The 144179-nt window shown below is 42.4% G+C and overlaps 3 protein-coding genes, 2 long non-coding RNA genes and 2 pseudogenes across 9 annotated transcripts in view; 5 read left to right on the top strand and 2 right to left on the bottom strand.

The window, feature by feature from the left end:
• Positions 1-7874, bottom strand: part of LOC127669554 (uncharacterized) — a 13332-nt gene extending 5458 nt beyond the window's left edge. Inside the window, exons 1-2 of the long non-coding RNA XR_007974389.1 lie at positions 7748-7874; positions 6096-6164 (exon numbers count right to left, since the gene is read on the bottom strand). This is a non-coding gene — a long non-coding RNA (uncharacterized LOC127669554). The remainder of the gene's footprint in view (positions 1-6095; positions 6165-7747) is intronic.
• Positions 7875-28484: 20610 nt separating this feature from the next.
• On the top strand, positions 28485-31253 carry LOC127669194 (cyclin-dependent kinase 4-like; annotated as a pseudogene).
• A 15171-nt stretch (positions 31254-46424) lies between these two features.
• Dse (dermatan sulfate epimerase) lies at positions 46425-103149 on the top strand. 5 transcript variants are annotated; one of them, XM_052164557.1, is made up of 8 exons: positions 46425-46602; positions 47421-47606; positions 49971-50025; positions 68992-69460; positions 90456-90709; positions 93714-93953; positions 98493-98700; positions 100662-103149. In XM_052164557.1, the coding sequence occupies exons 4-8, from the start codon at positions 69045-69047 to the stop codon at positions 102418-102420; spliced, it is 2877 nt and encodes a 958-aa protein (XP_052020517.1). In that variant the 5' UTR covers positions 46425-46602; positions 47421-47606; positions 49971-50025; positions 68992-69044; the 3' UTR covers positions 102421-103149. The 5 variants fall into 5 exon arrangements, with proteins under 5 accessions (XP_052020517.1, XP_052020516.1, XP_052020515.1 ...); XM_052164556.1 differs by having other exon boundaries at positions 49971-50029; XM_052164555.1 differs by lacking the exon at positions 49971-50025.
• On the top strand, positions 82278-84331 carry LOC127670192 (macrophage migration inhibitory factor-like; annotated as a pseudogene).
• A 12928-nt stretch (positions 103150-116077) lies between the features above and the next one.
• On the bottom strand, positions 116078-119758 carry LOC127669988 (CD9 antigen-like). Its single transcript, XM_052164274.1, has 2 exons — positions 118672-119758; positions 116078-117269 (listed from the first exon to the last, which is right to left on the bottom strand). The coding sequence occupies exon 2, from the start codon at positions 116952-116954 to the stop codon at positions 116286-116288; it is 669 nt and encodes a 222-aa protein (XP_052020234.1). The 5' UTR covers positions 116955-117269; positions 118672-119758; the 3' UTR covers positions 116078-116285.
• Positions 118724-123169, top strand: LOC127669989 (uncharacterized). Its single transcript, XR_007974452.1, has 3 exons — positions 118724-118789; positions 121876-121961; positions 122081-123169. It is a non-coding gene; the product is annotated as an uncharacterized LOC127669989 (long non-coding RNA).
• A 2783-nt stretch (positions 123170-125952) lies between these two features.
• On the top strand, positions 125953-127918 carry Calhm6 (calcium homeostasis modulator family member 6). Its single transcript, XM_052164071.1, has 2 exons — positions 125953-126733; positions 127409-127918. Exons 1-2 carry the CDS (start codon positions 126215-126217, stop codon positions 127826-127828), a joined length of 939 nt encoding a protein of 312 aa, XP_052020031.1. The 5' UTR covers positions 125953-126214; the 3' UTR covers positions 127829-127918.
• The last annotated feature ends 16261 nt before the right edge of the window (positions 127919-144179 follow it).

Raw genomic sequence — 144179 nt, 5'->3', positions numbered from 1 at the left:
AATCCACAGGTGGAATAAGTACATATTCCAGTAAGCAAAAGCATTGCTCTTTCCACAGAGGAAGTAATCAAATCTAGTCAACTTGCCACCAGGTCACTGGCTGCTCATAGCTGGCCTCAGTGCTGTTCTAAGCAGATTTGACCAGGCCAGCTTTGGTAAGTAGACGTCTATGTTGTTCTGGTGGAGACGTAACCTCCATCTCCTCCACCAGAGCCACTTTATTCATGGGCCCATCGCGCAGTGACAGGGATGGCTGGGGAAAGGGGCTGACTATTCATAGAATGTGTGATCCTATCTACTTGATTATTGAACTCCTTGCATGAAGTCACCTTTTGGTGAGCATTTACATGGGGCACAAGTATCTTCTCATCCTTTGTCCATTCAAGGAGATCTATCTACATCCTTCTTCTCCAGATGTCTTTCTCACCATTTTCCAATCATGTTCTTCCCAAGTTCCCAATTATTTAGCCAAACAATTAGCTATAGCCCCTGAATCAGTTAATTACACATCTAGCTATTTCTTCTTCCTAGCAAAATGCACAGCTATATGTACTACTGAAGTTCTGCCCACTGTGATATTTTTTCCTTCGTTGGAGTCTTTCAGAGTTTTCCCAGAAAGAGGTTGTAATGCTGCCACTGTCCGCTTCTGGATGGTGCCGCGTAATATGCACAACTATCAGTAAACAAGGCCCTAGTTTTTGCTTTCTCAATTCATCTATCTGAAGAAATACTTCATGAGCCTCTTATATAGGTGCATGCTTGGGAGCAGAAAGATGGCATTGTATCTTATGCAATAGGAATAGAAGCTGGGCAGTGATCACTTCTCGGCCTTTTGGCTAAGATCAAGTGTAGAAACTGGGCAGTAGTGGCACATACCTTTAATTCCCAGCACTTGGGAGGCAGAAGCAGCCAGATTTCTGAGTTCGAGGCCAGCCTGGTCTACAGAGTGAGTTCCAGGACAGTCAGGGCTACACAGAGACACTCTGGGAAAAAAAAAAGGAAGAAAAAAAGAAAAAGGAATAGAAACCAAACCATGGGCATTTGGGCAACTTCTTCATGCAACTTGCTTGAACCCTCAGGATCTACTTAAGCCCACTTGCATACATACAACTCTATTTGATAATAAATTGATGCTATGCACATCCTACTTTATGGGTTGGTGGGGCCAATCATAACACCCAGCACTCCGGCAGCTCAGATCTCATGGTAACTTGATAGGCCATTGTCAAGCATTCAGTTTCCAGTAAGGCCCAATAGCAGATCAAAAACTGTCTCTCAAAGGGAGAACAGTTGACTGTAGAGAGTGGTAGAATCTTGCTCCAAAATCCCTAAGGTATGTTCTGCGATTCACCAATGGGGGCTTGCCAAAGACTTCATATAGCACCGATACCTACCACTGAACACATTAAGCACCACATCAGGCCGGGCGGTGGTGGCGCACGCCTGTAATCCCAGCACTCTGGGAGGCTGAGGCAGGAGGATTTCTGAGTTCAAGGCCAGCCTGGTCTACAGAGTGAGTTCCAGGACAGCCAGGGCTACACAGAGAAACCCTGTCTCGAAAAAACCAAAAAAAAAAAAAAAAAAAAAAAAACCAAATAAAAAAAAAAAAAAACCCACATCAGATTTGCTGGGTCACATGGCCCAAGTCTTTGACCAGTCTGCACAGCAGCAGACTGGTCCTTTGGAAGAGCCTTCTCTTATTCCAAGCCCCACCCAAAGCAGCTTTTTTTTTTTTTTAAATCACTTACTATATGGTATGAAGCAACACATCCGAGTGAGGAGTGTACTGTCTCCAGAATCCAAAGAGGCCCACTGTGTATTATGCTTCTTTTTTGGTGGTAGGAGGGACCAGGTACAATAACTTGTCCTTCACCTTAGGAGGAATTATCTCTTCATTTCCCACACTTCTGGACTCCTAGAATTTTTACTGAGGTGGGAGACCTTTGAATTTTGGTTGGATCTCTTTCCCATCCTCTGATGCACATATGTGATACCAACAAGTTCAAACTTGTTGCTACCTTGTGCTCACATGGTCCAATCAAAATAATGTCGGCAATATAGTTCACCCATATAATATTTTGTGGAAGAGACAGAAGATCAAGAGCCCTTTAAACTAAGTTATTACATGGGGGCTAGAGAGTTACTTGAGGTAAAATTGTAAAGGACTGCTGGCCTTAACACCCAAAAGCAAATTGCTTCTGGTGGTCCTTATGGACAGGTACCAAGAAAAAAATTTTGCTAGATCAAAGCTGCATACCATGTACCAGAAGATGTGTTAATCTGCTCAAGTAAAGAGGCTATATCTGGTACAGAAGCTGTAAGTGGAGTCACTACTTGATTAGTTTACAATAGTCAACCATCATTTTTCAAGACCCACCTGTCTTCTCCTCTGGCTGGATAGGAAAGTTAAAGAGATGATGACCGACCACCCTGTGTCTTTCTTTTCTTTTTTCTTTCTTTCTTTTTTTGTTTTTGTTTGTTTTTGTTTTTGTTTTTGCTTTTTCAAGACATAGTTTCTCTGTGTAGCCCTGGCTGTCCTGGAACTCACTCCATAGACCAGGCTGGCCTCGAACTCAGAAATCTGCCTGCCTCTGCCTTCCAAGTGCTGGGATTAAAGGTGTGTGCCACCACCGCCCGGCCACTCTGTGTCTTTCAGGTCCTTGATGGTGGCACTCATTTCTGCAGTTCCTCCAGGAAGGTGATACTGTTTTTGATTCACCATTTTCCCTGGAGGCAACTATAAAGGCTTCCACTTAGCCTTTCCAGTCACAAAAGCCCTCACTCCACTGGAGAGGGAACCAATGTGAGAATTCTGCCAACTTCTAACTGCATCTATCCCAAGTACATATTCTGGATCTGAGGAAATAACCGTAGGATGAATTCTGGGACCCACTGGCTCCATTGTGAGTTGGACTTCAGACCAAAACTGCATTGATCATCTGACCTTCACAAACTCCTACTTTAACTGGAGGGCCACAATGTTTCTTGAGCGTCTCCCAGAATCAGCATGTGTTGACTGGTTTTGTGTCAACTTGACATAAGCTGGAGTTATCACAGAGAAAGGAGCCTCGCATGAGGAAATGCCTCCATGAGATCCAGCGGTGGGGCATTTTCTCAATTAGTGATCAAGGGGGGGAAGGCCCCTTGTGGGTGGTACCACCTCTGGACTGGTAGTCTTGGGTTCTATAAGAGAGCAAACTGAGCAAGCCAAGGGAAGCAAGCCAGTAAGAAACATCCCCCCCCCCCCCCGCCCCCATGGCCTCTGCACCAGCTCCTGCTTCCTGACCTGTTTGAGTTCCAGTCCTGACTTCCTTTGGTGATGAATAGCTATGTGGAAGTGTAAGCTGAATAAACCCTTTCCTCCCCAACTTGCTTCTTGGTCCTGATCTTTGTGCAGGAATAGAAACTAAGATATAGCAACAATTCAGAAGCAGTATCTAGTAAACTGTAGATACTGTAATATCTTATTGTTTGTTTCCTTTCCCCCAGTGAACACTAACCTGTATAAGTTTGATCTCTCTTTCTCCCAGCCCCATGCTCCCAGAAATAAGACTCAAACTCAAAATACATTTACAAATACCTTGACAAAATAGCTAGGCTCTTCTCTGACTAGATCATAATTAAAACCCATTTATTGTAATCTACACTCTGTGCTCAGGTACACTGCATCTGCACTCTTCATATCTTCCTGGACAAATCTGCAGCACCTCATCTCACACGATCCCAGAAGCTTTTCTGCCTCCAGGATGTCCCACCTCCTATTTCCTGCCTAAGCCATAGGCCGTCACATATATTATTGACAAGTTCCACATCCATACAGACACAAGTTACTTTCTTTACCGTTACCCTTGTAAGAGACTGCAGGTCCCTCTGGAGAAGGACCGGAGAAAAGCTAACAGAACTCTTAGATAATCACCATTCAGTGGGCCCATCTCTATAATCTCAGCTTGATTTAGTTTTATATTCTTTTACCATTATCCATATTTGTAAATGTCCCTTTTAGAAACAGAATAATGTAGAAAAATTTTCCACCCTAACTTATTTATAGCCAGCCTAACATGGATATCAAAACATAAACAGTCAAGTACGAGAAAACCACGTTGGGCAGCTTAAATCATGAGCAAATGCCAAGACAAACAATACTCGTAAACGACAGCCTGTCACATACAAGCTGATTTGCTTATCACATTAACAGAATAAGAAAAAAATCATCTTATTATCTCACTGAATGCAGGAAAGCAGCAATTGGTTCAAAATGTCTCTGGATGATTAAAATATGATATATTATATATATACTCCTCCACTGCTGGTGGGAATGCAAGCTGGTACAACCACTCTGGAAATTAGTCTGGCGGTTCCTCAGAAAACTGGACATGATACTACCAGAGGACCCTACTATACCACTCCTGGGCATATACCCATAGGATTCCCCGGCATGCAATAAGGACACATGCTCCACTATGTTCATAGCAGCCCTATTTATAATAGCCAGAAGTTGGAAAGAACCCAGATGCCCCTCAATGGAGGAATGGATACAGAAAATGTGGTATATTTACACAATGGAATACTACTCAGCAATTGAAAACATGAAATTCTAAGGGAAATGGTTGGATCTGGAAAATATCATCCTAAGTGAGGTAACACATGGAATACAGTCACTGATAAGTGGATATTAACTCAGAAACTCTGAATACCCAAGACACAATTCACATATCAAATGACTCCCAAGAAGGAAGGGGAGGGCCCAGATCCTGAAAAGGCTTGTTCCAGCATTGTAGGGGAGCACCAGGACAGAGAAGTAGGAGGGGGTTGATAGGAGAATGGACGGAGGGAAGAGGGCTTAGGGAACTTATGAGGAGGGGGGGACGGGGAAAGGGAAAATCGTTTTGAATGTAAACATATAATATAGAAAAAACATAGAATATATAAAAAATTATAATAAAAAAAGAAATCACTTTCCCCAAGAGCGACATTTTGTGATACCTGGGCAGAGTGTGCATGAAGGGCGCAGAGGGAAGGGGCGCAGAGAGAAAAGAAGCCCAATTCTAGGGCTGCAGGAATGGTTTGTTTTCTCTGCCAATTAATTAAATGGCAGGAAGGAAGTATTACTAGAAAAGTTGGGGTCTCCCAGGAGAGCCATTGTATGATACCTCAGACTCTGAGGTCCCTCATTAGGGTTCTTGGTCCCATTAATAAGAGATTTTTAAGAACAGACATAAACTGAAGCTTGTGGGCTATTTATTAGAATTTAAAAGGAAAACCCCAAGGCTGGCAAGCTATAAATCTCACAGCTGCCTGGAAGGGAGAGGAAGAAGGGGGAAGAGAAGGGACAGAGTCTCCAAGGAAGAGAGAACGCTGCAGGAAGACCATCCCCAGTGGCTGGCAACCACTGGACAGAGAGGGGTTCGGAGCTTTCGAGAAAGAACAAAGACCCTGTGCTTCAGCTAGACAGGTTAAAGGCATGCCTGCATTCAGGCCAGCTCCCAAGACAGAAGAGAGGGAAGATAATAGTAATGCCTCTAAGGGTTGGTAGTCAGAGCCAGGGCCTGCACTGGGAGGTGAGAGTTCTGAGAAGGCAAAGTACCTGCTTTCTAGGTGGTGCCTGAATGAAAGAGAAGGTGGGAAGTGGAATACAAAAGGAAGGTTTGTGAAGAACCGGCTGGTCTCCAGCTTAGGCTTAAACGCCACCTTATAGTAACAACAAACTAGGTTCATTCCTGCTCCTGATGAAACCTGTTTCTCAAGCATCCGGCTGTGCCTCACCTGTAACCCTGACTATAAATGGTTTTCTACCGCCTGTTCTGGGAACAGCAATCATGTCTTTGTTTCAAAAAGTTAACAACTGTTTTGCAACACTAACTTTGTTTCAAAAGGGTCCTCAAGGCTGTCATCTTATGGCCCCCTGTTGTTGAGGCCCTGCAATCCTGCCTTTGGTTTAGGAGGTCAAGTTGGTTTATGACCAACTTGGTATGCTTATGTTCTGCTCCTGTAAACATATCTATTTTGCCCAACAAGTCTTAGTTAAGGTTTCCATTGCTGTTAAAAGACACAGGGCAACTCTTATAAAGGACAGCATTTAATTGGGGCTGGCTTACACTTTCAGAGGTTCACAGTCCATTGTCATCATGGCGGGAAGCCGTGGTAGCGTCCAGGCAGACTTGGGGCTGGAAGAGTCAGGATGTAAAGTGAATAAATAAATATATTAATGAAAACAGAGAATACTTTTATATATTAGATGGGAAAAGATATCGGGTTGAGAATGGAAAGAACATAGCTTAGTTGGATTTTCTGCTTTAAGTAGGCACTGGAATTATTAAAGATTTTTAACTTTCCAGAACCTCCCACCTCCCTCTCCTCATTTGTGAACTAGAAATCGCCTGTATCATTAAGAGCATTAATTCAGATGCAACAGTTGCAAAAGGAATATATATATATATATAACTGAAGGAGATCTCTGCAAAGCAACGGGAAGCAAAAAGCAGCCTGCAAAGGTCGCCATAGCAACGCGGAGCAACCACTTTCTGATGTTTCCCTACTTAAAGCAGAAACAGACCTGCAGACCGAACTGTGAATTTCTGTCAACGTTTGGCAGACAGAGTTCTATTCCCCGCTCCCGCCCCCTCCCCCAGCCTCCCCCCCCCTCCATCGCTCCTCCCCACCACCGCCTCCACCGGGTTTGACAGCTCTTCCCTGATTGGTCTTGTCTTTCACTCTATTTGCATAACCACATCCATTGTGCAGCATCACTTCTGTGTAGATTCAGTTTCCTGGGCTACCGAGCCACGACTGCTGCCTTCAAGATAGCCAAGGACAGACTTGACTGAGGCTTTCTCCACCTGAGCTGGCTGGAGCAGACTCCAGGACTCACCAGCTGCTGTAAGCGGAAGGACACTTTCCTATTTCAGCCTCCAAGACTTCCACCTTGGTTGGGCTGAAGGGAATCTGAGCTTACAAACTGCTTCTAGCCTCCGAGACCTACCACATCTGAGACTATTGGCTCAAGACCCATCGGCTTGTTCCCTGGTGGTGACCTTGTCCTTTGAGATCTACTGGACGCAGGAGGTCTGCTATGCAAGCAGCTGTTCCTGTTACCACTCCGAAGCCCTCTGATAGCTTTTGTGCTCTACCCCTTCTCAGAGCAGAATGCTACTCCCAGATGTGGCAGCTCTCTGGCATCCTACCGTTATTAAGAATCCAAACTTGTTTTATTTATTGACAATGCATTTAAAGTTTTATCTAGAGGAAAGGTAGGCAACCTTTCCCGTCTTAGTCAGGGTTTATATTCCTGCACAAACATCATGACCAAGAAGCAAGTCGGGGAGGAACAGGTTTATTCAGCTTACAGTTCCAAATTGCTGTTTATCACCAAAGGAGGTCAGGACTATAACATACACAGGGCAGGAAGCAGGAGCTGATGCAGGAGGCCATGGAGAGATGTTTCTTACTGACTTGCTTCCCCTGGCTTGCTCAGCCCGCTCTCTTATAGAACCCAAGACTACCAGCCCAGGGATGGCACTGCCCACAAGGGGCCCTCCCCCCTTATCACTAATTGAGAAAATGCCCCACAACTGGATCTCATGGAGGCACTTCCCCAACTGAAGCTCCTTTCTCTGTGATAACTCCAGCTCATACCAAGTTGACACAGGACACCAGCCAGTACATTGCCTGAGTTGACACTTGTAGTCTGAACTCTCTGATTCTAAGGGGAAGGTTAGAAACTGGACAGAGTCTCCACCAGCCACCTTACCTGGATTGAGAAAATCCAAAGCACTTCCCAAAGTCCAATTTAGACCAAAAAAGTCATGGCTGTTGGAACTGGTCTGCAGCTGGTCTGTCCAACTACTGTTTTCTGTACACTTGCAAAACCATTTACTCTAAATAGCTTGCTCAGCAAGTTAATGGGGTGCATTGAAAACTCAACCTTTGCGGGCAAGAAGTGGTCAGCCCAAGGGCCATGGTATGAATGAGTCAGCCAGAAAGAGCACTTGCTGCCCAGCCTGATGACCTCCATTCAATCCCTGGGACCCATATGATAGAAAGAGAAAAAAATCTACTTCTGCAAGTTGTCCTTGAGTTCCCCATAAAAGCCATGAAATGTGCTAAATAATTAAATGCAAAAACTTTTAAAAAAAGATGCTATGTTATAGTCTTTGTCAAAATATAATATTTTAGCTGGGCAGTGGTGGCGCACGCCTTTAATCTCAGCACTTGGGAGGAGTTCCTCTGGGAAAGTGATTTCTTTCTGTGCTTCTGCTTGCTTGCACTGTCAGAGGTCACCATTTTGACCGAGTTTAATCAGTGTTTTTGTGAGTCCAGAAAGTTATTCACTTGATAACACGGAATGGTGTTCGGTGGACATAGCTTGTTTTTTTGTGAGGTGGGAGCAACGAATCATTATAATTTATATTTTAAAAGAAGCAAATGGTCTGGTTGTGAAGGTCACAGCACTGGGAACCTCATTAGTGTATACCTGTGGCAAGACTGAGCTCTTTCTGGTTGCTTGCTATGAATCTGGTTTTGGGTAAACCTCATCTGTTTAAGGATCTACTTGCTTCCTTAACATTCCAGCGTGATCCTTCTGGAACTTACCATGAGTGGTTATTTGACTTTATTTATTCTGGTCTGCTGGGACTAAGTGCAGGGCCAGTCTAAATGAGCACCTCCTGTAAACTTGAAAAATCACCAGTTATAAGTGTCGCTGTTGGACTTGCACTTCCCATTTTAGTGTGTTTATTGTGTACACATAATCAGACAGCAGTGCTTTAGGAACTGGGAAGAAGTTTGTTAGAGTTATATTTAATTATACTGTAAAATAAAACTCTGTTTTAGAAAGTTTAAATATGTGGATATGCATCTTATATATAATATGTAATATGTAATGTATAATGTGTAATGTGTAATATGCAATATAATATGTAATATATAATGTGTAATATATAATATGTAATATGTAATATGCAATATATAATGTGTAATGTATAATGTATAATATATAATATATTATAATATAGAATATACAATATATAATATAATAGATAATAGATAATAATATAGCCTGTAATATATATTATATTTTATAATTATATATATACATACATATATGTATGTACACACACACACACATATATATATATATATGTATATATATATATATATATGTTAATAGAAAACATGTCTCTTGAACAGGCTTCTGCTGACCCAGAGGATCTGCAGTGGAATGAGGGAACGCTATGCAAAACACCATTAAACAATACAATAGAGTTCATTTTAGCGAATCTTAGTTATCTAAATGTAATAGTCATAATTTCTAAAAGTTGTGCTACAAATAGGCATTATTTTAAAACTAGTGTTATTACACTGCTACCTGAGCAATATGTATGTTTTTCTGACCTTTTAAAGAAAAAAACAAAATAAGTCCATATAATTATAGTCATTGTTCAAACATCTGACTTTTTATTTTAGATGAAGTTCATGTTCTTTCTTGCGAAAATACTAATCTTAGCATATCCTGTTTTCAACAGTCATATTAAGCAGTAATTTTTATTAAGTTAGCAGTATAGGTGAGATCATCCTTCATGATCAAAGTCACAAAACATTCAAACAGTGAGACTGAAGGCAGAAAATGTCCTGTGACTCCTGGACAAGAACTGTGGCCACATCTTTTTAAAGGCAACATCCCTATAAGCTGTAAGTACCACGCGTCTCTATTTTGTGGATGAAACCACTGCCACAGCTGATGAGTGCAGAGATATGGATGTAAAATCTGTATGTACTGGTAAGTACAGAGTCTTTAGATAAGATAAAAGCTAACAATATGGAAAACGTGTGGTGAAAATAGCTTTTAGATATAGTAAATAAAATAATTTTATGTACTTATGAAAAATACTCTATGAGATTTTTATCTTTGTTGGCTTTGAGGACAGCGAGATAAATACAGTTTGTTCTGATTTACCCAGGCTTTTCATTTGTGTGTGTGTGTGTGTGTGTGTGTGTGTGTGTGTGTGTAATAATGCTCTTGGCAGGTTTGGGGAAGGAGGAAACAACATGAAATTATTTATAATTAAATGCATTTATTTTTTGCAAGTGAAAGGATAGAAAATAATACAGCCTAACTCTAATGACCCCAAGAAGTCAGAAGTTTAAAATGCTATCTCGCTTTGTTAGAAACTAGGTAAAAGGTCACATTCCAGAGCCCACCCTTTGTTTAGACCCAGCAGAAAGGCCTTGAATAGGTGATCCTGGCCCCATAAGGTAACTGGAAATGGGCTAAGCCTGTCTTGCTTCTGTAAACTGCTTACACCATTACCCCTATGCAGGAGTTCACGCAGCTATAGACATTCAAGAAAATAGGAAAATAATTGGTCTACTGAGTGCGGGCTCCAATAATTTAAACTGATTGGCCTAAGAACTATGGAGCTACAAATCGGTTGGCTCACATTTCGCAGGCTCTCCATGCTAAGAAATGATTGGTTTTCGCGGACTTTGTCATAAACTTATAAAAGCTGTCGTAACTCGGCACTCGTGGTCCACAGTCCTCTAGCCCTGTGCGGTGTACGGCTGTGGAACCCAGAGCTCTGGAATAAAATCCTCTTGCTAATTGCATCAAGACCGTTTCTCGTGAGTGATATGGGTGTCGCCTTCCGAGGCATGGGGTGCTGGGGTGCCCTTGGTTTTTGTGGGTCTTACACAAGTAGGACATAAATTTCAGTTACTTTGATTCTTGATACAGAAAATGACAACAATCAGAATGCCAGCCGGCTCTGCTTCCGTCTTATGTGTGTCCAAGCACCCTTGTACACTACATGGAGTGATAGTGACAGAGCTAAGTCCCCACAGGATGGCTTTGCGGGATCTTGGCAGAAATAGCCTTCTTGCTGGGCAGGAGTGGCACATGCCTTTAATCCCAGCACTTGGGAGGCAGAGGCAGGCAGATCTCTGAGTTCAAGGCCAACCTGGTCTACAGAGTGAGTTCCAGGACAGAGAAACCCTGTCTTGAAAAAAAACAAAATAAAACAAACAACAACAACAACAAAAGAAATAGCCTTCTCCGAGAGTTTTTCAGTGAAACAGCTCTCTTTATTCTTGGGTTGAAAAAGGGTTATCTAAAGCTTGGGGGAGGAGGGGCGGGGTTTCAGGGCAAGTGTACTTTACTGGTTGATACTGAGGTGCCCTGAATTCTTCATTTACATAAAGAAGAATTCCAGGTGCTTGCTGGATGTGTCCTTTTAGGGACAGAGGAAGTTAAAGCTGTAATTTAGCCACCAAACTATGTGACTACCTCAATGGTGGTAGAAGGGGTCAGGGGTCGTGTGTGTCGAAAGGCTACGTATGTGCTCATGCATGCAGGCCCTGAGCAAGAAAGAGCAATCCTTATTCCTGCAGGTCTCAAGATGAGATCTTCAAAGCTTGAGCACATCTCTACTCTTGCTCCAGATTCCCATCCTGTCCTCGCTTGCCCCACAAGACAGACACTTGTTAAATTCTTTTCTCTAACTAGAGTTTTTTGTTTCCTCATCTCTCTTTCCCGTTCTGATCAGTTCTTGTTTTTTCTCTCTCTCTTTATCATTAGTTCCTGTGCATCCTTCCTTCATTAACTTGAGTTCGTAGACTGAGCACCCACACTCAGAGAGAAAGGCTAGGCTACACGATTTGACCCACACACGACCAGCTGGAGAATTCTTGTTGCCTAATTTGCAAGATCCACGAAGCTTTATTCCATTAACAAAGCCATACAGTGATAGAGAGTGCTTTCTATTCTTCAGCAAAGCTCTGTACAGGCAATAACAGGTTTGTACAAAGAAACCACCTGCGGGTTTGTCAGGATGCTCCAGATTCCTGTTGTCAGGGGTCTCTGGAACTATGAGGGCTTGTCCGGACTTCCTTGCTGAGGAACTGCAAAGCTCTTTCGTGGGTTCAAACATCTAAACCGCGCACGCCTGTGCTCCTGCTTCTATCTCTGCTTGGCTGGTGCACGGGGATGAGAAGCCCTGCTCATCTGTTTCCATTTCAGTAGCGGTCTCTTGTTGAGTAGATACATCAGTTTCTCTTCTAGTCTCACAGGCTGGAGCAGTCCAGGGTGGCAGCTGCCCCACCCCAGGCCTGTTTATCTGCTCACCATATTCCAGTGCCCACGTGTCCTGAATTTTTCCTCCCCTGGAGCTGATGTGGCCACCTAAGCTTCCAAAACCTTACATAATGTTAATTCTTAGAACATTTACAAGTTGTTAGGGGACATGTACCCAGCCATATAAAAAAGGTTCCCCTTGGCCCTTCCTTTGTTTCTTTGATTTGTTTCTTTGTTTCTCCTTTCTTCCTTTCTTCCTTTCTTTCTTTCTTCCTTCCTTCCTTCCTTCCTTCCTCTTTCTCTTTCTTTTCTATACCTTGTGGTTTTTTCAGTTGGAGTGAAAAAAAGTCTCCAGATGTCTTTCACAGCTGATATTTGTGCTTGTGAAGGAAAGTGGTAAATACAGTGGGAAAGGAATCTTTTCCTATGAAACTGAGCCGTACAAAGCTATGAAATAGTTTTCCATTATTATTTTACATTGGAATTATCAGCACTACGCTTAGGAGTATCAAGATTGTGTTATATATGAATTAAAAAAAAAAAAAAAACAAGATTATCACAAGAACTACTCACTGCTCTCAGATCCATCAGATGAGCAGGTCTGAACTCCCCGAAATAAACAGGAAGGAGACACACGCCGGCCAGTCGAGTTGGCAGGATCCACTGCAGAGGGAAGCTGAGGGACAGGAAATGTCAAACGACTGAGGTTTGATCTGCTATTGCTCATTCTGTGTTAGTTCTAATACTATTACCGAGCCATGGAGCGATGAAAGAATTGATATTCTCTATACAGGGCATGCTAGTAAATTATCCACAGAGTTATTAGTCAGGTAACAGAAGTACAGAAGCCATGCTGTAGGTTTACTGATGGCTTATGAGAGTGGGTTGTATTTCTTCTTGAAACTGTGGCATAGTGATATTTTAAAACACACCAAGGGAAAAAAAATCCTCTATTTGAGGAAAGAAATCACACACTAGCCAAGAGTTGGGGGCCAATGAGGATCACTTTCACAAAATGCCACGGGGGGGGGGGGGGGAGGGCTTCCCCAGTAGCTGGGACCGGCCTGACCCACCTGGCTCTGCTCATGTCTACAAGAGTCTTATATCCTGTCCTTGTGCCTTAAGGTAGGGAGATCCCCTCCCACAGAATAGCAGGGTTTGGTGTTGTGTATTGTGTTTTTTGTTTGTTTTATTTTGTTCTGAAATTAAAAGTATGCAAATAAAGAAGATGCAGTTTTATACAAAGAAAAAAAAGACACAGGGATTTTCAGGTAGCTTAGCTCTTAGGTTTCTTGGCTGCGCAAACTATCAAAGTTGTTACATTTTACACTATATTTTTTATAATATTTTCTTTATGCCCTCTTCTCTCTCTCTTGACTCCTCTGAAACTTCTGAGATGTATATATATATATATCGGCACATGTGAGGTCTGGCAGGTCTCTCTGTTCTTTGATGTACGCAGTTCCAACTGGTCTGTCACCTGAGTTCATCCGTGATTCCTTTTGCCTTGAATTTGTTATTGAGAACTTCAATAGTGAGTGAGTTTTTCTATTTGTTTTAAAATTCAAAATGTACACTTAGGTTTCTTGTTTTGTTACTGTTCTGTTGTTGTTTGTTTGCTTGTTTGTTTGTTTCTGGCTTCTGTCCCTTTACAGATGATTTCTACTGGTTGGTTTTTGGTGCCACCATTTTGTAAAATACTTTAAACATGGTTATCTTTAGTTCTTTCAATAGTATTTTAAATAATATCCTTTATATATTTTTATCATTGGAGTATATAGATTGTTTCTTTTGAGTCCCCTCCCTATCCAATATGGAACAAAAAGGCTTATTTCTTTGATCAGAGTTATTTTATTAAATATTAAACAGAGCTGGGGAGACGGCTCCGTAGTAATGTAGTGCTTGCTCCACAAGCCCAGAGGCTTCAGCATGGAAAGAGCCAGGCCCAGTGCTGAATACCCGGAGCCCTGGAACAGCGAATCAGTGCTCACTGCCCATCCAGTCTAGCCAATCAGTCGCGTCATGTTCAACGAGAGACCCTCCCCACACACCCATTTCCCCATGAGTTCATGACAGAGTAATTGCACAGAACTTGCGCTCAGACACTTAGAGACAGAAAGGATTCTGTCAGTGATTCGACGAATCTCTGTCAAGGAGGTCGCTTGAAGTCCAGGCTCTCCTCGTGTATGTTTTAGACCCAAGGCACACAGCTCTAGGGCTGAACACGAATGGATAACTAGCTTTTGTCTCCTTCCGGGTCTTCTGGCTCTGTTCTCCGCTCACCACCTCGGAGATATCACTTCCATCTGAGGTACTATGGGAAGAGAAGTCCTTGTCTCCCACATTGTTAACAGAAGACAAATCTGCTGGCCCAAGCTTGTTTTGTCTCTCTCTGCAAAAACTCTGTCCCTACTGAGGGAGGAGTAGGAAGAAGTGAGTAGCTTTTGGCCAGAAGGTCATAGATTCTTATTGTTTTTAGTAAGTTTGGCAGTTTTTTTCTAACATAAATACTTCTAAGTCTGTCGCATGCCATCTATTTTTGGATCAATAAAGTAATTCTTGTCTGTTTTGGTGAGCTTTAAATATTGACAGTTCCTCACCTTCTTTAATTGGCCACAACCAAAAGCTCTAGGCTTACCTGTTACTTTATACAGAATGAATTGTACACCACATATATTTCATGATTTTATGCATCATATAAAGATTTGTGTGGACAGAGAGGGGGTAGGGGAATAGGAAAAGAGGGGCAGCAGAAGGAAGATGACACACACACACACACACACACATACACACACACACACACACAGAGAGAGAGAGAGAGAGAGAGAGAGAGAGAGAGAGAGAGAGAGAGAGAGGTAAGCAGTCCCTTTTATAGTAACAGGCACATCTGGCTGTTGCCAGGTAACTGTGGGGCGTGGTCTAGACAAAAAGCTAAGAAGCACCATAAGAAAAGTCATTCTTTTTCCATCACAAATGCTGACTTGAGCAAACTCTGTATAACTCAACATGAACATCTAATTTAAAATCGGCAGGATCATGACATTCAACCAAACTTTTCTCCAAAAAGAAGCAATGAGTGGGAATTATTCACCTATTAATAATTTCCAAGCCTCGCCGATACAGTGTCTATGCACTGAATGAACCACAGACCTAGGAATCAAAAATTGGCTGACATTTGGTACAGTTCCTTAAGCAGCGGAGGATAAGACTCCGCTTCTCAAGCCTTCGTTGATTATTATTCGAGTAAGCTATGCCCTATATACATACGGCTGTTTTGTAAACACTACTCTACAACGTTTCTTCTAGAAAGAAACAAAAAAAAGCCATGGCAGTTCGTGCCACTCAGGAGGCAGAGTCACCACAACAAGCCACTCTGGTTGACTGAGTCCTGGGCATTCAGGGACACATGGTGAAACCCATCTCACAAAACTATTAAGAGTAGCTCTTAAGTCTTTTCCATGACTTTAGATATGATGGAGATAGATTAATTATATAAAGATTTTCCTGGCATATCTTCTGGTTTGTTTGTTTTGTTTGTTTGTTTGTTTTGTATTTTTTGGGTTGGGGGCTGAGTCCTGCTATAGAAAACATTCCAGTCTCTGATCTAAATCGTGCTGTCTTACGTAGAATGTGCAGACTCAGAAAAGAATGCCCATCTGCAAACATCTACTCTCATGGGTTTTATCAATACTGCGTCCTCGCAGTGGTTAGTAGGACACTTTGATTCATCGGGGCTTTGTTTGTCGTCTCTTCCTTCCACACGGTCAGTGGTCAGCACTGCTAAGAGCTTCCTGGAACAGGAATGTGAAATGCTTCCCTCCCTCTGAAGCCCAGAGTCCTTCAGCAGTAGTAAGTCCGGTGGGATTGCTGGCCCACACCCAGCTATCTTGGCAGCAGTAGATGAACCCTTAAGGTACCTGAGAGCAGAGAAGGAGGGGCCTGTTTGCAGTGTGATGGAAGTGAAAACGAGCCTGCTGTGCCATCCTCAGATCTTCAAACTCTCCTCCTTTCCTTGAGAAACATGGTAAGAATCCAGTAAACTTGCATTTAAATTCCTTCGTGAAAAGACTTATTTATTCATTTTATGTACATTAAATACACTGTCACTCTCTTCAGACGCACCAGAAGACGGCTTTGGATCACCTTATTGATGGTTTTGAGCCACCATGTGGTTGCTAGGTATTGAACTCAGGAACTTTAGAAGAGCAGTTAGTGTTGCTCTTAACCTCTGAGCCATTTCGTCAGCCTGCATTTAAATTTTTAAGGACTATTTTTGTAGCTGACTATAATGTATTTTAGCCACTAAACATATCAAAATGGCATTGTGCTACATTATGTTAATTTCTTTTTTTTTGTATGAATTCCACACCCTTGCCAACACACGCTGTTACCTAGCTGCCTTGCTTTATGCAAATGTGTTCTCATGGTGATTTTGATTTGTATTTCCGTCTCCATTCTTCAACATCTTTCTTGTACTTTGAGTAACCTCTTCTGCTGAGAATGATGTTTTTGTTCATATTAGACTTTTTAATTTAAAACATAATTATGTTAATTTCTAATGAATTAAAAACCTCAACTGTGCAGTAGTGCCATATGCCTTTAATCGCAGCACTTGGGAGGCAGAGGCAGGCAGATTTCTGAGTTTGAAGGCAGTCTGGTTTACAGAGTGAGTTCCAGGACAGCCAGGGCTACACAGAGAAACCCTGTCTCGAAAAACCAATAATCATCACCATCACCATCATCATCATCACCATCACCATCATCATCATCATCATCTCTCTCTGTGTCCCCCTCCCCTCCCCCTTCCTCCTCTCTCCTCCCCTCACTGTTTCTGTCTCTTTTCCCCTCTGTCTTAGGGCTTTATTGCTGGGAAGAGACACCATAACCACAACAACTCTTAAAAAGAAAATGTGCTGGCTGGTTTTGTGTGTCAATTTGACACATGCTAGAGCCAAAGAGAAAGGGGCTCAGTTGAGGAAATGCCCCTAAGAGATCCGGTTGTGAGACATTTTCTCAATTGGTTATGAACAGGGGAGGGCCCAGCCCATTGTGAGCAGTGCCATCCCTAGGCTGATGGTCCCAGGTTCTCTAAGAAAGCAGGCTGAGGAAGCCAGGTAAAGAAAGCCAATAAACAGCACCCTCCGTGGCCTCTGTGTCAGCTCCTGCCTCCAGGTTCCATCCCTGCTTGAGTTCCTGTTGTGACTTCCTCTAATGATAGACTATGATCTGGAAGCATAAGCCAAATAAACCCTTTTCTCCCCACGTTGCTTTTTGGTCTTGGTGATTTTGTTGCAGCAATAGAAACTCTAAGACAGAAAAACATTTCACTGGGGCTGGCGAACTGTTTCAGAGGTTTAGTTCATTGTTGTCATGGTGGGAAGCATGACAGCATCTAGGCAGACATGGTGTGGGAGAAGGACCTGAGAATCCTACATTATACACAGATAACAAGAAAAATGTCAGGGTTGGCCAAGGAGGTGGCTCAGCGGTTCAGATCACTGACTGCCCTTCCAGAGGTCCTTAGTTCAAATCCCAGCAAACACATGGTGGCTCACAACCATCTATAAAGAGATACGATGCCCTCTTCTGGTGTGTCTGAAGACAGCTACAGTATACTCAGATATAATAATAAATAAATCTTTAGGCCCAAGCCAAGCAGGGCTGACAGGAGGGAGCAGAGGTCCTGAATTCAAATTCCCAGCAACCACATGATGACTCACATCCATCAGTACTGCTACAGTGTATTCATATACACAAAATTTAAAAAAAAAAGCAAAAAACAAGTAAACGAGGCTTGATCATTTGAGACCTCAAAGCCCACCAACAGTGACACAATTCTTCCAAGAAGGCCACACCTACTCCTATAAGGTCATACCTCCTAATAGTGTCACTATGGGCCTAGAGGAGCCATTTTTATCCTCTCTCCCTCTCCCCTTCTTTCTCTCCTCCCCTCCTCTCTCATTCTTTCCCCCTCCCTCACATCTTCCTTAGACAAGGCTCTCCCTGTGTACCTTAGGCTTCCTTTGAACCTGCAAATCCCCTGATTCAGTATGCTGGGTGCTGAGAGTAGATGGGTATTCTCATACCTGGAAATATAACATTTCCTGGTTTTAGTTGTTTATACATCCATGTAGTCAGGACCCATAAAGTATGGGGCCTTACCAAATAATACTTCCTGCTAGTCAGCTATGATCTACCTACATGTACAACCTGGCATGCTTTAACTTGTCCTGCTAAGGGCCAGTTCATCTGAAATGATCTCCTGAACCCAAACCCAAGGCTGTCTGCAGTGATAAACACCCTGCCTCAGAAGAATCTCTCAACATGTTTCTCAATTTGTATGGGTTATTGGTCCAAATTTCCTTCCTCTGCATGAAGTTATCAAAGCTTAAACAGTGATTCAAAATGCACCTTTATGATAAATAGGGCAGAGTGCAGTAGCCCTGAACTTGGTAGTAAACATCAAGAAATTGAGAAATAATTTTTTTTTAAGAACAGGAATTTTATGATGCTTTGAGAAACTCTCTTAAAACCACTATAACCTCAGATATGTGTGCTAAAGAAGTAAAAGGGCTAAGAAGAAAATATTAGTCAGGCCTGGAACTCAAGTCACTCCAATAATATGCCTGGCAGAGAAATCATTACCCTTAGGGGAAGTCTGCATGAGTGCTGGGCAGACGAAAATTTGTTTCACACCAAATTGACTCAGCTTGCTGGCCCACATCACGAGTACACATCATTTGTGTCCCCTAACTTTGAATCCCCTCACCACCAGTGTGTGTGTGTGTGTGTGTGTTTGTGTGTGTATGAATTCTATACAGTATGAAATAAGTCCATCTGACAAGTCTATCAGGAACTGAAGTTAAACATGACAGGAAGAATGGGTCTTAAGGTCCTCAGAAATGGTTGTTTCTCCACTACACCATTCATTTGTGTTATCTAAATGCTAACATTAAAGTTTTTACTTATGCATACTTCAGATACATATGCATGTGTGTGTCCTTGTGCTTTGTATGTAAATGTGTATGTGTGCATACGTGTGGATCTTTGTATATAAATAATGATGGGAAATTTTTTTTTCTCAGACGAACTGATGTTGACCTCTGATTGTGGTTCAGAAGGAACTTTATGTTCTGACTTTTCTCTGGAGAAATGAGAAGACTGCTAAGGGTGGTGGCGGAGTGTTAGGTAACAGTGGGTGGAAAATTCAGGAATATTTTCCTTTGTAGTCTTCCAAATAAATCTGTTTGTGTCATGGAGAATTCCCTGGAATAAACATCTTCGTTAGGATATACTTGACTTTCAGAAAATTTTATAAATGTTTCTCGTTAAGGTATTTAAACAAACTTCATTTTAATTATAACAGCTACAATTGGGCACTTAGTCTGCTTGGCATTGTGCCTGTATCTCTCTCATCCACATAGTCCCAGAAGATGGGTATTGATATCCTCAGAAAGCTAAAACAAAAGAGGCTAAATACATTGTCTAGAGCTATACTATGCTACATAAAGATTTTGAATATAGACCTACGTGGCTCTATGGTGGTTTGAATAAGAATGGCCTTATAGGCTCCTATATCTGAATGCTTATTCCCAGTTGGTACAACTGTTGGAAAAGACTAGATGTGGCCTTCTTGAAGGAGATGTGTTACAGGGGTGGGGGTGCGTTGAGGTTTGAAAAGCCCATGCCATGCCCAGTTAACGTTCTCTCTCTGCCTGGTGCCTGGGGATAAGGATATAAGCTACGAGAAACCTCTGCAAGGCCGCACCTGCCAGCCTACTACTGCACTCTCGCCCATGATGGTCACTGACTCGTCCTTTGAAGCTGTAAACTCAAATAAACTCTTTATTCTATAAATTGCCTTGGTCATGGTGGCTTAACACAGCAATAGAAAAGTAACTCAGGGAGGCTCCCATCAATGGACACTTGTCATTGTGACATGAAGGAACCTGGGTATCTGAGGTCTGTTCTGTAACTGTTCTCTTTTGTCTGTAGCAATTGAGGGCTATGTGGGAACTTGAATGGTTGGTGCAACATAATTTGGAAACTGTTGTTTTATTGAACACATATTCAGGGATTAGAATTGCTACACATAATTTCACAGGCTTGCTACATATTTGCTCTCTCACTAGATTATACCAAAGTACATTTCCACCTACATTTTATGAGAATATACCCTCACATAATGCCTACAGTTTTCCAACCTGAGAACTCCAGGAATTGCCAGAGTGTAGACTTGGGTTACCACTTGTTTATATATTCATTCCTACTTAGCTGGCCCTTTTAGCCTTCTAATCCATTTAGGCCACAGATCCCCTTCACTGCATTTGAGACTCATTTCTTTAGGAATCATTTTGGCGAGAACTCATTCAAACAACTCAATTCCGTTTACCTCTTTTCTTAGACGCCCCTGCTCTCCTCTGTGTTAAAAGTCTAAATGGTTATTGTAGTCTAGAAAGGAGATTTTTAATACACATAATATACACATGTCTTCCATGTCCATAAAATAAATGTATTTGAGATTCCTCACATTTATAATCCATAAGACTCAGTTGGCAGTTAAACTGAAAATGGCCCATGTGAGAGTCAGCTATAGTAGATAGAATGCAGCAATCATCAAACAAGTTCAAAAATAGATGCATAACACCAGCTGCAGCTCCTCAAGTCGTGAGGCAGATGCATCCTGGTAAGGAGAAATTCAATTTCTTTTGTGTTGGCTGTTACTCTTTAATAGATATTGACTTGAGCTGAGTGATGGAGGCACATGCCTTTTATCCCAGCACTTAGGAAGCAGAGGAAGGCAGATTTCTGAGTTTGAGGCCAGCTTGGTCTACATACTGAGTTCCAGGACAAGCAGGGCAACACAGAGAAACCCTGTTTCAAAAAAAAAATAGTTAACTTGAAAAACTTTGTCTTCAGTGACTGGTATTCCATGATGTCATAGACACAGCACCAAAAGTTCCCACCACATAGGCAGAACTGTCTTCTGCTAACTATCTGAGGAGCTCTGAAAAGGAAAGGTTACCAACCACAGAACCCTGGAAAGGAAAAGTTACCAACCACAGAGCTCACCCACAACCTTTCTTCCCTTCCTATCTCCACAGTGACCTGAACAAGTGGTTATCTCAGTAAAGAATTTTTTGTTTGTTTGTTTTGTTTTGTTTTTGTTGTTTGTCAGTTGAGACAGGGTCTTGAGACAGCACCTTCCGAATGCTGGAGTGGAAGGTTATCCAACATCTCCAGGGCATGGGCAGGCTGAATATCTATTTTCTTAGGGAGATTTCTTTTTTTCTAGAACATAACTAATACCCAAGAAATGAGAGCTCCTGATATCATTTTAAAGTTTCTATAGTGGTTTTGATGATTAGCTAGTCTTTGGAAGAATTGTTCTATGGATCAAAGACAAATGTCACTCCTGTTCTCATCCCGTGGAGTGTATAAATTCGTCCAGTTCTGAACAATCCAATATGGCAGCCAGTACTAGTCAGTATCCACTAGTGATGTGTTACTGTCAAACGCTTGAATATACAGCTAGTTGAGTTTTCAAGAACATGTTGAAATAACATTTTGGATGTACTAGATTAACTAAGAGTATGGCAGAAAATCTAAAAGGTGTCTGCTTTTGCTTGAAGTGCATCAGTATAGCAATAAAATAATTGCAAATTACCTGTGGATGAAATGACTTAATTCAAGTCATCTGAGTTGATCGTAGAGCAAGAATGTCCCTGAATTCTGTAGCGTGAATTCTGTAGCGTTGGATCGTTATCCTGACCCAGCTTCTCCCTGCCATGAAGCCCACAGTTGGCTGTAGTAACCACACAGAGTGTTCAGGCTTCCCACAATCCTGGGCATGAAAGACTCATTGATGATAGGCCCCTGTGCAGTCTATGCTTGCCAGATTCCGACAGCACGGCCAGCTAGAGGTTTCAGATTCTTCCCAACACAGCCATGCTCAAGAGCCTCAGCAGATGCCGCTCTTTTCACCACCTCACATTAATTACTAGTTTCGACTCCACAAGGAATGTCTTTCCAAAGCAAGATTCAAAAATAATTCTACTTAATTGAACAGTGTGAACTTAGGAAATTTACTAATTCCCTCCTGTTATTGCCACGCTGTTTGCTCTGGCAACCAAAGAAGCAATGTTCCTTCTCCTCTTTCTCCTTCTCCTCTTTCTCCTTCACTCTTCAAAAGGATCAAACCATTCCCACTCCCCCGCAGTCGGAAAAACAAGTCATCATTTTTGTTTTATTTATTTATTTATTTATTTTAAAATCTTGCTTATTTCAGAACCATTTTTAAGCCAAAAATGTTTACTTCTCCATTGTTTAATAAAAGAGTTGAGTATTTTTGTTTGCTTGGTGTGTGTGTGTGTGTGTGTGTGTAAGCCAGACGTCAACCTTAAATCGGAAGTTTTTTGTTTTGTTTTTTTTTTGAAATGGAGTCTCTTACTACCCTGGAACTCACAAGTAGGTTGAACTGGAGGGGCTAGCAAACGGTGCCCCCCCCCACTCTTGCCCAAGGAAGCCCCTGCCTGCCTCCCCTGTGTTGAGAGTCCAAGAATGTGCTACCATGTCCAGCTTGTTCATGTGGATTCTGGGGATGAAACTTTAGTTCTTGTGCTGAGCACCTCATTAACTGAGCTATCTCCCAGTGCGACAACTGAAAATGGAAAGAAAACAGTGTTGTTGGTAACATCCAGATCCCTTAAAGGGCACCTCTCAGCTGTGCTTGCTAGCGCCTTCCAGGAACCCACTGTTTCGAATGAGTCAAAGCTTGTTAAGAACCATGTGCATACATGTCTGAAGATGCAGTAAAATCAGTCTTCTCTGGAGTGTGTGTGTGTGTGTGAGAGAGAGAGAGAGAGAGACAGAGACAGAGACAGAGAGACAAACAAAGCGAGACGGAGATGGAGACAGAAACAGAGAGAGACAGAGACCGAGGGAGGTGGAGATGGAGGCAGAGCCAGAGACAGGGACACAGAATGATAGGGGAAGAGAGAGAGGAGGGAAAGATGGAGGAGGGAAGGGAGCAAGGAAAAGAGGAGGGGAGAGAGGGAGGGGGAGAGAGTAGAGTCACTGAAGATGGAGAAAATGGGTAACTGACAGCTTTTCTACTTTTGATACATTTTTTTTTCTGTATTCCTCAAGGTAAGGCTGAGCTGTCAGAAGAATTAATTGAAGCTATCGATAGACCACAATGCTCTAAGGCAAATATGAATAAGTGAAGGAATCTGCTATCAAAATGCCATAGAATGAGGCCATGAGAACACTGCCTGGTCGTCACCACCTGCCGACTGTTGAATCTCCACTGTGGCACAGGCATCGCTGCTGCATCCAAGCCCTGTCCCAGAGTTCTCGAGGCCCTCTGTCTCGCCTCGCCCATGGCTACTGTTTATTCCCACTGATTGTTTTTGACCATCGATCTCCTAGGTGATGATGTTCATTATCTCAAAGAAATGAATAAGAATTAAAATGAGCGGGCGGTGGTGGCGCACGCCTTTAATCCCAGCACTTGGGAGGCAGAGGCAGAGGCAGGCGGATTTCTGAGTTCGAGGCCAGCCTGGTCTACAGAGTGAGTTCCAGGATAGCCAGAGCTATACAGAGAAACCCTGTCTCGAAAAACCATTAAATAAATAAATAAATAAATAAATAAATAAATAAATAAATAAAAGATTTAAAATGAAAGAGAAGCCTACAGCCCGAGCTGCCATGCATACCACAGAGCTGGGTTTTGGTGGTGGTGGTGGTGGTGATGGTGGTGGTGGTGGTGATGGGTTGTTTTGTTTGTTTGTTTGTTTGTTTTTTAAAGATTTCTTTATTTTATGTATGTCTTCAGACACACCAAAAGATGGCATCAGATCTCATTACAGATGGTTGTGAGCCACCATGTGGTTGCTGGGAATTGAACTCAGGATCTCTGGAAGAGCAGACATTGCTCTTGCCACTGAACCATCTCTCTCTCTCTCTCTCTCTCTCTCACACACACACACACACACACACACACACATACACACACTCTAAACCCATTGTCATGGCACACAACTCAAACTCAGAGACACAGACTTCCCACTGGAGAGATATTCATTTTATTCAAGAGCTGATGGCCTCCAAGCTGTGGTGATTGCCCTGCACCTTACCATCCTGACAACTACATATATTCTAGTCTGTCTCATGAACATGTGATCTTTGTGATAGAACATCCGTGTGGCCTGGAGGAAGTATCTTATCTAGGTTTAAATATGTTTTTAATTAGAAACACTTATGTGCATGGTTGTTTTACCTGTATGGATGTCTATGTGCCACATGAATGCCTGGTGCTCTTGGAGACCAGACGAGGGTTTAATGTCCCCTAGGGCAGGAGTTACAGATGAGTTTGAGCTATCATGCGGGTGCTGGGAATTAAGCCAGCACTCTTAACCACTGAGCCATCTCTCCAGCCTCCTAGGTTTTAAATCTCTTCTATTCCGTCTCCTTCTGCCAGTCTTAGTATGCTTCTAAATATTGAAAAAAGTTCAATTTTAAACATAATTGTGTCGACTTTGGCCTCTTGTTTGGCTAAAGAATCAAGGTACGATTCATGCTTCTCACTGATCTACACTTTTGGAACTTTGAAAGATAACACAAAGACTATCTCTTGAAATACATAATAATAACAGCAAAAAACTCTAAGCACCATGGTACAATTTATTAGCGGACTTTGAAATTGATGTAGTTGATCATAATCTTTCTTTTTAATGATATAGACTATAGCGGGAAATATAGACATAAACTTTGGTTTTGAAACTTTAAAGATATGTGTGTGTATATTATGTATATATAATATTAGTTTTTAGGTTGACAGAGACCTGAAGTACATCTGCTTTAAAGGAATGTCAGAAATGAACTAGGTTATTAGATAGCATAATAGTTCTTTGGCTTTGTGGTAGACTGGACAGCACTTTCCATATAGCATTTGTATAGACCATGGTGATGTTTTCACAATGTCCTCTTCCTATAGCTTACATATTGCTTTGGTAATTTGCTGGTTTTATTTTTAATTTTTAATATATTTAATAAAACTTCTTATAAATAAATAACTTGCAAATAAAAAACATTACACAGTGATTAGCCAGACCCCAAATCTATACATCTCAATGAACATTTTTACAGTTAGGACAGCCATTCTGAAGCTGTAGTGCTTCACACTGGAGTTTATACTTTCACTATCAAATATTTTTTTAATGTACTCATCAACCACCTCAAACAATACAAAAAATAAAACATCCCCACAACAAACCAGAAAATGAAAACAACCCCTAAAATCCATTAGACAATTGAAACTAGAAAAATAATTAGTTTTTATCTTCTTTTGTAACTCAAGAGTCCATTATTGCATCAATCCTTCCTCCTGTTACTCTATTTTGTTCTTCTTTTTAGATGTTATATTGTCCTCACAAGTGCATTTGTTTATACACAAACACAATGCATATATACATATACACATACACATACATATACATCACATACATACACATACTCATATACACATACATCATATACATATACACATACCCATATACATCATATACATATACACATACTCATATACATATATATCATATACATATACATATACACATACCCATATACATATATATCATATATACATACATCATATACATATACACATACCCATATACATTACATCATATACATATACACATACTCATATACATATACATCATATACATATACACATACTCATATACATATACATCATATATATATACATCATATACATATGATATATATAGTATATATATATATGTGTGTATATATATGAGAGAGAGAGAGAGAAAGACAAAGAAAGAGAGAGAAAGAAAGTTAGGATAGAATCTTCATATAAGGAAAACCATGCAGTTTTTTCTTTTCTGAGGCTGTGTGGCCTAGCGTTTGTTTTAACTGTGTTTTACAGACTATGAATGAAAAACAGAAATAAAAAGGACAGGAAAGGGCATGGTTGCTCCTAGGTTCGGTAGAGGAGAAGGTTTACTATACATGTGTGGGAGAGCAGAGCCAGAGCCATCTGGGTGAATGCAGAATGCACATGACCAGACTGAGTTGGGCCAAGTGGGAGAAGGGGAAGGGAAGGATGAAGGGTGAGGTGAACCAGGTGCAGCAGCCAGGAGACCAGAGGTACAAAAAGAGGCGGGTAACCAAAACGTCTGGATTATCTGAGAAGAGCCTCTGGGGGAAAGGCAGCCCAGACCCAGGGCTGGAGAGTTCAGGGTGGAGTGTGGGATATGTCACCATTGTATGGGATACAGCCATACCTTGTAATGGGTAGGTACTGAGGGATGCTGGGAGAACCTGGAGGCCAAGGCCACTCTGATAGGCACCTCAGCCATTTGCCCCAGGTTTGAAACTTAACACAGGACTCACATAAAAAATGCAAGATCTAGAGCTTTTGAGATGGCTCAGCGGGTAAGAGCACTGACTGCTCTTCCAAAGGTTCTGAGTTCAAATCCCAGCAACCACATGGTGGCACATAACCGTCTGTTAATGAGATTAACGGGGGACTGACATCCTCTTCTGGTGTGTCTAAAGACAGCTACAGTGTATTTACATATAATAATAAATGAATCTTTGGGCCTGAATGAGCAGGTCCAGAGTGAGCAGAGGTCCTGTGTTCAGTTCCCAGCAATCACATGATGGCTCACAACCATCTGTACAGCTACAGTGTACTCATATACATAAAAGTAAATAAATAATTTTTTTTAAAAAAAATGGTGGATCTGGTGACATATACCTGAAGTGGAAACTTAAGGGTTCTTTGGAAATTCAGTGGTGTCAAATGGTATTTTGATGTGGTAAACCCCTGAGGGAGTGTTTTCCTCAAGTGGACACAGATCAAAAGATGTTTCCCTAAGGGAAGACTAATTTCACTGAAGCAGACATGGGTAAAAGGATGTCTTTGCTGTTTCCATGAACTTGAGCAGATTAGCAGAGTGGTGGCAGCTGATAGAGACGCATGTAGAGTTTCGCTAAGACAGAATGACATGCTGAGGCAAAACGCATGGGGTGAGGCAGGACCTGTAGAAGACACTTGATGTTTGGAGGGAGTATAAACAGGATTCAGTGGACTGTGAGAGAGGCTGGCTGGTAGAGCTAGCTCTGCAGTGCTTCTTGCTCTCTCCTCGTGTCTGCTTTGTTGAGGGAGGCACAGCAGATAACTTCTCTTGGCATCCTCTCTAGCCTGAATCCCTCCTGCTGACTCATGCTGATTTGACTGAGGCCTGGCTGTCTCTGCTAGGTCTTGCCACCACTCCTTGCTACTGATTTGTGTTTGCTATCCCTGTAAGACTCCACTAAGCCCTAGCTACTGAGGACTCCCTGAGTGGACCACGCGGAATCAGAGATGGATGCAAAAGCACGTGGAGTTTATTGTTCCAGCGCATTGGAGTTGGAATACTCACACAGGAGAGGCAATGACCCTGGGTAGCCTGGTCAGGGGCGGGGCAGAATAGAGCATCAGCAACTAGGCACAATATGATTGGCAGAACAGTGAGCCCTTTAAACTGATTGGTCTTTAAGGAATGAGGTAGTCGGGGCCTAATCATCCAGCCTACATGCTTGCTGACATGTCTCTTCCAGGAGGGGAAGGGTACCTACATGCTGAGGGGGAGGGGTGTCTGGTGGAATTTTCCAATGGCTCTGAGCTGACCTCTTCATCCCCACTTTACCAAATCCAGACTTCTGGTAGATTTGTGAAGGATTTGCAGAGTGGATCAAGCTGCCACTGCCTACCTGTGAACTGAACTGCTGTTTTCCTGACAACGCAGATGGGATTCACTCGAAACAACTATTTCTAAACAGATCCACTTCCCCCATATTATAATAACCTTTCTTTTCTGTGACCTCTGACGAGAGGTGGGCTAGAAGGGAGGTTAAAGCATTTAAGAATCATAATTAAAAGTAGGCTTTGGAAAATTAAAGCTTACATATACCCTTAATCCCAACACTGAGAAAACAGACAAAAAGGACCTTGGGTCTTGATGACCAGCTATTCGAGTCAACCTGTGTGCTCCAGGTTCATAAAGAGCTTTTCTTCTAAAAGAAAATAAGAGCTGGTGAGATGGCTCAGCAGTTAAAAGCACCGACTGCTCTTCTGGAGGTCATGAGTTCAAATTCCAGCAACCACATGATGGCTCACAACCATCCATAATGAGAAACAAATAAAGAATCTATGGGTCATAAGGAATGGGGGCTGGAGCAGTGGGGCCAGAAGAAGAGGGAGAAAGGGAAGGGGAGAAAAGAAAAAAAAAAGAAAAGTGTGGTGGCCAATACCTGATATCAACCCTTGTCATACACACACACACACACACACACACACACACACGGGGGGGGGGGGGGTACTATAGTACAGCACTTTGATTTCAACATGGCGTATAAGCAAGAGGCAAAGGTAAGGGGAAACAGATGGTAGTTCTTCCATAATGCCATTGACCAATCCTACCTTACTTTCTCTGCAAATATATGTTGCTCTAATTATACTCATTTTACCTATAGAGTGACAACTGTTGGTGTGTGAGAAAGTCTTCTTTAGTTAAAACATTTGGCCATAGTCATTCTCAGTAGCATTCATCAATGACAGAAAAAATCCTGTTGTTACAGGCTGGATGTGGTTTGACCTTATCCCAAAGGTTCACATTCTGGACATTTGGTCCTTAGAACAGTCATGCTGAGGTTATAGACTCTTAATAAATGGAGTTTAATGGAACACATATATCACTGGGGCAGTAGCAGGGCACCTTAGTAATGGATTGATGCTAGTCTCGCCAAGTAGACTGAGTCTTGCAAAAGTTAGTTCCCTGGGCTCTGGAGGCTGCCCTGGTCCTGGACTCCTCCAGCCCCCTGCTTCAGAGAGAGATCTTTAAGCTGCTGCTGGTGGAGTTTGCCCAGCACTGCTGCCCTGACGCTCACCTCCCTCTCCTCTGTCCCCTGTGCCCACTGGAAGTGGTTCCAGATGAGCTCCTGCTTCTACTGAGGACACATCTTCCAGATGATGTGGAAACCACCCTTTTCCCTGGGCCTGGGGTGGTGCCCCCTCTCACAGTGGGCTTGGTCAGAGCCCTGCTAGAACAGACTAGAGCTCAAGGAAGGCCCTCTGGCCCAGTTCAAAGCACCTATGAGGACATCCTATGGGATCCAGGCAATCCACCCGTCCCCCACCTCGTGGACCTATCGCTACTGTCCAGGCATCAGACCACCCAGGACAGGAAGCCTGGGTACCATCTGGACAGGGGCTCAGTGCACCTGATATGCAAGTTCATTTGTAGTGCACAGAGATGCAAAAGGTATCTAGGGTTGAAACGAACAAAGGTGGGGCTTGTGTGTGCAATACTGTCTGTCATGGAACAATTTTTAAAATATACACAAATACCAAATTAAAAAAAAAAATAGGTCCTGAGTGTGGTAATTGAGTGTGCTACTAGGAGGTGTGGCCTTATTGGAGGAGGTGTGGCCTTATTGGAGGAGGTGTGGTCTTACTGGAGGAGGTGTGGCCTTATTGGAGGAGGTGTGGCCTTGTTAGAGAAAGTGCATTACTGTGGGCGTGAGCTTTGAGGTTCCTATGCTCAGATTCTGCCCAGTGTGGAAGAGTGCTTCCTCCTGGCGGCCTGAGGAAGATAGTCTTCTTTTGGCTGTCTTTGGATCACGACGTAAAACTCTTGGGTCCTCCAGCACCAGGTTTGCCTGCATGATGCCCTGATGATAAAGGACTGACCCACCGAAACTGTAAGTAGATGCAGCTGAATGTTTGTCTTTATGAGTTGCCGTGGGAGCTGGTCACATGGTGAGGATGGAGGTCACATGGTGAGGGGTACTCTCCAGCTTGTTGCCTGTGAATATAGCCTTGTCAGTCTGGCATAATGTGCTACAGGAACCATCTCCTGGGCCCAGATGAAGGGCCACCCACACAGCTCCAACGTAAGGAGATCCTGTGCTCTAAGAATGACGTTACCTGACATGAACGAGTGGCTGAAATTGATGTTAGTCCCTAAAGGGATGGTGTACAAAGCCTGAGATTCCCACAGTGGCCATCTCGTGGTTCTTAAGGGTTTGAGAGTTTCTAATAGAGGAGCAGCTGGAGGGGGCCTTCCCATCAGTAGAGTTTGTAAAGTGACCTTATTGAGGAGGCTGGAGGACTTTGACCATCCCAATATTGTAGAGTGCTTTTGGGGCCTGCTTCTAAAAACTTGGCAGAAATTTGACATTGGGCCAGGATGTGGAAGTAAGCTCAGGCAGGAATCTGATCTGGGGCTAGAACAAAAATATAGGCTTCAGGCAAGAGTTTGACTTTAGACCAGGACAGGGAAGTGGGCTCTGATATCTTGGTCAACCTGATAAGCCCCTAGAAACAGAGATCGAGGGACTTTGTTTATTGCCTGCTTGTTCCTTGACTATTTGTGGTTATTGTCTTGCTTGTTCCTTAACCTAGAACTGACCTTATTATCTTCATGTAATTAAAATGGTATGAAAAGCATACTGCTTCAGCCTCAGAACTGGCTGAGGTCATGCTACAGTGTTGTCTAATTGCCTTTTTTTTTTTTTTTTTCTGGCCTCTGCCCTGGAGAATCTGTTAACTGACTGAGCTGGCTTGGTCACAATATTATATGACTGATTGATATCTGTGCTACCTCCCTAAACTGATGCAGACATCAATCACTCTAGTGATTGAGCATCTAGACCAGGATCTAAGGACAAACCTGGACAAAGTACCCTACCAGGCTTGCACCCCACCAGGTTTGCCAGTTGAGACCATCAAAGATCTGATGTGTCAGGTTCTACGCAGCCTAGAGTTTCTTCAGACAAATTGCATTGCGTACTAAGACCTGAAGCCAGAGAATATTCTAGTGACAGTAATGGGACAGCCAAGCTGGCTGAGTTTGGCCTAGCCAGAATGCACGGCTACCAGATGGCCCTCATACCTGTGTTTGTTACTCTCTGGCACCCGGCTCCTGAAGTTGCCTTTCAGTCTATATATGCAATACCTGTGGACATGTGGAGTGTTGACTATATCTTTGAAGAGATGTTTCATCAAAAGTCTCTCTTCTGTGGAAACTCTGAAGCTGAGCAGTTGGGCAAAATCTTTGATTTCATTGGATTGCCTCCAGAAGATGACTGGCCTCAAGAAATACCTCTACCCTAGGAGCCTTTGACCCCAGAAGGCCTTGGCCATGGAAACTCTGACTTTTATCCTACCTAAGTGAGGCTCCTTCTGAGCCCTGCAGCACTCTTTATCTACACAAGGAAAAAGGTTATCTGTAGTGAGAACAGCAGCTGCTGTTCCTTGCTTCTGGAAAGAATCTTCTGGAGAGAATCCCATTGAAAGGCAGCCTCTGCCTTCTCCTGAGACTGTGGAGACACCCTCTAGTCTTGCTGTTTGTTTGTTTGTTTGTTTGTTTTTTACAAAGAACCGTTTAAGCCTTAAACGTCAATTCACCACTAACCCCCTTGCCCTTCCATTCCTTTACACTATGGTGGGCATATCTTGTATTCTCTTCTCTCTGTTTTATATTGATTTATTTTTTTATACAAGAAAACAAAATAAGACAAGGTGGGGGGAGAGAGGAGGGAAGAGGGAGATGGAGGGAGAGAGGGAGAGGCAGAGGGAGAGACAGAGAGACAGAGAAAGAGAGGGGCTTTGGTCATGGTGTCTCTTCACAGCAATAAAATACAAATTAAACAGAACTTGGAACCAGGGCCTGGGGTATTGCTGTGATAGGCTTGACCGTGTTTTTGTTTAGAAGCAGTTGGATTTTGTGGTTTTGAATCTGGAAAGCAGAGGAATGATTTAAGTGGAGGCTTAATGGGCTATCCTAGGAATACGGAAGACAGTAGTGCTGAGAGTGATTTGAACTCTGTGCGTCTCTTTCAAGAGGTTTTAGAAGAGAAGGGTTTTTGTATGTCGCCAAGAGAGTATTCTTGTGATATTTTGGTAACAAATGTAGCTGCTTTTTACTCATGTCCTAAGAGTCTGCTGGATATTAAGGTAAAGAGGCTTAGATTAATTGCCCTGACAAAGGAAGTTTCGAAAAAGCCCAGGTTAGACTGAAGAGCATTTTGACCAAGCATAGCAAGCTTAGAAAGGAAAAATACAAAATGTATGGCTCAAAGAGTAAGGCATACCAGGAAGTGGAATGGATCTAAATTCTCTGTTCAAGAACATTAAATGGAATTGGAAGAGTAGTGACCCCAGGGTAAGATCCCACCCAGATAAACGTTTGTTTATGCTTTTGCATTTGAACAAGGGATATAGTAACATTAGGCATTATTATGATCGGGCCATTATTTTTTTTCTTTCTTTGTTTTAAATTTTTATTATATTCAACACAATATATATTTTATACCAATCATAAAAATTATGGACATGCTATTAAATGAACAAAAAAGAAAAGGTAAAGTCTTTTTGTTTGTTTGTTTAGCTTAAAATCTTGGCTCTTACTGTGGTACAAAGCCAAAATAAGAACAATTTTTAGACATTGGAGTTCATTATAATAAGGCTGTACTTCAATGTCCCTCGCACCACCAAAGGACTTTACCTCTGTAATAGCTAAGACTTGACAGTTCTGTTGCACCAAGGAATGAATTGTAGGCACAATTATTTGGATACAGATTTCCTGCTATGGTCAAAGCTATATGACTTAAGTGATTGTCATCATTCTCAGCCCACAGGAAACAGATTACATTCATTTAAGAAACGGTGTGTGAGCCGGGCGTGGTGGCGCACGCCTGTAATCCCAGCACTTGGGAGGCAGAGGCAGGTGGATTTCTGAGTTCGAGGCCAGCCTGGTCTACAGAGTGAATTCCAGGACAGCCAGGGCTACACAGAGAAACCCTGTCTCAACCCCCCCCCCCCCCAAAAAAAAGAAAGAAATGGTGTATTAGGATGGTCTATCCATGAAGTCATTCATCAACTGTTTCAATGAACAATGGTTCTGCTTGGAGGGTGGCACAGACATTAGCCGAGGTTAAGATTCCAGTTTATTGGCTGTGATGATTTTGAAAGCATTCATCTTAGAAAAAGAGTAACTTATAAGGTCATCTTCTTCAAAATTTATACAAAATTATAAATATCAAGCAAAATATTCTGTCTCACTATTTGTTGTTCTCTTATCAGCCACTTCCCAAAATAATTGTTTACGTTTCTTTAAGCTGTATAAATAATTTTGAAATAGGTAAGCTATTCTGAAAATCATGTATAGAGTAAAAATATCAAATAAACAATCCTATTAATAGAGAGGCTTAAATATGAGAAGCAAGATTTCAAGACCATTATGTGTTACACAGCAAGACACATGTCTGCATGTATGAACAAGCAGAGAGTATATATGGATTGTAGAGTATTGGACTTATTTATCCAATGACCAAATTAGAGAGACCACTTGGTGACTGCCAAGTTTTTAATTCCTCATATTTTTACTTTCAAATGATTATATGGTAATACTAATTTTCATGTTAAGAGATATTAAGGAAAAGTGATTGTTACTTCCTGTTATTTTTGTTGTTAGAGGTAGAATAATATTTATGTGGGTTGGTTGAAAGAAGATTACTTTCTTGCTTTTTCCAGGATGTCATTTCCCTCTTTGTGTTGGTGTTTTCCATCTATTATCCTTTGTAGGGCTGGATTTGTGGAAAGATATTGTTTAATTTGGTTTTGTCATGGAATATCTTGTTTTCTCCGTCAATGGTAATTGAGAGTTTTGCTGGGTATAGTAGCCTAGGCTGGCATTTATGTTCTCTTAGGATCTGCATGAGATCTGCCCAGCATCTTCTAGCTTTCACAGTCTCTGGTGAGAAGTCTGGTATAATTCTGATAGGTCTGCCTTTATATGTTACTTGATCTTTTTCCCTTACTGCTTTTAATATTCTTTCTTTGTTTAGAGCATTTTGTGTTTTGATTATTATGTGAAGGGAGGAATTTCTATTTTGAGTTTTGTAGGCTTCTTGTATGTTCATGGGCATCTCTTTCTTTAGGTTAGGGAAGTTTTCTTCTATAATTTTGTTGAAGATATTTACTGGCCTTTTAAGTTGCGAATCTTCACTCTCTTCTATACCTATTATCCTTAGGTTTGGTCCTCTCATTCTGTCCTGGATTTACTGGATGTTTTCGGTTATGTTACCGACCAGTGGTGGTCTGCTGCGGGGGAACCAGGGTTCCTTGGTCCAGGAAGACACAGGTTTGGCGGAAACATGACAAACTGACATGACCACAGAGGTGGTTTAAAATCTGAGTGTATTTCTTGGGTATCTCTCAAAGTCCAGTCAAGTTAACACCTCGAATTAAGCATCATATACATTGTAAAAGGCTAGCTAGGCCTTTTCGGGCAATACAGGGTGTTTACCCAAAGTCCAGGGCCCATGTAGCTAAACTGCTTCTTCATCTTGGTCTCGATGTTGCGCTAGCTCAGGAGCTGAAGAAGGATGGTTCTTGTGCCTAGCCTCCTGGCGATCTCGTGCCTAGCTTCCTGGCAAAAATGGCACCTTTTAGAGCTTGGGAAGCTGTCTGGCTCGCGCTGTCTTTTAAGAGTCCTTTTGCCTAGTCTGCCGGTTGCATTCTTCTCTGTGCCATGCTTGGGGCCATCGTGGGCCCTGGATGATCAGTTCTAATGGTTAGCTCCGGTAGTAGTCCCTAGCCTCTAGCCTGGTAAAGCTAACTGGCTATTGGCTTGATGAATTAACTAACTCATTTCTCCTCTGAGTGTCTCTCTCTTAGGGAGAGAGAATCTATTGCCTCTCTGTAAATCAAAAGTATCTACTGTCTCTCTGTCTGCCTCTCTGACACACTCTCTCTCTCTCTCTCTCTCTCTCTCTCTCTCTCTCTGACTCTCTGACTCAATTTAGTCTCTCTGAGTTAGTAAGTATAAACTGTAATCTGAATCACACCTGGATAAGCCAAGAAAGGCTGCTTTTGTCAAGATCTCCCTGCGCGCGAGGCCTGTAACAAAAGACAGTTCCTCCTGAAGCTTCCCTTGCTATTCACGTGGGCCTGAGAGAGCCTGTCTGCAAGCAAAATCAAGAGTCAACAGGCGGAACTAGATTAACTTGTGGGGGGGAGGTGGCTAGGGAACCAATTTAAATGTAAATTCTTTCTACCTAGCCCAAATACTCATCTTTCTGGCAGGGGCCTCATAAGATTTTTCAGATGTAAATATCCTTAGTCTGGGCTATTGTTTGGAAGCTATCTGCCCTGAAAGGTAGTAGGCTAGAACCTGTGAGTGGAATTTCTGGAATACCTTTTTTTACCATAATAACATAAATGGTTGGAGCAAAGCAAAGTAGAGTTTTTTGTTATATGATGGATTCTAACATATCTATATTTGCTTGGTTAGGCCATGTCTCAGCTATAAGAAAATAGGAGAGTGTAAGAAATTGCCAAGTGAGATTTATCTGCTTCTAAATATACGAGGAGGTCCATTATTCCCAGGAGACATTTTTCTTTTCGCCTCTGTCTGTAAAATATCATGTTTACAGACTTCCACTGGGCCGCCGTGGCAGGGTTAGGAGCTTTTTGCTTTTTGCATTTTCTTTGACTGTTGTGTCAATGTTTTCTATGGTATTCTCTGCACCTAAGATTCTCTTTTCTATCTCTTGTATTCTGTTGGTACACTTGCATCTATGATTCCTGATTTTTTTCCCTAGATTTTCTATCTCCATGGTTTTCTCATTTTATCATTTCTTTATTATTTCTAGTTCCATTTTTAGATCCTGGATGGTTTTGTTCACTTCCTTTGCCTGTTTGATTGTGCTGTCTTGTAATTCTATAAGGGATTTTTGTGTTTCTTCTTTAAGGGCTTCTAGCTATTTACCCATGTTCTCCTGTATTTCTTTAAAGGCATTATTTATGTCTTTCTTAAAGTCCTCTATCATCTTCATGAAAAGTGATTTTGGATCTGAATCTTGCTTTTCTGGTGTGATGGTATAACCAGAACTTGGCTATGGTGGAAAAATTGGGTTTTGATGATGCCAAGTAACCTTGGTTTCTATTGCTTATGTTCTTATACTTGCCTCCTGCCATTTGGTTATCTCTAGTGCTACCTGCCTTCACTATATCTGACTGGAGTATATCCTTCCTGTGATCCTGTTTGTGTCAGAACTCCTCAGAGTCCAGCTGTCTCTGTGATCTTGTGATTTTGTGATCCTGTGATCTTGAGATCCTGGTGTGACCAAACTCCTGGGACCCTGGGATCCTGGGATCTTCTATTCCTGTGATCCTGTGATACTAAGCTTGTCAGATCACCTGGGAGTGGAGCTTCCTCTGGGTGTTGTGGGACTAGCTGCATAGTTTGTGCCCAAGGTATGCTCAGGACACTGGCCCAGAAAGACTGGAAGGATCCCATGCCACTGGTTGGGTGGAGTTTCTGCGTGCCTGGGTGCTGTTGGTCCCAGTTATGTGACCCTGGAGTCTTATCCGTGCTTCCCTGGAACTATAAACCTAGTCTTGTAGCTCTCCAGAATGCTAAGGTATCCGATACGTGCCTGGGATTTTATTAGCTAAGTTTTTTTTAATGATTTTTTTTTTTTAAAACAAGGTTTATTTTGAAAAATGAGCACTCTGTTAAGCTGTGTTGTGCGGCTTGCTGTGTAAGGAGCAGCAATTCAAAGACTGCCAGTTGTGTTGGGCCTTGAAAGTTGAAGCTGCTCATTTTGGGAAAGGAACATCTCCGGGGCTTAGTGTGCCATGGAGAATAACCAAAGTAAGTGTGCCCACCTGTAATAAAAGCTTGCTAGAGGTGGATTGCTTCTCCCGGGTTGGATTTAAACCCAATCATATTTTGCCCCAGTGAAAATAAGGACATGTGTGTTTGTAAGTATAGAAACCATGTAATATGTGCTCTTCTTCATGAGAATGTTTCAAGGTTGGCTGTGCATATGCATGGTTAAGAGATGTTTCAGAATATAAAGCATTAGGGGGTCTAGAGAGATGACTCCGTGGTCGAGAACACTGGTCCCAGTTATTCCCAGTGTTGGGACAGATGTTGTGTCCTCCTCACCTCTGATCCTATGATCCCCCTGGTCATTATTTTCTTCATTTCATAAAGAGATATGGTTATGTGTCAGGTTGACAAAGGATGGATTATGATGGCTATTCTCAGTTGTCAAATTGATTATAACTGGAATCAACTATAATCTAGAACTTATAAAGATCTTGTAAAAATTAAAAAAGGCTTAGGTCCAAGTGTGGTGGTACATGCTTTTAATACTAGCATTCAAAAGACAGAGATATGCAGATCTCTGAGTTCAAGTTTTAAGACAGTCAAACTTAGGGAGTGAAGGAGCTGGAAAACAGAAAGCTGGTGATAATATAATAGAACAAGGGGACAATGTTCCAGCCCTAGCAAGCAACAGAATTTGGTAGCTTCAGCCATGTGGCTCTGGTTTTAGAGTCCAGAGTAGAAAGGTTTTCTGGGACAATTAGTGCTGGTTAGCTAGAGCTAAGAAATTAGCGATGCTTAAGAAGAGACTGACATCATTGACATGAAATCTTCTGGGAAGGGTTTTCTGAGAGCACAAAGAAGCTGTGTTCCAGAGACAGACATTGTGCTGGCAACCTGACTTAGCAATATGTAAGGATCACCCAGGTGGTACTGATTTTGAAGACATGAAGGGGTCATGAAGAGCTGAGGCTTGGCACTGTGAGAGGCCAGGGGAGGCCATTGTTGAAGGTGCAGCTTTCAAACTGCTATCAAGTTGCAGTTGATAGCCCAAGACTAAAGGGGTCATGCAAAGGAATTGAGGCTTGTCACCATGAAGAGAGCTTATGAGAGGCTATTGGTGAAGCCTAGTTGCAGTGGAAGACCCTAGTGTATTGAGGATCTTATTCCATAGGAGAGCCACTAGGAACAGCACAGCACTGGAATACAGTCAACCAGAGTCTAGAGTACTACAGAAGACAGAGCTAAAGAAGTGACCCAAGCCTTTTGGAGGAACCCAGAAGATCATATATGGAACTTAGATATTAGAGAAATACGCTCTAAGGTTGAAGTTGCCTTGAATATCCCAAGATGTTAGAAATGCCAGAGCTGCAGGAGACCTATCTGAAGATAGGGACCAGCCCAGGAAAAAGAAGTTTGTTGGAAGTATGTGATTAGCTCTTTGATTTTGATTTTATAGGGGATTACAGTTAAGTGATTGCACGGATCTCAGAAGAAATTTTGAATTTAGAACTTTTAAACGTTGTTGAGACTGTGATAGACTATGGGGACTTTTGAAGATGGACTAAATCTTTGTGTTGCATTATGCCATGGCCACATATGTTCCCCCATAGATTCATTTGTTTGAACAAGCCTGTGGGGCTGGGGAGTGTAATGTGGTCATTTGAATAGGCTTAGTCTATGGACTGGCACTATTAGGAGATGTGGCTTTAATGGAACAGGTACAGCCTTGTTAGGAGTGTGTCACTTCAGGAGTGGGCTTTGAGGCTCAGGCTCTGCCCAGTGTGGAAGAGAGCCTCTTCCTGGCAGCCCAAGGAAGGCAGTCTTCTCCTGGCTGCCTTCTCATCAAGATGTAGAACTCTTGACTCCTCTAGTACCAAGCCTGCCTGCATGATGATAATGGACTGAATCTCTGCATCTATAAGCCAGGCCCAACTAAATGCTTATGTTTAAGTTTGCGATAAGTTTGAAGTTTTTAAATGTATTTTTTCATATGTTTAGACACCTTAGAGAAACAACAAATAGAAATCAGAGAAGCCTGTTTTTCAGTTTTATCTATAACATTTGTATGAAAGTATTATGATTAAATTCACTGGTCAGAGCTGGTGGTTATTTGAAATCTATAACATAGAGCCATTTACTTTCTAAAATCAAAAGCCATTTAATAATGATGTAACTGAATACTTGTTTTAACATTGAAGACAACCCATAATTCTTTTGTTTGTGTGGCTCAATAAACTAAATTTTAAAGATTCTTTGAATATATAAACTTCTGTCTGCTTTCAAATTCTTACTTTGACTTATCCCATGGGAAGATATTGACCATCAAATAAATCTATGATTTATTATTTTATTTTTTAACTTATATTTATTTATTTAGGTTATTTTGAGACAGGTTTCTCTGCTTAACCCTGGCTGCTGGAACTTTCTTGGTTGACCAGGCTGGCCTTGAACTCACAGAGATCTGCCTGCCTCTGCCCTGAGTGCTCAGATTAAAGGCTTGCTTGACTTTAAATTTTTTATTTTTATTGGGGAATAATGGAGTATATGTATAGTAAATATACTATGAGAATACTAATTCTCAAAAATTCTTGTTTAAATGCTATATGAGTGTATGTATCTGGGTATATATTTCAATGTATATTCATACATATATATATGTATATTCAAGTGATTGGTGAAAAGGTATAGTTATCAAATGTGAATAAGAGATAAAAATATTTGGATCATTTTAGAGTACAGATACTCTTGGGAATATCCTACACCACTGACTTTAACATCCCCTTGGTGATTATAATGGGAAACTAATGTGAGAACCAGTGGATGAGGCTAGTGACCCTTAGGGTAAATTAAACATTGATTATGTCTATAGGATTTGTGAAGACAGAGTCCTGGCCCAACCTCTAGAGAATATGTCAATAGATGTATTGTTGAGTGTGTGTAATTTTAAGGGTGCAAGTGCTGTGGAATGAATTGGATTCCCTAAAATTCAAATGTGATCCAGACCTCTCAATGTGAGTATATTGGCAGAAAGGCTTTTAGGATATATGTGAGGCACGCTAAGTCATAGAGGTGCTGTTCTCTGACATACACTGAGAGGGCAGGAGAATGTACCATGCCTGGGTGATGAGAGGAGCCTGCTCGCTGTCTGTCTGTCTGTCTGTGACCAAGACTCTTGCCCAGAAACAAAATTGGTTAGAGTTGTGAATTCAGACTTCCCACCCTCCATTACTGTGGCTGTATCTCCTAAAATTTTGTTTTATTTTGTCCAAGTGAGGGACTAGGAGTCAAACAGGTAGGCAGAGAGATAAGAAAAGAGGCCACAACTAGGCAATAAACAACAACAACAAGCAAAAGAACTTTCCAAGACAGCTGGCTCCATCTCATGACCTGAAACAAAAGCCTGGCAGCTTAAAACCAAGATCTGGAGTGCTTTTTCTCAGGCTAGTAGCCCCCGATTGATGGCTCAAAGAGTCTGATTAGGGCATGTTTACACAACAGTTCCGGACCAATCTTCAAACTTACCAACCCTAAATTAGGAGAGGAAGATCCTTCAAAGCTTTCAGACACACACACACACACACACACACACACACACACACACACACACACAGAGAGAGAGAGAGAGAGAGAGAGAGAGAGAGAGAGAGAGAAGAGTAAATTCTTGTGTATGTAATATAATAGTAGAAATTATAATATATAGTATAAAAATAATAGTAAATTACTACATATGACATATGTAATAGATTATCCACAATGTAAAATTACTACATATGACATATGTAATAGATTATATACAATGTAAATTTTTTTTTTGTTCAGCCATTACAAATATAACAACTGTAATGAAGTAGAAATAGAATGTAGTCTGCAACAATCTTTAGTGTGCTATTTGGGGAAATCCCTTAATGTCAATTTGCCTGAATCAGACAAATTTCCATGATTGGGATGACAACTGGTTGTTGTTTCTCCCTCTCCCCCTCTCCCCCTCTCCCCCTCTCCCCCTCTCCCCCCTCCCCCAATCTCCCTCTCCCCCTCTCTCCTCCTCCCCTCCCCTTCCCTCCCTCTTCTCCTTCCCCTTGCTCTCCTCTCCCCTTCTTCCCCTTTCTTCCTCTCTCTCTCTCTCTCTCTCTCTCAATCCTCCTCTTTCAATAAATTGCCAATGAAATCAAAGAACCTTAGAAGAAGACATTATTTGTACTTTCTTAGCCAGTGGTGGAGTATGGAGAAGTGGGAAAAAGAGTCGTATGGCATGCTCTCCAGCCCCACTCTACGGTGACAGCAGTCAGAAATGCTCTCCTTGCCCTCAGAGGCTAACCTAACTTATTTATAAAACAAAAATATGACTAGAACTAGTGTTAGTTTCCTTGATGATTCTCAATAAAATGTGAAGTGCTCCTAAGGAATGCTATTTTCCTAGAAGGTTATAAGTGAGCTTTAAAAGTATATTTTAGCAAAGAAAATGAAATGTTTTAAAACCATGGACTGCCTCCTCTTATCTGAATCCACCATGCTGGAGTAACGGAACAGGTCTTCCTCTAAAGAGCCCCATCTAGTCTCCTGCAGGAAACCTCTCTGCACTTCCAGACATGGTTTCCACCAAGACAAGCAGCCTGACTGTGCAAACTGAGGACTCTCATCCTCATGGGACTCTCTCATCCAGCCTGGGCTGTCCTCCTGGCCCCTTTCCCTTTGGCTCCAAACTAGAGCCAGCCCCGAGGGCCCCCACCCTGTTCACAGTGGGCAAACTCCCCATGTCCGCCTCACCCAGGGCCCAAGACCTGGCCAGATGTAGGCCACCATTTTAACCCACAGGTTACCATTTTCTTACTACTATAATTCACCAGTTCGACAGCATAATGTTGACATTGGTGCTTGTGAGGACAAAGTAAGATACTCATGGACTCACCTGACACCTTTAAGCGTTTATCAGAAGCCTTAGGGCAAATGTGAAGCGGGAGAACTGTTTGTCAAAGTCTCAGGTTGGCTGAGCTTGGAGTGGAAGAGATACAATTGTGGACCTGGATCGTGTCTCAGTTTTGTTGAGAGGAGCACAAGGCTCGGGAAATGACTGGGTTGAATTAGCAGCCTCAGAGCAGGCTGATAGGAGAGCAAGAGTGGCAAAGTCAGGCCCTAGTGAAAAAGGCTGGAAAAGCCACAATGTGTGGGGGAGGGGGGAGGTGTGGGGTAGGGGGAAGAGGCTGGCAGGGAGGATTGTCTGGTTAGGATCTGATGCTTAGAAATAGAGAGGGTAAACTTATAGACATACAGAACTCCAGGCAAACATGATGCCAACAGTCAAAAATGACACTGTCTTGCCAATGACCCAAGGATGAGGCAACATACGGTTAATTATGATAACTGTAGTGGCTATTGCTGGTTGTCAACTTGACTATATCTGGAATGAACCCTGGATCTTGACGTGGAGATCTTGAGGCATAGTGGCTATGAATCCCAGAAGATTAAGACTGGAAGGTCTCTGAGTTCAAGGTCATCTGGGACAAAGGAAGTCCCAGATTCAGGTGTGATGGCACATATCTTTAATCTGGGCCACACCTCCTGCTGGAGACCTACATTAGGACATTGGAAGAAGGAAGATTCACTCTCTCTCTTCTTCGCTTGCTTGCCTTATGGGACTGAGCAACTGCTAAATCCTTGGACTTCCATTCACAGTTGCTGCTGACCATTGTCGGGAGTTGGACTACAGACTGTAAGTCACCAACAAATTTCCTTACTATATAGAGACTACCCATATGTTAGGTGACTCTAGAGAACCCTGATTAATACAGGATGTTAAGAGCTCTGTGGAATGTTCTGTAGGAGCTTGGAAGTTAATGTTGAGAACAGTGCAGAAGATGGAGGCCTGGCTTGTGAAATTTCAGAGGGAAGATTAAAGACTCTTCTCAGGGCCATGTTTTGATTGTGAAGATTCTGTTGTTTTGGTTAGAGGGCTGAAGAATCAGCTGTGATTAACAAGATACCAGAACCACTAAAGCAAACCTTTGTGTTACTGGGACTATTGATGCTGGTTAGCTGGAGCTAAGAAATTAGTGGAGATTAAGAAAAGACCAGCATCATTGAGGTGAAATCTTCTGGAAAGTATTTTCTGAGAGCACAGAGACTGTGTTCCAGAGATAGCCAAGGTTGTACCTTGTGCTGTGGTTGGACTTGGTACTATGTAAGAGTCACCCAGGTGGTACTGGGTTTGAAGGCATGAAGGGGTCATGAAGAGCAGCTGAGGCTCAGCACTGTGTGAGGCCATGGAAGGCCATTGGTGAAGGTGCAGCCTCAGTTGCAATTGATGGCTCAGGACTGAAGGGGTCATGCAAAGGAGCAGAGATTGTCACCATGAAGAGAGCCTATGAGAGGCTATTGGTGAAGCCTAGTTACAGAGGAAGACAGCAGTGTTTTGGAGATGCCAGTACCATGAGATGACCACCAAGAACAGCAGCAGCAGTGGAGTACAGGCAGCTGGAGCTAGATGACAAGCTGTGTGCTACAAAAGGCAGAGGTGGAGAAGTGACCCAAGCCCTTGGAGGAGCCCAGAAGATCGTGAGTGGATCCCAGACGTTGGACAGTTAGAGTTTGACTTTGCTTTTGATTGTGACTGTGCCCTGATATTTTTCCCTCTTGAAGGAAGAAAGTATTTTAGTGGAGCCCGTAGGTAAGAGACTTTGAATTTTTAAAAGACTTTGAATTTTAAAAGATAGTGGATATTTTCAAAGGATTGAACTTTTAATATGTAAAGACTGTGGGACTTTTAAAGTTATTTAGATCTTGGGGATGAATAAGATAGTAAGGGTTGAGGCTTAATAGTGATGTGTTTGTGTGTCAAGTTGACAAGGGGTCAGTTGTACTGGCTGGTTTTGTGTGTTAAGTTGACACAGGCTGGAATTATCACAGAGAAAGGAGTTTCAGTTGGGGAAGTGCCTCCATGAGATCCAGCTGTGGGGCATTTTCTCAGTTGGTGATCAAGGGGGGAGGTCCCATTGTGGGTGGTGCCATCCCTGGGCTGGTAGTCTTGGGTTCTATAAGAGAGCAAGCTGAGCAAGCCAGGGGAAGCAAGCCAGTAAGAAACATCCCTCCATGGCCCCTGCATCAGCTCCTGCTTCCTGACCTGCTTGAGTTCCAGTTCTGACTTCTTTTGGTGATGAACAGAAATGTGGAAGTGTAAGCTGAATAAACCATTTCCTCCCCAACTTGCTTCTTGGTCCTGATCTTTGTGCAGGAATAGAAACCTTGACTAAGACAATAACACAGTTTACAATTACAAATGGAGTAATCTTGACCGGAGGAGGAAACCTGTTGCAAGAATTGAAGCAGAGACCCTAACCCAGATTGGTCAGTGAAACCCTCAAAGTAGATTTAAATTTAGTTGAATGAATTAAACTCACGGTTAGAGTAGAAATCATGGTCCTGTAGCTTGTGAGATATTTGGTAGGCATGTATTCATCTAGAGATAAGAATAAAATAAGGACAGTGAAACACTACATCTTAAATTATTTTATTCAAACACTAACAAGAAAGGAGTACCTTTGCTTGATATAAATTGATATCAAGCGAAGAACTGTCCTCTTTTCCTATCTTGTCTGCAGTAAATGGATTAAACACACACACACACACACACACACACACACACACACACACACACACACGGACCTGAGTTAACTGTAAACAGAGAGTAATGAAGAACTTACAAGAAAATTACCCACTTCTCTAACGCTTAACTTCTCTTGCGGAAGCATTTACACTTCAACAAGTAGTTTATGCTAAAGATGTTTGACTTGAGTCAGCAAAAAGGGCAGTGGACACTGAAATGCTGAAGATGGACACATAGAGGGGAAATTAACAAAAATAAATAAACAAGAGCTTGTTTCTAAACCCAAGACCAGAAACCTCACAGAAGCACAGAATGATGAATACATCTGTTACTAAAGTCACATCTGGTCACTTGAAAAAGGAAGAGGCAATTTAGTAGAATTAACAAGAATTCACTAAGTAGTCACTTCCTTTCTTGACGATGCTGCTTCATCAGCAGAGAGGACTTCTGATGGAGGAACCATAGGATGAGTTTGCAGCTGCATGCATAGAATTAATTTCTACTAATTTCTCCTTTCCTGAGTCTATCAGGATGCCGTGACAATGTCCCATGCCTGGTGTCTTTTGACAAGGGGAGGGAGGAAACATGCACAGGTAACGTGGGTCCTCCCTGACAAAAACCCTTAGCAAGAGCATCCAGTGTTGCTGGAAGTAGAAGATGACTGGCAACTTACACGATGATGAAGGACACGGATCTTCTATTCAGTTGGGTGGTAGAATTAACCATTACGTTAGTATCACAGAACGTGCAACAAGCTTAAAGACTAGGCCAAATTTAACGCAACAGAAGTCAATAGAATAAAGTGAAGTGTTGGACACAAACTGTAGTGAATGTAGGTTGAAGAGGGCCTGTGTTTCCTTAACATCCGCTAAGGAAACAAACTCCTCAAAGCTTCAGTGAATTGTCATACAGAACACACTCCAAGGATACACTTTCGAACAAAAGAGGTACACTGTGACTTTTAAATGAAACTTCGGATGCAGTTCTAGGGATCAGGTTTTAAGGAGGACACTGGGCAAGGGAAAGGTAACAGAGATGGATATGCATGCAGACAAACTGAACCATTCTCCTGAAGAGTCAAGAACAGACATGTTGGGGCTGGAAAGCGTGGCCAGGAAGGCATACCACTCTTACACAAGACCCAAGTTTGACTCCTAGCACGCATGATGGCTGGGCAGCTCACAACTCCTCTCCATCCAATTCCAGGTGGTTTAGTGTCTTTCCCCTTTCTGGTCTTTGTGGTCACCTGCATTCACATGCATATACCCACAGGAAGACATCCGTGTACATGTAATTAAGCATACTCATAATTTTTCTTTTAAAAAAAAATGGCCTATGGCGTCCAGAAAGCAGATGTGTGAATCTGTTGAGAGGTAGGTATCATATCATGGTGTTCTTTGCAAGTCAGGGTCTATAGCTAGATTTCCAGAGCAGTGACATCAATCAGAGGTAAGTGTGGGTTGGTGAGCACATGGCAGTGGGTACTACTACCTTTATAAATCTTCAGTCTTGTCTGCATATTATGATCAGTCACCTGATTCATCAGGCGGGTATAGGGTTCCGTTCCAAAGAATGTACTAAAACTCTAATGATACTAAGATATTAGTTGGGAGACTCGTGTCTGCAAGATTACTCATTGGGAAGTTCAGTAAGCTAAACGTCTTGTTTCTCTAAAGTCACTTCCTGATTTGAGAAGACAAATGGAAATTAACTCAGGATTATATACTACAGCTAGGCACTGACACAATTCATTCTCCTAAAATAAATACCTCAACACTGTGCCTGGCATACAACAAACTTTCAATAACTATTAGCCATTTGTATTGTATCTTTGGTTGCATGGAGTATTATTGTAATTTTAGTCTATAGATGAGACACAGTCCCTGAAGGCAGCTTAGCTTCCTAAGGCCCCCAGTAAACTGCCAAGTTAAGGATTTGAATATTGCCTAACCGTACTACTCTTGCTAGAACTTTCTCACCGCTGGCCTGTCTAAACATCAGGAAGTTTATGCAAATTAGTGGTTTATCTGAGTTAGCTTTTAAAACGCCTAAGGGTAGCTTTTCTTTTCTTTTTAAATCTGTGGTGAGGATCCTCTCTTGCTTACAAAATCTGTAACCTTTCCTAGCAGCATGGTCGCCTGGAAGTGTCCTTGGGTCTCCATAGTGTTTCAAGACTCAGAACACTTGATAGCTAACTTGGGGAGAGCCCAGGGTTGAGTAAAACTGTCCATTCTGATGAACAGGTAAGTGATTCGAAAAGCTGCCTTTTCATAGAATCTAGGTTAATTATCTTTAACTCGGAGGAAGAAGATCCAACCCCGGACCGGTTAGATAGAGTTTGTACTGGATGGCTACTTTTCATTGAAAGAATAAACACAAGTTGGGTGCATCACACACACACACACACACACACACACACACACACACACACACACACACACGAGATAAGATAAAGTTTCCCTTGTAAAGATCTACCCCCAATCAGTTCAGTTTACAGGGCTCGTTGAGGTCGGATTCCCCTGTATTTTGCTGCTCCACGCTAGGCAACAACTGCTTCGGATTAGGTGGATTTTCCCCCTTTCTCTTTAAACTGATTCAGGAAAGGGGGGGGGGAAGGGAGGGAGGGAGGCGAGGAGAGTGTAACTATTTTGGAGCCTGGAGAGGGGATTGGGCACTAGCCTCGGTAGTGGGATTCTTTAAATTCTCAGCTTTCCTCTTCCAGCGCTTTAAAAAACGAATCGGCCCCTCCTCCCCGGGCCTCCAGAAGTTATCTTTCCTTTGGGTGAGATTCCAGAGTGGAAACTGAAGCTCATGGGTCAGGAGAAATCAGAGCTGTAGGAACTAAAGCGGCGGGGAAGGGCAGGGTGCGTGGAGTCCTGGTGGGGGTCTGGGCGGCAGCGACGGGAAGGCGGAGCTTCGCGCCTAGCCACGATCTGGGGCTGCGGTGGAGAGAGAGCCTGTGCGGAGGTCCGGATCGGGCTGGGCGGGGGTCCCGCTCTCCCCCTTCCCATCCTCGCCTCCCGGGCTCTGCTGACGTTGCGGCTTCCTCCGCCCCGGGCAGAGCCCTCCCTCCGCCGACGGTCTCCGCCCAGTCCGCCCGGCCGCCAGAGGCTGCAGCGGCGCATCCCGGGCGCGGCGCCCTGAGCTCGGATGGCTGGGCGCGCAAGCTGAGGGCCGGATTCCAGGGGTCCGGAGCTCCGGGCGCCCCACGGGGACACAGAGAGAGGACGCCCGTGAGGACAGAGCGGTGAGTGATGGGCTGGGTTAGGCGCTACTCTGGGCCACGCTCCGGGAAGCTTCCCTCCCGTAGCTCGATGGGTCTTCTCTGGACCGGTCCATACCGGCCAGCTAGAGCCACGTCCCCTGCTGCGCGTCGATTTCCAAATGGACTAAGCATCCTGGGCCAGCTCTGCTGGTTCCGTGATCTCCTACCTGGGTGCCCAGCCCAGAGTCCCGCAAGACAGCAGCTCGGAGATCTGGAGCGAATGGCGAGGACTGGACGTGCTACCCGGTTTTACGAGCCCCTACAGGTTTGGAGATAGTACACCCTTGCATTCCCTGCCTAAGCTACATCAATTATCTAGGGATAGTGGTGGTCATGTGCTCCCTTGCTGGGTCTGCTTGTGCGAGCTCCGGACCGCAAAAGCCCGGAAAGCTGCTTCTGAGTCACCCCCCAGCTGCAGGATTCCAGAGCCCCTGCACTCCAACACCCCAGGGTGATTGGGTAACCTCAACCCGAGGCCGCTTGGGCCGGTCGGGGGCCCGGGAGGCGGGAGGCGGGCTTGACTCCGGCTGGGGAGTGCTGTAAGCGATGCCACATGGGCTCAGAATCTGTCTGGGCTGGATCTGAGCTAACTTTGTGAACTGAGAACTTTCTCATCTCTCCTTTGAGGCAACAGCCTCTGTTTAGGCCAGCTGGCGTTCATATTGAAACCTAATCCCTTCCTTCCAAAGTAAGGGGCCGGCCTCTTTCACCTGGAATTCTTTAGGTCAGGAACTGACACGTTGGTTTCTAGAGATTTTCTAGTAGAGTCTTGAAAAACCTTTGCTGCTTAATCAACTGTATCTTAAGAAAGGTAGAATCTTCTAGAAATATTTTCATGTTCTTTCATGTTACAGAATTTTCACTTTTAATAATTCTCTTTTCAGTTTTTGCATTTTCTTAATAAATGATAGTGAAGTTTAAAAAAAAAAGATTCCTTAATATCATCTTAAAATTATGTGTCTGCCTGGGAGTATGTGCACTGGACTACAGACAGGTGCCTGCAGAGGTCAGGAGAGGACATCAGATCTGCTAGTATGGTAGCTACAGTCTGTTGTGAGCTTCCTGAAGTGGGCGCTGGGAACTGAACCCTGACCCTATACAATACCAGTTCCAGTTCTTGACCACCGAGCCCCTTATGAAATGAACATTTTGTAGAAGATTTTGGTCTACGCTACTAGAGAGAACTGCAAAATGTAACATGTAGGGGAAAAATAAAACAGACGCACCCTGGGGTTTGTTCACGCATTTCTATTTTCCTTAAGGTCCCTGGACAGATGTGGTCCCTTTTGTTAATGTAGTAAATTCTATTCTACTGAAAAGGGAGAAAAGGTTGGGTTTAGTATGTGCTTTACCTTAGTGATCCTCCTTGTCCATTTAACCAAGAGCCGGAGTGTGGGTTAGTAGGACCGGGAGGGGGTCCGTGAGAAACAGCCCCGGGCGTCTTGGAGTGTGTTTGGCTGTAGAAAGAGAAATGCATGACTGGGCAACATGGGGGACTTGAGTGCCGGAGGAGCCCTTTAGTCATTATTAGAATATGATATCAGTTTCAGTTTCAATAGTTAGACAAAAACACTGGCTACAGAGTACATTTTTATATCCAGATTAAAAAGAGACAGTGAAATCATCCATTAAAAGAGACTTTTTTTTAAAAGTTCCTTGACAAGGAGAGAAATTGGCAGCAGGATACAATCTTTGCATGGTGGGGTTTTTAGCCCAGAAAAAGCTTTGATAAGAAGTCGATGGATTTGCCCAGTTAAATCAGTCTTTTTTTTTTTTTTTTTTTTTTTTTTTTTTGTGAGCAACCCTTGTGTCTGCTTTAGTACTTAGCAGTAGTTCACAATTTATTTAGCTGGTGCGGTGCATTTCAGTGACTTAAGTGGTGTGTCTGGGGGCAGGAGGTGCAGCGCTGTCCTGGAGGGACCTAGGACCATCACAACAGTACAGTAATTTTCTAGTACCCTAGAAAATTATTTCAGTCTCTGAGACAGTTTTTGGATAAATGCATTCTGGGATTAAAAAAAAGATTTTTTACCCCATTTCTTTATATTATTTGTGATAGAATATTTTGCTCTTTATTTCTTCTTGCCTTGGTTCCTCAATGTTGCATTAGAGAAACATAATTATCAACATTATGATTCTAACACATGGAGTGAAAAAAGAGGTGGATAATTTGAATAAGTGTGTTTGCTGGGAATCTGGCTAATTTCTTTGACTGTTCTGAAAACAAAGATTAATTAAACAAAGACTGATTACAGCCTAGTTTAAATATTTTTTTTCAGCCATTAGGTTGTCTCAGTCCTACATACAGTAAATATTTTAACATGCTTTTCCCTTCTATTGTCCTAGGCTGTGTTGTGGCAAGCCTGTGGGGAGAGCCGGAGCCTGAGATGGTGGGGACTGTGTCAGTGAGTGCTTCATTCCTTTCCAGAGAGTGCCATCCTAAAAGAGGGAAAGGCACCTGAGGAGTTTCTGTGACCAACAAACCCTATTGAAAGAGTATCTGACACAGGACAGGATCTTTCCTGTTGCTATATTTAGTACCTTGGGCTTTTCTCATATTGGAAGTACATTATCTCTTCCTATCGTGATTTGTAGACTAAAACTCTCTGGAGGTCACTAAATTACTAGCAGATGTTTGAACTGGACAACCCGAATCCGTATACCTGCAGTCAGGAGCGGACATGGGAATGAAGCTGGTGTCTAAACCCAGTGTACTCACAGGGGAAATATCTTCCCATAAAATCCATGTGATGAACGCGTGTCAGAGCAGAAAGTAGAGGGCAGAATCCCAGATGCCTGAGATGCTCACACAGCTGCTTGCTAGTGGCGAGAAATAGAAGTGGATGACCTGTTCTAATTGGAAACTGTCTTCTAAACATCAGATTTGGTTTTGGAAGGAGATATTTCTATGTATATGATAAATAAATGTAGCCAAAGGCTGTTTCTTAATGTTTGTTGGTGTTTCAAAGCTCAGTATTGTGTAGAAGAGAGATTTGATTAGCTGATGGGGAAATATTTCAGAAATAGAAGCAAACCAGAAAGTATTGGGCAATTTGATACAAGTGGGTCATTACTTTTACTAAAAGCTCATCTACAAATTCATAAGCATTTAGTCAGGCAGACAGATCAACCTTACTTGGTGTGATTCAAGGCTTATATAGTTTTGGGGATGGGGGGATGGGGGAGCTGGGGGTATCTGGGATGGGCAAAGGTCCTTGGCTAAAGGCTTAAGGTACCACGATGCCTCAGTAGCGTGGGAAAGCATTTCAGATCTTAGATGCTACTTGAATGGGTTCTTGTCCAGAGAAAGGAAGCTAATTGAACCTATAATCTAACTAAAGCTAACATGACATTCTTCAGGTAGAGGAGTGAGTGTAGGGCTTTTAAGTTCCCCAAACCCAAACCTGCTGGTAAAGATAGTCTGCCATTTTGCATCAAGCCTAGAAGGCTATCTGGACAATGGACAATGGTAGATAATGGACAATGGACCTTAGTTAACATGCCAACATAGTACTCTTTCATTTTGTTCAAAGCATCCTATCTCACACTTTAGCCTAGTGGAGATGGACAGTGAGATAGGTTCATGTCTTGTCTTCATTTTAGTAGAGTGGGGATGCTGAGGGTAAGGGACACAATCCGTTTTTAGGCGGTCTGTGATATACCTTAAATTGAATGAGACAAACATAAATTGCACACATACTGCTACTCTGTCCTCTGTAACTCCACATTCAAATTACTGAAGGCTCACATTTCATTTTCCTGTAGATCTTCTTTATTATATTTTGTAGTTGCTGCCCATGAACTGTCAGATAGCTCTTGCTTCTTGGGATTCTGCAAACTATTTACAGATTCCCTTTTGTTCTCAACCCCTCCTCTCCCCCCATCCCCCCTACTCCATCTCTGCTTGGTAAGGGTGTCACTGCAGCACCTTTTCTGATGCCTGCAGAGCCCCAGGCTGCTCACTCAGTTCTTGTGAACTAGCTTTGGGCTTTAACCGGCCTTGATGCATTATCAATAGTGTTGCTAAACTGCCTTATACCTACAAGCTGCAACCAGTTGAGGGCTGGACTCCTGGATTCTTTTCCAGATGCCCACAGAAGTGTAAACCTGCCAGAGGAGACTGATTCTTAGGGTCAGAGAAGAAAGAGGATGGTTTTAGTTTGGAAAGAGAAGAGAAGATGGTGAGGCCATCTGTTTATTTTTTAAATGGAGTCATTTGTAAAGTTCTTAACTCAAGAATAACACTGAATTTTAATGTGTGTTAAGATGATCCTGGGCTTTCCTTTTGTGTGTTTTAGTTTACTTGGAATCATCTAGAGACATGATCTTAGTAGAAATGTTAGACTGTTTTTAAAAGAGCAGAATTTCCATGGTCAGTAATATTTATACATTCTGATAAGAAAAGCGTGATTTGCTTTGGTATTTTATAATTGAGAATATTTGATAGTCAAGTTATTATTAGGTGAGTGAAAAATCTTGCTATAAAAATGTGACCAAAATACATGTTACATGAACTCAGATCCTAACGTTTGTGTGGACATTATTTTGACTAAGCTCTCACCCCGCCCCTCCTTAGCTTTAATTACACATATGCATATCAGTTGTGGGCGATTTGCATCTATTTTGTCCCAGACGGGATCAGAGTTTGTCACCGAATGTCTCTGTCTGCATGCCAAAACAAAACCTTTTGCAGCTTATTTGTAGAATTAATAGTGTCTGTCATTGTGGAATATACTAAATATATTAAAATACTCAGTATTTTACTTAACTAGCAGTCACATTCTTTAGAAAAAATTGAAAACTTGTAGCGTGGTGCAGATGCTGATGCAGGAGGATTGTTTTGAGATCCAGGCTGTGGTGTATAGAAAGTACAAAGTCAGCCAGGACTACATAGCACAACCACTCTCAAAAATCAATATAAAAGATAAATATAAAAGATAAAAGACTTTTAAAAAAAAAGTTGAGCCAGGCAGTGGTGGCACATGCCTTTAACCCCAGCCCATGGGAGGCAGAGGCAGATTGATCTCCAATAAGGCCAGCCTGGTCTACAGAGCTGTCTTCCAAGACAGCCAAGTGTGCATAGAGAAACCATCTTGAAAACCAAACAAACTCAAAAAAATTGAATACACCCTGGTTAATTTAAACAGCTATCATTTGAGTCTATCTGCTTGATATATTTTCATGCCATAGGGTTGTAAAGTTGTATTTGTTGATCAAATCAGGTGCTTACGTTTTCCTTCATGGGCAAGAACAATAGGAGCAAAAGCTGCTAAGTAATAGGCATGCAGTAGACATACAGCACGTATGGAAGAGACGCTGTAGGAAAATGGAACCAGCATTTTAAAAACCCTAAAAATAATTTGTGACGGATGTGTGCTCACTGCTTGCTTGGCTGTGATATTTCCCTGACGAAGCAGCCGGTGATGCCCTGTTGCTGCTATAAGAAGAGGGTGTGTGCCGACAACTCCCGTGTTAGTGCTGCTTGTATAAATCTTGTGGAAAACACAGCAATTTTCAGATTGTGTTTTTAATACAATATAGATTGGTCCTTTGTGGAATAACTACATAGAAGCTGTTTACATACTTCTCTTCTAGAGTAGAGTATGGAAAGGGATAATACTGCATTTCTAAAGCTACTTATATCCAGAGGTTGCCAGTCACAAAAGAACGAAGCCCAAGAACATAAGTCACTGATGTAGCTCAAAAATGTTCTGTGCCAAGGTTCAGTCCAATGCATAGAACCTGAGAGAAACCAGGCGCCATGTAGGTGCTGGCCCTCCTGACAGTGCTGACTATGAAGCCCTGCTGTTTTTATTGTTTGAATAATCTGTCCAGCAGTAGATTTCTATAATTCCAAAAATTCTTGGAAAGACCCTTTCTTTTAGCCGTTTAGTGACATCATTCCAGGAATTGTACGTCGGGCTCCTCTCTCCAGCACCAGGGACAATCAGGCAGGGGCCAGCTGGCTTTTGGAACTATTTGCTGTGGTTCTACTTGTCCCAAGGGATGGGCTGAACCAGGCGGGGAGGAAAACTGGACAGCTATTTTTTTCATCTTCCCCTAGGAAAGAGAAGGGGAAACAGACATGAGGCTATCTAAAGTAGTTTCTGCTGACCACAGCTCTACTGATGCTTTTTCCCCTTAGTATGATTTCTGTAGAGTTTTGAGTTCTTTGGGAAGGTTTACATCCTGAAAAAAAAATGAGGTGTGGTCATCCAGGGTGTGACTTCTGTTCATCTGAAAACATGAAAATTGAAGAAAATAATGACTGACTTAGATGAATATGAAACAATAGTGAGTTTTATTATTTTAAATGAAAGTTGCTGCTATAGATGTTCCTTAGCATTTTTACTGGTAGTAATTGGCTGGTTAAAGTTATCCTGATTATATAAAGTTTCTAGAACCTTCATTTAGGCAGACACTGTATGCTTTATTTGCTTCTTCAAGGAGGCCATTTTTCTTCATATATATATATATATATATATATATATATATATGATTTGGTTTTCTCGAGACAGGGTTTCGTTGTATAGCCCTGGCTGTCCTGGAACTCATTCTGTAGACTAGGCTGGCCTCGAACTCAGAAATCCGCCTGCCTCTGCCTCCCAGAGTGCGGGGATTACAGGCATGTGCCACCACTGCCTGGCTTTTCTTCATATTTAAAAGACTTAAAGTAACATTTTATTAATAAACACTGACTTGGTAGGCACATAGTTACTGCCATGATCACATTGTCGAACTTCCCCATTGTGACCATATTATACCCAGCTCTCTTACCACATTTCTTGTATTCTTCCCCCACCCCATCCCCAGTTGTTTTTAAAAGTCTTAGCACCAAGCTCCACTGTTGCATTGAATTTTCATGTATGCCTTATACTTTTCTCTACTCCATTTCTATGTGGGGGTTTTTGTTTTCTTTTGTCTTTGATGGTTGTTGTGTTTTAATAGACTAAGATCTCATGTAGCTCAAGATGGCTTGGAACTTGCTGTGTAGAAGAGAATGGCTTTGAATTTCTGACCCTTTACCGAAGATCTCAAGTGCTAGGGTTATAGGCCCATGCCACCATGCCAGGTTTGTCTGCACCATTTCTGTGGTAGAATTAGATTGGCAGCAGTGAGGGAAGGGATCTCAGTAGCCTTATAGACAAGCTTTTACCATTCTTGTTAAAATAGGGTGGTTGCCAATGCCAGAAAGAACCTCTGGAAATGTCACATAGGAAGGCCCTTTTATAGCCAGAAGAGGGTGCTATATCCCCCAGAACTGGAGTTATAGATGGTGGTGAGCTGCCATGTGGTTCTGGGAATTGATGCCAAGGCCTCTGGAAAAGCAGCCAGTGCTCTTAATCTCTAAGCCATCTGTGCAGACCCCCATAGAAAGGTTCTTATAGGGATCCTAATCGATAAAAACAAACAAAAACCCAATAATACTAGTGTTAAGTAACCTTGTGAACTTTGTTTCACGTTGCTTGAAAAGAATTTCAAAAATACTGATTCCATGACTTCCAGGTGTTAACTTAGTTAAGATGTAATTATATGGAAAGTACTGTTTTTTGTATAATTTTTTTCTACAAGAAGTAGAAAATATGCAGTCAGCTGAGATGAGCCAGTTTGGGGGATACCATGGGCTAAAGAAGGTCAGTGTCTCGGACAGTTGCCTTCAGAACTTCCACTTAGTGTTAGGGCCTGTGCTTGCCGCAGTTTCCCTTTTCAAGGAAAACTGGTTCTTGGAGTCACCGAAGGCGACCTCCAGGTATCTTAGTTCACAGTGCCTTCTTTTGGTCTCTCTTCTTTTGTTTCTTTTTATCTTTCTCTGTTTACCTTATGTCTTCCAGCACTTACAGCTTGTTCCCAGGAAACTCCAGAATCATGAAGGAATGACCGGTTGATTTTATTCATTCGCCCAGTTATTCTTTCTTATACTCCCGTTTGGAATTTCAAGACCCACCTCTCCCACCTAGGGAAATTATTATTATTGGGGGCCACAATCTGATCCACGTGCTATATTTAAATCCGAAGGCTTTTTCATCATGGAAGCCCGTGGATTTAATGTGATCTGCATAGAATTATTCTATAGGCTTTATATAGCGATATAAAAGTAAAATTTCACTTCAGCATGGGAGGTTTCATAGTTGAAGTTTGACGTTATTGGGCCTCTTCCAGTATCTCTTTGTTGGGGAAAGTGTGTGTGGCAGTGAGTATTTAAGTTACTGAGTTGCCCTGGAATGATAAGGCCTGTGCCTGGAGTGCAGCTGGGCCAGTAGCGCTGGAGGGAGGTTATAACATAGATCCTTCTTTGTGTGCCTTCAGTTCTTTCCCCCTAATTGGTGACGCGGCTCAGCGTTGGTTCAGTGACTGCAAGTTTTAGAAGCAGTGAATCTGTGTTATTTGGGAAAAAAACACTTTGATGTCTGACTTTGTCCGGTGCACTTTTGAACTTGGAGAATTACATGAAGGAACAGGAGACCTGCATGATAGGAACATGGGAAGGTTTTTAGTGTCTGGCAAGTGTTTACCAGGCACTTTTGTGTTTGAAAAGATGTCTGGGTGGCAGGCACAGAGGAAGCATGCAAAACAGATATGATGTGGACTTTGGCCTTGAGGAATTTAAAATATGCTTGGCAGATAATGACTCTGAAGCTTAATGAGATGGGCTGAACTCTGAACTGAACAACAGCAGGACTACAGGAAGGAAGGGACTTGAGAAGATGACAGGCAAGACAGATGGCAGCTGGGAAGGGATGAGGAAGTGGGCCTGCAAGAGCAGAGCTTTGTGCAATAATGGGAGTGGGTGGGTCAGCTTTGCAAGTGCATAGGCCAAGGAGCAAAGGGACAGGGACAGGAGGGAGCAGAAATGGAATGGCCGAGTTACTACCTATTATCTCCTCTTATGCCATGTCCTCGTTGCCCTTCCCTTCATAATGCCTTTCATTGTTTCCCGTGTGTGTGTGTGTGTGTGTGTACGCATACTTGTGTGCTCCATAGTGTTGTATAGAGGCTGCAGTACAGCTTCACATGTGGGTCCTTCCCTTAGACCTTGTTTGAAACCATGTTTCCTTTTTGCTTTTTGCTACTGCACATGCTTGGGATTCTCCTGTCTCCAGTAGATGCATGCTACATGCCTGACCGTTTATGTGACACAGACTCAGGTCCTCAAACTCTGGCAGCGAGACCTTTGAGCCATTTTTTTTTTTTTTTTTTTTAGCCCTGCCACACATACTTTTGAAAGGCCTGTGCTTAACACTGTAGGAGAGAGAGATGACTAAACCCCCGACTCCTACCAGCCTATCCAGTAGATGAGATTTTCCTCACCTTCTGTTGGGATCCACAGAGGACAATGTGAGAAGAGATAATTACGGACGTTACAATATGGCAATATGTACATAATTAGTCATAAATGTTTACTAGAGACAGTTAAATCTGTGTGCGTTCTTACTAATACTTTTTAAGGCTCACTTCAGAACCCACTTCCTTGGTGAGTCCTTCCTTCCTTCCTTCCTTTGCAGAGTGCCAGTCTGTCTCCTGCTTGCCTGGACTTGTACCATTCTCTACATAGCCACAGACAGCCATGCCACAGAGGTTCTTGGGGTTTAGGTATGCTACCTGTTTCCTGAAATGATCTTGTACCTTTCTTTTTAGTGTAACGTGCTTGGTGACATCTTTCTATTTGAGGCTGATGAGGCGAAGGTCTTAGGTTTCTATTGCAAAGTCCCCACTGGGAACCTTGTTCATTACCTCACATCTCAGCCCTGTGTCGTGGACCTGTCCATCACTGCCTTATAGACAGGTAACTGAGCTGGAATGTCTATGGGAGCCCTTTTTTAGTCCTGGACATCCAGGTCTTTCATCCACCCCTTTCTTCTCCATGCCTTTGTGACCTCAGAACTTGTTTCCTGATAGAAACATGGCTATAAATATCACTGTAACTTTCTTAGCACAAACTAAGGACAAAGTAATAGAAATGGTGTAGAGGATGAATTCTCGAGATGGAAAAGCTAGCCTTTCTTGAAATTAAACTTTAAAAATAGTAACACTAATAATGCCTCTATACCAAACCATTAAATCGTGGTGATTATCACCAGAAATAAGGTTAAAGGGATGGACTTTACATTTCAAACTAGAATAATGTAAATAAGAACAATTATGCCAAACTCAGTCAGCAGAGAGTGCATTGAAAGGCAGTGTTCTGTAGTAAACCTACTGTAATGGGCCAGGTGTCTTAGCGGTTTTTAAGAAGACCCACGGAGACTCATGAAAACCCCGTGTAGGATGTTGGGAGACAAGGCACATTACAGAAGTGAACTTGATCGTAGGCACACCAGGGTTGTCATTGATGGTGTGGAAAGCGTTGAGGGTAAAGCAGCCACAGGCAGCCTGGGGTGGACAAAGTGGGACGATTGGGAACACATTGTGTGTATGACTGTAGCTCTAGGAACTCTGGTGATCACCCTGAGTTGCCCTGGAGATTCCAGCATTATGGTACGTTTTACACACAAATGGTTTGTTTTGACGGTCAAAGATTTTTACTGCTGCTTTCTCTAGAGCTCTATTTAAACAGCTGCAGTTATATAAATAGCTACCTCTGAGTATTTAAAGGCTTATATCTTGACACAACAATTGAATTTATCCATTTAGTAAATTGTTGCTCTTTCCTAAATGTTAAGCACTCTGTCACCCGACTCCAGTCCTGCTGGCCTCCTTACTGACTAATGTATTCCCCCCATCACGACCATGATGTTCTAATAACCTGGAAGATGCCCTGGGAGGTCTTCAAACAGTACAGTGCTTACTCTGCATTGCGCCTGACCGGGATCACTCCAAGGCTTACGTGAGAGGGAAGAGTTAAGTGACTTTTTAAAGCTATTGCAGGTAAAGCATGATATGTATGGGCTGAGTTATCACAGCAGTGGTGGAAGTGAGTGGACTCAAAGAAAGAGCCAACAGAATTTGCTGATAGTTTAGTTACAAAAAAAGAAGGTATGAACGGGGGTGGGGGGGGTGGGAGGTGGGGGGTGGGGAAGGAACTTTGGCCTGAATTCCCGGCAGGATTGGTTGGATTAGCAGCTGGAGGTGGGTGAGGCAGGGCGTGCCTGAGAAGTTAGTGGGGTGTCTTTTAGTTAATTGTGTGGATCTGTACCATTGTTTCACCAAATCTAGTCTCTGCTATTTGAAGTTCGATTATGGGGTGGGGGGTGTGTGTGTGCAAAGAGCCCAGGGATCTTTGAGACTCATAGAACTGAAATCTGGGAGACAAAAGTGAAAATGAAGATCACGTACATGTAAAAATATTCAAGAATAGAGGCAGGCAGCAGAAGAGGCAAACTTATAGGCTGAGTCTTTGAGGGCTGCAAAAGAAATGGAGACTTGCTTGGGATGGCTTAGAGGATAAGGGTGCATCAGGTGCTGAAGCAGAGAGCCAGCGCCCTTAGGCTCATCTCTGGCTTTCACATTCAGTGTAGTATGTGCTGCTCCCCAATAAATAATAAAAAACTTTTTTTTTTTTTTGGTTTTTTTCGAGACAGGGTTTCTCTGTGTGGTCCTGGCTGTCCTAGAACTCACTCTGTAGACCAAGCTGGCTTTGAACTCAGAAATCTGCCTGCCTCTGCCTCCCAAGTGCTAGGATTAAAGGTGTGTGCCACCATACCGGGGGCATAAATAAACTTTACAAACTTTCTATGACAAAAGTATCACACATGGAATATCATACATCACAAAGCTGCTCATAACTTTAAATAACTCTACCAAAGACATCAGAAAGAACTTAACGAATTTGGAGGGCCCTCTAGCACCATTCAACTCAGTGACTCAATAGAAGGACAGTGAAATTTCTTTATAATCATAGTTTTGTTTGATATATAGATAGAGGTAATTGGGCAGAGGGAAAAGGCATACAAACCAAATTCCCAAAAAGCCAGGGACAAGCTCCCAGGTGTTCCCTCCACTGCAGGGATAGCGTGGTGCAGCGTTGCTAGCTGGAGAAGGTTGGGTTCTTACTAGAGTCACATCAGCTGTGCATGGAACACCTGTGTGCTGAACTCAGCTTCTCAGATTTCATCCCTTATCCCATCAGCCCTTGCAGCACAGAGAGCAGCTCAAACAGTATCATTTGACCACTAAACGTATACAAAAATAAACCTTATCGGAGAGAGTAATCAGGGATCACAGAGCTGCCTCCCGTGGGCTGCTCACAGGTCAGACCTGAAGTCTGGCTTCCTTCCAGATTGAGGGTTTTGCAGTTAGGGCCTGGGGATTTAACCCTTTCCTGAACAGTCTGATAGACCCGCTTTTTGTTTGTTTGTTTTTTGTTGTTGTTGTTTTTGGTCAGAGGATAAATTGGCAGATCCCCGCAGAGATACAGACATACACACCCCAATTTTAAGACATATGTAGCAAAATTCAGAAGTGAGTGAACCAGAGCTTATGTCATGTTAAATTTGTTTCACGACATTTCCCAGGAAAATCTGCAATAGACGAGGTTATGACTCATCCATAGAATTTTGGAAATTCTGTTCTAGAAGAAGAAAGAACTAACTTGTAAAATATGCGTGGCGTTGGCTGGATTCAGGGAAGAGGTCAGGAGGTGGGAATCTAGTCTGGAAGCTGATGGTCAGTCCTGGAACAGAGGCTGTCTTGACAAAGCAGAACAACGTTGGATGTAAACTCAGAGGTAGAAGACCCAAGAAAGAAATGAATTGAGGGTGCTTTCAGAGAACCAGACTGAGAAAGCAAGGTACCTGGGTTTGTTTTGAATTCAAGATAAACTTAGTTTTACTTAATATCTGTTCTCATCGACAGGAAGTGGGAAATGTATTTTCATTAAATGTCACAGCTCTAAAGGACCAGTTTCACACGCGCGGGCACACACACACACACACACACACACACATACACATTTTCTGAGACAGGTTCTCTGTCTATAACCCTTGCTGGCATTATGTAGACCAGGCTGCTTTGAGCGCACAGAAATCCTCCTGCCCCTGTTTGTGACTGGGGCTGCTGTTTCCTCGTTTGGGGTCTTGTTCTGTGTTGGCACATAACCTTTGGTTGGTTTCATTAATCTTTTTCCTATAAGCTCTTTTTTCCTTGGATATATTTAATCAGTAGACTATGTAGCCCCAACGTTGTCGACATGAAGCTGAGCAGGAAGATCTAAACTGACTTCCCATCAAATATTTTATATTCGTCAAAATATTTGTTTTTGAGGTCCTTGAGGAAATGGACGATTTTTAATAAACAGTGCATGGTACCTATTTTGGGAGGAAAGTTCTCAGAGTTTCATGAGTGCTTACTTCCTCCTGGGGTCATGTCACACTTCCTCAGTTTCCAGTTCAGCTGACTGTGATATTCTCCTAGAATGGTAATAGTGGCTGCCGGGATTCACTGAGCATTTTCTGCATCCTGCACAGCTTTTTTCGTTGTTTCTGTCTTGTTTTGTTCTCTGATACCACGTTTCTCTGTATATTCCTGGCTGTCCTGGAACTCCCTTTTTAGATCAGGCTGGCCTCTAAACTCACCGGGAACTGCCTCCCTCTCTATCCCAAGTGCTGGGATTAAAGGTGTGTTCCACCATCATGCCTAGCTAGCTACTCCGTACCCTTTTACTGTTTCAGATATAGCTACTCAGGAACCTCGGGAGTAAGATGTTGCTGTTTTAAATGGGAGCATAGCAAAGGGTGTGGTGATGTTAGGCTTTAAACCCAGAAGCCAGTTTGGACCCCTAGCCACTCTTGAGTTCTGAGATAGCTTAGAATTTGCTTATGGTAAAACACTACCATGTAATAGCATTTTACAGATAGTAGTTTATTTAATTTGCCAATCAGTTTAGGAGTCAAGATAGCATTTTTTAGTGCATATCATATCAAATGGAGAAGGTCCAGATGGTTTTTCTGAAACAAACCCTGTTGGCCCTCAGGAGGACTCTTGCAGCCTCTTCTGCCCTCGTGAACCTGTGGGAGGGAGGACATTTTTTTACTGAGGCTTAATTAAACTAGCATTTGAAACTATAAAATTAAAATTTAACCCCTGCCTTCGAGACTGTCTTTCCTGCCCTTTATGTTCGATCCGCAGTGTTATGAAATTGTTCATGGATGCAGCTATGGCCGACAAATCCAGAGCTGCCTGGCCCTTTGAACAAAATGATACAGATTTTGCTTGCTTTCTACACTATAAGTGGTAACCACTCTTTCAAAGGCCAAGTCTTTAATTTTACTTAATTAGTAATTATTAGTTAATTAATAGTTGTGCATGTATGTGTGGGAGAACACCAATATGAGTGTGCTCATCTGTGTGTGCACATGTAGACGTTAGAGTTCCCTTTTGGGGGTTTTTCTTTCTTCATCTTATTTATTCATTCGTTTGTTTGTTGCTTGCTTGCTTGCTTGCTTGTTGAGACCAGTCTCTCACTGAACCAGGAGCTCACCATTTTTAGTTTGGATCTCCCAGTCTCCATCCTGTAAGTGTTGGGGCTACAGGCACACAGCACCATGAGTAGTGCAGAATCAAGCTTACTTCATGTGTGCAGAACAAAACAAAACACTTTTACTCATGGAATTATCTTCCCAGATCCCATATCTGGATCTTAAAGGTTCTTCACTTTACAGTCATATGTACCAACCTGCCTTCAGCAACGAGATCTTGCATACAGCCTCGTAGCTATGGAATCACTTACTCATTTGGTCTCTGGGCAGGTGGGTGCAGGAAACTTCCCATGTACGTTTGAAAAATCTGTAAACCTAATTTAGAAGAATGCCTGGTCTCACGTAAGTAAGTTGATAGAGAGAGGTGAACTTCCAAGTTGTATTCTGAAACCGTGAGGTGCCTTCATGAGAACCAATCGGGAGGAAGGGATAGGAATGCTTTTTGATCGCAAAAGGCCGCTCTTCAAACGATGTCACACACCATTATTACCTCTGTGTGGTTTTGCTGTGCGGGCACAGGGTTATAATTACTCCTTCAGTAACTTGTGACAATTTCTAGAGGGTTCCACATGTTGCCATTTCATACTGTGGATTTTTGTGTGAGAATGGCTTTCGGGGGAAGGTATATTTTATTTTACTCTTAGTTGAGGAAATAGTAAGTCTGCTCAGTGAAAGGAACTTTCAGTTTGACCAAGTGCTTGCAGTTTTGAAGTTTTTCTATCTGACTCTGTGGACTTCACACACTGGGGAGTATATAATTGCAGGGATGATTATATAGTACCCAAACCATATTTTCTTAGGATTTGACATAGTTAAGAGTAAGGGTAGATTTATTTCACTATAAAATTTACCAGAAATTTAAGGTTTTATTTGATGTTAAGGATTTCTTTTTCATAAATTATTTTAATCATTCATTCACTAAAACTGAAGTTTAAAAAAATGAGATCTCTAAAAATGCATACATATATTCCTTTAATTAAATTAAGCGCAAAGGAATACACAAAAGTACACCGAAGATGACAACAAGATATCCCTCAGGCTTGTGGAAAGAGGTTTCCTCAAGGGTCATGCCCCAAATCGAAGGCAGAAGAATGGATTTCCTGCTTGGCTTGTGTTAGGGCCCTTCAGTGTTGGCCTAGATGCTTATCCGAGAAGCATCAATTGAAGGAACTTGGAATAGATGTAAAGTAAGGCAGGGGCTGAGCACTAAACTCCTCAGTGCTCACAGTTTCTCGGGACGAGACTGTGATACACAGGCCTTCTGCCAATGGTCTGGCTGACATCTGCCTCCTGTAGAAGTGGACGGACCAGGGTGGGATGCGGTGAACTGTTCCAGTCAAGAACTGGTTCCTGGCTCCGCCCATTTGTTTGGGCAAAGCAAAGCAGAGCAGCTGTCCTGGACAGAGTGTTTGCTGAGGGAGTGCACATTGCTCATGTTAATTTTAAAAACCATCCGTGATGATCAGGAAGGTGTCTGTGAGAGATGGTAGAGGTGTAGCCTCCTTCCAAGTGCATTAAAGATAGAGATCTTGACTGCACAAGGTGGCCCAAACCCTAGGCCTTCTTGCTGTTTTTGTTCTTTTTAGTTCTTTAATTGCCTGGAGGGAATCTTATCATTTCATGTCCAGTCCATTTCCTTTGAAGCAAGAAACATTTCCCAATCTGCTAGATAGAGTCTGGAAAGTCAGCATGTTCATTCAATACATATGTGGGGCTTAATAAGGCATTAGGTAATATCTCATTTCCCAAAACTGTGAGTTAAGACTCCATCCTAGACTGAGTGTCGTCCTTGGCTGTTGGCGGTGAGAGCAAATGTCACCACAATATGCACGTACCCCTTCCATAATAAAAGTGTATTACTGGAAAATAGTTCCCAGCCACACTCCATTTCCTAGCTGCTGTTGTGTCATGGAACCTGTCTTTTGAAAGAATAAAAAACCATTCACCTCATATACACCAAGATTTACTTGTCTTGGGAAGCAAGCAAACTCTGGTTATAGTCTGTTATTATGTTATTATATTAGATTATGTAATTCTTTTCTGGGAGGCCAAAAAATGCTTGAATCATTTCAAGAGTCAAATGCTTTTCTACCCCCATGAGAGACATGCCAACTATAAATGATACCTGGTGGAGTCTGGAGCACTGGGCACCATCTCAGTTAGGTGTCAGCAACCCTGATGACCTTGCCCATGCCAGTTAACAACTGTGATTCTCAGTTTTTGCTAGTGAATTATGAAGGTGTAGTTTCTTTCCTGTTCTCTGATGATATGTTAACATAGCCTTAAACGAGTGAAACTTTTCTTCTCTTAGTAAAAATAAATACTTTACTGAGCTCTCCCTCTGGGCAGGGTATCTAGGCTAAGTATATCACTTGCATCTAATCACCCCTTGAAATAGGCACCATCTTGTAAAAGAGAAAATGGAGGCTTTGAGAGTGAGCATCTTGAAACCAGCAGAGAGCACAGCTGGCGTTTGCACCGGTGTCTACACAAGTCTGCGGTCCGTACAGTCAATCATCACGTTGTGTTCCTAAGCTTTGTGTTCCTAAGAGTGTTTCTAATCCATCTTCATTTGGTGACGCGTTTTACTTTCTTTGGAGCCATTGTTTCCGATCTGTCTGCTATACTGTGCATTCCCAAAAGCATGAGGAGTTAAGAAAGCTTTTGTGGTATCGTGTGCTTCATTCTATGCATAGCCCCGGCTTGTACACTGTCTTAGTGCTCCTCTTCAAGATATTTCTGTGCTTTATGTAAAAAGCTAGCAAAAGTGAAACTTCCAATTTTGAATGCTTTTGAAAAATCTGTTTGGTTAAAGAAAGAAAAGGACAAACCTTCGTTTAGGATTTGAGTTCTAGTTCAGCTTCTGGAATGTATTCAGTTTCCATGTAAACAATTCTTCTTTGCCACATTGTTATTGTAATGTTAAAGACCAGATATGTGAAAGGCATTTAGATCTCAGAGCCACAGTTTCTGTCACCCAGCAGTCCTAACAGCTGTGGTAAATTATTGGAACCAGAATTAAGCAGAATAATTTTGGGCTGTGTGGCATTGTGCAGATCTACTTAAGATAATTATAACTGGCTTGGCTGGAGACTAAAACTGAGCTTGGGTTGCAGCTGGTGGCTGGCATCACAGCGCTATCTGAAGCATCTTGTAGCAACAGTGATTCTTAAGTTACTGCACTGTATCTACCAATGACGTAAAATGGTAGAAATGTTTTAGGGCTATGTGGGGTGGGAAGAAAGGAATGCAAAAGAAAGCTGAATCCTGCAAGTTAGTGTGCTCCATTGAGAAGAGGAACCAAAAATCAGGAAAAATGAGGCTCATAGGGTCCTTCAGAAACACCCTGGGGATTGAATCCTCTGTAAACCGTGTATTAAAATAGTCTAGTCATTTTGCCAAATTAAAATACCATGTTCTTGAACTAGACCAGAGATTCCGGTGAGTGGCAGAGCTCTGCTCTTTCTCCAACAGTGAACCAGGGTGGAGGTCGCTTGTGACAACATCTGTGGATGTCTCAAAGTTCAGACTTGTTTCTCCAAGGCTTGGTGCTTTGGAGAATGGGTGGGGTAGAGAAGGAGGAGGAGGAGGAGAGAGGGGGAGACAGGGTGAGGGAGAGAGGTGGAAGAGAGGAGTTGCTAAACCCTTTAGCCTTTCATAGACATTGTCTTATTGAGCATTCTCAGTGTCTCCTAAACTGTTCATTTATCAGAAACCACAATCAACATCTTTTTTATTTCTATTTGGTGTGTGTGTGTGTGTGTGTGTGTAACTTTGAGACTTGAATATATATCCCAGGTGTGCTGAGGTAGTTATGTGTATTGAAATAAATACATGCAATTGGTCTACAGCATGCCTACTTTAAATTATCTTGAAAAATACTCCTTTTATTTTTAAGTGTGCACACAGAGTGAACAGCTGATCTAAAAATCTAAAGACTGGAAGTGGGATTCTGTTAGGTAGAATTTGTTAGACATTTACTACAATTGATAAATGGGAACCAGGTGTCTCTCTCTCTCTAGGTTAGAGCAAGTTTAAAGTAGATTTCAGTTTCGTTTCATCTTAAAACATCACATTTTAGGTTACTGAAGTTTCTAGACCTTCTGGGTGTTTTCTCCTATTACTTTCCTGGCAGAGACATTTTCTTTTTCTGGAAAGTTTTAAACTTGCCTTGGCTTCATGTAAGGAAGAACAGGATCCTTTTCTTGCTCATTTTAGTGGTGAGACTTTACCAACTCCCAAGCTGGAATTTAGTTCCAAGTAGTGGCTGTGAGCATTCAGGCACCAGGTTCAGAGCTCCACGTGTGCAGAAAATTCTCCCGGCTCCGGGGAGACAAATCATAGATAGGTGAGCCCAGCTGGCGTCGGCTCCGGGGAGAGAAAGCGTAGTTAGCTGAGTCCAGCTAGCGTGTTCGTGTTCGTTTGTGCGGGGCCCAGGAGAAATGGTGGGTAGGTAAAGGAAGGTCTGGCTAGCTGGGAGGGCAATGGGAACCCGGCACGTTGAGTGAGACATTAGGAAGGCAACATGTAATTTGTGGCTGGCAAATGCCAGGCCCTTGCTAAGTCCTTAGGCCATGTCTGTTGATGAGCCATCTGCAGAATGTCTATGGGTTCTGTATTGGCCTGAGCATTTTTTGTGGTTTTTTTTTTTTGTTTTTTTTTTCCCAACAAGTTTTAAAGTGCGGCAGATCCCCATCTTTCTGCTCCTATGTGCCCTGAGAAACTGAGGAGCTTTCCGAAACATTTGGCAGAAGGAGACGATATCCAGAGCCTTGATTGTGTTTTGTCACTTGAATCTCCTTTTCTGTTTAGGTGTATGCAGGCAACCCCTGAGAAAGTGGAGGCAGGGTAGCTGAAAAGGCTGGGATCACAGGGTGTGTTGATCAAGTAGGGTATGGCCACCCCACAGCCTCATGGCATCGAGAAGGAACAGCAAATAAAACACACCAGGCTTTGTCCTTTTAGAGAATGCTTGTACAGTAGCCTAGAAGGAAAACTCCTCAGCTCTGCCTAATCTTCTTACCTCTCCCCAGGAGCCTGAGTCACCCATTCCTGCTCCATCACAACTAAAGACCTCAGCCTTTGAGAGACCAGAAGTTGTATGCCCGTGGAGCCAATTAACAACTTCCGACCTTTCCTCACCCAGGGTGCCCGAATCCCCACTGTTCTACTCGCACCTTGAGGACACCCTATCTTAGATTTTTGAGGGTTCCTACAATTAGAGGCTTTTAAAAGAAATGCTAGCAGTACCATTCTCTTGGGACAAGTAAATGTAATCCCTGGGGGGACTGAGTGTTCTTTCACACCCGCTGCTTCTGGGTTGCCAGAAACCACACCCTCCTCTATGTAATCACAGAGGACTATTTCTTTTGGCTGTGTCTCTGAACTTGAAGGATCTAGCCAGCTGCCTTGAAGCTCTGGGTGCTAGACACAATACTGGCAGAGTCCAAGAGTTATTTCTCTTTTATTTATTTGATTTAATATGATTGTGTTAAAAATTTTTTTTTTATTCATCAGACATTCTGTACTTGAACCTAAAATGTGTCAACAAACCATTGCCACTACCTTTTCTCATATATATTTACAGCCTAAGTACATCTAAGAAAAAAATAAAGAAATAATAGCCACAAGTGATTCCACACTCTGCTTCTTGGAAGATGGAGCAACTTGAGAATATGGATTGAATTTGGTGTTGAATTTTTATTTTTCTCTCATCTGTCTGGGAGGAAGCCATTTTTTTCTTGGAAAAATTGCTGGGCTTCACCATTGGCTTTTCCTTTAATAATTGAAAACCACTGTTCGTTATTTACATAAAACTTTTTTTTTCTGGTCTCCTTTCTATTACCTTTTCCCTCATAAGAATTTTAGGAATTCCCTGACTTTTCTCTGAGGGGTTTTATGCCCGCTTTATCCCAGATTTGGGACATAGACAATGCTGAGGGTTTGTATGTGTGAATGTGTAACATAGTCAATGGTGAGGGTTTGTGTGTGTGTGTGTGTGTGTAACATAGACAATGCTGAGGGTTTGTGTGTGTGGGTGTGTAACATAGACAATGCTGAGGGTTTGTGTGTGTGTGTGTGTGTACGTTTGCTACCATTTGAAGGTAGTTCTTTTAACTTTGAACAGATCTGGGGGGAACAATAAAGAAAAACAACTAGATAAGATAACGTGTAAGCCTGCTTTACATTTCTAATTTACTGAATAATACCAAAGCCCTATATACAAAATGAAAAAGCATACACTGGTTTCCAGAAGTGAGGGGAAGGCATCTTCACTGGTCATCCAATCTTTTCTGGATGAAGGCATGACAGTTTCCTAGTCGCAGATCCCGGAGTCTGGCCTTCATGGGGAGCTGATGTCAGCCCAGGGAGCTTTTGCCAGATTCTTCTGTCTTTTCTGGTCCACCTTCTGCTCCCACGAAGAGGGCAGTTAGCCTTCCTCATACTGTTTGATCAGCATACGTCCCCACAGATGTGCTGATCCCAGTGTCTGGTTAGTAGTGGTGTAAGATGTAAGGAAGAAAGATGTCATTGCCGCGAAATAGGCTGGATTAAGAAACAGGATTTTCTCCATTTTTCATTTATGGTTTCCAGGTTTCTCAGGTTTCCAGGAGAGTTTTATCATCAGCTCTTGATGATTGCGGTTTATGTATTCATGTCTAAGATACTATAAAGATCTCAAATTTTCTGCATGATAATTTATGAGAAAGACATTTTCCCCCCACTCCTCCAAAAGTCCAAAGTTGTGTTTTCGTGATGAATTCTATCTGATAGAGTGCAGTTTTAGGTCTATAAAATCAGACCTTGTGGGGTCTAGTTACGTTCCTCCCTACTTCAACTTTTAGTTGCATATAAGAGAGTCACGTGTTTAAATGTTCAGTCCTTATAGGAAGTGAGATACCTGTCTACTGTGTGCTTCTACTGGGCGTGACTGACTCTTGTGTTTCTCGTAGGATCGTTCGAAGATGATTTGGCTGCCTTGGAGCCTTGGACATCTGGTGCCACGATGAGGACTTACACACGGGGGGCTCCCAGTGTGTTTTTCATATGTCTGCTCTGCTGCGTGTCCGCCTACCTCACTGACGAGAACCCAGAAGTCATGATTCCCTTCATGAACGCCAACTATGACAGCCACCCGATGTTGTACTTCTCCAGGAAAGATGTGGCGGAGCTCCAGCTGAGGGCTGCCAGCTCCCATGAGCACATCGCAGCTCGGATCAGGGAGGCGGTGCACACCATGCTGACGAACCCCTTGGAGTACCTCCCTCCTTGGGATCACAAGGAGTACAGTGCCCGCTGGAACGAGATCTACGGAAACAACCTGGGTGCCTTGGCAATGTTCTGTGTGCTGTATCCCGAGAACCTTGAAGCTCGAGACATGGCCAAAGACTACATGGAGAGGATGGCAGCGCAGCCTAGTTGGTAGATTTTTGTCTTTTTCTTCTTCCTGTATTAACCTTGTCACTTCAGGAAATGATTCAAGGGCTAGAGATCTGGCTCAGTTGGTAAAACGATTGCTCAGGATGCATGAAGCCCTGGTTCCACTGGGCAGTGGTGGCACATGCCTTTAATCCCAGCACTTGGGAGGCAGAGGCAGGCAGATTTCTGAGTTGGAGGCCAGCCTGGTCTACAGAGTGAGTTCCAGGACAGCCAGGGCTACACAGAGAAACCCTGTCTCAGAAAACAAAACAAAACAAAACACCCTGATTCCCACCACCAGCTAAGCCAGGTGCTGCTGGTACCTGTTCTTAATCCAGCACAAGAGATAGAAATAGGAGGGTGGCTAGTTCGAGATCATCTTTAGCTGTATAATGAGTGTGATTATTTGATTATTGGGCTCCTGTCTCAAATAAATAAATAAATAAATAAATAAATAATAAAATAAAAGAAGAAGAAAAAGAGAAAGGAAGAAAGAAAACAAACAAGAATGCCTAACAGAATCAAAAAAACTTAATATATTTCAGCTTATCATGTTGAGAGGCACCTTCACCAAAGGGGTGAGGGTGGGGGTGGGGCAGAAATGGAAGAATTGAGCAACCAGTATCATGTTATTAGCTGAGAGTTTCTTCCTTGTTTAACATACATTTACAGTTGCGGATCACGTGATGGTGGAGGCACACTTGATGAGTGTGCATCAGTAAGTGATTTTTGTCCTTGTGTGACTATGGTGGACTGACTATATGTACACAAAACTAGCTGTCATTTATACAGTGTATATAGCCTGTTGCTCCTAGGAACAGGATAAACAAACAAAGTGAGATGAAATCAAGCAGGAGGTGTGTTACATAGTGCATAAAGAAGGCTGCTGTCCGCATAGCACAGTATGCATGTCTATAGTTCATTTTGTTTAAGTGGAAGGGATGCTCTCTAAAATGAAATGTATTGCATAAACACACAAGTCAGTGATGTTGTGCCATGTAGACAGTTCTACATGCTAACTTTTGTATAATTGGCAGTGTAGTAGGCTTCTTTCCACCAACATCCCCATGAGCATGTGAGCACAGAACATATTGTACTGATGTTAGAGTAGTTACAGCATCATTAGGTGCTAAGACTTTTCAACTTGGTTGCAATCCTGCTGGGTTACTCTGATACATGTTCTTCATTGAAGCACAAGACCATTGCCTGATGCATGGCTGGGTCGTATTATTTGGTCTTAGGTTTTGATTGACAGCCAAATTGACTAAAATGTTTTAGCCTAGAAGGTATTTATTTATGTGCATTTTGTGATAATAAGGTGATAAAAGTCATTGTGATCAGATTGACTGGCAATTTACAAAGAAGATTCAATTTAATAATCAGGAGAGTGCTTACCCCTGTGGGAAAGCTAGTGCTACAGTGAAATTGTGTGAAGAATTCTGATTATGTCATAGTTTACTTTCAGGAGTTTAAGATTCAAGAACAAACTTCCTGTCTCATTTTGGTTTAGCTTGAATTTGTTTATAATTCATGTTTCTATCTGCTTTTAGAAAGATAAGATTGAATGGACTAAACATAGACTTCTGTACGTATTTTTTGTTCCTAAACTCCCAGCTTAATGCATATTTACAGGTCAGTTGCTAAAAATGCTTACAAATTGTATGAAGCGTAGTCTTAAGTTGCCACTTGTCATGGGCCTAGAGAGGACTGTTTCTAAATGCTTAGGGATATGTGTGATTCTGTGGTGAGTGTATCTTATATGAAATACATCTTAGTGTGACAAAGGTGAAGAGTAGCCATTTGCAGCCCTGTGATAACTGTCTGGCATCTCTTAATGGACAAGATGATGAAAGAAATTGACATTAAAGCATTATCCAAGCTGAATTTGTAAATGTTTGTTAAATAATGTAATTATTCTGAAACTTAGGATATTTTAGGCTGAAAAGAGCTTTTCATGTAACTTGTCCTAAACATGACACACTTGGCCATGTGCCTCATATTTTCTGACTTGGACTCACATTTATAAGATCACATTGAAGTTCTGATGCCAAGAGCAGCAAGATGACGTTATCAAATACTACAGTAATGTAACAGTATACTAGATAGGGAAAAAAGTCACCATTTATCTGTGTTTGCTCTTTTGTAGCTTTTTTGCTTTACATAGTTAAGTGGATTTTGATAGATGATGACGCTCACGAAATATCCGGGAGAAGCAGATACTCCAATAAGCCAGCTCCATCCCATAAAAGACTGAGATTAAAAATGTCTTTGTAATGGAATTTTTAAAGCACAAATATAAGACTGTTAGGAAAATTGTACAAGACCAGTCACTAGTATACACATCTGGGTGTATGTATTAAATGAGTGAACATTGTCACTAGGATTAAATACCTTCCCTAATAAAAGAAGGAAAATAAATAATTTCAAGTAAAAATGTTAACATTTACATAATTGGTACAGATGTACCAATTACTAGGGGTGAGAGGAGATTGCTTAACTGTACTTTTACTCAGTGGCCAAAGGGCAACCTGTCACTTAGTAGACTCAACTAAACTCAGTAGAACTGCGCTCTCATGATCAGTCTAAACTGGGGTTAGAAATGTATTGTGGATCTTGATAGCCATGTTTTTGTTTTAGGTAATTGAATTTTTTCTGTCATGCTTTTGAATGCTCATATAGAAATATTATACTTATAAACAGTCACACTCAAACCTAGATTCTCAAACATTCATTTAGGCCTCAGATTGAACATAATCATTTTATACAACTTAAAATATTGCTAAATGTTTTTATATTCCAGGTACCTTTGCTTATGTGGCTCAGTTTAATCCAGTTCTTCATGATATACAAAAAGTATACTGAGAGGACTGTCATTGCCTTAGGATATAGTATGCCCATATCCATTTCAGAAAAAAAAAAAAGAACTGGTTGTATTCATAAATCAATAATCAATATTATAGACTCAAACTTCCCTATAATGGCTTCATTTGTGGAATGTATTTGCCATTTACTCAAACATTTCTACCCTTTTTGAAAATGACTAAACTGGACTCATTCACTTAACTAACATTTTGAGCATTTACTATATATATGTGGCATATTGGGCTAGTAATGTGGATTCAAGATTGAAGAAATGCTCTATACTTGGGATGAAGAGTCTTCTTACAGTGGGTATTTCTGTTCAGAGTTGAGCACGAGGGACACGCAGTTAAGGATTTTTATTCATGACTTACTTGAACAGCAGTGGAAAGGAACCCACTCGGGTTCTGCCTATGCCCTGAATCCAGCCCCCTACATCGGCTATATCACTTCAGATGAATTTCTCAGTTTTGAGCCTTAGCATCCCAAGCGTATAACAGTACAGCGGTAGTGTCTGTCCATCACAGAGTGACTTAATAGTGAGCTAACCAGTGCATAGTACTCTGAAAGTTCTTGTCATAAATTAAGACCTCAATAAAGAGTAATGGCAGGTGGTGATAATTATTGCCTTTGCTATTTTTACCTAGGACGTTGACTCTAATTGGTTTATAATTGTTATTTATAGATTTTTTTTAAAAGAAGGGAATAGTTTTGTTCAGAGATATTTATTGTTTTTGTTTCTTCAGATTGTTCTCAGAGCTAGACCGTTTGTAGGACTCAGAAAGCTTGTGAATGACAATAGCCCTTGAACATTTACACTGTTTGTCCTCCAGGGCCCGTCTTCATGTGTACAGGAATCTAGTGGTGAGGTTATGGAGAAGGCTTGGGAGAAAGGAATAATGACTCTTTTTTTGTTTGATGTTAAAGCTGCACTTCTTTCCTCCTTGCTGCGGCAGAGTACCCGACAAGCAGCGGTTGGACAGAAGGCCTTATTTTGACTCCCAGTTTCAGGATGTGGTTCATCATGACAAGGATAGTTATGGAGCATCCGAAATGATGGTTGTCCATGGCCAACAAGCTTTTTCCTTCTTATGCATTCTAAGACTAGAATAGTGCCACCACTACTTTTTGGGGTCGGCCACCCCATGGCAGTCAACTAATCAACATAATCCCTCCCAACAGGCCCAGAGGTTCATCTCATTGATCCTGTCAAACGGACAGTATTGACCATCACATCACTGAATTTCATTGGATGTTAGTAAATAAAGAGATTTAACGGTTCACATATAGAGATTTACTTAAGAATTCCAGCCATGCCAGGCATAGCGGCCCATGCCTTTAGTCCTAGCACTAGGAGGAAATCACAGGCAGGCGGATAGCTGAGACTGAGGCTAATCTGGTCTACAGATTAAGTTCTAGGACAGCCAGAGCTATACATAGAAACCCTGTTTTTGGGGGGAAAAAAAGAAAGAAAAGAAAAAGAGAAAGAAAGAAAAGAAAAAAGAGAAAAGATTTCAGCCACTGTGAAATAGAAATTAAATTGAAAATGTTATTTAGCTGTACTGTTTATACCAAATACATTATGGCATAGAAAGGAAATCTGAAAGATTATTAACAGTAGGGTGGCTGAGAAGTATGTATAATAATAATTGTATTGGTCTCTAAACACCATAGAAAGATGAGGTTTCTTTATATACTTCCTCTTTATGTTTGTGCTTTCCACAAAGTCTCTCAGGGCTTGTTTTTTTTTGGTTAATGCTAAGGATGTGCATTGCTTACTTTGTAAACTCAATTAAAAATTTGTTGTGTCTCCTCCCCCACGCCCACCTGGCACCTTTAAGATGGCTTAGACATCAGTGTGCTTCCACCAAGCCTGAGGGCCCCGAGTTCGATGTCTGAGACCCACATGGCTAAAGGAGAGAACAGATTCTCACAAGTCATCCGATGACCTCCACATGTGTGCCGGGGCATGAATACATACGTGCATACACACAAGTAGATAAACAGAATACTGTTTAAAAAGTCATAGTAGTTACTGTACATAAACAGAATAATATTTTTTTTCAGCAAAAGTTTGAAACTCAAGTCAGGAAAATAATAGTCTAAAAAAAAGTGTTTCATAGAGATTTTAAATAGAATCCCATAAAGATCAGTTCAATGATATTTTGGAGTCAGCACACATTATTCTATTTTTTCTTTTCCTTAAACATTTCATAATGTGAGTGTCTTTTTATTTTCTTACTTATACTTGCCTTGTGTCTTTACCTCTCCAAACCATCACCAAATTTTAAGACACATTCTACAAAATTCAAATAGGAAGTAGCTGAGGAGGAGCTGGGAAATGGCTTGGCAGAACAATAGTGAGATTCACTAAAATACATCACACACCATGACCACGAGTGGGTCACATGTGGACCCCGAGATGGATTTGTTTTATTCATTTATTTAGCAACAAAAATGATAGACTTCCTCAGTTGTGAAGTTTACAGTGTCTATGAGAATAAAAATCAGGTCACTTACTCTATAAAAGAACAATTATTTTTGGCCCAAAGATCACAAAGAACCTTCTAGATTTTCACAGAGACTTGGCACTCTCATAAACAGTCTTCGGTGTGGGTGATGGAGTACGCTGATGCTTTTCACACAGCACTGGAGGGAAACAGGGGGTCTGGCGTTTGACTCCTACATAGATTCCCTTGATGGGTCTCTCCTGAGCAAATTTCACTAAACCTGCAGAGATGAAGGAGTAAGGATGGGGGAGATAGATGCATGATTTAGCCAGCCATCTTTTCCCCTAGGTTGGTTGAATTCTTTGATAGACTTCTTCTTATGTTAGGAAAATGACGAAACAGCAGTGTGCTTGTCCATCCGATGGCATGCCTCATGCTACGTTGTCTCATGCAAGCCTTTGTTAGATGGATTGCCGGGAGCTTGATCTACTCAGCGTATATATTTATTTGGTGATCTAGAACTTAATACAAATAAAACAAAAGGCTCACTCAGTTTTGGAGACCACTGTTGTCCGGCTATGGCAGAAAAGTGTAAGCTCGCCATGTCTCGCTTAATCAGACGTGGAGATGAGAGCATTGTGAAGAGATTTAAGATTGTGATGGAAGGGATTTGCTCAAGCTGGAGTCCATAGGTGGGAGGCATCCAGTGTGTCTTGCCCAGTAGTGGGTTTGGGGGCTTCCCTCTTAGTTTATGAACTCAAGGGAAGCATGCCTGACACATGGGTCTTTGGGGGTAGATTGTGTCTTGTTTGTGTCCTGATTTTGGTGTAATTAGTCCCATGTCCTCTGGCAGAGTTCATAGCTGCTGCAAACATTTTTTTTTTTTACATCTGTAAAATGTGGATGAATCTTTTCCTCCATGAGGTTCCAAGGATGGAACAAGGTGAAGCAGAGAAAACTCTTAAGATTATGTAGTTGGCACATAGTTTTACTAAAACTTCATCCTTTTCGTTATACAGAAAGAGGTAAAGATACAAGACTGTCCAGACTTGGGTGCAGAATACTCCTTTTAGCTACGCTGGTGCTCTGGAGTTGTGTTTCTGAGAAGTATTTGTAGTGAGTCACTCTTTCTCCCTTTCCTTATAGTATGTTTCTGCCATATCATAAGACAGAAAATAAATCACAGAGGAAAGAAATGAGTTCCCTCTTGTGTTGGAGCCAGTTGGCTACAGGGAATCCAGAGAACTAGTGAGGGTAACAGTACAAGTTGAATGGTTGGACAGAGATCTAATTCTTTTTTTTTTTTTTCTCCACAACAGATTATTAAATCCTTACTTATGGATTGCAAGCTTGTGACATCCTAGGGTGTGTTTGTAAAATAATATAAAACAGCAAGAGAAAGAGGTTTAAAAAAAGAGAGAGCGAAGTCTCCATCACTCTGAAATGGACCATTCGGTTTCATTGCTCAATGGACCGAGATAAGTGTGAGGCCTGTCTCAGCCTTGCCTGCGGGCCTCCGAAGGCTGTTCCTTGCAGCTGCTTCTCGGGCTTTTTGCTTTTTTAAACTGTAAGCTAATGCTGAGAATCAAAAGCAGGAGGAAGTAGCTGGGCCCCACCACGCGGAGCCACACGGCACTGTGAGTGAAAAGATGAGGTTTTCCTCCTGTGACCTTCCAGTGGGAAAGGCAGAGACCTGGAATCAATTAAAGTACACTGGTCCTGGAAACAAATGTCAGGCTGTCAGAAACCCAGCCTCCAGCTCTGGCTCTTTCTCATTCAAGGGTTTCTCTTCTCTTGCCCTTCCCCCTCACTCTTTCTACAACACTTTTTTTTTTTCCTGTTCCTTACCTTCTGTGACAGGTTCCTCATTTTGTGTAGATTCAGATCCTGGAAAATAGGTGACTCTCTGAGCCTTTTGAAACACTGGACAATCTCTTTAATAAGTTTAGAATCCCTAGCAGTGGGACCCTGACCATTGATTGGGAAGTTCCTTCTTGACTGCCACATAGTGAGCAGGCTGCTACTAACTGGCATCTTTACACAGGGATCTGTGGGCAAGGGACCCACTAGCTGCAGAGGAAGCCGGGTCAGGCTGGCAGGTGAAGTCAAGATGAGTACCAGTGAACTTGAGTGAAGTCACCCTCTTCTGTGCCATGCCCAGCCCACCACCTTGAACTCTAAACTGTTTTCCATCTTTTTCAAATGCTGGGGAGCGGAGGGGAGAAAGCTGTCTCCATAATGCTGCTTTTTACACATGCTTAAGACATTTGATGATTGCTATAGTCGTACTTACTTGGAAAGAAATGTAAAGGGAATTCTCTTTGTAGGATGTGTTCGGACTTGTATACTTCAGTGCCCTTTGTTGCCTGTTGAAAGGCAGCATGAGCTTTCTGGATTGCTTCAGGCCAGAAGAAGCCTCCTCCTCTTCGTAGTGGAGTCTCTTACGTTGTGTTTACATCATAGGTTACCTGGTTATAAAGTTCTGCCTAGTCTTGACATATAAACATTTCAAGTGTAGCTTTAAGTATTTTCTAACAACAACTTGGCAAGCATGATGTTTGGATTTTATACATTCCTTATTTCCCGTCTCAAGGGAAGATGTTAATTGGCAGGTACTGAGTCTATCTGTAATGGCGCTTCACAAATATCTTTAATTTTCTGTGATATTTTATAAGCAGTTTTTAAATACTGGGTTTGTGTATTGGATGAAATAAGAACCCCATTCTGACATCACTTGAGTTGTGGCCCTTCCTGTCTGTCCATTCTTAGTAATGCAAAATGAATATTTGTAATAGCTGCTAAGGCTGCTGCTGATACAAGCGTGATTATCAGATCTCCTGATAATGATACAGATGTGCTTATTGGCTCTTTGATCATATAGATGTGCTCATTTTCTCTGTTGGGGATCATACAGATGGGCTTATGGGCTCTCTTGATAATAGTACATGTGTGCTTATTGCATCTGTTGATGGATGCAGATGTGCTCGTTGGCTCTGTTGGCAATCGTCCAGGTGTGCTTATGATAATGGTACAGCTGTGCTTACTGGATCTGTTGATAAGGACACAGGTGTGTTCGTTGGTTATTTTGGATCTCTTGGTAAGCCAAGTAGTTCATTTTGCTATAGGTAGCTTCAAAATGGCCTTAAGCTTTTCAAGTTGTAAGGCTTTATCACTTTAGGGAACATATATTAATTACACCTGAACAGGCTGCCTCCCTGTCTTTCCTTGTCCTTCCAATATGCTGGCTTTGCACAGCAGAAAGACACACAGTCTCTAACATCAGCCTGTGATGTAGAAAGCTCTTTTTGTGCGAGGATGGTCTGGCATGAGTGAATCAGGAAAGAGACACTTGTTAGTGGTTATACTTTCAGTCAAGGAGGGAAATGAGTGCCACAGTTAAGACTGGGGAAAGGATGTAACAAAGTTGAGCCTTTCAGCATTTGGCCCATCCTTCAGAAGACAGATGTTAGCTCCTCCCTATCGCTGACTCCCAGACTTGTGTAATAGCCCCCAAGATGTCTTACAAGTGATTCTGAAGTCTAGGATTGGAGGGCTTGTGAAGGATGGGTCTGGGTCGCTGGTTACAGACTGTACCTGAGTGAGACCCGGCATGTGGGGGGGGGGGGGCGCTGGTTGCTGGGAGAAAGAGGACATTTCACTGTCTTACATGTCTTCTTTTACAACATTATCTATTGCTTCTGTCCACTTGATCTGTCTCACTTTCGGGTATCACTACATAGGTAGATGTCTACCAAAACCCCTTCCCCTGATATTACAAGGGCTCATGGGTGTTTTAGATCAGATCTGGGCTAACCACTAAGGTTCGCATGGTAGAGGCACTCGACCGATAGCACTACTAGGAGTGCTGGGAACATTAGGAGGTAGGTCCTAACTAGAGTTTGAGGAAATCTTATAGGACACGCCATGGAAGACTATCCTGGAACCCCGGCTCCTTCCTCACTGCTTTCCAGATGACACGGCATGAAAGTTACACTCTACCTTATAGTTTCTACCACAATGTTCTCCCTCACCACAGGTCAAAACAATGGGGCCACTGACTGTACACTGAAACTATGAGCTAACTTTTTCCTTCAGGTGATTTTGTCAGGTGTTTTATGATACTCTGGAGGGCTGACAGACAGTTTGATCCTTGGTGAATGTCTTGGCGTATATTGTTTTTAGGGCCTTCTCACTACAGCTTCCTCTGCTCACAAATTCATGCTCTCCTACACGGCACGTCTGCATTTTGCCCACACTTATTTCTTCTCCCTCTTCTTTCTTGACTTCTGAGTGCAGTTGGTTGAGACTGGTTCTATGGTTATTGAACGAAGTCAAGCACTTTAGGAAGTCTTTTTAGAAAGGTTTAAAAAAAAAACAGACAAAAATTTCCTGTTGTCGTCACATTCACCACAAAAACACGCCCATCCCGAATGAGCATCTTTTCTGTCATCTTTTGTCTTTTAAGCATTTTGTGAACTTGATTGTTTGACATTGTTGTCTCCCCTGGGACTGCTTGAGCTGGCATCCTCAAGTCCTGGTCCCAGGAGCCAGACTCTCCCACATCTTTCCTTCCAAGTCTATCAGACTCTATGACTAGAATTAACTGCTTCCTCCATGGAATGTCTCCAGCCCTGTGTCTAGTCTACTGGAGTTATCGTGGCTGGTTCTTTTGAATTCCGCATATTGGGTTGTGTTAGGAACTAGAGTACACATTTGGTTATTTGACCATGAGTGTATGTCCCAAAAGGAATTTCCTCCCAGAAACCTCTGGGCTCTTCCTCTACCCTGACAGTGCCTTTCAGATGCTCCGTAGGATGTCTCACATGAAGTGTAATTTTTGGTTTGTGTGATGTTCTCCATCATTGGCCTATACACTTACTGAGAGTCCCGAGAACCTAGTAGACTATACCTGCCACAGACACCACTGAGTAACCCTGAACGCAGAAGTGATTTTACTATGAGCAACTTGGCTTGCCAGGAGCAGGAATCCTGAGTCTTCCTCCAGCTGTGAATGTGACTTGGTGCCTTGTGCACCATGACTGCTTATACCCATCTGGTGTCACTTTCACTCTGAAGACCCATGTGTCACCCGCTTTTGGTCTAGCCTGTCAGCCTGTAATCACAGACACACTGTAGAGCACAGAGGCGGTAGGATGGTCAGGATTTGTGGGTCTCTGTTTCTTCCCAGGGTCTCGGGTTCCTTTTCTTTGTAGAGCTCTTTTTCCAGCCTGTATTCTCTCTCCCCGGAACCCTAGAGCTTCAGAGTCTATCATCTTATATTGTGTTCCCACTGCAAAGCTTTGTTGTGCTCACTTTAAAACCACCTCCTTCCATCTATGCAGAGAATGCGTAGTGGTGTTAGACAGTGGGCAGCTGTACACCGTTGCAGGGAAGGACTCCAGAGTCGCACTGCCTGTTATCTAATATTGAGTCCCAGCAGGGACCCTAAATGTATTATTTGGCTTCTTTAGATCAGTTCCTAGTCATAAGTTGGACGTAAATATTATTATATTCATCTCATGTTGTAGTTTAGAGGATTTGTTGAGTTATTGAGACACTGTTATTACAAGTATGTTCTTCCCAATTGCAGTGAGCTACCAAGTTGAAACATTCGTGCAGGGGGTGTTAAAGAAAAAGGGTGACATGTGCCAGAGAATAAAAACTTGGAAGTTTGGGGCCCCTATCCAGCAGTCTGAGGGAGAGTGAACAGTGGCTGTGGGTGGAGGATGTTCATGCTAGAATTGCATAGGGAGCTAGGGACTGTGGGTCTGTGTGGAAAGCCCCAGGGGCTATGGGTGTGTGGAGGGCCCCAAAGACTGTGCATTTCCTTTTATGCTTACTTATTTTTTGTCAACATAATTTCTTTTTTTTTTTACAATTTCATTTGTAATAAGTACATTTAATTATACCATGTAAGTTAATCATCAGTATACTCAGTTTAAAGCAGTTTGCTAAGTATAAGACATAAAGACATGTAAGCACGAGTTATCCATCTGTCATGCCTAAGGTGGTTTGGTCTTAATAGAAGATTAAAAACCAGTGAACAATATTAATGGAGATGACAATATCGCCAGCCAACTTCAAGCACAGTGGGAAGACCCAAAAGGTGTTTGGTGGAGGCCTGAAACATGGGGGAAGACTTTCTAGCTGGGGCAAGAACAAAATCCTGAGTCAGCCAAGCGATGCCAGGAGAACCATGTTGGACTGTCCCAGGCAAAAGTAGCTGATGCACTGTTGGCTGACAGTGCAAGAGAGCTGAATGCCCGCCTCGAAGGAACTGAAAACGCACTATAGGAAGGAGAGGCTAACTGGGACGTTTTTGAGTCAGAGGCAGCTTGGATGTTTTTCTCAAGAGCTCTGAGGCCAGTGAAGGGTTTAACAGAACAGCAACATGGTCTAATATGTGTGCATGTGACTGTAAAATAAAAGAACACCAAATTAACGATGTATATGGTGGCTATAATAGAAGTCAAGAACTGGGAATCCCAGTCACAACTCCTATCAGAGACAGACAGACAGACAGACACACACACACACACACACACACACACACACACGCATACATACACGGTGGGGGGGGGGGCAGTCACCTTACTACCCAATTCAGCAAGAGTCTAGACATTATACAGTCTTTGCTTTGGAGCATGAGATGTCTCACTGTTTTCTAGTTACATCCCAACCTGCTGAAGTGATTCTTCTGCCTTAGCCACTAAGCACCACCATTGCAGGAGCATCCGGCTTTAGTCTCTTCCTTCTCCGAGGTGTGAGTGTATGTTGAGGGTACATGGTGCAGTGCAACCATAGGTTTTGCAGAGAAGCCTTCTACCCCTGAGCTACACACAGCCTAATCTTTTGCTCATTTTAAACTGTCTCCTCCCCTGTAGTTTGCTCTGTGCCCCTTTCTTTCTTTCTTTCCACTTTGTGGAAGAACTTGGACTCTCTGTCCTGCATATCGTCTCACAATCTGAATGTTGCTGGTTATATACCCATGGTGGCTCGGTGCGTACCTCCACTAGATGCTGCAGCCTGATTCATTCAGTTCTGATCTCACAGATGCGCGGGCTAGCTTTCATTCTGAAACAGAAATAGCTAGTGTTTCCTCATGTAGCAATTTGTGTTTTTAGGGTCTCAACTCACTTATAGAAACAGGTGGCAGAAGTCAAGCCAGCATTAGGTCTTTGTAAATTTATCCAGATTAGAGCATGGGTGTGGGGAAGAGATGATAGTTTCAACTAAGAATTGGCAGTTGTATCTGGGCCTGGAGTTAGGATAGACCACATCACTGAGCTAACAACACTTGAAGCTGTTGACTATGCTGAGCTTTAAGGTGCCTGCAGACCCTAGAGACATTGTCCAGGTCATAGCTCTCAGGTTTTGCTTTCATTACTTCATATTTGCTAATGTGCACATTCCAGTTAATTTGTGTGTGTTGGGAGGTGTTTCTGCATATATACTTACATACATATTTACATATATACATACATACATACAGTTGTCACCAGGAGAAATTATGAAATGAGGGAATATGCCTTTAAATACAATATGTATGATTTCTGCAAATGATGGAAAAAATGTTTAGAAGGAAAGTTCAAAGGTCAGATTTAATTAGAGTGGCTCTGCAGTAAGTCACTAGTGAGTGACAGCTGGAAGAATGAGAAGAAAAGTCAGGCCCTGAAGCCACATGGGCACCATCATCCTTTCTATAGCTGAAGGAAAAGAGGACACCATGTTGTCTCCACCTACAGGGAGTGTGGAGTCAGGGAAATCTGTCAGATGGATTCTTGATGAACTGTAGGTAGGGAATTGAGCTTGGGTCATTGGAGTGAGCATATGTTAGTGCATTCAGAATTCCCCAGCTGTGAATGTACTGTTGCAAGAAAAAACTCCAGAGAAAGGGAGAGAGGGGAATATATAAAACCCACACATATAGCTTAGACCATATATTAACTCTAGTCTTGTATAAAGTGTTTTGTGATTGTTGTTGTTTTGTTTCATTGCTATAGACTGAACCCAGAGCCTTGTATTGGTCAAATCTTTAAAAACTATGTAGTATTTATGAAGGATTTACCTTGGTTGATGATTAGTGTGGAGAGGATTTTAAGTCTGACTGAATCTAGTTTGACACCCCAGTTTGATGGCATGCCACATGGTCAGAGAAGAAGAGAGGAGAATGTGATTTCATTTAACAAGGAGGTCAACTTTTATTCTCAGTGCTACTAGATCTAAATATTAGGTATCTTCAGATTTAAAACTTGGGAGATGTTTTTAAATGTGTTTTGAAGATAGTTCACATATTTGGCTCATAATTTCTTATCACTTTAAGTTTGTTTTGTCACAATATGAAATAGCAGAGTCCAAAAATACTTTTTTTTATGATTCACAAAGGAAAATTCTTGGTAGCCCTTTTCCTGTGATATTTTCAGTGATGGTAGATAGATAGATAGACCGACAGACAGGCAGGCAGATATACTTTTTGAAATTATGTTCCAGGACTTAATAAAATAAAACATTTTTGGAATTAGGTGATGGGGTAAACATCATTTAATTATCTATTTTGAATGGAAAGTGCTTCTAAGAAAACAAACAAAGTAGTTTGGGAACAGGGAATGTCCTCCTTGGTTTTGGCACAAGTGATAAATTATATCTTTCCTTCTTCAGTTGATTGGAAGCACCATTCAGGTCCTTATCTTCTCTGCTTTGGACATTCTGAACTTCTCTGGTTTCTTGGGCTCCTTTCTGATGATCTCGTGGTGGGCCCTCAGTTTGCTCCAGACCGGCTGCTAGTGTGTCAGGGCAGCTTCAGCCTCAGCATCTTCCAAGGGCAGGTTCTGGTAGGAAACTCTGTGCCTGAAGGGCATAGCTACTTACAGGAAACCAACTTTTCCTTTAAGACAGTGATCTTCAGACTTTTTGAAATATGACTTATAGTAAAAAGCAAAATTTTCACAGCAGCATCTATCTATGATATATATCTCTATGTGTGTATAGATATATTATATATGTGTGTATAGAAAATGGCCCTAAGGGGCGGTCCTGAGCTGGGTCACGTAGCTCAGGTCCCTGGCTTGGGTCGCATGGCGTTATTTCCGCTGTCCTCCAGTCCTCGCTCGTAGTCTCTCCGCCACCATGCCTATGCTCATCATGAACACCAATGTTCCCCGCGCCTCGGTGCCAGAGGGGTTTCTCTCCCGAGCTCACCCAGCAGCTGGCGCAGGCCACCGGCAAGCCCGCCCAGTACATTGCCGTGCACGTGGTCCCGGATCAGCTCATGACTTTTAGCGGCACGAGCGACCCCTGCGCCCTCTGCAGCCTGCACAGCATCGGCAAGATCAGTGGCGCCCAGAACCGCAACTACAGCAAGCTGCTGTGTGGCCTGCTGTTCGATCGCCTGCACATCAGCTCGGACCGGGTGGGCTGGAACGGTTCCACCTTCGCTTGAGTCCTGGCCACACACTTACCTGCACCGCTGTTCTTTGAGCCTCGCTGCACGCGGTGTTCTGTGTTTATCCACCCGTGGCGATGCCCACCTTCCGGTCGGGAGAAATAAATGGTTTAAGAGACAAAAAAAAAAAAAAAAAAAAAAAAAAAAAAAAAAGAAAAGAAAATGGCCCTAAAATTTAAATAATTGTGATTTGAATGAGAATGCCCCCTAGGCACATATTTTTGGCTAGAGAGACTTTGAAGTTAGATTGAATGCATTTGTATTATGAGATGGCTGCAAGTGTGTGGAGGAACGGGAGTGGAATGCTGTGGGTTGCAGGAGAATGGCCCCCTAGGGCTCATATGTTTGAGTAATTGGTCCACAGCTGGTGGAGCTATTTTAGGGAGGATTAGGAGGTGTGGCCTTGTAGAGAGGTGTGTCCCTGGGAAAGGAAGGGCTTTGAGGGTTGAAAGCCCAGTCTCTCTCGGCCTCCTGCCTGCAGATCAGGATGCAAACTCTCAGCCACTGTTTCAGTGCCATGCCTGCTTGTCTGCTCGCCTGTTTTCATGTTTCCTCCATGATGGTCATGGACTCACCCTGTGGAACTGTAAGCCAGCCCTAATTAGACGCTTTCTTTTATAAGTTGCTTTGGTCCTGGGGTCTCTTCACAACAATAGAAAAGTAACTAAGACAAGTATGTTTTTTAATCTTACTGTTTTCCATTTTACTCCATTCTATTTTATTAGGTTCCTTTAAAATATGCTGGTCATAATTTAAATGCTCATTTAATAATCTGTAGTTTGAAAACTGTGCTTAATATTTTGATAAGCAGGCGATTCCTCTTCAGAGAGTCCGGTTTTACTCTTCATCTCCAGTAAGGGACTGTGCCCCTCTCTGAGTGGTCTCTTCATTCTGTAATTCTAGTAATTTAGAATGCTTCTTCCAAAAAATATACTGAAAAGTATCTTTTTTCCATTAAGAGGCAGAACAAATCTGTGAATAGTAAGCACAGTTCAGGTTTTCAATACATTTCAGCCTCTTATTTTCTATTGGTGCTCAGTATAAGATCAGCCACAGTCCATTCACTGTTTTTAAAAGTTGCCTAGATCTTATGAAGTTTTGTATACCACGTTAGGAAAACCAGGAAAAATCATATTGTAAAAGAATATTTTCGATAAAGCCTTCTAATGTAGGAGTATCACACATGGATGCCATTTCTGAGAGGTTATCCTGAGGAGGTAAAATTCTACTGCCTGCATCCTTGTACTATAAGGGATATTTTACTCTGGCTATAGTATTTGTCCTATGCTTTTTTTTTTCCCATGTTAAAGCAAACATGGAGATAAGCAAATGTCGGGCAGCAACAGGAAGAAAGACCTGAGCAAGCTCTGGAGAGCCAGCAACATTGGATCTTTAAGTGATATGTCATTGCTACTGTAACCAATACCTCAGTGTAGATAGACTGCTGAAAACAACAGAGGAGGCCAGGAGAGAGAGCACTGGGTGTGGGACATGTCTGCTTCCTTCTGTGGGCTCTGGGGGAGAAGCTGTCTCTTGCCGTTCTCTCTGTCTATGGTGCTTACAGGAAATCCTAAGATGGTAAATACATCTTCTCTCACACGATGTTATCACTAAAACAATTCTCAACCCATTTTAATTGCAGTGTGGCTCATATTTTGTGGGTATATTACAATTTCAGTGTGTTTCGTACCGTGTTTGCATTTTAATTGCAGTGTGGCTCATATTCTGTGGGTATATTACAATTTCAATGTGTTTCATACCGTGTTTGCATACTTTAATAGGGCTAAAGCTATTGACAGCTGAGCCATGTACCATTTTTCAGTTTTATGTAACTTTTTGTTCTGAGGTTGATAACAGCTTTTTTTTAAAAAAAAATATTGCTTAATTTTTCATTATACACTTAGCCGTTAATCACAAACTAGACATTTGGCCAGTCAGGTAAATCTTCTTGTGGGGTTTTTAAGCAAGATATTCTTTCTTTGTATATGTGACGTGTGTGTGTGTGTGTGTGTGTGTGTGTGTGTGTGTGTGTGTATATATACACGTGTGTGCAGATGTGCTTGCTTGTAGGCACACATGAAGCAGCCAGGGGTTGGTCTTAGGCATTTTCCTTCATTGTTTTCTATAATAATAATAATAATAATAATAATAATAATAATAATAATAATAATTTGAGATAGGGTCTCTTACTGACCAAAGAGGTTGCCATTTAGGCTAGACCAGATGGCTAGTGAGCCCCAGGGATCTACCTCTCTGCTCCGCCTATACTAAGGGTATAAGTGAACATTTGCTAGGCTTCTTTTCCTAGGGAGCTGGGGACCCTGGGGACCCTACTTTAGATCCTCATTGCATTTTACCCACAGAGCTATCTTGCCCCCATCTCTAAAGCAAGACATTTTTAAGGTGTATTCTTACTGGCTGGCCCTGAAGGAGCAGCTACAGCCACAGCCTGTGGCTTCCATTGGATCCCTTTAACACTAGCTGTGTTGGCTTGCACATGTCTTGTTTGTTTTCTTTGTTTTTGATAAATATCCTAAAGAGCAGTTTTGTTTTGTTTTGTTTTGTTTTGTTTGTTTGTTTGTTTGTTTTTTCGAGACAGGGTTTCTCTGTGTAGCCTGGCTGTCCTGGAACTCACTCTGTAGACCAGGCTGGCCTCAAACTCAGAGATCCGCCTGCCTCTGCCTCCCAAGTGCTGGGATTAAAGGTGTGCGCCACCACTGCCCAGCATGATCAGATTTTGAGATGTTTGGTGTGTATGTGTGTGTGTGTGTGTGTGTGTGTGTGTGTGTGTGTGTGTATGTGCATGTATGTGGATTATTTGATCAAGTAATTTGTTGAATTTGAAGCAATGTAAACTTGGTAGATTGTCTGCTACTACCTTCTGTACATAATCGATAATTTGGAAAGGGTATAAAATTGCTATAATAAAAATTTGATCTTATTAGGCTGTTAAGTTTTAGAAAGATACATATGCCTTCTGTCTTTCTTTTTCTTGAACCTTGCACTCACACATGCCAGGAAAACCACCTGCCACTGAGCTCCAGTAATAGTAATAAAGACTTTTAGGAAAAAGTTAAAGCAAACGTCATTTATGAAGGAGGGTGCTGGTTTTATATTCTTACAAACAAATGTATGCTTTCTTTTTCTTTCTTTTTTTTTTTATTCTTTTGACTTTTTAAGACAAGGTTTCTCTGTGTAGCCCTGGTTATCCTGGGACTCTCTCTGTAGACCAGGCTGACCTAGAACTCAGAAATCTATCTGCCTCTTCCTCCTGAGTGTTGGACTTAAAGGCATGCCCCACCACTGCCCAGTGAGGTGTGTCCGCTTTCTGAGCTGTCCTGTGTGAAGAATACTACGACTTCACAGATGTGTGCTTCAAAAGTATTTCAGCAATCTGCCCACATATTTGTGGATATTCTTCCTTGTTTCTAAACGAAAACTTCCATAAAAATCAGTGGCAATATGAAATGCACAGACCGTGGCAATGAGCTTTTAATTCTCTTTTATACCCAGTTCTGTTGCTGTATGTTGCACTTACACAGACTTTTTTGTCTGTGAGTATAGTATCATGCTGTCATTACTTTGAGTGTTTGTTGTCCTTTGTTTTCAGACTGACTTGGTTAGCTATACAATACGAAAATGAATCTTCTGTGTCCTTCCCAATTTCATCAGGAGAGTGTTGTATGCTCCGAGCCAGATCCGAGTGTTGTGTGGCTGCTTTTTGTAGCTGGCTACTGGAGTGTCACTGATCCCTGTAATGGTATTTATTGTCCATTTGACAATCGTCGAGATGTGAGTTCAGAAAGAAAGAGTTAATGTTTCTAACACCAACTGGAAAAAGTTATTCTAAACTCTAAAGTTATTCTAAGACATTGCTATTGTTATTTAGTGCAGGTGAGGGTTGTAAATAATAGGGAAAGACTTTGAAATCAGGAAGGAGTCTGCATTCCTTCAAAAACTCTTTAATTTTCCCTCTAGTATAAACAATGCAGAGCTGGGAATTGTGATGTGGTCTGTGTGTGCTTTGCAGGAAGAGGCAGTCACCTCCACCCAAACACCCGTATTCATATAATAGGCATTGACTCAGCCCAGAAGATCGGTTAATGTATATACATATAAATAACATTCTAAAGTGAAAGAAAATGATTATTTTCTTAATGATTCCCCAAGTAGAGTTTTCAATAAATTCATTAACCACTGCTCCGATCACATTGAGTTAGAGCTTTTCTCTGCTTCAACCATGGGCTGACAGCAAACTTTTTTAAAAAAAAAAAATTATTTATTTTACTTATTCACTTTGTATTCCAATCACTGCCCTGATTGTGGCTACTCTCTCTCACAAGAGCAAACTTCTTTTAGTTTCTATAACCATAAAAGTAGCTGAGGTCGGACAAGATTGTATAGGGGAAGGATTTACATCGGCGGCTCTCAATCTTGCTAATGCTGTGTGACTTTTCAATACAGTTCCTCATGCTGTAGTGGCCCCAAACCATAAAATAATATTTTGCAACTTCATAGCTATAATTTTGCTACTCTTATGAATCATAATATAAATATCTGATAGGCAGGATAGCTGATATGCAACCCTGTTGAGGGTTCTTGGTCTACAGGTTGAGAACTGTTGATTTAGGTAAACTGCTAGACATGCAGCATTACAGGATAGCTTTGAAAAAGATAAATAGATAAATTCTTTATTGGCCTGTTTTGTTGAGTTGGAAACTGATCGAAAGGAACAAATTAAATGTATAGGACCTAGACAATTTAAAAGGAATTGCCATTGCAGTATTTTACAAAGGTCAGGAATGACTTCCTGTGAAATGTTTGTAACAATAAAATCATTGTTTACACAGGTGTGTAAGGGCATTTATCTATCATCCGTCCATCCACCCACCCACCCATCCACCCATCCATCCATCCATCCATCCATCCATCCATCCATCCATCCATCTATCTATCTATCTATCTATCTATCTATCTATCTATCTATTTATCTATCTATGGCTTTTCAAAAACGGGTTTCTCTGTATAGGCCTGAACATTCTGGAACCCTGTAGACCAGGCTGGCTTGAAACTCAGAGAGATCTGCCAACTTCTGCCTTCTGAGTGTTGGGATTAAAGGTGTGAGCCACTACTGCCCAGCAAGGCATTTTTTAATATGACCATATGAAGTAGAAACTCATCAATCTTTGTCTTTGTAGCACTAGGCTATAGTACCAGGATAGCTAACTGGAATGGTGAGATTATTATAAATGCAAAGAGATCCTGCCAAATTCCTGTTTTCATAGCAGCAGCAGCATTGTTGCAAGCAGTATGGCCTGGTTTTATACATCAGTCCCTTCCTTCATATTTTCTTTTCTTTTCTTTTTTTTTTTTTTAACTTTCTTCCTAAAACTATTTACTGAGAATCATCTGTGCCACCTGTGGTTGGGGATTCAACATACACAGGCACATGTATACACACACACACACACACACACACTTTCCTTGATTTTCTGTAATCAGGAAAGCAAGGGGGATAGAACTTTATCTTGGAGGGGATTGAAATTCTGACAGGGTGACCAGGGAAGGCCTCACTAAGATCACATCTCCTCATCGCTCAGTCAGTCTTGTCAGTATTTGAGCCTCTCTTCCCTTCATAGTTGACCTTGTACTTCTGTCTAGACTATGGTGTTGTAGACTACCACACCTTCATGCCGACCAGCTGATGTCCATATTGGAGCTGATACCCAATGTGCTTGCCGAGTTGTTTTTCCAAGGCAGCCTTAAGAACATCCTTGAAGAAGGAGGGTGAGCACTGAGCTGTCTTAGCATAGCTCGCTGTATTCCTTATACATCTGAATAGTTTTTTATACCTCTCATCAAGAACGGAAAACCTAGCCAGGTCGTGGTGGTGCACACCTTTAATCCCAGCACTCAGGACTCAGAGGCAGGTGGATCTCTTTGACTTGCAAGTTCTAGGACAGCCAGGGCCACACAGAGAAACAGGATCTCAAAAAACCAATAATGAATGAATGAATGAATGAAAAATATAAAATAAAAAAAAAATCTTCAGAGTTTTGGTGTAACCAGAAGCCTGAGAGAGAGCAGCATTAACTCTGTAGTCCTCACATGAGGCCAACTTGGTGCTGGAGCCTAACGTCTATTATGTGTCCTTATACCTCTTGGATTATGTCTTCATTTGTATGCTTTGTAGAGTGGTGAATGGAGTGAGGTCTGCACTCAGTTCTGGGTTATTTTTCTGTTACAGGTTAGTGAAAGATGCGCCTTGGGATGAAGTCCCACTTGCGCACTCCCTGGTGGGTTTCGCCACTGCGTATGACTTCTTATACAATTACCTGAGCAAGACACAGCAGGAGACGTTCCTGGAGGTGATCGCCAACGCCTCAGGCTATATGTATGAAACTTCCTACAGGAGAGGATGGGGCTTCCAGTACTTGCACAACCACCAGCCCACCAACTGCATGGCCTTACTCACTGGAAGTCTCGTTCTGATGAACCAAGGTGTGTATGTGATCCTAACACAGCCAGAACAGTGCCCAAGCCAGTGTCAGTCAGAGCTGCCGTTGGGGAAGCACGGGCCTTTTCTTCTCACTGTTCTTAGGGACACGTTAATACTTCAAATTAAGCCTACAGATGAAGTTGCATCCAGGGCATCGTTTAGGTAACTACAGACATGTAACTTTTAAAATGCCAGCTAGTTCTATTAACCTGCAGGTTCCTAAATCTGGCTAATAACTATCCCAGACCAAAACCCTGCAGCACAGGATCAGTGATAGCAATCATTCATTCTCTGGGAGAATTCTGATAGTGGAAGACTGTCAACATAGAAAACATGAAAATTTTTTAAAGCTTAGTAGGTTTTAAATTTTAAGTCTATATTCCCAGCATGCAGGTACAAATACAACTTCCTCCCCTAAAACACACACATGCACAGCCCCCCCCCCCCACACACACACATACACACAAGCACACATCTGTCAGAACACCTAGTTTGAATCATTCAGGTCAGAGTTGGAAACAGTTTTTGTGGTCTGCATTGTTACTCTTTATTAATACGTCGCAAGATTGCCCGTGTTGGTCTCGTAACTCTAATTTACAACCTCCATGGAAATCTGTAACTGAGATGTTAAGAAAAGTAGCTCTAAGACCACAATAAATCATTAAAATATTAAATATATCAGTGGAACTCGGGAATAAAGAAGAACTGGAGCTTTATTTTGCCCGTAAGTATTTTATTTTGCTGGGAATGTGGGTTAGTGGTAGGGTCTTCCTAGTATTAGAATATTAAATATATCATTGGAATATTAAATATACCCTTGGAATATTAGGTATTAAATATTAGAATATTAAATATATCATTGGAAGCCTTATATTGCCAGCAAGCATTGTATATGGCTAGGAATGTAGGTTTGTGGTAGGGTCTTCCTCCTACCACATGTGTAAGCGTCTGTGTTCAATCCCCAAAAAGCAAGAAAGGAGAGAAAGGAGGAGAAAACAGTGAAAGAACTAACACTTTGCTGATTATGCAGCAAGACCTTTGCCATACCCAGCGTTCTCCCTGTCATGTCCGCCAGCCGTCACTTGTAATCAAGACTCAGAAGAAAAATTGGCAACTGACAGCTTGAATATTAGACTGACGGTTTTCCAGACTGCAGAGAATGTTGGTAGATATTGGAGCGATAGCTAGTGAAAGAACACGGAGGGTAAACCAGGCAGTGTGTAATCAGTGGAGTAATAACCAGGCTGTAGACGCCAGCCGCGTTGCTCTCTGGCTGGAGATGGAGGACGCAGGAAGAAAAGCGACTAAGGTTTTAAGCGCCGGTGAGATAGGTAAGGAGAACCGCTGGAAAGACCGGAGCTGGGACGTAGCAAGAGCCAGACGGACAGTTGCCACCTCTGTACAGCAAAGTGTGAGGGCAGGATGATTCTTAGGGCTTGAGGGACATGGTGTAGGCTGGGACCGTGGTCACTGCCGGCCTGACAAGCTAGCCCATTGCCTAGAAGTCCTGTGGTCGTATAATCAGCAAAGGTGGGACACACATGCTTGTAGAATAAGTAACAGTCTCCTTATTAGAAGGCAGTCAGCTCAACCTTTTCCTGTCACTGTGTGTGTCCAAAATGAGCCACCAAAACCAGCAGGGCTCCAAACCTTAGGTTCAGACTAGAGTTCTGTTCATTTTGAGTCGTAAGTCAACTTTTCTGTAGTTTGGGAACAATAAGGGATAAGCCAGCTTGTTGAAAGGATTAAATAAGGGACTGGAGAGATAGAGCGCTGACTGCTCTTCTGAAGGTCCTGAGTTCAAATCCCAGCAACCACATGGAGGCTCACAACCATCTGTAATGAGATCTAATGCTCTCTCCCGGGGTGTCTGAAGGCAGCTCTATAGCAAGTGGGACAAAGTGAGCAAGGCCTGTGCTAGACCTGGAGAGTTGGCTCAGCGGTTAAGAGCACTGACTGCTCTTCTGTAGGTCCTGAGTTCAAATCCCAGCAACCACACGGAGGCTCACAACCATATGTAATAAGATCAGATGCCCTCTTCTGGTGTGTCTGAAAACAACTACAGTGTACTCACATTTAATAAATCTTTAAAAAAAAAAAGGATTAAATAAGGTTTTGCTTAAGTGCTGTGTAGACTGTAATGTGAGGAGATACTGTTACCTAAATGTGAGAGTTCTAGAAAGCTCACATTTCTCCACCCAAAGATTTTGTGAACGTAATCTTCAGTGGAAAAATTAAACAGTGTGATCCTGTGACGGAATCCCTGCACACAGTCGCGCAGCTTGCCCTTGACAAACTCAGGTTTCCTAGCTGTTGTGTCACTGTTAGATTTCTACCTGATCATTCTGTGGAATCTGAAAGCACAGAAGAGTCAAGAGTTGTCCCTGTGATAGGACGGGCTGAGGAAAGTATACATTATATACATTATATACATTTATATACATATGCATTTATAGCACTTTGTGGGTTATTATAAATGTTGGAAATTTGGGAAAGTGATGAACTGCCTAAAAAAAGAATAAAAACAAAAACAAATAAACCCAAAACACCCATATTCAAGAACTTTTTAGGAAAGCATATACCAAATTTCCATGCAAGTTGTGATGCTGTGTGTGTGTGTGTGTGTGAGAGAGAGAGAGAGAGAGAGACTTGTTTATTAAAAATTGAAAAATTACTTGGCCCTCACTGAAGGTTTTATTTAACTGGTAAATGGCCTATTTGCTATTAATACTTAATATTTTATAGTAAATACTTAATATTTACTAATCTTAATATTCAATAGTAAATATTTAATATACATATCAAATAGTATTTAATAATATAATAGTAAATGTTTTAAAACTTCTTAACCTACACATCATGGGCAAAGTAGGAAAGGATGTTATTTATCATGTTGACAAATAACAGCATTAAAAAACGTGTGATTTGTAATCATCTACTCTGTTTGGGTTCCTTGTCGAGTTTTGTGTGGCCCTATTTTTAGTCATGTTCTGTTTCACTTCTCAGGGTACCTTCAGGAGGCCTACTTGTGGACCAAGCAAGTTCTGAGCATCATGGAGAAGTCCCTGGTCTTGCTGCGAGAGGTGACGGACGGCTCCCTCTACGAAGGAGTCGCCTACGGCAGCTATAGCACCCGGTCCCTGTTCCAGTACATGTTTCTTGTGCAGAGGCACTTCGACATCAACCACTTTGGCCACCCATGGCTTAAACAACACTTCGCCTTCATGTATAGGACCATCTTACCAGGTAGAGTGAGAAGGGAAAACAGTGCATCACTTCTGACTGCGAATATGAGCTAGAGTCGACCAAGAAATGAGCTGGGGGCAGGGGGAGCGTGGGGAGGTTTGTCTACTGAGATCAAAGTTTCTTTTTTCATCCAAGAAAATTTTAAGACGTTAAAATTTTGGGAAACACAAATGAAGGTTTGCAGTTTCAGTATTTTATTTTGAACATAATGGATCAGGTATTATTTCTATCCTGCCGTAGCTCTTCCATTATGTATTTAGACTTGATAACCATAAACTTGTTTTCATGAACCTAAACAAAATAGAAGCATTAATGATTGCACTTCACTTCTTTATCTGGGATCCGTGCTTGAGACTATTGTAGATATGGGTTTTAAGCTTTTTCATTCAAATTGTACAGATTTGAAATAAATAGTAGATTATATATACATTTTGTATTTGAAGCTTAGTGTTTTCTTTGAGTGTTTTATTAAGCCAATGTGTAGTTCAGTGGTAGAACGCTAGCTAAATATGTTTATACATAAGACCCTGGTTTTAATCAATCCCTGACAGCCCATAAAGAAAAAAGTAATAAAACCACAAAATACCACTATCTATGATTAAATATTATATTGAAATGTATGTGATAGAATACAGAGAACAAAACAAAGTGCTATGAAACTTTAGTGATAATCTATCTCATTGTAGATCTAAAAATGTGTATATTTATATGATTTGCTAACTTACTCATTTCTAAGACGTCTTTATAATTCTCCTTATTTCTAAAGCAGGACTAAGATCAGAAAATTTGGGAAGTAAATTTTCTTCAAGGTAGATTTTCTTCCCTTGGGAAATACAATTTTTTTTTAATAAATTCTGATGGTTAATGTCCTAGTTTCTTTTGTGTTGCTGTGATAAAATACACTGACTAAAGGCTACTTATAAAAGAAGAAGGTATTTTGGCTTATAATAATTCTAGAGGGATCAAATCTGTCATGGCAGAAAAAACATGGCAACAGGAGGGAGAAGCGGCCTGAACACATCATGTCTGCATATAGGAACCAGAGAGAGAGAGAGCAGGAAACGTGGCCAGGCTATATATACAGTCTCAAAGCCTGTCCCCCAGTATCATGCTTCTTCCAGCAAGTCTCCACCTCCTAAAACTTCCATACCTGTTCCAAACACCAATACCAGCTGGGGACTGGGTTCAAACATATGAACCTATGGTGGACATTTCATATTTAAGCAATAACAGTTTTGTCAGCTTGATATAATGTTAAGAGTCTCAAGGAAGGATTATCTAGATTAGGATGATGTATGGGCATGCCTGTGGTAAGTGCCCCGATTAAATCATCTGCTCACCTTGGGCAACACCATTCCCTAGGAAGGGGCTTCGGGACGACATGAATGGAGAAACGTAGCTGACTATTAGTCTGCGTGCATCAATCCAGTGCTCTCTGCTTCTGACTGACTGTGATGTGACATGCTGCTTTGAGTTCTTGCTGCCTTGACTTTTCCACAGTAATAGGTTGTAACCAGAAATTGTGATCCTAATAAGCCCTTTCCCCATTAAGTTCCTTTTGTTCAGCAGCAGGAAATAAAACTAACCTCTAGAATACAACAAAGAATCCAGTATTTAAATCTTTATGCTCTGTATGTGTGTATGCAGACTAGACAGGCTCTCCCCTTATTAGATTAGTCATCCGTAAATTAATGCCAAGGATTGGCTCAGGTACAGTACTTGTCATACTTGTATGAGGACCGGAGTTTGAATTGAATTCCTGGGACTCTGCAAAGCCAGACTCAGTAGTAGGATCTGTTATTTCAACACTTGTCTGGGGAAATGAAAATTGTGGGCTACCTAGCCTGGTATCCTCAGTGGTTAACAGCAAGAGATCTCATCTAAAACGAAAGGCAAATGACCTGACATCTAAAATTACCCTCTACACCCACACGAGCGTCATGCCATGGGCATACTTCCTTTCTGCACTCAGGTGTACATGCATGTTCACACACACGAAGATAAAAAGTGAAACTACATAGAAAATAAACATGTAAAGAGTCAGTGTAGGCCTGCTCCGAGAACTCACATGCTTATTTTTAGACTTAAAAAGAAGTGTAGTATGTAGTTCTTGATAATCAAAGACTGTCTAGAGGAAGGGACGTCAAGGAGGGCCCAGTGTTTGTAATTTGAGCTGAGATCTAACAGCAAGCCTTCTCCTGGTCATTTCCTTCGCTAGAAAAGACAGAATACATTTAAGGGGTCCTCAGCTATTGTGCTTATTGATGCAACAGACTTGAGGAATATCTCTACTAAGCCAGGCATTGTAATGGGCAGTTTAAGATTTAAAGAGGAAGGTGTCCCTTATTTAAAGGAACTTATAGTATATGAGTTTTGACATACCGTATTTTATAATATAATTCTACTAGAATGTTGCTTATTCAGCTATTAGAAATCGAATTACTAGCTATAAATACATTCATGGTAGCATTTTAGAAAAGATTCCATTTTTATTTTATTCTTTCAGTTTATTCTCAACTATCTCCACATACCCTCTCACTCCCCCCTTGCCCCTGATATTACAGTAATGATTACCCTTGTTTGGCACAGGGTTTTCTTCCTTTCCCATCTATGATATTTGAATTTGCTTTTGGTTTTCTTCCCTAACTCCAGTAATGATACCTGACTCTTATTCTTGCATTTTTTCCTTTAATTCAAGCAGTATGTATTAACAGAAACTTTCCTGGGAATTCAGTTTTTGCCTTTACCCTTATAAGCAAATTAAATTTTACTCTATTCCAAGCCAAACTGGAGTACCCTACATTCTTTCTTCTTTTATTGGATATTTTCTTTATTTACATTTAAAATGTTATCCCCTTTCCCAGTTTCCCCTCTGGAAACCTCCAATCCTATCCTCCCTCCGCCTGCTTCTATGAGGGTGCTCCCCCCCACCCACTCCCACCTCCCCACCCTGGCTTTCCCCTACACTGGGGCACCAAGCCTTCATGGGACAAAGAGCCTCTCCTCCCATTGATGCCCAACATGGCCAACCTCCGCTACATAGGCTGCTGGAGCCATGGGTCCTTCCATGGGTACTCTTGGTTAGTAGCTTAGTCCCTGGGAACTCGGGGTGGGAGGGTGGAGGGTCTGCTAGGTTGATATTGTTGTTCTTCCTATAGGGCTGCAAACCCATTCAGCTCCTTCAGTCCTTTCTCTAACTCAATTGTGGACCCCATGCTCAGTCCAATGGTTGGCTGCAAGCGTCTGTCTTCATTTTTGATGGCTCTGACAAAGCCTCTCAGGAGACTGCTAAATCAGGCTACTGACAGCAAACACTTCTTGGCATCCACAATAGTGTCTGGGTTTGGTGACTTTCTTTTCTGGTGTGTTGGGGTATCCATGGCTCACTGTGCTGGGAGAAGTGGGTTCTGATGATGCCAAGTAGCCTGGGTTTCTGTTGCTTATGTTCTTGTGCTTGCCTCTTACCATATAGTTATCTCTAGTGCTACCTGCCCTTGCTGTCTCTGACTGGAGCCTGTCCCTCCTGTGATCCTGGTTGTGTCAGAACTCCTTAGAGTCCAGCTGTCTCTGGGATCCTGGGATTCTGGGATACTGAGATCCTGGGTGTGTCAGAGCTCCTTGGAGTCAAGCTTTCTCTGGGTGTGGCAGGGGTGGGTGGGGAGCCCGAGCCCTGGGTTTGCTCCAGGCACAGGTGCAAACTGGAAGGAACCTGTACTTCTGCCTGGGCAGTGGTTGGTGTTTCCCTGGTTCCTGTAGGGGTCCCAGTTACCCTGGGTGTTTGGAAAGATGTTGTGGCCTTAACTGTGATCTTGAGTGTGTCAGTGCTCCAGTGCTCCTGGGTGTGTCAGATCTCCTGGGAGTCCGAGCTTCCTCTGTGATCCAGTGATCTTGGGTGTTTCAGAATACCTGGGAGTCAGGCTCCCTCTGGGTGTTGTAGGAGTGGGTGCAGAGCCAACACCCCAGGTCTGCTCTGGGTACAGGTTCAGACTGGAAGGAACCCATCCTACTGGCTTGGTGGGGGTTCATGTGTCCCTGGATCCTGGAGGGTCCCAGTTACTCCTGGTGTTGGGGCAGATGTTGTGGCCTCTTCACCTGTGATCCTGGGCGTGTTAAAGAACCTGGGAGTCGAGCTTCCTTTGGGTATTATAGGGACTGAGCACCCTACATTCTTATCTTGGCCTAGTTGAGATGCAGAAAATCCTGGTGCTCATTACAGCTTCAGGACCACACCTGCAGAAATGGTGTCTCTCCTAGATGTTACCTGCATCATTCATAGCGTGGACATTGAGAGTGAGGAAGGAGGCTAGTGTGTGCTCGTGCTAACAGGTATGCCATAACCATTACCAACAACAGATACCAGCTTTCAGGGCAATTATGTTAAATTGGTATGGCACGACCATGAGCATCATAGATTTGTTTACTTTTATTTAAGATAAAGTATTGATTGTAATTTTAAGACAGGCGTGATGATCATTGTTTGGACCTTTTGAGGAATATACAGTTTTAAATTCAATCTTTTCAAACTTTTTTCCCCCACAGGGTTTCAAAGAACTGTAGCCATTGCAGACTCGAATTACAACTGGTTTTATGGTCCAGAAAGTCAATTAGTGTTCCTGGATAAATTTGTCATGCGTAATGGGAGTGGAAACTGGCTGGCTGACCAAATCAGAAAGAACCGTGTGGTGGAGGGCCCAGGCACACCATCCAAAGGGCAGCGCTGGTGTACTCTACACACAGAATTTCTCTGGTATGACATTGTTAAGCTAGCTTTCCAATGAAATAGTATCCAGGTTCATACTATGCACTGTGCTTTTCTACACAACAAACAAATAAAAACCTCTCTCTATAGCACCTAAGTAGATACATCTTTAATTCAACTCTTAACAATGTCTAAACCTCTCTTAGAAACAGTTCTTTCGTGTTGATGATCTAATTAGCATTTGCAATTGCATTTCTTATACTAGATCTGTTCTAAGCTTGGACTATTTCATAGATGAACCTGCTTTGGTTTGATTTTATATCATTCATTTCTGATATTGTAGAAAGAAAAGACTCACAGTTTTTGGCCGGATTAATCCGATGATCACCCCCCACACCCCCAAAAAAGTAGTAAAATATTTTGCTTTGTCTTGGTAAATGGAGCATTATAATCCTCTGAAGGCATAGCTGTTCCCAAGTTTCACAGCCATTCAATGTGTTCACAGTATCTGACAGGTTCACTTTGATAATAAAAAGACCATGTAATTCTTTTTGTTGTAATCCTTTAAGCCTAGAAGAAGCTTTGGTCTCATTTTTTTAAGTATTGCCAAGTATGTTGGCATGAAGTAAATTAAAGTCAAAGTGACAGTTTATTGTTGAATTTTGAAAAGATTGAATTTGTGTTGTATTCAACCCCCAAATTAGCATTTTCAGAATTTTCTTGATTTTATTTCTGCACACCTCCTCCCTGGAGTTTAAACAAGGAGAAAAATATAGAGTAACTGCCTATCATTTAACCAACATTGTAAAACTCCCTTCATAGAAGAATTTAAGGCATTATATGAAAGTATTCTTTTGCTCCTTTCAGAGAGTATGCAGTAATTACACAAACGCATATTTATTTATGCAAAAATAAGCAGCCAAGAGAGTTCCAGAGAGCTAGCTGTAGGAATTAGATTAATTCTACACCTGACGTTTAAAATGTGCTTTTGTGAGAATATTGAAACCTATCAAAAGCTGAGAAGGTGGTCATTTAGTTTTATGTGTATTCGTTAATTAAGCAACTACTATACTAGTCTTCAGTACAAAGAAAATTTCTAATGTTCTGACACTGAGACTCTAGAAGTGGAGAAAACCAAACACCAGTGAGACCAATTCAACTATGGGTAATTGACTCACTAGGCAGAAGTATGTCTGAGCTAGTAATCGGTCTACCTCCTCTTCCTCATCATGAGACCTTTTCAAGGCAGTTGTCCTAGTCTATCAAAAATAGTCATCTGTATTTTGACCATTGTAGCGTTTTATGTTAAATATCGTATTAATGAACATTGAGCATAAATAAAAATAAGCCATTTCTGACCACAAGTTAAAACAAAGCAAACCTTTTGGTTCTGGGCTTAGCAATGGCCACAGTTTTAAATGTGCCAATGTTTGTTTCTTGAAATTTGGCCCATTTATATTTTTTGGCATGCTGTTCACAATACATTGTGTCTCCTCTGAAGTTCTATTGTGTTTTAATAGTTCTAGAGGGAAAATGTCTGATATAGGAACAGATTCCAGACTGATCATCAGCTCCTGTAGACCAGCTCTTTGGTACAGGTCCATCTGGATATTCAGAACCAGAGCCTCACATGGGGTTCTCTAGAGTAGGAACCTGTTGATTAGGATTGTGATGAAATGTTTAAATCTAAGAGCCCCAGCAATTTGGATGGCAACTCTGAAGTTGTCTAGTAAAGAATAACCAAGTAGGGGTTAGTGGCAGAAATTGTTTCCATCTCCAGCCCAGTAACATGGGTTACACAGTGTGTTTCCCTGAAGTCCCCAGTGGTCAGCCTGGTGCATGCTGATCTGAGAGTGTTTTGTGATATGTCCCTGATATTTTGCTCTGCCCTGGGTAACATCTGTAGATTGTGTTTTGCAACCATATTATCATGTGGCATCATGGTTCTAGTGACTTCTTTTTATTTACATCAAGAAACCATTTAATTTTTAAAAATGTATTCCCTTCAGGTATGATGCCAGCTTGAAACCAGTTCCACCTCCAGATTTTGGTACCCCATCACTGCATTATTTTGAAGACTGGGGTGTTGTGACTTACGGAAGTGCACTACCTGCAGAAATCAACCGGTCATTCCTTTCCTTCAAGTCAGGAAAACTTGGGGGCCGTGCAATATATGACATTGTCCATAGAAACAAATATAAAGACTGGATCAAAGGGTGGAGGAATTTTAATGCAGGACATGAACATCCTGACCAAAATTCTTTCACTTTCGCTCCCAATGGTGTGCCTTTCATTACCGAGGCCCTCTACGGGCCGAAGTACACCTTCTTTAACAATGTCCTAATGTTTTCTCCAGCTGTGTCAAAGAGTTGCTTTTCCCCCTGGGAAGGTCAGGTCACAGAAGATTGCTCATCGAAATGGTCAAAATATAAGCATGACCTGGCGGCCAACTGTCAGGGGAGAGTAATTGCAGCAGAGGCAAAGGATGGGGTTGTTTTTATCCGAGGAGAAGGCGTAGGTGCATATAACCCCATGCTCAGCCTGAAGAACATTCAACGGAATCTCATCCTCCTCCACCCACAGCTTCTCCTCCTTGTAGACCAGATACACCTGGGAGAGGAGAGTCCCCTGGAGACAGCAGCAAGTTTCTTCCACAATGTGGATGTCCCTTTCGAGGAGACGGTAGTAGATGGGGTCCACGGAGCGTTCATCCGGCAGCGAGATGGTCTCTATAAAATGTACTGGATGGATGATACTGGTTATAGTGAAAAAGCAACCTTTGCCTCAGTGACGTATCCTCGGGGCTATCCCTACAATGGGACAAATTATGTGAATGTCACCACGCATCTTCGAAGTCCCATCACCAGGGCCGCTTACCTCTTCATAGGGCCATCTGTGGATGTGCAGAGCTTCAGTATTCATGGAGACCCTCAGCGGCTGGATGTGTTCGTAGCTACCAGCGAACATGCCTACGCAACTTACCTGTGGACGGGTGAGAACACGGGACAGTCTGCTTTTGCACAGGTCATTGCAGATCATCAGAAAATCCTGTTTGACCAGAGTTCAGCCATCAAAAGCATCACTGTCCCCGAAGTGAAAGATTATGCTGCTATCGTGGAACAGAATCTGCAGCATTTTAAGCCCGTGTTCCAGCGGCTCGAGAAGCAGATCCTATCTCGAGTCCAGAACACGGCTAGCTTTAGGAAGACGGCGGAGCGCCTGCTGAGGTTTTCCGATAAGAGGCAGACAGAGGAGGCCATTGACAGGATCTTTGCTATATCCCAGCAACAGCGGCAGCAGCGAGGCAAGTCAAAAAAAAGCCGAAGGGCAGGCAGGCGTTACAAGTTCGTGGACACCGTCCCTGATATTTTTGCACAGATTGAAGTCAATGAGAAGAAGATTCGACAGAAAGCTCAGATTCTAGCACAGAGAGAACAGCCCATAGATGAAGATGAGGAAATGAAAGACCTTTTGGATTTTGCTGATGTCACATACGAGAAACATAAAAATGAGGGTTCCCTGAAAGGTGGCTTTGGACAGGTGCGGATGGTGACAAGTCACAACAAAGGACCTTCACTGTCGGCCTCGTACACCAGACTCTTCTTGATTCTGAACATTGCCATCTTCTTTGTCATGTTGGCGATGCAACTGACTTACTTCCAGAGGGCTCAGAGCCTCCATGGCCAGAGGTGTCTTTATGCAGTCCTCCTAATAGATAGCTGTGTCTTATTGTGGCTGTATTCCTCCTGTTCTCAATCTCAGTGCTAATGCCAAGGCCATGAGCATCTCATGATGACTAGAGTTCATGAAATATATATATATATTTCCCTAATTTGTTATAATTTCTCCCCCAGATTTAGGCCAATTTAAGGGAAGATGTTTGCACACACAAAAAGCAGGGGTGTGGAAAACTCAGAACTAGACACACAAAGTTTGGGTTTTTTGTTTTTGTTTTTTTTTTTTTTTTGGGTTTTTTTTTTTGATGCCATCTTTCTGTTAATATAAAGAAAAAATGAATTGGACTTTATTATCATTAATTTAATTCTGTTAGAAGCTTTCCAGATTCTGTATTCTGGAACATATGGAGATATAAAATTCCAAGCAATACAGGCTGTTAAAATATAAATAATGGGAACTGTTATTATGAGACCTGGAAACTTCAAATAACATGATAAAATGATAGCAGAAGATCATAAAGGAACTGAAATTTTGTTTTAAATGGAAAGCACGTATGAATGAACATTGCTTTGATGGTGTTGGCCAAGGCAGGAATGTGATTTGTGGTTTTTTGATAAATAATACGATAGCAGGTAATTTCATATTCTCTTTATGTAAAATGTTTATAGACCCAGTGGCTAAAGTTTTCAAAATAAACTATTTTATACCTTGAAATGCAATACCAAAGAACATAGGACTAAATTTTGATGTGATTCTGATGTTTTTAACTAGAAAGTTTCTTCAAGTTTATTTTGCTAAATAAACCAATCATAATTATGATCTCTTCCTGCTCTGCTGTGCTTCTTCTCTGTTCCATTAAATTCAGAGTGCATTCACATTTTCCAGAATCTTCCAAGAAAGGTCTCCATTTGACTATGCATTCATTAAACTTGCTTGATTTTTGAAAAACATAATTTCACTCTTTATATTTTTCTTGTCTAAGCGTATTTCAAAGAGTTAACACAGAAACCAAAATCTGGTTCCCTAAGTAAAACAACATTTCTGTAAATTGGTGCAATCCCATCCTCAGGGGCTAACAGCATCAGAGAATGCTGAAAACACAGCCCACAATTTCTGCTTGAACAGAAGAAAATGTTACACTTGGACAAAAAGCATACATTATCTTACATATAGTGTATCTGAGGCTAATAAATTTCTCCCTTGAAAATGGGAAATGTATTGAGCATACATTTTTGGAATAAGGACACTCACTGATTTATGGAGCTGAGCATAAAAGCAGTCTTGCCTCTGCCTAGGACTTTATTTTCAGAGACACAGTGGTAGGCATCAAAGAGTCGAACCCAGAAAAAGTCCTGTGGGTACCATTTCACGGTTCTAATTTGAATGTTTTGCACAAAGGAAAACTTAAGTTTGCCGGGCGGTGGTGGTGCACGCCTGTAATCCCAGCACTCTGGGAGGCAGAGGCAGGCGGATTTCTGAGTTCGAGGCCAGCCTGGTCTACAGAGTGAGTTCCAGGACAGCCAGGGCTATACAGAGAAACCCTGTCTCGAAAAAAACCAAATCCAAAAAAACCAAAAACAAATAAAAACCCTTAAGTTTGACTTTGGGCAGAGCTACTGTTCTTAGCCTAGAAGCTGACTTCTGAGCAAGTAGTTTGTCCCTCACAGGGGCTGTCTCTAGGGAGGATGTCATTACACTGTTTAAAGAACAATGTTTTTCCAAAGAATAATGCTTCCGTTTGTCCTGCATGGTTGCTCTTACTGGGATTTAAACTTGCTTTATGTGACAGATTCTCCGTTTACTTAACCTCATTCAGCAGTCCTCTCTTCTCTTCTCTCTCATTCAAAAAGATGAATTGTCTGAAAGGGATTTGTTTAAAAGGAGTTGGGGGAGGATTACTCTTTGAGGTTACAGAGAAAACCTGATGTCAGCTCCAAAACATGAGCATGGTTTATAGCAAAGATGGAAAGTCCTAGTGAGAGAGCCAAATCTAGCTTTCCTTTTAAATGAGCAACAAATTAGGTACAGGCTAGATAATGCCTTAGTCATCATTGCATGATCCTCTTTAGCCAGAACATAACTCCTTTTTTGAAGTAATTTTTAAAAGTATGTTAATGCATCTTTAAAATTAATGAATCAGTTACATAAGTTTCCCACTTCTAATGAATAGTGGAATTCTTTTTTTTTTTTTTTTTTTTTTAAAGAGAAGGTTTATGGGACATATGGGGAGGGGGATCTGGGAAAGGGGAAATCATTTGGAATATAAACAAAGAATATAGAAAATAAAAATATTTTAAAAAAAGGAAATTTCTTGGTTGATTCTAAGCGACTAAAATACATCAGATCTTTTCATAATGAGACATGTTTTATATCAGGGATAGGGTATACTTGGGTCAGACTAAGGAACTCTTTGTACCTTTAATTAAGCCAAGCAATGCTAGGTCTCCCTTGAAACTGAGCAGTCAATATGGACTCTGTCTCAGGGTAGCTCACAGTGAAAGGAATGTTTCAAGTTTGCGGCTAATCTATGAGCTGTTGTTCAGTACTGAGCAGGACTTTGAGTCCCAGCCTCTAAGGAAATCTGAGCATTGTTAGCACAGGCAGAGTTAGAGGCTGTGTGGTGAAAGCAACACAGTCTGGGTTTTTGGCTGATTAGCTTTTTGAAGCCTCCATAGTGATGCTACAAAAACATTCTTTGGATATAATTCTTGAAATTGTTGAAGTCACTAACTAGCTCTAGTGTTGAACACCTTTAATCCCAATGCTTGGGAGGTGGAGACAGGTGGATCTTTGTGAGTTCGAGGCCAACTATATAATGAGTTCCAGCACAGCCAGGGATATGTAAAGAGAGACTGTCTCATAGGAAAAACAAACTGTTAGAAAGGTGGGCTGGGAGGTTCCTCAGAAAACTGGGCATGGCGTTTCCTGAGGACCCTGCTATTCCACTCCTGGACATATACCCAGAGGATTCCCCAGCATGTAATAAGGACATATGCTCCACTATGTTCACAGCAGCCGTATTTGTAGTAGCCAGAAGCTGGTAAGAACCCAGGTGTCCCTCCACCGAGGAATGGATACAAAAAATGTGGTATATTTACACAATGGAGTACTATTCAGCCATTAGAAACAATGAATTCATGAAATTCGTAGACAAATGGATGGAGCTGGAGAACATCATACTAAGTGAGGTAACCCAGTCTCAAAAGATCAATCATGGTATGCACTCACTGATAAGTGGATATTATCCTAGAAACTTTGAATACCCAGGACATAATCCACAAATTAAATGATATCCAAAAAGAACAGAGGAGTGGCCCCTGGTTCTGGAAAGACTCAATGCAACAGTACAGGGGAATACCAGTACAGGGAAGTGGGAAGGGGTAGATGGAGGAACAGGGAGAGGGAAGAGGGCTTATGGAACTTGCAGGGAGTGGGGACCCTGAAAAGGGGAAATCATTTGAAATGTAAACAAAGGATACATCGAATAAAAAAAATTAAAAACAAAACAAAACAAAAGGCAGGCTGTAGAGACAGCCTGGTAGGTAAAGTGCTTGTGAACATAAACAGCATGAGTTTGAATCCCTAGTGCTCTTAAAAACTAGGCACAGCCCTCACACATATGTAGCAGATATACAGCTTGGTCTTTCTGTAGGTCCCTCAACTAGAGCAGGGGCGGTCCTGACTCATCTGCCCGCCTGTGGATCCGTTCCCCTAACTGAGCCACCTTTTCTGGCCTCAGTGGGAGAGGATGTACCTAGTCCTGTAGGGACTTGATATGCCATGGTGTGTTGGTACCCGAACTGGGGGGTGGGGGAGTAGCTCCCCCTTATCAGAGGAGAAGGGGCTAGGGGAGGGGCTCCGTGAAGGGGGGAATGGGAGGAGAGGAGGTGCTGCAATTGGTATGTAAAGTGAATAAATAATGGAGCAAACAATTAAAAATGCCCAGAAGAGGTAGGGATGGGTGAATTCCTGGAGTTTGTCAGCCAGACCTAGTCTAGAGCAAAGGGTGAGCTCTAGGTCCAATGAAGAGACACTGTATCAAAACTGAAGTGGAAGGCAATAGAATTCATTCTAGAACAGCTTTAATTATTAAAATGTATTACCTAGACTTATTAATTATTTTTAAATTTTTTATATCTTTTTTTTTAATTCCAGATTTTATCCCCCTTTCAGTCTACCCTCTGTTTCCCATCCCATACCTTCTCCCCAACCCCTTGTTTCCAGCAGAATGCCCACACCCCACCACCATCCACCCACTAGACTTCTCCACTCCCTGGGGTCTCCATTCTCTTGAGGGTTAGCTGAATTTTCTCTGACTGAACCCAAACTTGGCAGTCCTCTGCTGGATGTGTGTTGGAGGCCTCATATCAGTTCGTGTATGCTGCCTAGTTGGTGGTCCAGTGTCAGAGATCTCGAGGGTCCAGGTTAATTGAGAATGCTGGTCCTCCTGCAGTGTTGCCCTCCTCCTCAGCTTCTTCCAGCTTTTCCCTAATACAACCACAGGAGTCAGCAGCTTCTCTCCATTGGTTGGGTGTAAATATCTGCATCTGACTCTTTCAGCTGCTTGTTGGTCTTTCAGAGGGCAGTCATGATAGGCTCTTTTTTGTGAGCACTCCATAGCCTCAGTAATAGTGTCAGGCCATGGGACCTCCTTTTCCTCAGGCTCCTCTCCATTTCTGTCCCTGCAGTTCTTTCAGACAGGAACAATTATGGGTCAGAGTTTTGACTGTGAGGTGGCAACCCCATCTCTCACTTGGTGCCCTATCTTTCTGCTGGAGGTGGGCTGTTCAAATTCCCTCTCCCTGCTGTAGGGCATTTCATCTAAGGTCCCTCCCTTTGAGCCCTGAGAGTCTCTCACCTCCCAGGTCTCTGGTACATCCTGGAGGGTCCCCACCCCCCCAACCTCCTACCTCCCAAGGTTTCCTGTTTCTATTCTTTCTGCTGTCCCTCAGGGCTTCAGTCCTTTTCTCCCTCCCAGGACCTGATCATGTTACCCTCTTCCCTTCCCTTTCCCCTTTCCCACCCAGGTCCCTCCCTCCCCCCTTATGATTCCTTTTTTCCTCCCTCCCAAGTGGGACTTATTAATTCTTTCATAAAGATTTAACTCATAGCTTTTAAGTGTCACAGTTCAAAACTTCCAGAGGGAATCTTTTTAACAGAGTTATTTTGCACACCAGACAATAGGACTTTTTAAAGACAGTTTTATATTATGAATCTCTGGCTTTCTAAGAAAACTTTTTTTTTTCAGTAGTAAGGCTTGAACCTAGGGCCTCATGCATGGGAGACACATCTTGTACCTCTGAGCTAGATCACTAGAGCTTTTATATACAAGATCTCACTAAGTGGCTGGCTTTGAGCTCATCCTGTAACCCTGGGAGACCTTGAACATGTACAGGGCTTAGAGGTGAGAAATTCCTACTAGTTTGTAAGCCACATGAAAAGCAAGCTGAGATTTCTCAAAGTTTTAATAAAGTTTAAATGAATGAACATTGTATTTGTAACTTTAAAATTAAATTCGACAGCAAGATGACTTCGTGGGTAAAGGTGCTTAATGTACAAGACTACAGAGTGAGTTCTGTACTTGGAACCTGCACAACGATGGAAGGAGAGCACTGACTCCAAAATGTTCTCTACCACAAGTGTGCCACAGCATACATGTGCACACACACACACACTCACACACACACACATACACACACACACACTCACACACACACATACACACACATGCACACACACATGCATGCACACATGCACACGCACCGCACAATGCACCCCATACACATATTCATAATCATTTTTAAATTAAATCCACATATTTAGAATTATAGAACAAGATTAGGATGGCTGTAGACTTAAGGTGTGACTGATGCAGAATGGATAAAGGGAGAAAGATGGGAAGAAGATGCATACCCTCATACAATGATGCATGACTTGGATAATGAGATGCAGTACTGAATTACTCTCCAAGGATGGAAAATGTGCATATAATGAGGTTTAAATCAGGAGTCTCTTGGTAGTAGCCACAGTTGTTTTATTGCAGACGACAGCTGTCTTGCTCAAAGGATAGCATTCTACAACACCAGATAATAGGGGCGATGTAGTAATCTTTAAAGCATTCCTAAATTTGAACTTTACTCTGTAGCAAGGGTGCCTCCCCCTTTCGATGTCTCGGTATAACTGAGAGATATGATATAGACACATTACTAAGAGAGCATAGGACAATTTTTATGGTATGAAAATTATATATGGAGGATGATTTTACATTTTTGAAAACTTGAAGTGGCTTTGATATGGTCTGACATCTTAGTCTGAATTCTGTTGAATTTAATATGGCTCTATAGTCTGAGCAAATCATAAACAGTATTTGCCCATTTGACTCACAGTCTGCCTGCTGAGAAATCTGAGATTCTGATGCCACTTGTTGCAACGCATGGGCAAAGCCAGCATATTTCAGAGAAAAGAGATAGAGCAAACCGAAGAAAATGGCCACACTGCATGATATAACTAACCTATACGTGGAAGTTATTCTCAAAGCAATCATGATGGCATGTAGTAACAATTTTGGAGTTTTGATTTCTTTTAAAAACACAGATACTATAAGAATATGTTTCCGTTTTAATCGTAGGTGTGGGGATGGGGGCTGCTTCACAGCAGCCGACTATATGATTTGTCGCATCCTCTAGCATGGGCGTGATTTTGCCAGCTTTACATAGTTTTACATAATTTTGTGACTTTGGGGATTCTGGGGACTTTTCAGAGGGTATATAAATACCAAGGCCCGGAGAGGGAGTGTGGGTTGTTGGCTGGTATTGCTTACAGTTTGTTAGGCAGTCATGTGCAAAGAAGAAACAAAAAGAAGAAGAAATTAGATATCCTGATGGTGAATATCAAACTTGCCCCAAGGAACTCAGGAGAAAGTAGCCTAACAATAATATCATCTTCTTTACGGACCACGACGTGATTCAGGGATCGCTTTCCCTTTCTCTCTGTCCTTTTTCATCTCCTGTCTAGTGTTAAGGGATTGAAAGAATGGAAGAAGGGTGATGGTGGAAGAAAGAAGAACTCACAAAGAAACCAACGACTATCTATAATGGCAGTGAATATTTCCACAAGTATTTTGAAGGGGATATTCAAACCACACCACTCCATATCGCCTACTCACACCGTGGGAGGGGTGGGATATTGCTCTAACTGGACTCCATTGTAAGCAATGGGGAGACAGTAGAAATTTTCTCCTTAAATGAAAAGACATGCATTAGAGATGTAGATGGACCCACGGGGAGGATTAGAGGCTATTTCCATAGTGTAGGTAGGAGACTCTTAGCTCCTTTGACAGCTCACAGGCACAGCATGTGACTGAAGGCATGTGTGCTTTGTGGGAGTGGTGACCAGACAAAGGATGAATCAAGATCAGTCATGATGTATGGAGTCCTGTCTGTCATATAAAAATACGACTTCCTGTGAGTTTATGCCTCACTCACGTGACCATCCCTTAACCCTAGGAAACTGACCAGATTGTTCTGTTATTTCTCTTTCCAGGCCTCCTTTTCCAGGGATTAAACTTAGATCAGCATGGCTGGAGTGTTAGGTGGGTAATGGAGGGTGAAGGGAAAAGACACTGGCAATGGAGCGATAGGCCAGGCTAATTTTAAAAAGAAACAATACAGGGGCTGAGAGATGACTCAGGGGTTAAGAGCAATCACTTGGTGCTCTTGGAGAGAATTCAGATTCAGTTCGTAGAAGTCAGAAGAAGGTTCACAACAGTCTCAACACCAGTTCTGGGAGATCCAGTTTCCTCATCTGGCCTCTGTGGGCACCCAGTACACATACAGTACACATACATACAAACACACAAACATACATACATACACACACACACATACACACACACACACACACACACACACACACTCCTAAAGTAAAAATAAATCTTTTTTTTTTGACATTCTTCTATATTTTATTTTTCTGTAGGAAACTTACCATGAAGCATAACAGGCTTCAAAGAATTTTTACTACCAGACCCTTGTAGTACATTTTAGGAATACTAAGAGCAAAGATATTAACTCTTAATATTTTACTGTATTCCTGGTATCTTTAGTAAAAGTTAATTTTTCTTTTTTTTCTTTTTTAATTTATTTTCTATATTCTTTGTTTACATTCTAAAAGCTTTCCCCTTCCCCCGTCCCCTCCCCCCCATATGTTCCATAAGTCCTCTTCTCTCCATCCATTCTCCTATCTTAAAGAGTGTAAATAGCAAGACTGCCTCTCCCCAGCATGCCTTCACAGATGGGCGGGGCATGGGAGGGGTTATCTCTGTGATTGACATCCCAGTGATTTCAGTGGTAAAGCCCAAAAGGAAAGCACTAATGATTTGGAATGGGTCCTTGAGGTTTTAAATCAAGGTATCTTGACTTGATGCAAGAGCTTCTAAAAACATTGCAGCCAAGCCTGGTGCGTTCTAAATTAAACGGTGAGTGGTAGTTTAGCTTATAGGGATCGTTTTCTGAACAAAAGTTTGAAAAGGCTTGGGCACCTTCATTTTCTTCCAAAGAAATAGGGATAATAGGACATAAGAAATACGTTTTTGTGAAGAGGGAACATTTTGCATTGTCTCTGCCACCTTTCAGTCTCTGTCGCTCACAACTCTTGGTTCAGAACTAGGAGCTTCCAGAAGTTCTTTCCTTTTGCCTTCCTATTTAAGCACCACACCACACTCTCTGAGGAATATATCTTATGACAGAAGAATAAACCCATGCCATTTATTGGAATTCCGAGAACTTTTTTTTTCCAAGACAGGGTTTTTCTGTGGAGCCCTGGCTGTTCTGGAAAGTAGACCAGGCTGGCCTCGAACTCAGAGATGCACTAGCCTCTGCCTCCCAGGTGCTGGGATTAACGGTGTGTGCCCCTCTGCCCAGCTGAGAATTCTTGCAAAAATTTTTAAAATCAAAGTTGCAGCTTTCACTGAATGGTCAAATTTAAAACTTATTGCTATTGCTGAATACTGCCCTTGTGTGGCTCACTTAGGAAACTCATGGAAATCTTTCATAATTTTGTGTGTGTGTGTGTGTGTGTGTGTGTGTCTGTCTGTCTGTCTGTCTTTTTGTGTGCTCATACAATGACCCACATATATGAGTGGGAGGACAACTAGAACGTATTGAATTTCTGCAGTTAAGCAGTCATGAACTCCCCAGGCATCTGACCCAAGTTATTGAGATCTCATCAGTGTTCAAAGAAACCATAATAGTAGCCATTCATCTGGCTTCTGTAAGAGAGAGCAGTCCCTCAGAGAAGGCATGGTGGCTCTTACACAGTACCTGGCCAGCAGACCCTTTTTATTCAAACAATGCCCGATGACATGATAAAGGATCGCCTAGTGCATAGACTGTCAAAGAGCATAGGCCTGGAAAATTTTAGCATCAATCTAGCTATAAACTAAGTGTGCCTCTCACACCCAAATTCATATGTTGGGGCTGAATCCTCATCGTCACGGGTGCTAAGGAATGGTGCTTTGGGAAGATGATAAAGTCCTGAGAGTGGATCAGCCTTCTTGTGTAGAAGGTAGCAGTCTTATATAAGAGACCCCAGATGGGTCCCTTGTCTCTTCTACTATGAGAGACCACTGCACTGGTTCCAAAGCTGCCCGTTCCTTTATCTTGAGCTTTGCAGTTTCCAGCAGGAATACATAGTTCTTGTTTAAGATTCTTATTTTTGTTAGGGATGGTTGTTCACTAAAAGCTGAGTGTCTTATAATAAACATCAGTCAGCCACAGAGTGGCCCCAAGAAGTGTCCAACTAAATCCTGGAGCACTTTCTTTCTTTCTTTCTTTCTTTCTTTCTTTCTTTCTTTCTTTCTTTCTTTCTTTCTTTCTTTCTTTCTTTCTTTCTTTCTTTCTTTCCTTCCTTCCTTCCTTCTTTCTTTCTTTCTTTCTTTCCTTCTTTCTTTCTTTCTTTCTTTCTTTCTTTCTTTCTTTCTTTCTTTCTTTTTTGTTTTTTGTTTTTTGTTTTTTTTTTTTGTTTTTTCATTTTTTGTTTTTTTTTCGAGACAGGGTTTCTCTGTGTAGCCCTGGCTGTCCTGGAACTCACTCTGTAGACCAGGCTGTCCTTGAACTCAGAAATCCTCCTGCCTCTGCCTCCCAGAGTGCTGGGATTACAGGCGTGTGCCACCACCGCCGGCTCCTGGAGCGGTTTCTACACGACCATCTCTGAGCCACAGGGCAAGCCCTGAAACTCCATCTACATGACATTGTGTAAGTGAAAGACGGGTGTGAGCAAGGGCCCAAGCAGATGCTACAGTGCCGGCGTCACAGGTGTGGGCTGCTGCTGAGTGGACAAGAATGCCCAGGTGCCAAAGCACAACCTAAAATAACACACGATCCGTGTGGCGTGTTGGAAACGGTGGATAATCCACCCACTTCTGCCAAATGTCAGCAGCTGCCAGGGCAACTACATCTGGGGTTCCAGACTTGCGCAATCCCCAAAGCAGAGCCAGCCAGTGCCCCGGACTACTGGAGAATACAGGACAATGCTCTGTGGGTGTGGAGAAGTAGGCAGTCCTGCGGCAGGCAGGGTTGGTCGTTCAGCTGGCCCCTTGGCCACACCTGTGAGAGCTCACGAATTTCCTGAACAGGCCCATGGCAAGAAGGGCAAGGGCAGCGCACTGGTGTTAGGTCTTCTTTGAAGGTCTGATAGAATTCTGCACTGAAGCCATCTGGTCCTGTGCTTTTTTTGGTTGGGAGACTTTCTATGACCCCTTTTATTTCTTTAGGGGTTATGGGACTGTTTAGATGATCTATTTGATCCTGATTTAATTTTGGTATTTGGTATCTGTCTAGGAAATTGTCCATTTCCTCCAGATTCTCCAGTTGTGTTGAGCATAGGTTTTTGTAGTAGGATCTGATGATTTTTTGAATTTCCTCAGTTTCTGTTGTTATATCTCTTTTCGTTTCTAATTTTGTTAATCTGGATACTGTCTCTGTGCTCTTTGGTCAGTCTGGCTAAGGGTTTATCTATCTTGTTGATTTTCTCAAAGAACCAGATCCTGGTTTTGTTGATTCTTTGTATGGTTCTCTTTGTTTCCAATTGATTTATTTCAGCCCTGAGTTCGATGATTTCCTTCCTTCTACTCCTCCTGGGTGAAATAGCTTCTTTTTGTTCCAGGGCTTTCAGGTGTGTCGTTAAGCTGTTAGTGTATGCTCTTTCCATTTTCTTTTTGGAGGCACTCAGGGCTATGAGTTTTCCTCTTAGCACTGCTTTCATTGTGTCCCATAGATTTAGGTATGTTGTGCCTTCATTTTCATTACATTCTAAAAAGTCTTTGATTTCTTTCTTTCTTTCTTTCTTCCTTGACCAAGGTATCATTGAGTAGAATACTGTTCAGTCTCCATGTGTATGTGGGCTTTCTGTTGTTTTTGTTGCTATTGAAGACCACTCTTACTCCATAGTGATCTGATAGGAGGCATGGGATTAGTTCGATCTTCTTATATTTGTTGAGGTCTGTCTTGAGAAGAAGGCTTATGGGACATATGGGGAGGGGGGAACTGGGAAAGGGGAAATCATTTGGAATGTAAACAAATAATACAGAAAAAAAAAAAAGGTCAGCACACATAAGTTACCATGTGTGTTTTTTCTGCACCTAAATAGCATTTCTGTGTTGCCCATGGATTTTAGAGCCTATCCATTTAAAGAGAGGATCTTTGTAAACTCACTGCTGAGAAGTCATTTCTTATTTTTATAAATTAATTTAGGGGTGGAATGGGGAACAGGGGGGGAAGAGGGCTTAAGGGACTTTCGGGGAGGGGGGAACCCAGGAAAGGGGAAATCATTTGAAATGTAAATAGAGAATATATTGAATAAAAAAAGAGAGAGATCATATTCCTGTGAAAGCTGGGACAGCCAACTAGGAAAATCTCTTCTCCAAAAGCCAAAGGGGGGAAAATTAATTTAGATGCCAGAGAAAGAGGTAGCAGGGAATAAAGGAATATTTGATAACTTACCAAAATAAGTTTGTTTTTAAAAAACAGTTTATAAGGAGTCCATATGCTAGGCTTATTTTTTTACAAAAAATAGGCTAAACTTCAGAAAAGATTCACTCAGTGCAGATTTGTATCATGATTGTTTAAGCACTCTGGCTGACAATGGTAATAGCACTAATTTACCAAGGGCTGATGGGGCTCAAGGACTGCTCCCTACAGCCCCATGTTACAAACAGGAAGACAGGTTCAGAGACGCGCAGCCAGCAGTGGCCACGGGCCATGGTATGAACCTCAAACTAAGTTCCAGCACTTTGATCTTAATTATTTGGAGTGCACAAAATGCCAAATAATAACCACTTAAAATACCAAGCTAGGCATAGTTCTGCGGGCAACATGAAATCAACACTACAACACTCTAAACTTTTCATGGTAGAGAAACTTAACATTTAACTTTTTAGACAAAATAGATTACGTATCTTTATCAAAGATATTCTAAGGGAATTTTCATGATTAGAAGTTAGTGCTACTGTGTCATAGTTTAGAACTCCGCAGCACTGCCTGTGGGGAGCAGAAAATGAAATACTGTCAGCTTAAAACAGACTTCTGTTTGTTTTGTTTTTCCTAGTCCTAGTTTGCATTCAAACTAAGACTCCCTTTGGCCTCCATAAATGCAAGATGATGTCTGATCTGTCTCCACATCTTAACTTAATACTTATTATTCTGTAGATGTTGCCCTTAAGTCATAAATGTGTGTGTGGTTTTTTTTCAAGTGGTTGACCTGAATGGAATAATTATAAAAGTACAATGCTTTCAATTGGTTAATACTACACATATGAAACCCACCTACTTATCCCCAAGGAAGACAAGAGTTGACCGGGTTATTAACAGAAAGTGTGGAGATGCAACAGGCCAGCGTTTTTCATATTCAGCACACCATGCAGACAGTAAAGCATCTGTCACTCACTCTGTTTTGTTAAACACAGCATTGTATATCAGGAAAAGTGTGACCACGGTTTTGTTTTGATTCGCTTATATTTTTTTTTCTTTTGTTATATTTAATCTTTAGAGCTTTCCTTTGAATTTTTTCTACTTCTTGCGGGTTCAGGAATTTCTGTTTTCTTTTGTACTCCAAGGCCTTTCCTGGATCCTTTTTAAGTTTTATCTTTTTAACTGACCCCTGACAGTTGCACGTTTGTCTAGGGCATGGCATGCTCTGGCTGTGCATGTATACAATGCATAATAATGATATCTAATCAATCATCATTTTCAGTATCTTAGGCATTTATTATCTCTTTGGGTCGGGAGCACCCGGTACCCTCTTGGAGCATTTTACAAATATACAGTGAGGTGTTATTAACCAGAACCACCTGCTGCACAGCAGAACACTGAAGTTAGCGTGGCCCAGCCAACTGCAGTGTGGCACTCGCTATATTTTCCCTTCCTGTCTCCTTCCATAGGTCAGCTTCTCAGCTTCCGCTGATCGATGCCCGTCTTTGAGCGCCTGTGCCGAGTCCTTTACCTTAACTCCGGGATTACCTTTGTTGTAAAGAACAGAGTTTCATTCTTTTATGATTTTTTCCCTTTAGTGAGCTGGAATTGTGTTACAGGATGCTAGAATCATAAGGTGTCATAGAAGATCTAGTCCAAACTCCCCTCTTCTAGGCAGAGTTAGGTCTCCAAAGATTTTCTGCTTTATTTTTCTAACGTTTGTTGAACTAACTCTAGGTTGAATCATCAAAATAGTCTAATAAAATAATAATAATAATAATAATAATAATCAGATCCCTTAACTAAAATGTCAATAATGAATAAAGCATTAAAAAGACAAACAGAATGACTGTTATATAGAAATGCATAATGAATACTAATATTAGTGGCAAAAAAAAAAAAAACCCAACAACAACAACAGATGGAGATGGCCCAGACTGTCTTGGGGGCCGTCGTTCCTGCTCGGGGTTGGGGTAGACTCTAGACCATTTCTCAGCTCCTGCGGATGGCGCAGCACAGGATCATGCTGAAAATCATGCCGAAGATAATCATCACGGCGATGCCAATGCCCACTACTCCAATGATGTGGAACTTGCTGTTGAAGACCTCATCAATGGCTTCCGGGCAGGACTTAACCTGGAAGGTTTCCAGAATCTGCTTTTTGGGGCAGATGTCCGAGATAAACTGCTCCACACCACCAGCTATGCCACAGCAGTTCAACGCCAGATGGATGGCTTTGAGTGTTTCCCGCTGGGGCTCATCCTTGTTCCTTAACTTTTGGTAGGTGTCCATGTAAAACTTCTGGACTTCTTTAATCACCTCATCCTTGTGGGTAGAGCCCCAGATGGCTGCGGCTATCTCGATGGCGAATATCACCACGAGGAATCCGAAGAACAATCCCAGCATGCACCGGGACTCTTGTTCAGCTCCACAGCTGCCCAGGAGACCAACCAGCATCGTGAGGGCCCCAGCTCCAATCAGAATGTACACGCCTGTGTAGAAGCCGGAATGGTTAGTTTCTTGCTCGAAGATGCTCTTGGTCTGGGAGTCGAATCGGAGCCATAGTCCCATGGCAAGCACTGCAATACCGGCGAGCCAGAAGATGAAGTTAAATCCGAAGAGCAGGTATCTGATGTACTCGTTGCCTCCTTTGACCGGCATGGTACAAGCTGGACTTGTGTGGGACAAGAGGCACGTACAACTGGGACCGAAGGGACTCCCCCACCGACTGAGACGCGCTGCCTCAACCTCACATTTTAAAGATTTGCCTTTGCTAATTGTTGCCACAGTAATATTTATTGAGTCACATTGCTATATAGAGCTCAATTGTTTGAATACTGTATAGGTTACAGCTTGTCTGTTGTTGGATACTTGATCTCTTTACTGCTTCTTATCTAGGTCCTGCCTCTCAGACTTCTCCAAGGGCTTTAACGACAGTCTCCAGCCCCTCCACATAGGAGAGTAACCAGGCCCACCCTACAGAAACAAACAAACAAACAAACAAGATCAGGCAGCAAAATCCCTTCAATCCCAGGTCACCTTGGAAAGTTCTGCCCCCTGCCCCCAAGAAATCCTTATAAAGCTCAACTCCTACTCAGGTTATTTCTGGTGTGGGGTCTGATGTGCGAGGAAGGTAATGAGATGTCCTACGAGTTCCCTGTGGCACACGGGTGCATAGCCTCCCTGTGTCGTCATCGTTGTCGTCGTCGTCGTGGTGTCTCGTCGTCGGTGTCGTCATCGTGGTCTCTCTCTCTCTGATTTTTTTTTTTTTGAGAGAGGGGCTCTCTCTGTAGCTCTGGCTGTCACTTTGTAGACCAGGCTTGACTCAAACTCACAGAAAAATACCATTTGCCTACCCTTGTTGTATCATTCAGAATTGTTATCTCTTTCTCATTTTTCGTCTTTGCTTTTCTTCTTTCCGTTTTATTCCCCACCCGCTCCTGGGGAATCCAGGACGCGTGCCCACTAAGCACCCACTCTACCCCTGAGCCTCTCTCCGCAGAGCAGATCTCTGGGGCTCTTTCTGTAGCCTGCGTTCTCACCTTTCCTGTTAATCCCCACCAACCACTCTTCCCTTCACTGCCTCCAGAGTTTCACTTTGTCCAGAAGGTCCTAGAAGTGTACCATAAGGAGAGAGCCTGTGAGATCGGCTTCTTTCACTTAAGTGATAATAAGTGCTTCAAGTTTCATCATATCTTTTATATCTTTTTTGGGGGGGATGGGGATAGGTGAGTGGGTGGGTTTCAAGACAGGGTTTCTCTGTGTAGCCCTGGCTGTCCTGGAACTCTCAGTAAATCAGGCCAGCCTTCAACTCAGAGACCTGCCTGTCTTTGCCTCCCAAGTGTTGGGATTAAAGGTGTGTTACCCCCACCTCCCGCCCAGCTTATGTCTTTTATATACTGACAGCATTTTTTAGAGTTAAATAATATTCCACTGTCTGCATGTCCATTATCCGTTTGTTTACTAAAGGACAGCTTGCTTATTTGGAGAGTAATAATTAAAGCTGCTATAAACAACTGTGTGCAGGTTTTCTGCTGGACATATATTTTTGCCTATCTTAGGTAGATAACAAAGTGTCACAAATACTCAATAATAAGGTGAGAGTGTTTTAGTTGTTTTAGGATTTTTTTATTGTTGTGAAGAGACGCCACGATTATGGCAACACACTTAATTGGGGCTGGCTTAGAGTTCAGAGGTTTAGTCCGTGGCCATTGTGGCAGGCAGACATGGGGCTGGAGAGCGAGCTGAGAGCGCTACATCTTGATCCACAGGTAGTGAGGAGAGGTTGTGGGACACAGTGAGCACAGTTTGAGCATATAAAGAGACCTCAAAGCCCGCCCCCGTAGTGACATGCATCTTCTAACGAAGCCACACCTACCCCAATAAAACCGCACCTCCCACGAGTGCCACTTTTAGAAGAAGGTCGGCCTCGTACATGAACAGGAGATATCCAATCTGAAAAGTAGTCCTGGAACAGAATTAAACTGCAGAGAAAAGTGAGTCGAGCCTGCCAGCAACTCGATTTTCTAAATTGAAAAATCTAGTGTCTTTAACATTAAAATTCTAATAAAAATGAGTTGGGCGTGGTGGCACATGCCTTTAATGCCACACAGGACGCAGAGGCAGGTGGATTTCTGTGAGTTTGAGGCCAGACTGGTCTACAGAGCAAGTTCCAGGACAGCCAAAGCTACACAGAGAAACTGTATATAACCAAACAAAACAAAAATCCGAAAAAGAAATAAGTTTAAGCGTAACATGAAGGGTACTATTGAAGGTACTAATAGTACTATTAAGGGCACTATTGAAGATGTGGGGTAACAACTGAATGCGTAAGTGAAAATATCTGTTAAGCAGCTGAAAATGTCTGTGCAGAATTTGGAAGGGGAAGAGAAGACAACGCTGGGCGTGTAGACATAGTCTAAGCCATGGTGAAGAGTATTGATAAGGTGGAGGATGCCTGAACATTTACTATGTGCCGGAACTATTACAAGTATGTTACGTATATCAATTCATTTAGTCTCTGCAACCCAATGGACAAGGTAACGGCAGTTTCATTTTATAGACGAGAAAACAGAGGCACACGAAGATTCACTTTCTTGCCAAGTTGACATAGTTAGTGATGGAATCAAGAGGAAATTAGGCAGGTAAGGACAGAGCATCTGTAGGTAACAATATTAATGGGAAGAGGATGCAGAGACCCTGGGGTCAACAGTCAAGGAGCTGGGGAGAGAGACAGAAGAAAGTCATTGTTGCCAAATTTGAGTTAGTTTAGTAGGAAAGTACTGCAGGTATGTGGTACTACAGAGGTAGAGCCCCCTTCCCTCCGCCCTTGCAATCTGGCTTATAGTTTAGCTGAGAATAAAACCTCTTCCGTCCAAGTTCACTGCTTCAAGAAAAGGAAGTAAAACTTTTAAACTTTTTCTAAAAATAAAGAGTAAAAAAAAATCAGTTATTGCTCTTTGGTCACTTCTCTGTAGACCAGGCTGGCTTCGAACTCAGAAGTCCGCCTGCCTCTGCCTCCCAGAGTGCTGGGATTACAGGTGTGCGCCACCACCGCCCGGCTTCTTTGGTCACTTCTAACAGCGTGACTAAAAGTGAATATCCCTCTCTAGACAATTGAGTTACATGTAGGTATGGGAAGGTGGTAGAAAAACACAGGACCCAACGGGCAAGAGTATGCAGAACACACAAGCTCACAGGAGGAAGTCCTGGGAGATTCCTGGTTCTGCTCATGCCCCAAGCTTCAGCAACCTCCACTGGTGACTGATTAACATGAGTGGGAGTGGGTGACCAGGTAGCTATTCACCTGCACCTGGAGCCTTCCCCAAGGCTCTGTCTGCTGAACGCCGCCCTGTTCTTCTATGGATAGGCTGTCTATTGTTTGTCACAAAGCTGACATTTCAAGATGTCTTCAGCTCTGGCATAAGTAGCATGCCCAAACAGGCATGACCTAAAAGGGGCTTGAGTTGTGGGCTGAAGAAAACAGGCATAGTTCTGACCACAAAAACAGAAGAGAAGCTCTAAGTCTGTCTTTTGTCTTTCATCCACTAATTATTCCCACTGACATTTACTGACCGTCTACAGTATTCTAGATGCTGTTATCGTTGTTGTTGACATAACAAATTCAGTCAAGCCCGATCTTCATCCTCATGGAGTTTATAATCTACTTGTGGAGATAAACAGAAAAGAGCAAACATCAAATTAACTACTACAAAGCTGTAACCTGTGATAAGGAAACAAAGATGGAGATGGGAAAAAAAAAGATGTGATTGTGAGAGACTTAGAAAAGGCCACGGAAGAGGCTGCTGAAACTCCAATCTCACGCATGCTGTGCAGTCGCAAGCATGAACCATATTTCCCCTTTCCCTTGTGGTTAGCTGAAGCCCATGATTACTTCTGCCCAGCTGCTGCTGTCTGAGGAGGGCACTTCCCTAATAGAAGCCTATAATATTTGGCATGATTTTGGCAGCCAGTGACAGGCAGCATAGACACTGATCAGAGAGGTTAGACAGTTGACAATCATGTTATGGGGTGATTAGTAAAACTGACTTTCATTATGAAACGGAACAAATTATTATTGTTATTTTTTAAAGATTTATTTATTTATTATATGTAAGTACACTGTAGCTGTCTTCAGACACCCCAGAAGAGGGCAGATCTCATTACAGATGGTTGTGAGCCACCATGTGGTTGCTGGGATTTGAACTCAAGATCTTTGAAGAGCAGTCAGTGCTCTAAACTGCTGAGCCATCTCTCCAGCCCGGAACAAAATACTATGTAACTAAGAAAAAAAATGTGGCTTTTGGTGGTGGAGGAGAGTAGAGCCTTCCTAGTGTGCATTTGCTGCTATTGATTAGGATTTGGCAAGGTGACAGAGAATTGGCTACTGTGTGAACAAGAAAGGAACAGATCTAGTTCAGAAACTGGAGCTTCGCAAAATTACAAATCCTTATAGGCTTTATAGACTCCAAACAGAAAGGCAGGGATTAAATAATACTGAAAGACAAATCCCATTAGAGTAACTGTGGATAAGGTCAAATGCAAAGTGTGGCCTGTAGACTTATTGGTAATGTTGCTCAATAAATAAGGCACTTCAGAATGACAGTATTAAAGTATCCTACTAGATAAGTAGTCCGGGCACAGATAAAATTAGGTGTGGCTCTTCCAACAGAGAATCACAGATCATGTAGGCTCAAGTTACTTGTAATAGTAGAGGGGGCGAGTGGGGGTGATATGGGTCCAAAATCAAAAGAATCTAATGGATTTGAGAAACAACTTTCCAAACAAATGTAAACATTAACAGGAATACTTGACCAGAATCAAAGATACTTATTGAATTTTAGGAGGGATTTAAGGTTACAAAACCACAATCTCAAGTAGGCATATGTTCCTTTAGCATTACACAAATAAAACACAGACCAAGATAACTGCTTAGTAGCCCAGAATGCCTATGCCTTAGTATGTAGTGGAGGAGAAGACCCTCAAGAAACTGGAAGACACAGAGTCAAGGAATGTTTGTGCTCATCTCAGGACTGCATAGGACATACTGTACTTACACACGGCTTCCTTCTTCTCCATTTAGGATGGAGAACTTCTGCGGATGTCATGGCTGTCGTTACTGTATACATTTTGCAGAGAACAGATTGATCTATGATTACCAGTTTGCAGGTATGTACATCAAAAGGAGCCACGGAAAGACGTGACATGATATTGGGGTGACCGCACACTATCTGAAGACTCGGAGCTGTGAGCACCACACTATGACCAATTGCAATCTTGTTGTCTAGGGGAGGAAATGCGTGAAACAGAAATGAGACACTGGAACCAACACCCGAGATCCCTTTCCTTCCTGAGGATTGCACACCCTTGTGCTTCTGCAGTAAGGTGGATCACAGGCTGTGCTGAAGCATTCCATGGCTGCTGGGAGACCAGAACTCTCTCTACCATGGCCATCATGGAGGACGTCACAAGTAATTGACAAGATGGCTAGGTTAAGAGGTGCCTTAGTATGGACTACTTATGGGCACATCTGTGACGTCGTTTCTGGTGAAGACTGGCAAATAGGTAAGTGAACTGAATAGGAAAATCTTCCCCAAACATAAGTGGCCCCATCCAATAGACTGGGATCCCAGAAAGAAATGAAAAGGTTCAAGAGGGAACCTAGCCAGTCTGCACCCTCAGCACCCCTGGGGTGGTACGCTATTGCAGCTGCTACAGCCTTTATAGGGTAAAAGTTCCAAACCTGCTTTCAGGTTTGAAAAGCCACCAAATCCATGAGCACAACCCTCCACTGATTCTTGGGCATGAGAACCCAACAATTCTTGAGCATGAAACTCCATCACTTTCTAAGCACAGAACTCCATGAATTCCTGAGCTCAAAATCCCTGGGCTTGGCTTGAAATCTCATCAATGGGAATCTCCACCCTGGAAAACTCCTCCCCCAAGAAGCCCTAAATAATATCCACCTCCCACTCAGTTCTCTGCTTTTTCTCTCCTGAGCAGAGGTGGCCATACTCCTGGGTTTTCCCCTCCCGATAAATCTCTTGAGTGAGGTTTGTTGTGTGGTGTGACTCTGTTGGTATTGCTTGGCAATGGAGACCTTTCCTTCAGAACTGTAGCACTTGCACTGGGAAAACATTTTCCCCCCAAGGTTGCAACACTCACAGCCTGTGGATACCAGTCCTACATTCTTCAGCTTTGGACACAGTCTTTGACCAACAGCTCTTTGTGGGTGGTGGGGACAGTTAGGCCTTTGGCATCAGGCTAGGCTGCATCATTGGTCTTTCTTACATAGAGTCTTTTAGACTTCTCTGATTGGGTAGTTCCTCATTTCTCCATCTCTCCACTCCACAGATGGGCATTGTGGCATCAATCAGTCTCCGATTCTGTAAGCCAACCTAACAAGTGTGTGTGTGCGCGCGCGCGCACGCACACACACACACACACACACACACACACACACACACACACACAGAGGCATAAGCACACCCACAGAAGATAATTGAACTAGTTGGGATGGGTATCTTGTCTAAATTCAGAAGCCTTTTCTAATTACATTGGATTTGCTCTGGTTAGAACTTGGGTGGCAAAAATTCAAGACGAAATAAGCCTTAGTCAAGAGTCTGGAAAACTGTGCTTTTGTTAGATTTTTAGTTATGGAAAACTGAAATAAAGCTACCAGCCCCAAAGGCTGCAAACACAGGGAGGTTCTTTCTTGACGGAATATGAAAATCGTGGGTGAGGAAGAAAACTTGAGAGGGTTGAAGATGAAGAGTCATCTAGCAATGAGAAGAAAATTAGCCACGACCCACAGAAAGGAAGATGTTTTGAAAGACACAGAGCAATGGACATCCTGATGTGGGCTTGGCCTCTAACCATACGTGGAAAGGGGCTTGCATAGGCCTCAAGCTTTTGTGGGAGGCACTATGGTGGTCACTGGTGTGGAGAGCAAGGGAGGCACGTGGCCTAAGAAAAGAATAAATGTTTCTTGACCCATGTCAAAATTTTTCTTTGTAGTGTATGCTGGGTTTTTCGTTGTTGTTGTTGTTGTTGTTGTTGTTTTTGTTTTTTTGTTTTTTTTTTTTGAGACAGGGTTTCTCTGTGTAGCCCTGGCTGTCCTGGAACTCACTCTGTAGACCAGGCTGGTCTCGAACTCAGAAAGCCGCCTGCCTCTGCCTCCCAAGTGCTGGGATTAAAGGCGTGCGCCCTGCTGTGTATGCTGTTTTTATGTATCATATGTAACAAAGCCAGCCTAGTGGATGGAAGATAATTTATTGTGAAATCTCTGCCACCTCAGTGTCTGCTGCTTCCCCTTAGGGCACCCAGGCTCCTGGGCTGTAAGGGAGGAAAGGTTGCTTAGCTAAGGCAAGTGCAAAATAGGATCTCAGGCTGCAGTGCGTATGTGAGAAACAGCCTTTTAGGGAGACAGTTTCAGTGGGACAGCTCATTTAATTGTGGGGGAACAAAGGCTATTATTCGAACCTTTGGGGAGTTGGATAGAGGCTTTCTGGGTGATTGTTCCTTATTGGCCAGGGTCAGGGTGCTGGGAATGCCTTATTTGCATGAAGATGAATTCCGGGTGCTTGCTGGACATGACCTTATGAGGAGAGAGGAAGTTTAACCTGGCCACTTCAAGGGTGGCAGAGGTGTAGGGTGGAAGGCTACACACACTTGGACATGCAGGTCTAGGGCAGGGGCCAGAGCAGTCCTACCCCTGCTGGTCTCAAAATGAGCTTTTGGGGGTTGGGACATACCTCAGCCTCTCTTGCGCGGGGCTGTTTGCCCTGGTTGCATGGTTCCGTGGCTCCACAAACTGCCCACTCAGGCTCTGCCCTCCTTGTGTTGGGCTAAGGGCCATATGAATTATCAAGTGCCTGTGCATATTTCTGGGCCTAAAACCGTGAACACATTACATAATTCGCAATGAAGTTAACTGTTGTATATTCTCAGAGATAAGGAGGAGGAAGTAGTTGTAACCTGTCAAACTGATCACTCTTTCTGCCACGTGCAGGCACCAAATGCAGCTTTCTCGTCAGCTGCCCAACTCACAGGATGCCCGAGTTCAAAGCTAGTGCCCTTTCTAGCGTTCTTCACTTCATTTGGGAGCTGTGAAATAGAGTTCAGTGTCACAGCCTGGCTTAGAGTTTGTATCAGAAGAACTACCAGGAGAAGAATGAAAACAGGAAGACAGGTTAGATGTAGATTCCACTTAAAAATCTGTTTGGTTTAACTAGCATTCTTATGTTTTGCCTTCCTTCAACGGAAAGTGACTTCTTACAATGTAGCCAGTTGACCGTGGTCAGGAAAGCTTCTGAATTTCCCTCTTTTGTAGCAGCCCTAATTGCTAATTCTGTTTTGGTTTCTGTTACTGCTGTCGGTTTTGTTTTGGAACAGGTTTGGTCTCACTGTATAGTTTTGGCTGCCCTGGAATATAGACCAGGCTAGCTTCGAACTCACAGAGAATCTACCTGTCTCTGCCTCCCCAGTGCCAGGATTAAAGACATCACTCTCAGTTTTACTGTGGTTTAGCTTATGAAAGAAAAATGAAGTTTTCCTGTTTCCTGTAAATGTTGTGGTTTTTGTGACTGGGGTAGGGGGTGGGGGTTGGCTTAGGAATTAGGGCTGCTACAAAAGAGGGAAATTCAGAAGTTTTCCCGAGCTTGGTCAACTGGCTACATTGTAAGAGGTCACTTTTGGTTGGAGGCAAGCAAAGCAACAGAACCAGAGTTTTCTTGGAAGCGGTCCCAGCACCGAGGGAGCATTGTGACCGGGACCTCAGCCTTCTGCTCTGTCCCCGGAAGGCTGGCTAGGGGCTGAAAGAGAGAATGAAAAAGTGACAGGCATGCAGACACAATAAAGCTAGGATCAGGTAGGTAGGTCTCACCTTAGCCTGTCTACTAGGTACAGCACGGAGAAGGGATTAGAATGGGAAGCCATCTCTGGAGGCCAGAAGTGACAGCCTATAAACTTCCAGGAGAAGGCTGCAGTTGCTACTTTCGCATGCACTGATCAACTGTTTATAAACATCCTCCGACCCCCAAGGACAGCTTTGCTGTTTCTTTTGACCCTGAGCCGATGGGTTATGGTTCCTGCAAATTTACATGAAATTGGTCTCATTGGCTGCCCATGTCAAGATACGCAGTCACTCAGATCTTTTCTCACGCAGGACTCTTTGGGCTCCCTACAGGCTTGGGATGTGGAGTGGGTCTTGGAAGGTCAAACATCCTAGGGACTTGTTTTGTGGGCCTACGCCCGGACCTGTGTGATTGAAAAAATAGAAAGTGAAACCCGGAAAGGACTAAAAAGCCTTCTTCCCTTTTTAAAAAGTTGCTTCAAAGCCGGGTGTAAAGTCCCACACACCATTCACTCAACCTTCCCGAGAAGCAGAGCAGTCTGCGGGGCGCCCAGGGAGAGCAGAACCCATGGAGAAGTTCAAGGCAGTGCTGGACCTGCAGAGCAAGCACCGCAGCGCCCTCGGCTATGGCCTGGTGACCCTGCTGACGGCTGGTGGGGAGAAGATCTTCTCCGCAGTGGTGTTCCAGTGTCCCTGCACTGCCACCTGGAACCTGCCCTATGGCCTGGTGTTCCTGCTGGTGCCTGCGCTCGCCCTTTTCCTCCTGGGATACGCGCTGAGCGCGCGCACATGGCGCCTGCTTACAGGCTGCTGCTCCCGGAGTGCGAACTCCAGTTCGGGGTTGCACAGCACGTTGGTGTGCGCTCAGCTCAGCGCGACCGCGGCGCTCGCGCCCCTCACCTGGGTGGCCGTGGCGCTGCTCGGGGGCTCTTTCTACCAATGTGCTGTCAGCGGGAGCCCGCGCTTGGCGCCATACCTGTGCAAGAACCGCGAACCCAGCTGCATTGCCAAGCTACCGCAGGTTCCTTGCAACAAGCAGGAGGCGGAAATGCAGGAGATCCTAAGTCAGCTCAAGGCTCAGTCTCAGGTCAGGCTCTGGGAGGGACTGGGAGGCTCAGAGGGGCGAGGAAGAAGTCAGTTACTTTTCTCTAGGCCAGGGACTGACTATTTAAATAGAGAATGTTCTCGCCGTAGGAGCTAGAAGTACCATTTATATTATTATATTATTATTATTATTTATATTATTATATTATTCTTTAGTGTTTCCTTCCACCGTGTAGCAAAGCTTCAGGCCAGGTGGATTTGTACACCCTGGGAAAACTAGAAGCATTATTACATTAGAACCCGTCTTGCCAGCCCCAAATCCACCACCCACACATTTAGAAAGCTCCAGGGGCTCAGGGGGAGGGGGTGTTCTTTACAATAAGTGCCCTTTGCTCTGGATCAGTAGAAGCCCCACATTTTCAGTTACAGAGGAGTAATACATGAGCTCCTTTTTTGATACTTGACATGACTTGGACTATTAGACTATTGTTGACTTTCTAAGACAGCAGTAAGGTTGTTGCAGTGTGTGTGCATGTGTGTGTGTGTGTGTGTGTTGGGGGCAGTTATTACTACTAACAGTTCTTATTCTAAAGGGCTTAAGACAAGACGTGTTCACTATCGAAGCTGGTAAATAATTTAGTAAATACTTTATCTCAGGCTTTTAAAATTTTCTAATGTCAAAAGTCACTAAATCGCCATTCTGTTGTGTTTCCTGTAGGTACTCGGTTGGATTCTGATAGCTGTTGTCATTATCTTACTTATTGTTGTTAAGTCTGTGATCCGATGCATCTCTCCGGTTAGTTATCTGCAGTTAAAATTCTGGGAAATCTATATGGAAAAAGAGAAGGAGATTCTTCAAACTGAAGCTACAGAACATGCGACCCAGTTGGCAAAAGAGAATATCAGATGTTTCTTTAAGTGCTCGAAGCCGAAGGAATGCAACACCCCAAGCAATAAAGACTGGCAGCAGATCTCAGCATTGTACACGTTCAATCCCAAGAACCAGTTCTACAGCATGCTGCACAAGTATGTTAACAGAGAAGAGAAGAGCAGCAGTCTCCTCTCTGTGGAAGGAGATGCAGTGGTCCCTGTCCTTGGCTTTGTAGATGACGCCGCCATGGCCACTCACAGAGTATGATCTTGCACGAGAACAGAAAAAAAATGTTTTTTAATTGTTGCTTTTATATAAAAAATAAACATTGATATGTTCTATGGCTGTTCCTCCCAACTTGTGAGACTTTTAGTTCTGGAACTGTAACAAATGTTTAACCTTTCTATTATATTTTTTTCTATTAAGTTATTTATTTGCTTTGCATTCCAATTGCAACCCCCTCTTTCTGCCTAATCCTCCTGTCATATAGCCCCTCCTCCACCCTTCCCTCCCCTTCTCCTCTGAGAAGCGAGAGCCCCACCATCCACTGGATACCAACCTACCCTGGCATGTCAAGTCACTGCCAGACTAGGCATATCCTCTCCCATTGAAGGCAGACAAGACAGCCTAGTTAGGGAAACAGGATGTACAGGCAGGAAACAGAGTGAGGGACAGCCCCCACTCCAGTTACTGAAGGTGCCCTCATGAAGACCAAGCTGTACTTCTGCTATATATGGGGCGGGTGGGGGAGCAGGCTCGAGGCCCAGCCCATATATTCTCTTTGGTTGGTTGTTTAGGCTCTGGGCCCGCCCCAAGGGTCCAGGTTAGTTGACTCTATTGGTCTTCCTGTGGAGTCCCTATGCCCTTGGGTTCCTCAGTCTTTTTTTTTTTCCTTTTTTTTTATTCGATATAATTTTTTATTTACATTTCAAATGATTTCCCCTTTTCTAGCCCCCCCACTCCCCGAAAGTCTCATAAGCCCCTTTCTCTTTCCCTGTCCTCCCACCCACCCCTTCCCACTTCCCCGTTCTGGTTTTGCCGAATACTGCTTCACTGAGTCTTTCTAGAACAAGGGGCCATTCCTCCTTTCTTCTTGTACCTCATTTGATGTGTGGATTATGTTTTGGGTATTCCAGTTTTCTAGGTTAATATCCACTTATTAGTGAGTGCATACCATGATTCACCTTTTGAGTCTGGGTTACCTCACTTAGTATGATGTTCTCTAGCTCCATCCATTTGCCTAAGAATTTCATGAATTCATTGTTTCTAATGGCTGAATAGTACTCCATTGTGTAGATATACCACATTTTTTGCATCCACTCTTCTGTTGAGGGATACCTGGGTTCTCTCCAGCATCTTTCCAGCAATTATAAATAGGGCTGCTATGAACATAGTAGAGCAAGTATCCTTATTACATGGTGGGGAATCCTCTGGGTATATGCCCAGGAGTGGTACAGCAGGATCTTCTGGAAGTGAGGTGCCCAGTTTTCGGAGGAACCGCCAGACTGATTTCCAGAGTGGTTGCACCAATTTGCAACCCCACCAGCAGTGGAGGAGTGTTCCTCTTTCTCCACACCCTCTCCAACACCTGCTGTCTCCTGAATTTTTAATCTTAGCCATTCTGAATGGTGTAAGGTGAAATCTCAGGGTTGTTTTGATTTGCATTTTCCTAATGACTAATGAAGTTGAGCATTTTTTAAGATGCTTCTCTGCCATCCGAAGTTCTTCAGGTGAGAATTCTTTGTTTAACTCTGTACCCCATTTTTTAATAGGGTTGTTTGGTTTTCTGGAGTCTAACTTCTTGAGTTCTTTATATATATTGGATATTAGCCCTCTATCTGATGTAGGATTGGTGAAGATCTTTTCCCAATTTGTTGGTTGCCGATTTGTCCTCTTGATGGTGTCCTTTGCCTTACAGAAACTTTGTAATTTTATGAGGTCCCATTTGTCAATGGGTTCCTCAGTCTTTTCCCTAACTCTTCCACAAGACTCCTGGAGTTCTGGCTGATGTCTGGCTGTGGGTCTCTGCATCCCTTTCCATCAGCTGCTGGGTGGGGCCTCTCAGAGAATAGTTACACTAAGCTTCTGTCTGCAAGCATAACAGAGCATCATTAACAGTGTCAGGATTGGTTCTTGACCATGGGGATGGCTCTCAGGTTGAGCCAGTCATTGGTTGGCCGTTGGCTCAGACTGTTCCATCTTTATCTCGGCTTTTCTTGTGTGTGTTAGTTGGCGTCCATATCCCTCCATTGGGAGTTCTGTCTGGTTACACAGAGTGGCTGCTTCAGGATCTATATATCCCCCACTTCTAGGAGTCACCCTCATAGACTCTCTGGAGCCTCCCCCACCTCAATCAGGTCTCTGGCACATCTGATGACTAACTTATTTCCCCTTCTGATGAGATTCTATCATCTTCTTTTGGGCCCTTCTCATTATTTAACTTCTTTGGGTCTGTGGATATCCTGTACTTTATAGCCAATATCCACTTATAAATGAGTACATACCATATATGTCTATTTGGGTACGGATTACCTTGCTCAGGATGATATGTTCCAGGACAGTCAGAACCCCTGCCTCAAAAGAAAAACTAAGGTAACATACCTAGTCTTCATACATTCCCAAAAGGATGGGGAAGCAAGATAAAAACCATGTCTTCCAAATAATTAAAAAAGTAAAAATTATGGTTTGATTTAGATGAGGGGAGTTAGGGGGTTTGGTAGAATGTGTGAGAAGCTGGAGTGTCAAATTCCAAGTGAGCAGAACATTTCAACTAGGTGGCACAGTGTACAGATGGGGAGGTAGGGAGGGCCTTAGCACTGCTGAGGTTATAAAGACAACTGTGAAACAAGGAGAGGGCAGATTATACAGCACCTTGGTCTGGTTCCCTATCTTTGGTCCTGGGACCCTATCTGTCCTCCAACTCCCATGACCATGGGCCTAGGAGTTTCAAATGTACGCCTAAATTTTTTTCTACCTTACCTTAACTTTATTTTCTGCCTCCAATATGTATCTGTGTTTCAGCATCTTGCCAAATCCAATTGTTTAGGCAAAATCTGTATCCAGGACAGTTCCAGAGACGCTACTCATAGATGCTCCTGTCTATTCTCCCAGAAGCTTCTACTGGGCCTGTACTTTTCTAGCAGCAGATGGTCCCACAGATCCTGGTCAGCAATGAAACAGCCAACTCTGCAACGACTTCACTAGCATCCTAATTTTCTTAAGTTTCCCCAAAACAAAACTGTGCCCTGATGTCATCAGGAAGTAGTCATGGACAATTATGGCATCCCACATTCATTTATAATCAACAAAAGGCTGGGATGTTTGGTTTTGGACCGGGGACAAGGGACTGAGGCGCATATTTTTCATGTGACAGCAGCCCTGGCCTCCAGGTTCTCCCAGCATCCTTCAGTTCCTACCTGGCATATCCTGTCCCCAACCCTGAACTTTCCGGCCCAGGAGCCTGGCTGCCTTTCCTCCAGATGTTCCTTCCTATGTAATCATGTAATCTAGACACTTTGCTCTCTCTCTCTCTCTCTCTCTCGCTCTCTCTCTCTCTCTCTCTCTCTCTTTCTCTCTCTCCCTACCTCCCTCCTTTCTCTTGCCCTTTCTCTCTATTTCTTCCCCCTCCCCTCTTGTTTTCCCAATGGCAAGTCCCCTGGCCTCCTTCTTTGGAATGAACTTACCCACTGGAGAGCAGCTTCCCAATAAATCTGCCTTTAATATAATCTAATCTGGCTTGAATTGACTCATTGCATTGGTGGAGAAATAACATATCACTTGGGACCACAGTAAGGTTTGGTTTTCAGCCCATGTGGTGATTTGAATAGCTTGGCCCAGGGAGTGGCACTATTAGGAGGTGTGTCCTTGTTGGAGTAGGTGTGGCCATGTTGGAGGAAGTGTATTACTGTCGGGGAGGGCTTTGACATCATCTTCCTAGCTGCCTGAGAGTCGGTCTGCTTCTTGCTTCCTTTGAATGAAGATGTAGAACTCTCAGCTCCTCCAGCACCATGCCTGCCTGGATGCTGCTATGCTTCCTACCATGATAATGGATGGAACCTAAGCCAGCCCCATTTAAATGTTCTCCTTTCTAAGAGTTGCCACAGTCATAGTGCTTCAGCACAACAGTGGAAACCCTAACTAATACAGTCTATGCACCTATACATATAAAATAAGTATATATCTTTTCTAAAAAGAGAGAAAGGTTCGGTGGTAATGGTGCAGGCTTTTGTTTCATATACACCTATACACATATATACCATGTCTGCCCCTAGTTTATTAGCCAAAATGGAGGTAAGAGAGGCTAATTGTGTTGTCTCTGAAGTAGAGACAGAGAGGAGTGAATTTGAATTGGGTTATTGGTAAACAAAACAGGGAAACTGAGCTTTGGTCATAGGCATGGTGGGACTGTGGTTGACAGGATGTGAAACTCAGTGAATGCAGTGCAGACAGAATCCTGCTCCTTGAAACTTTAGAATCTTTAAAGAATGCTTTCCACTTCTGTCCATCCTTCCAATTTATGACTGCTTCCTGTATTTTTAAGAATGTGAAATCTCTAAAACAATTAGGCATTGATCAGATTTTGATCTCTTTCCTCCCTGCCAAGTCCTGTGTCAGCCTGTTTGGTCTTTATTGCATTGAATGGCTCTAGTCATCAAGGATGGACATCCTGTTGTGGAGGGTCACATTTAACAAGTATTTTGGCAGGAGAAACCACATGGTCAGCCCTTTTTCATTTCTAAAAGATGTGTTTTTGAAAACCATGTCTAGTTTTGTTTTCACTTCCTTTAGTTCATCTTCCAGTTTTGTGTGAACATGTCCTTGAGTACCATTATGTTTTCTCCACTGCTTTGACTTGTGCTCCACATTTTCTTCTAGACCTTAAAAAGTTTTGAAAAAATATATTTAAGGTAAAAATGTTGCAATGGAAGAAAACTATGAGATAAAATTACCCCATTCCTTTGTAACATGCACTTCTCAGAGGTGGCCTCCTACCAATGTCACACTGTCATCTTTTAAACAATGATCTCCGTGCTACTCTTTGTACACAGTTTGGTCACATTGATAAACCAGAACACACCTCAACCAAAAGTTCCTTCAAAATTCTTTGGGTTAGTAGTATAGAACCTTTTATTTTAGATGTGCATTTTCAAACACATTCATCCTCATAACATGCATAAAGATAAGCACAAAATTATCATATGTGGTTACTTCTGCAAATTAAGACTAGAGTAGAGAATTAATTATATCATTTTGGGGGTTGGGGCTAATACCTGCATAATTAGGAAAAACTCACAGTCCTGTGTGGATATTGCTATCTGCAGCCAACAATAAAGCAGCTTTGCATCTAACCTGGGTTTATTTTTGACAAGTTTGTAGGCTACCCACAAAACACACATTATTCACATTCAGGATGTGAAGGGAAAACTGTAGCTGGGGTCTGACCTTAGTATGGCTGAGTGTGTCACCTTGGTTGTTTTCCTTAGTAGCTCTTATAGTTTCCTTCTTAGCCTGGTGTTTCTATGAGCAGAGACCCGGGTGGGTGTTCTTAGTAAGGTCCAACATGATACACTTCATCTTGAAGACTAGTAGCCAAGGTAGCTAAGATGACTTTGAGTACACATTGTGTGACCAAGACACAATAGGATTACTATTTCCCAGTGAGATCATGCTCACTGTCATTGAGCAAGCCACACGAATCCTCTGAGCCTGGCCTCAAACAGGCTACATTTCTGACTTGTGTGTTTGCTGGCTTGGCTAAGGAACCTTCATTATCACCCTAACTTTATGCTGTCTTGAAACTTTAATCTTAGGAGAGATTCAGGAGAGAGGTTATGTGATTAAAAACTTGCTGAAAGACAGATGTATATTGTAAGAGGTGGCTCTCCATTCTGAGGAACACTAGACAAGAATATGTCGTTCAGGAATCCTAGATTTCATTGTCTCTCTGCATCCAAAGCCATGGCTGTAAGTATCAGAGTTATGAACTTCAAGTCCCTAGGGAAACACCTGAAGATACAAGCATGACCTTAAAGTCTATGGCTGAACAAACCTGTGGACAACCCTGTTCCACAGCATCCTACGTCTTATCTATCAGGTGGCTTGTGGTAAATAATTCTCTAGACGACAAAAGACAGAGAAAACCCCTTTCAGCCCGTACAGCAGCAGCTCATGTTAGTTTTGTCAGCTGCCAACTGTGGCAATCTAAGTTGTAGCTTCTGTTGTTTCAGTGGAGAGATCCGAATTGTTGACCTCAACAAACCTAGAGGCTGAGCCGCTGCCTCTTTTGGAGGAAGAGACTGCTACCCACTTTCCAAAACAGGAAGCTGAATTTGCTTGTGGGCAAAAGAAGGCGAGACTTGTAGGACAAGGTTGTCACTAACAAAGAATCTGCTGACTTTGCTCAGCATTTTATGGATGTAGTAGATTTCAGAACATTGTACTGCAGAAACGGGGTTTCCAAATTAATAGAATTCGAAGCATGGATGTGCAGCTCTTGGCTGATTAGTCAACGTTCAGGATAGCCAGACTTTTTCTGGACTGAGGATCTCAGAAGTGTGAAACATTCAGAATTAGCATTCAGAATTGCTGCTGGGGCGGGTTTCCATTTATTTGTAGTCTTGCTTTCTGCTGCTGGATAAACACTGTCTGGCAGCAGTTTTAGGGGAGGAAAGGAATTATTTAGCTACATCACAGTCTGTCATAAAGGGAAGCCAGGACAGAAGCTCCAGGCCAGATCTGATGTAGAAACCACACAGAAACGCTGCTTCCTGGCTTGGTTCCTGGCTTACTCAGCTTGGTTTTATTGCCCAGGGATTCCACAGCCCATAATGGGCAGGGTCCACCTACATCAATTAAAGGAATTAGAGCAATTCCTAAAGCTCCCTACTCAGAAGATTTTGACTTATGGCAAGTTACCTTTGAAACTGACCATTGCACGTGCCTTCTTGATTAGAGCTTGAGTTGTATAACAGCACTTTTTTTTCCCCTGAGAAAGAGAGAGTCTGAGTTTTCTGTGTAGCCACAGCTGTCCTGAACCTCCCTCTGTAGACAAGGCTGGCACAGAACTCAGACTCAGAGACCTGCCTGCCTCTGCTTCCCAAGGGTTGGTATTAAAGGCTTGCAACCACCATGAGTGCTTAGTAACACTTTCTGTGATGAATGTTTCTTCCTCTAAGAGAAACTAGAAACCCTTATTTTTACCCAAGTGGAGGGGTTGTATTTGCATATGCTCAGGGCTGATGCAATTCTCTGTTTTTGTAAACAAAGCTAGAGCCCTTTGTAATGAAGTATTTTAAAATCTACCCCTGCCACCCACCTGCCATCCCTCCCTCCCTCCCCCCTCCTTCCTTCTCTGCTTTCGCTTTTCTTTCCAGTTGTCCCAAAAAAATGATCTCTGGTTTAATCATAAAATCTGGTTATTTTTCCACATCCACTATCACCAGAATGTGAGGTTTGGTCACACCTTTCTATTCAATTGATTCTGTTTTCTCTCATTACTTTGATGCCAAGTCTCAAATCAGATGCTTACCTGTGGGCTGGAGAGATGGCTCAGGGGTTAAAGGGCTAGGCTCACAACCAAAAATAAATGTTTACCTACTACGATGTTTAACATTGTAATATTGTGGGATTTAGGATCATATGGAAATCAGGGTAGTAAGAGAGTTTGTGCAAACTGTCTTAAATGAGGCAGGAACTTTGACAGTGGGTGTGTCACCTTTGCATGAGCTGAGACTGGAGAGGGAGAGAGAGAGTTGAGCTCTAGCATTCACTGTCTCTGCTTCCGGATTGTACCAGCGACATAATTAGCTTCCTCACATTTAATGCCTGACTTTCCAGCACCCTGGACTGTACATTTGAGCTGACAGTCAAACCCACCTTTTCCTTCCTTAACTTGCTCCTGTCAGGTATTTATCATTGCAACGCCCAAGATGGCTGTCTATAAGGTTCCTGCTGTAAAGTGGAAGTTGGCAGGAAAGATGGGATTTCTGGTCCATGAATGAGGCTGGCACCAACTACAGTGGAGCCGACAGCACAGGCATCTCATTGCAATCCTCAGCATTAAGTTCCCTGGAGATAGCCTACAGGGCCGAGGACACCTGCACACACAGTAGGTTGTGTTACCGCCGAGATCTGTAAGCTTGAGGGAAGGGGCTGGCATCTCATCTGAGAGGCAGGCATTGCTTTATCAACCAAGGTTGCTAGGCTTACATGCAATTCTGGAAAATGGAAGGGTGAAAATTAGGGATCAGGAACGCCTGAAGTACTTGGCAACTTCAGGAGCGCCCTGAAACACTTTTGAAAATCCTGATTTCTATAGGAATTAATGACCATTTTGGTGTCTGTCTGGCTAAGACTCCAGCAGAGGCTACCAAGATTTTGAGTCTAGGACTCCTAAGAAGATGGAATGCAGAAGTTCTTTGAAACTCCTTATCAACTGCCAACTTCATTCTAATAAAGCCTCTCTTTCCCCATACCTGACTCCTAAGCTTCCCTTCCCCCCCTTTCCTCTGTTCCCTCCCCCTTCCCCTCCTCTTCTCCCCCCTCCCCCATCTTCCTCTTCCTCTACTTGAACTTTCTTTCTTTGTTGCTAGAATTTCTTCCCAGGAGGGAGATGTAAACCACATTTACCCCTTTTCCAAGGTCACAGTGGCCAACTGAGGCACAAATCCATCAAAAATCACTCCAGGGAAGTAGTGAATTTATTGGGCTTTCTTATAGAGGATCGTGAGGGGTTACTTACAGGGGAGTAGGTGCTCCTCCCCAAACCAGAAACACCTGGAAAGCTGTACCCAGCAGAAATAGGAGTTCCCGATAAGCTGGATAGATTAATTCATTAATCTTCTCTAGCGCGCGCGCACATGTGTATGTGTGTGTGTGTGTGTGTGTGTAGGGGGGGTGTTCTAGGCCTCCCACCCCAGGCCACAGCAGAGCTGCCAATTGGTAGGCACGACTAAATCCTCAATATTTGGGGAGGTGAGGAAGGTATGGAGTGGGTGGGCATGGGGCAGGAAGGGAATCTCATCTCTACCGGGTCACCACCACCACGTGTCCAGGCTTCTTTAAAAATACTCCGACAAAAGGAGTATTTTTGCATGAAATCAAACCCAGATGTGTTTCCTCTTAAAAATCAAAACAACCCGAAGTTCTTGCTGAGTTTCCAGCTCTGCTCAGGACGTTTGATGGGGCAACTGTTGTTTCCATGCATGAGAAAGCTCTGAGGGGCAGACTCTAAAGAGGTCACCACTGTTCCTTTTAACTTTTCAGCCTGCTTGCCACTGATCCTAGCAGCAAGATTCCACAGTCTCTGCAGGCTCACTGGCACATGCATCCCAGCTAGAGGCTGCAGAGTTCTCCTTGCAGGAGTTGGTGAAGCTGTTTAAAGAGTCTTATTTCTTAAATTCTGGAGCCTCAGTATTCCTGTCCCAATTTGAGATCTGACATTGACATTCTTTCTCTCCCTCCCTCTGTCCTTGCTCTCTTAGAGCCAGGCCACAAATGTGGTCTCCAGGATCCTCTGTAACTGTGCCTTAATAAATCTCCTTCCTGTGCAAAAATAAAATAAACATTAAAAAAAATGACCCCTGCTGATGACAGAACATCAAAAGAGGAGCTTCCAATTACAATTGCTGCTTGCAAGGACATATTCAGTTACAACAAAATAAAAAGAAAAGGAAGTTTTCTGGTGGCATGAGATAAGCAGAGATCAGGAGAGAAGAGAAGGGAGCACAGCCCAGAGATGCTGCAGCCCGCAGGATAGGTGCAGACCTGCAGCTTCTGAAAGCCAAGCCAGAGTCACGAGATGGGCTGCATGATTTCACCACAGAGTAACATCACAGGGTAAAATCTGCTCAGGAATGAACAACGTGTCGGGCCTCTAGCAATGGGGCCGGGTGCCATTTCAGCCTGTCACCTCTCCACTCAGTGAACAGCTGCTTCCTTACCTTCTAGCAGAGGGTGGAGTCTCAGTGGTTAGGTTCGGTGTTTAGAAAAGATTTCTATCTCCACATCCTCACCAACACCTGCTGTCTCCTGAGTTTTTAATCTTAGCCATTCTGACTGGTGTGAGGTGAAATCTCAGGGTTGTTTTGATTTGCATTTCCCTAATGACTAATGATGTTGAGCATTTCTTAAGGTGCTTCTCAGCCATTCGGATTTCTTCAGGTGAAAATTCTTTGTTTAGCTCTGTACCCCATTTTTTAATAGGGTTATTTGGCTCTCTGGAGTCTAACTTCTTGAGTTCTTTGTATATATTGGATATTAGTCCTCTGTTGGATGTAGGGTTGGTGAAGTTCTTTTCCCAATTTGTTGATTGCCGTTTTGTCCTTTTGACAGTGTCCTTTGCCTTACAGAAACTTTGTAATTTTATGAGGTCCCATTTGTCAATTCTTGATCTTAGAGCATAAGCTATTGGTGTTCTGTTCAGGAAAGTTTCCCCTGTGCCCATGCTCCACTATGTTCATACCAGCCTTATTTATAATAGCCAGAAGCTGGAAAGAACCCAGATGTCCCTCAGTGGAGGAATGGATACAGAACATGTGGTATATTTACACAATGGAATACTACTCAGCAATTAAAAACAATGAATTTATAAAATTCTTAGGCAAATGGTTGGATCTGGAAAATATCATCCTAAGTGAGATAACCCATTCACAAAGAACACACATGGAATGCAGTCACTGAGAAGTGGATATTAGCCCAGAAGCTCTGAATACCCAAGACACAACTCACATATCAAATGATTCCCAAGAAGAAGGAAGGAGAGGGCCTTGGTCCTGGAAAGGCTTGATGCAGCATTGTAGGGCATTACCAGGACAGAGAAGTGGGAGGGGGTTGATTGGGGAATAGGCAGAGGGAAGAGGGCTTATGGGACTTCTGGAGAGGGGGAACAGGGAAACGGGAAATCATTTGGAATGTAAACAAAGAATATAGAAAATTTTAAGAAAATTTAAAAAAATCAAAAAAAAAAAAAAAAAAAAGAAAAGATTTCTAACTGAGGAGCAGCAGGGTAATTGAACGTAGGGACAGGACAGTGAATAAATGAAAATTATGTTGGAATGTATCTACTGAGGTGGACTCCGGCTTCCCCATCACCAGTTTTCTACTTAGGCAGTTTGTCAGAAGTGTCACTTCTAACTCAACTGACCAAACAAAAACATTTTAATAAAAATGACCCAGGATGAGTTTCACATTTACCTATGTTGAAAGACATAATGTACAGCACCTACCAAACTCCTTATTTTATTCGGAATAACTAGATAGCTGGACTATTTAGGCTGTTCAGCGGGAAAAGGTATGTGCTGTCAAGTCTGGCAATCTGCGTTTGGTTTCTGGGTTTTCACGTGGTGGAAAGACAAATTAAGTGCTGAAGGCTGCCTTCTGATCTTCACATGTGTGCGGTGACACCTGCACATGTGCACAGGTATATAAATGCACACACAGACAAGTACCCACAATAAATTAAGGCTATTTTAAAATGTGGATAGCCAAGAATTTCAGAGAATTGAGAAGAGACAGATACAAAAGCAAACATGAAAAAGGGAACTGGAAGGAACACAGACTGCCTATTCAAAGAAAAAACTTTAAAGCCAGGTGGTGGTGGCATACACCTTTAACCTTGAGAGCATGCTGCCCTGAATGACCCTGTTCAAATGAAGAGGAAATGGTAAAAGAGAAGACAAGCTCTTCAAACCCTGCTCTCACAGAGGAGCAACTTCCCCTGTGTGTGTGGTTGAGGTGGGGATTATGTGTGAGAAAAACTTCATCTTTCCTATGTCGTAATTGAAAAATAGTGCCTCTCACAGAAATGCCAATAAAAGACAAATGTGGGTATGATTTTTTTCCAGAAATGTCATAAATAGCAGGAGAAATGGCTTGATCCAGTATACAGGAGGTACTGGAACTCCATAGGGAGCCATAGGGGGCTGGCGGTCATGGAGGTCGGAGTTGGGAGGAGAAGGAGGCACAGGATGTATATGGTCCTTAAACTGCTTTCGTAAATTCATTTTAAAGAGAAAAATTATAAGAAAAGAAAAAGACAAAGAAAGAAGCATGATTCTTTGTAAAATACCCACTGAAACATGGAATAATCTGGAAAGATACCAATGCCTCCATCTCTACACGACATCTTCTGTAGTGCCCAATGCTCTCCAAGAGACTTTTGGATATGGCCAGTATGTCTATAGAACAGTGGCCTCAGTTTAAGATTCCCCGTGTGCTTCTGCATGAAAAACTTGTGGGGTGCTGTTCTAGTGGTTCTGTAACCAGCTCGAGCTGTTTATGGTGGTGGTTTCCTCTGTGGATTTAAGCTGCAAAAACCTATTCTGTTGTTGAGTAGATTTCTCCTTGTTGTGGGTTTCCTTTCTCTTCATAATTCCACTCAAAAACCTTAAAGCAGAAGCTAGTGCAGGCTGAGTATTCACTGTGTGGCCACAGTGTAGGTGTCAGGGAAGGGTAGTGAGGCAATGGATAAAAAACAAATGCAGGTACAAGTCAGAGAAAGAGACTATGCATTCTGAGGGGCAGCATCCCATGGCATGGATTAAGGCAAGACATACACTGACTAAGAAGTAGGAGGAGGGTGACAAGGGAAGGCATGAGAACATCAGCACAGAATGAGTTCCTGGGTTCCTGGAAACGTAGCTGTTTACTGGCTGTCTAGGGGGAGGAACAACTCTCAGGATGTGAAATGGCGCAGAGGTAGAAACGGCTGTCTGCATTCAGGATTCAACCTTTCTGAGCCTTGCAGTGCCACTGAGTACAGAACTAGAGAGAAAGGCACGGAGCAGGGAGCTTCATTTTTCACATGAGGGAGTAATACAACCCTTCAGACAATGGAGGTGTAGTGAAGAAGCTGATACTGCCAGATAAACCAGATATGGGGGGGATATTGTTTTTTAAAAAACCCAGTGACTATTACATAAACACATAACAACAACAACAACAAAAAGAATCCTGTAATTAAGCCACCATAAACATAGATAAAACATTGTTACAATGCCTAGACAGTATTTAGTATTTTTCAACAAGGCCTTTTAAGGGGGGAGATTCAAGGATAAACAAGAGCATAGACATAATAATGATGATAACAATAAATCCAACCCTCAAATATAATAAAGTCCTATATCTACATGTCAGCTTCAGTAAGCACCAGTGCATTGTTTGCCTTATCTGTGGTGACACTGTTTCCTTTGCTGTTAGATACTCTCTAAGCATGTTATCAGTACCACTTCATCTGTGAGTGTATACATATAAGTGCTTATGTAGTATATATTCAAAGGAAAAGACATCAAGGGCCATGCCCCCATCACCGAACCTGAGAAACAGCAATTCTCTAACGTCCTAAAACAGACAGCATTTCCTTCCCACAGATGCCATAAAGGTATAAGCACAGTGATTCATATAAAGTCCATATATATTAAAAGCCCAGAATACTCCTTAAATGTCTTCTTGTATATTTAACCAAGTCTTTATTGTGGATACATAACACATTACTTATAAATTTTTACATTGTGGTAAAATTTCTATAACATAATATTTATACCCTTCACCATCTTTAAGAATGCATGTCAATAGGACTCAGTTCATTCACGGTGCTGTGAGCATTCCTGTGGTGCATCTCCTTCTAACATCTTCAGGGTTCATCCATGTGCTAGCATGTGCCAGAACGCCCTTCTTTCATGGTGAGCAAAAGATCCTTGTAGATAAGTCCATATATATACATACATATGTACATACATATATATATTAACATATACACCTTTAACACTCATCCGTTGATGGGCACTTGGACTGACTTCACATTTTGGCTATTACAAACAACGCTCCTAAGAACATGGATGCATTGAGATCATTTCAAGACTGTTTTCAATTTTTTTTTTATATTTAACCAGAAATGAAAAAGATGGATAATAAGGCAATTCTACTGTTGCTGTGTCCTGCAGCAGATGCACCATTTACATTCTTACCAAAGGCTAACAAGACCCAATATCTTTACATTCTCATGAAAACTGGTTACTGGTTGTTTCTTCTGTGTGCATGTGTGTGGTGTCTGCATATGTGAGGAAATGTATGCGACTGGATTCCATACATGTGAGCGTAGAGGTCAAGGTTGATACCCGGCATCTCCCTCCATCAGTCTCTCCCTTATAGGTGTCTCTCCTACCCCCTCTAAGAGTAAAATCTTCCATGTTTATAATGTATGCTTTTATCTACTTTAGTTAGTTACTTAACATAAAAATCATCACATCATGCAGTATATTAGAAATTGTTCATTATCTTAATAGTAGTATAATACTCCATTTTGTACCTTTGTAATGTGTTGATAAACATTTGGCTGCTTTTATTTTGACTAATACAAATGGATAGTCATGCGCATATATCTGCATTAATATTTTTGCCATTTCTTTACAATTTATTCACTCTCCTGTGAATGAATGTCAAGAAAAGTACAAATGTCTTAGTTTTCCATAATTATTTAATACATTTCTGTGGAACACATCTTAACAAAGCACAAACTTGGTATAGTCGATATAGGTAAAGCAGGCTGATTGATCTCTGAGTTTGAAGTCAGCCTGGCTTACAGAGTGAGTTCCAGAGTTATATAGCGAGACCTTGTATTTTTAGAAACAAACAAGTAAACAAACAAAGCCAGCAGACTATTAGCCAACCCGCATAACATAGTTAAAAAGATGATAGCCAGTTTTCAGAAAGACTGGGACTGGAGAGCCACTGCCCTAGCAATAGTGACCAACTTAAATGTGACTATATGCAGGAAGGATTTTCATGCATCACAACAATCTTATCCATTAAAAAGCAAGATGCTTTATATAATCCCCAGTATCATTTTTCCTTTTAGATCTTTATTTTTACAGCTTTCTCTGTGTAAAACCTACTATCACAGAACTGGAAAGAAGTTTCCAATTATGCGGTCCTTCTATTTATCTCCAAGCCAAATTTGTGACAAATATTTTTGCCTTTCAAAGTTAGGTACCAGAAATATCATCAAGACTTGGGTTAACCATATGTTCAACTTTGTGACAAATATTTTGCCTTCCAAAGTTAGGTATTTCCAAAGTTAGGTACTTCACAAGTTTGCCAAATTTGTGACAAATAATTTTGCCTTTCAAAGTCAGGTACCAGAAATATCATCAAGACTTGGGTCAGCCATATGTTCAACTTTTGGCTGTAGAGGACAAATCTTTGGTATGAGAGAGCTGAGTGAGGCATAGCCTGGGTCTGGAGAATCTGCAGTCTTGGTAAAGAATTGCCCCTGGAAATGTCTACACCATAGGAGCCCATTTGGGGACTTTGTCCCTCATTCATTCCTTTTGATTGAAAATGAATGATTCCTGAGGGGCTCTACACAACAGGTGTTGAGAGAAACGTTTACAGAAGTTTTCGCCTGTTGATGGGTTAGAAAGAAGGTTGTTTTGAGCTGGAGTTCTTTAGCTTTCTGAGGGCCGTTCTTTCCTCTCTGCCTCTCTAGTAGTGCTGAATTTAATGAGGAAAGACAAGGCTGAGTTTTAGGAAAAATAAGAAACTGTCCCATGACATCTATTTCTTAACTTTTTTAGAGAAGGTCTTGGAACTTTTTTACTTGGTTTGGACTCTCTCTGCCTCATTTGATGTGGATTCCACATGCAGAGCAGCCCAGCTGCCTGGTGAGTGCTACCCAGGACAGAACAGTTTTTATATTCAAATATTTTAAAAATAAAATTTTGTTTCTGACTGTTGTGGCGGTGGCTTTGCTTTCAGTAATAAGGTGATGCATGTGGATTGCATGAAAACTGAGTTTCTCCTCAGATCACACATGGTTACAATGAGTGTGCAGCATCCCTTTACTGTTACTGTTTTTTTTTTTTTTCTGTAGATACTCTTGGGTTGACTATTGATCATGTTCAGCTAAAATTGGAAAGTTTATAGACGGAGGAGCTGCAGCAACTAGGCATTTTTAAATACATTTTAAAAACAAAATATGGGAGCTAGGGAAATGTTTCAGTGCATAAAGTATTTGCTGTATAAGCAGGAAAACAAAAGTTTGAATCCCTAAAACCCACATAACGAGTGGATAGGCACAGAGGCCTGCCTGCGATTCCAACACTCAGAAAGCAGAGGCAGAACAAGCTGTCTAGACAGACTAGCATCCTTAAGCTCCGGTTCAGTTGAGAGTCTCTGCTTCAATGAATAAGGTGGGAAGCAACCAGGGAAGACTCCAGATGTCAACATCAGGCTTACACACACACACACACACACACACACACACACACACACAAACTGTATACTACATGCAGAGACACACAAGAAGAGAAGCATATATGTGAAGTAAGTAAATTTGTCTCCTTAACATTTATGTTTTTAGACAGTCTCTTGCTATACCAAGTTTCATGGCAGGGAAAATGACTCAATCACTGGCTTCTTTAGTATTATTGAGAAGGCGCTAAGTAGCTTCCACAGCTGTGTGAGAAAATATTATGACTACCCAGAATCTACAATCACAGATGAATTTCCCCCCTTAACAGTGAATAATAGCTATACTCAACATTAGTATATTAGTAAATATTTCACAGATTTTGTTGGTGGTGTTGATAAAAAAAATAGCAGATATTTGGTGAGCCACTAT

Source organism: Apodemus sylvaticus, chromosome 19, assembly GCF_947179515.1.
Source record: "Apodemus sylvaticus chromosome 19, mApoSyl1.1, whole genome shotgun sequence".
NCBI lineage: Eukaryota > Metazoa > Chordata > Mammalia > Rodentia > Muridae > Apodemus > Apodemus sylvaticus.
The sequence above is the reverse complement of the archived record's forward strand: the minus strand, read 5'-3'. Positions and strand labels throughout refer to the sequence as shown.

What these genes read in the sequence shown, in the direction of transcription:
- Dse (XM_052164554.1), top strand. Translation starts at nt 69,045, where the DNA reads ATGAGGACTTACACACGGGGGGCTCCCAGTGTGTTTTTCATATGTCTG. An exon ending in TCTCGTTCTGATGAACCAAG is followed by an intron (nt 90,710 to 93,713) that starts GTGTGTATGTGA and finishes TTCACTTCTCAG; the next exon opens with GGTACCTTCAGGAGGCCTAC. An exon ending in GTATAGGACCATCTTACCAG is followed by an intron (nt 93,954 to 98,492) that starts GTAGAGTGAGAA and finishes TTTCCCCCACAG; the next exon opens with GGTTTCAAAGAACTGTAGCC.
- LOC127669988 (XM_052164274.1), bottom strand. Translation starts at nt 116,954, where the DNA reads ATGCCGGTCAAAGGAGGCAACGAGTACATCAGATACCTGCTCTTCGGA.
- Calhm6 (XM_052164071.1), top strand. Translation starts at nt 126,215, where the DNA reads ATGGAGAAGTTCAAGGCAGTGCTGGACCTGCAGAGCAAGCACCGCAGC. An exon ending in AGCTCAAGGCTCAGTCTCAG is followed by an intron (nt 126,734 to 127,408) that starts GTCAGGCTCTGG and finishes TGTTTCCTGTAG; the next exon opens with GTACTCGGTTGGATTCTGAT.